The sequence below is a fragment of the Mesoplodon bidens genome, assembly GCF_964165515.1.
Source record: "Mesoplodon bidens genome assembly, chromosome: X".
Classification (NCBI taxonomy): domain Eukaryota; kingdom Metazoa; phylum Chordata; class Mammalia; order Artiodactyla; family Ziphiidae; genus Mesoplodon; species Mesoplodon bidens.
Window position 1 is genome coordinate 883903 of NC_138163.1, and position 136124 is coordinate 1020026.

The 136124-nt window shown below is 56.7% G+C and overlaps 7 protein-coding genes across 14 annotated transcripts in view; 3 read left to right on the forward strand and 4 right to left on the reverse strand.

Annotated features, from left to right (window-relative positions):
- Positions 1 to 16652: 16652 nt before the first annotated feature.
- Positions 16653 to 46698, forward strand: PDZD4 (PDZ domain containing 4; the record flags this gene model as incomplete). Its single annotated transcript, XM_081221366.1, is given in 10 exon segments — positions 16653 to 16712; positions 40943 to 41193; positions 41195 to 41196; positions 42228 to 42302; positions 42305 to 42417; positions 42815 to 42913; positions 43525 to 43587; positions 43988 to 44089; positions 44325 to 44435; positions 44602 to 46698. Coding segments are annotated over 10 exon segments (2433 nt in total). The 3' UTR covers positions 46159 to 46698.
- A 3357-nt stretch (positions 46699 to 50055) lies between these two features.
- Positions 50056 to 53981, reverse strand: SSR4 (signal sequence receptor subunit 4). Of its 4 annotated transcripts, none has more exons than XM_081221654.1 (6): positions 53847 to 53981; positions 51868 to 51986; positions 50974 to 51048; positions 50728 to 50817; positions 50404 to 50469; positions 50056 to 50211 (listed from the first exon to the last, which is right to left on the reverse strand). In XM_081221654.1, exons 1-6 carry the CDS (start codon positions 53911 to 53913, stop codon positions 50107 to 50109), a joined length of 522 nt encoding a protein of 173 aa, XP_081077780.1. In that variant the 5' UTR covers positions 53914 to 53981; the 3' UTR covers positions 50056 to 50106. The 4 variants fall into 4 exon arrangements, with proteins under 4 accessions (XP_081077780.1, XP_081077778.1, XP_081077779.1 ...); XM_081221652.1 differs by having other exon boundaries at positions 50404 to 50502; XM_081221653.1 differs by having other exon boundaries at positions 50404 to 50502; positions 51868 to 51983; positions 53847 to 53980.
- Positions 53982 to 54237: 256 nt separating this feature from the next.
- Positions 54238 to 62539, forward strand: IDH3G (isocitrate dehydrogenase (NAD(+)) 3 non-catalytic subunit gamma). Of its 2 annotated transcripts, XM_081221650.1 has the most exons (12): positions 54238 to 54373; positions 57951 to 57989; positions 58604 to 58701; positions 59026 to 59138; positions 60296 to 60356; positions 60458 to 60590; positions 60720 to 60853; positions 61113 to 61215; positions 61307 to 61453; positions 61791 to 61885; positions 61969 to 62029; positions 62333 to 62539. In XM_081221650.1, the coding sequence occupies exons 1-12, from the start codon at positions 54293 to 54295 to the stop codon at positions 62432 to 62434; spliced, it is 1167 nt and encodes a 388-aa protein (XP_081077776.1). In that variant the 5' UTR covers positions 54238 to 54292; the 3' UTR covers positions 62435 to 62539. The 2 variants fall into 2 exon arrangements, with proteins under 2 accessions (XP_081077776.1, XP_081077777.1); XM_081221651.1 differs by lacking the exons at positions 54238 to 54373; positions 57951 to 57989 and adding an exon at positions 58215 to 58344.
- A 302-nt stretch (positions 62540 to 62841) lies between these two features.
- SRPK3 (SRSF protein kinase 3) lies at positions 62842 to 67249 on the reverse strand (the record flags this gene model as incomplete). The annotated part of the gene is made up of 15 exons (XM_081221723.1): positions 67182 to 67249; positions 66980 to 67110; positions 66731 to 66839; positions 66513 to 66600; positions 66123 to 66210; positions 65450 to 65556; positions 65202 to 65367; positions 65071 to 65096; positions 64481 to 64610; positions 64158 to 64397; positions 63965 to 64065; positions 63480 to 63587; positions 63340 to 63409; positions 63167 to 63259; positions 62842 to 63026 (listed from the first exon to the last, which is right to left on the reverse strand). The coding sequence occupies exons 1-15, from the start codon at positions 67232 to 67234 to the stop codon at positions 62842 to 62844; spliced, it is 1695 nt and encodes a 564-aa protein (XP_081077849.1). The 5' UTR covers positions 67235 to 67249.
- Positions 67250 to 69072: 1823 nt separating this feature from the next.
- PLXNB3 (plexin B3) lies at positions 69073 to 81977 on the reverse strand (the record flags this gene model as incomplete). Its single annotated transcript, XM_081221721.1, has 33 exons — positions 69073 to 69217; positions 69506 to 69580; positions 69703 to 69778; positions 69847 to 69911; positions 70321 to 70468; positions 70684 to 70844; positions 71008 to 71186; positions 71513 to 71651; positions 71738 to 71841; positions 71953 to 72280; positions 72547 to 72613; positions 72876 to 73054; positions 73190 to 73413; positions 73492 to 73592; positions 73756 to 74150; positions 74236 to 74466; positions 74587 to 74779; positions 74893 to 75069; positions 75323 to 75453; positions 76164 to 76269; positions 76549 to 76700; positions 76945 to 77114; positions 77197 to 77290; positions 77574 to 77690; positions 77785 to 77910; positions 78023 to 78137; positions 78217 to 78325; positions 78414 to 78570; positions 78732 to 78861; positions 79390 to 79490; positions 79576 to 79704; positions 80346 to 80525; positions 80943 to 81977. 33 exons carry the CDS (start codon positions 81975 to 81977, stop codon positions 69113 to 69115), a joined length of 5799 nt encoding a protein of 1932 aa, XP_081077847.1. The 3' UTR covers positions 69073 to 69112.
- A 13672-nt stretch (positions 81978 to 95649) lies between these two features.
- On the reverse strand, positions 95650 to 113922 carry ABCD1 (ATP binding cassette subfamily D member 1). The gene is made up of 10 exons (XM_081221722.1): positions 112331 to 113922; positions 109322 to 109502; positions 104301 to 104443; positions 104042 to 104210; positions 103376 to 103470; positions 100312 to 100457; positions 99717 to 99862; positions 97328 to 97412; positions 96885 to 97010; positions 95650 to 96786 (listed from the first exon to the last, which is right to left on the reverse strand). Exons 1-10 carry the CDS (start codon positions 113237 to 113239, stop codon positions 96579 to 96581), a joined length of 2208 nt encoding a protein of 735 aa, XP_081077848.1. The 5' UTR covers positions 113240 to 113922; the 3' UTR covers positions 95650 to 96578.
- A 68-nt stretch (positions 113923 to 113990) lies between these two features.
- The window catches only part of BCAP31 (B cell receptor associated protein 31), a 25635-nt gene continuing 3501 nt past the window's right edge, over positions 113991 to 136124 (forward strand). Inside the window, exons 1-5 of one of the 4 annotated variants that reach the window (XM_081221725.1) lie at positions 113991 to 114092; positions 115036 to 115170; positions 116629 to 116729; positions 121285 to 121432; positions 136008 to 136124. The exon at positions 136008 to 136124 is cut by the window's right edge and continues 19 nt beyond it. In XM_081221725.1, coding sequence (XP_081077851.1) covers positions 115079 to 115170; positions 116629 to 116729; positions 121285 to 121432; positions 136008 to 136124 — 458 coding nt within the window. In that variant the 5' untranslated portion in view covers positions 113991 to 114092; positions 115036 to 115078. Of the gene's footprint in view, positions 114093 to 114349; positions 114549 to 114890; positions 114915 to 115035; positions 115171 to 116628; positions 116730 to 121284; positions 121433 to 136007 lie in introns of those variants that run through there. The other 3 variants (XM_081221724.1, XM_081221727.1, XM_081221726.1) reach the window with 3 other exon arrangements.

A 136124-nucleotide genomic window follows, 5' to 3' on the forward strand; every position in this document is an offset into this window, starting at 1 on the left:
CCTGCATGCCTCGACAAAAGATCCCACATGCTACAGCTAAGACCCGATGCAACCAAAAAAATAAATAAAATCAATATTTAAAAAGTAGATAATTTAAAATGACAACAGGGCTTCCCTGGTGGCGCAGTGGTTGAGGGTCCACCTGCCGATGCAGGGGACACGGGTTCGTGCCCCAGTCCGGGAAGATCCCACATGCCGCGGAGCGGCTGGGCCCGTGAGCCATGGCCGCTGAGCCTGCGCGTCCGGAGCCTGGTTCTCTGCAACGGGAGAGACCACAACAGTGAGAGGCCCGCGTACCGCAAAAAAAAAAAAAAAGACAACAAATTAGTGGGTATAACAAAAAAGAAGCAGACTCACAGATAAAGAGAACAAACTAGTGGTTACCAGTGGGGAGAGAGGGACAATATAGGGCTGGGGGAGCGGGAGGTACAAACTACTGGGTGTAAGATAAGCTACAAGGATGTATTGTACAACACGGGGAATGTAGCCAATATTACGTAATAACTGTAAATAGAGTGTAACCTTTAAACGTTGTATAAAAAATTAAAAGATAATTACATTTAAAAAATTTGAAATAGTTTAATACTGGGAAAAAAATCATCCCACCAAGATCTCAGAGACCTTCACTAGAATAGTCCAGCAGCAATCAGCTATAGAAGAGCACTGGGATATCATTACTAGTTCAAAGTTACAGGACTATTGATATTTAAAGGAACAGTTAGGTATTGGGCCACGACTTCCAAAAGAGATGAAAGGATGGTGTTGAGAAGAAAAGAATCTAATTAATAGACAAACAGAAATCTGGCATTGCAGACAGAGGCTCCAAAAGACAGGTCTAATATCACTTGATTAACTTTCGGACACAAGCTCCCCCAATCCCAGTACGGAGGGATAAACAAAGGTTGACTTTTATTCAGGGAGATGTAGTTGACTTAACGTTATAATACTATTGATTTGGACTGATGCATGAAAAAAATGGCCCAAGGGACTGGTTTGTCCCAAGACTAAAAACAAATACGGCCATGGACGTCAAACACTGGAAGTTCCATCTGTGCCCTTGAATTGGTGCCACCTAAGACTTGGATGATGGCCATGGGTGTCTTTGTATTCCACATATGAGACACAGTATTTGAGAGATAGAACAATTACAGAGGGGCCTAAATTGATGTACATATGATGTTACCTATATATTTGATGAAAACTCAGGAGAAAGGTATTGGGCCTTATAAGAAAAACTCTTAATTAAAAAGTTAAATTATAAAACTCCAGAGTTAAGCTACTCTAGACTTGGATTGGACAAGACTTTGTAAGGAACTTCAAAATAATACTCAAATAGTTAACCATTCGAAAGCTCAGTTAATAAAGAGGTCATAACAGCTAGTAAAATTAATCTATGAAGAAGGAAAATGCGCGTTGCTTCCCAAGAATCTGATTTAACCCTTCCCCATTGGTATGATGTATTTAAAGCTTGTTCTCTTCCGAGGCAAATATGGTACTGAACTGTGAAATTGTAATTTTTGTAATTGTAATTTTGTAATTTTTGTAATTTTTTTAAATTAAATTTTATTTTTTTAACATCTTTATTGGAGTATAATTGCTTTACATTGTTGTGTTTGCTTTGCTGTGTCTATAACAAAGTGAATCAGCTATATATACATATACATATATCCCCATATCCCCTCCCTCTTGCGTCTCCCTCCCACCCTCCCTATCCCACCCCTCTAGGTGGTCACAAAGCACCGAGCTGATCTCCCGGTGCTATGTGGCTGCTTCCCACTAGCTATCTATTTTACATTTGGTAGTGTATATATGTCCATGCCACTCTCTCCCTTCGTCCCAGCTTACCCTTCCCCCTCCCCATGTCCTCAAGTCCATTCTCTACGTCTGTGTCTTTATTCCTGTTCTGCCCCCTAGGTTCTTCAGAACCTTTTTAAAATTTTTTTTTTAGATTCCATATATATGTGTTAGCATACGGTATATGTTTTTCTCTTTCTGACTTACTTCACTCTGTATGACAGACTCTAGGTCCATCCACCTCACTACAAATAACTCAATTTCGTTTCTTTTTATGGCTGAGGAATATTCCATTGTATGTATGTGCCCATCTTCTTTATCCATTCCTCTGTTGATGGCATTTAGGTTGCTTCCATGCCCTGGCTATTGTAAATAGTGCTGCACTGAACATTGTGGTACATGACTCTTTTTTTGAATTATGGTCTTCTCAGGGTATATGCCCAGTAGTGGGATTGCTGGGTCGTATGGTAGCTCTCTTTTTAGTTTTTTAAGGAATCTCCATACAGTTCTCCATGGTGTCTGTCATCCTATTGTAATTCTGATAATCGTTTTGCCTCGTATTTTTACGTCTGGCTATTTAGGCATCTGCAACTTGTCCCTTGCCCAGAAAAAGTTAAGAGGACAATGGAGATAATGAAATATTGTAATGTTACTATTTCATAGGAACACAGGGAGGCAACTGTAAGGACAAATACAAATTAAGAGTAAGAGCCTTAATTCTCCTGGGAGAAGATAAGGTGAGAGGCTCCCCTTCCTAGACATTTTCTTTCAGAATTTCTCCCTCTGTCTTTTTAAATATATGTAAATCTTTTTAATGGCTAAATAAGCGTCCGGTCATTCTCACAACTCAGGAATGTTTCCCCCCCTCCAGGGTCTGGGAGCGTCTTTTTGAATTGTAATTAAGGAAGACGCTGGCCCTGCAGACCTCCCAGCTTCCTGAAAGGAGAGGGGTCTGACTTCAGCCGACCAGACTCCAAATGGCAAAAGCGAGTGCGGGAGGTGGGGGGCGGGGCTGTTGTCGGCCACCCCTGTGGAGATGTTCCTTCTGTCTCCGCATCCCTCGGGCAGGGTGCCTGCGTTTGCACAGATCATTCTGTTTTCAGGCTTTTTACACCGTTTTCTATCTTTTCTGCTTTTGTGGAGAGGTGTTCCAGGTTGGGAGATTTTGTTTTTAGTTATGTTTCTCCAACACACTTCGCAGCCAGGGAGAAAGGGCAACTTTTGCTTCAATGGAGATGCGTTCATTGAATATCCACATGGAGAAAAAAAGTCTTCTCATTGAACTTTTCCTCAGTTGTAACCACCAGGCAGGAAAGTGAAAGGTCATAAATGTACTGAGCCTTTTTCTTCCTGAGAGCAGGAGCTAGCCCGCCTCCACGAAAGTGGCTCCGTGCACCAGGGACGGGCGCGAGGGCCTGGAAGTCTGCACAGACCTTGTGAGTCTCACCCTAGTATTCCGACTTGTTTCTTTACTACTTGCCACCCAAGCCCAAACCCCTTTCTCTTGTCAATTCTTCACAAATGCAACATGCCTGTGTCTAAAAGGTAGAAAAGCTTCCCGTTCTGGTCACTTCTTTGGGTCTTCATTCTCTTGTGAAGGCTCCCAGGTACATGTAAACATTTAATAGAATGTGTATGCTCGCCTCCTGTTAATGTGTCTTGTGTCAGTTTTATTCTCAGGCCCCGCCAGAGACCCAAAGATGGTAAAGAAGCATTTACCTTCCACATCCCTTTGGGTCACCACCCTTCCCAAGAACAGAGGTGCTTTTGCAAAGCCTTCCCCAGCAGCAGCAGGAAAGATGGGGGCTGAGGGGACTTTGAGAGAAGGTGGGACCCCAGGCAGCAAGGAGAGGAAGGGTCAATTGAAGTTTGCCAAAGCGAGAGACTCCACAGCAGCTCCTCCCCCAGGAACTCAGGAGGTGCATTTCCTCCAGGAAGGAATTGTGATCTGGCCCAGAGAATTTCCAACGGCCCCCTTACAATTGAAAAATGGTCAAGCCCCGATATGGATAAGCAAATGCCTCCGCCCTCAGAAGGACTTGCATTTCAATGCACTTGAGTGCTTAGAGGAGTGGAGCGTAGTCAAAGCAAGGGCACCCACCACACCCCCTCCCCAGGAACTCACGAGATGCATTTACTCCTGGAGGACTTCGCTTAAAACTTAAAAGTGCCCAAGACCCAGTCTGTAGAAGCAAATGCCCCGCCGGCAAAGAGACTTGCATCTCAATGCAGTGTCTTTTTAAAGGAAGAGAGTACTTTGGTCAGCTTCCTGGCATTAAAAATAGCAATCTGGAAAACCAACCTGGACCTCGTGATTAGACCCTACAGAGCATCTTCAACCTGGAAGAGTTTTTTTCTTCTCTTTTAAGAAAAAAAAAAAATCTTGACCACTGCCTGACAACATACACAAAAATCAATTTCAGTTGTACTGGAAATTAAAAATAAAAGGCAAAATAACAAAACTTGTAGAAGACGACAGGAGAACATCTTTATGATCTCGGAGTTGGGAAAGGTTTCTTAGTTGGGACACAGAAAGCACTAACCGTAGGAGAAGATATTGATAAATTAGTGTTTTCTGAGCTCTGCCGGCACTGGGTCAATTTGCTATTCTTCAAGTCTTCCCTGTACCCTGCCCCTCCCCCCGCAGCGTGGCTTCTGCTCTCTCCTTTCTCTTGACCCCCATCTCCAAGCTCCTGCTTTAGGATTACTACGTCAGGATGAGCCCCTCACCTACAGAAGTGTATTTTGTTTCTGGTGTTTTCTGAGATTTTCTGCCCCTTGGCTGCTTTTCTCCGCTCTTTACCCTTTAATTGCAAGTATCCCCTGTGTGGCTTCGGTCCGCCTCCTCCCAATGTTCCCCAGGTCCTATAGCTCTTGCTGTAGTTAGGGACATAGGGTTACCATCACAGAGTCATCTCGCTACTTGGACAGAGTGCGCTGGTCTATCTGGGACACGCCAGGGTGGGGCCGCCTCACTGTGGACTCTGCACGACGCGAATTCTAACTGCCTTGGGGCTAAGGAGATCTGTCTCTTAGTTTTGCTGAAAATGGAAGTTTTTTTTGGGGGGGGTTCCATGCAACTTACTGCTTTTGTGATATCACCAGAAGAGTCAAAACGCTGTCTCACTGCCTTGCACTTTAAAAAAAAAATTATTTTATTGAAGTATAGTTGATTTACAATGTTGTGTTAGTTTCTGCTGTACGGCAAATTGATTCAGTTATACGAATATATACATTCTTTTCCATATTCTTTTCCGTTATGGTTTATCACAGGGTACTGACTATAGTTCCCTGTGCTATACAGTAGGACCGTGTCGTTTACCCAACCTATAGATACTAGTTTGCATCTGCTAATCCCAAACCCCCAATCCTTCCCTCCCCCATCCCCGCTCCCCCTTGGCAACCACAGGTCTTTTCTCTATGGCTGTGAGTCTGTTTCTGCTTCCTAGATAAGTTTGTGTCATATTTTAGGTTCCACATATAAGTGATATCATATGGCATTTGTCTTTTTCTTTCTGTCTTATTTCACTAGTATAAGATCTACCTCGTACTTTTTTAAAGGAATGAGCGTTGAATTTGATCAAATGCCTTATTAGCACCGACTGATGTGATTAAGTTGTTTCCTCTAATTTGCTGAGTAATGATTTCTATGAAAAGACTTTCTAATGTTGAACTGATCTCCGGTGGCCTCGGCCTGCAGCGGCTTGAAGCAGGGCTTTGGTTCCCGGCCAGAGATTGAGGTCAGGCAGCGGCAGTGAGAGAGCTGAACCCTAACCACCAGACCACCAGGGACCAGTGGCCAGTGACAAGGCCCTGGCCCGTCAGCTGTGTAGGTGAATTTCCACATAGAGGAGGAAAATAGTGAAGCAAGTAAAGTGTTTATTAGGAGGAAAAAGAGTACAGTACGTGTGGATAGACACACGGGCGGGCTCAGAGAGTCACGCCCGTGTGGTGGTTTGAATCACTTTTATGGGGCATTTCTTCCAGGTTTCCTCTGGCCAGTCGTCTTGCTTTGCCTGGTTCTGAGTCCATATTTGGTATAACTCAGGGTCCTCCCATGTGTACGTATGCATCTCTTAGCCAAGATGGATTCTAGCGAAGAGGCCTATGGATAGTTGGCATTACGTACTATGGGGTGGCACCCCCTCCCTTTTTGACCTCCAAGGAGGCTCTCTGAGAATGTGTAGTCAGGGAGGTCTCCTTGACTTCGGGAATGCGAATATGTGGCCTCTTATCTCTTATCTGGGCAGGGCCAGCCTCCTCCACCATCCTGTTTTTATGGAGTTTCTGTTATTATGGAGTTTCCCTCCACAGGGAAGAAACTGTTCAGCCTGGGGCCCATCTATCTCCTGCTTCAGAGCTACCTTTGTATTTCTGGACTAGATCTTACTTGGTCATACATAATATCTCGTTCTTTTGGTATATTGCTGGAATCTACTCGCTTATCTTTTTAGAATTTTTGCACTTGTCTTCAAAAGTTTTCATTCTATACTCTCTTTACTAGGTTTATATATTTGGTTTATTGTTGGCTTTACGAAACAGCAAAGGTCAAGACTAGGTAAAACACCCCTGAAGAAGATGAATGAGCAGGGGCTTGCCTAGCAAATAACAATTTTATTTATTTAATTAATTATTTGGCCATGTCCCCTGGCATGTGGGACCTTAGCTCCCTGACCAGGGATCGAGCCCATGCCCCCCTGCATTGGAAGCGTGGAGTCTTAACCACTGGACGACCAGGGAAGTCCCCAGCAAATAACAATTTAAATGTCAAAAAGGAAACTTTAAAATTCATATAAGAAAATATAGGTAGGGCTTCCCTGGTGGCGCAGTGGTTGAGAGTCTGCCTGCCGATGCAGGGGACACGGGCTCGTGTCCCGATCTGGGAAGGTCCCACATGATGCGGAACGGCTGGGCCCGTGAGCCATGGCCGCTGGGCCTGTGCATCCGGAGCCTGTGCTCCGCAACGGGAGAGACCACAACAGTGAGAGGCCCGTGTACCGCCAAAAAAAAAAAAGAAAAAGAAAAGAAAATATAGGCAAGTATCTTTTTGACCTTGGGGTACGGAAAGACTTCTTAAACCAGACATAAAAGGCATTAATCCTTAAAAAAATTTTTTCTGGGGGCTTCCCTGGTGGCGCAGTGGTTAAGAATCCACCTGCCTCTAGAGACTGTCATACAGAGCGAAGTAAGTCAGAAAGAGAAAAACAAATATTGTATATTAACGCATATATATGGAACCTAGAAAAATGGTACAGATGAACCGGTTTGCAGGGCAGAAATAGAGACACAGATGTAGACAACAAACGTATGGACACCAAGGGGGAAAGTGGGGGGTGGGGGTGGTGGGATGAATTGGGAGATTGGGATTGGCATATATACAATGATATGTATAAAATGGATAACTAATAAGAACCTCCTGTATAAAAAAATAAATTAAATAAAATTCAAAAAAAGAAAAAAAAAAAAAAGAATCTGCCTACCAATGCAGGGGACACAGGTTTGAGCCCTGGTCCGGGAAGATCCCACATGCCGTGGAGCAACTAAGCCCGCGAGCCACAACTACTGAAGCCCGCACGCCCTAGAGCCCGTGTTCCGCAACAAGAGAAGCCACTGCAATGAGAAGCCCGAGCACCGCAACGAAGAGTAGCCCCCACTCGCCGCAACTAGAGAAAGCCCGCGTGCAGCAACGAAGACCCAATGCAGCCAAAAATAAATAAATAAATAAATTTATTAAAAAAAAAATTTTTTTGGTAGATTTAACTACATTAGAATCGAGAACTTCTGTTTACCAAAGACTCTTTCAAGAAAGTGAAAAGGCAGGCCACAGACTGAGAGAGAATATGTGTAATATTTGTAACTGACAAAGGGTTAGTATCCAGAATATACAAACAATTCCTACAAATCAGTAAGCAAATGGAAAAAGAAAACAATACAAAAAAAGGCAAAAGTCAAAACCAGGTGTAGCATAGAAGAGAAAATGCAAATGGCCAAGAAACCACGGAAGAAAATATTTGCCTCACTAGTGTCGACGAAAATAATCAATAAACAATCTATAATAGGAATAGAAAAGAGTTTTTTTTGAGCCAAACTGAGGACTCTAGCCTGGAAGACAGACTCTCATATAACTCTGAGAAACTGCTCCAGAGAGGCATGGTTTTCAGCACAGTTTTAGAACTTGTCAGAACAAAGAACATCAAACAAGTCAAGGATACATTCCTTCAAGGTTTAAAAAAAATAAAAAAACAGACCAGCACATACACAGCGAGTCCGTATGGCCTTGGCACCTGGGAAGGGAGTCTTATCAAATCAAAGGAGTTCTAGGAGGGGAGGCATTTCATATTTTTATCACTGACGTTCTTTACTTCTGGTCAATGCACCCTTTTCTTTAATAAAGCAGATGGACAACGTATGTTCGATAGGCCACAAACAGGCTGTTTTAGTTAGCCTCAAATTCAAATGAACTCATGCATAAGCCAGAATGACTTCCCCAGACCTCAATATGTGAACATTTCTTCCATCATCAGTAATCAGGGAAATGCAAAATCATAGTGAGGGACCATTTCCACGCACAAGCCTGGCAAAAATACCAAGAGTTGAAGAAGATGTAGATCCCAAAGGATCTTTTATACATTGCTAGTGGGAGGGTGCGCTGGCGGGACCACTTTGGGAAACAACTAGGCCTCATCTGTTGGTTTGAATATGTGCACATATTCAAGAGAAACTTCCATACACTATACTAGGAGACTGCACACAACCCACTGGTAGCAACTGAAATGCCCTTCAACAAGAGAATGGGTAGATAAATTATGCATTATTACCTATTGTTACCTATTACCTATAGCTACAAAAAACATCATGGGGAAAAGTCTTAGTTATATAATGTTGAGGGGAGAAAAGCAAGTCACGGAAGACTACAGATGAGATAGTTTTTGCATAAAGTTCAAAAATAAGCTAAACTGAAAGCATATATGATAAAACAAGGAGAAGCAACCCAAGCGTCCATGGAGAGATAACTAGAGGAATAAATGTGGTCCATTCGTACAATGGGATACCATTCATCCATAGAGAGGAATGAAGTTCTGATACACACACTACAACATGGATGAAACTTGAGGACATTATGCTGAGTAAAGTAAGCCAGTCGTGGGACTTCCCTGGTGGCGCAGTGGTTAAGAATCTGCCTGCCAATGCAGGGGACATGGATTCAGTCCCTGGGCTGGGAAGATCCCACATGCCATGGAACAACTAAGCCCGTGTGCCACAACTACTGAACCTGCGCTCTAGAGCCCGTGAGCCATAACTATTGTAGTCCGCACGCCCTAGAGCCTGCATGCCACAACTACTGAAGCCTGCACGCCTAGAGCCCATGCTCTGCAACAAGAGAAGCCACCGCAATGAGAGGCCCGTGCGCAGCAACGAAGACCCAATGCAAGCAAAAATAATAAATTAAAAAATAATACTAATAAACTAACAAATGTTATACAATCCCACTTATATGAAATATCTAGAATGGACAAATTCATACAGACAGAAAGTAGATAGAAGTTACCAGGGGCTCAGGGACAGGAAGGGAGAGCTATTGCTTAATGGGTACAAAGTTTCTGTTTGAGGTGATTAAAGGGTTTTGGAGATATGGTGATGGTTGAACACTGTGAATGTAATTACTGCCCCTGAATTGTACTTAAAAGCGGTTAAAATGGCAAATTTTGTGTTATACATATTTTTTCCCAATTTTAAAAAGCAAGAGAATGATAAATCCAACTGTGGCCTATTGGTCACTGTGTGGCATGGGGGAGGCGGGGTCAGGATGGTATACATAAGTTACTGGTAACGGTCCTGTGTCAGGGTTGGGTGTTGGCTTAGTAGGTGTTAATAAGCTTATTTTTAAAATAAACAAAATGAAAGTGGGCCTTGAGTGGACAAATTTGGTGGATAGTGAGTAATCCAATTCTGTGCATCTGAATTAAAAAAACAAAACAACAGAACAAAACTAGAAAAGCAAATACCTATGTTCCCATGAGCCAAGACATGTTCTCATATAGAACGTGAGAAGCCCCCTGGGCCCACCATTTGCTTCCTCCATGTCATCAACAGGGTTTTCAGTTTTGCAAAATGGAATAGCAGAAATAGTCCCTTACAACTACTGTCAACTGATCTTTGACAAAGAGCAAAGGCAATTCAATGGAGAATGGATAATCTTTTCAACAAATGGTGCTGGAACAACTGGACGTCCACATGCAAAACAATGAATCTAGACACAGACCTTACACCTTTCACAAAAATTAACTCAAAATGAATCGTAGACCTAAACATGAAATGCCAAACTATAAAATCCTAGAAGATGATAACCTAGAGGAACATCTAGGTGACCTTGCGTTTGGTGATGACTTCTTTGGCTTACAACACCAAAGACACGAGCAGTGGAAAATAGAGTGGCAAACACAGAGAATTAGGAGAGTGCAATCTCTTCATTCTAGGATGACAGACAGCAAAGAGTCCAGACTCTCCAGAGATGAGAAGCTGGACAGTTTCTGGGTTGTGGTCTGGCCTCTGCTTCCCTGGGAGCTCCCTTCTGGGGATGTCAGTGGACAAGGTCATGAGTGACTACTGGGAAACAGGGCTTCCCAGTTGGGCATATGGCAGGGCTGGGGTGAGGACCAGGCAGGGACCGTACATCCACTGGAAAAATAGGGGATTGGCTTCCTGACCTCTTTGCAGCAATCAGGGGTGAGCTGGAGTGCAAACTTTCTGTGGGGTGACATGGTGTCCTCTGCAGGACCAAGCTTCAGGGCATGGAGGGAAAGAAACACAGAGTCACAGGATAGGACCAATCCAGATAAGAACCTGGGCTGGCTCACCTTGGTATTTGGTCTTCAGGTTAAAGAATGCTGCAATGGCCATGGAGATTATGGTGGCGACTGCCCTCACCATGTCTGTCTCTTGAGCCGGCTGTTCTGTTCCAGCCTGGCTGCCTGCCATACCTGTTGCCCTCCTTCCGTGCTGGGGCATCCCTCCACCCTCCTCCTCATTGCTGAATTGCTGAGCTCAGATTAAAGTAGCTGCTCCTTGATCGATCGACTGTCTCTGATCTTCCTCTCCCACACTCTCAGAGGGTTTTGCATGTTAGGACTTTTTGATTGCAGGAAGGAACTGACTCTACCTTAAGCAAGAAAAGGGATTTATTTGGCATGATGCTGGGTAGATCACTGAATTGGTAGAATGTCTATAAGCAGGTCTTGAGATGCACAGGTGTCATTTGTTTTGAGAGTGGTCCAGAGCAAGAAAGGGCCCTGCAGAAGATCTGGGCTGCAGTGCAAGCTGCTAGGCCACTAGGGCTATAAGATGCAGCCAGTCTAAAGGCTCAAGGGGATCTGTCCATGGTAGATAATGATGCTGGGGGGAGTCTGTGGGAAGCCTCTGTAGAAGGATCCCAGTACAGACCCATAAAGGTCTGAAGCAAGGCCATATCTTCTGTGGCAGAGCTACTCACCACTCAAAAATGCAGCTGCTGGGACTTCCCTGGTGGCGCAGTGGTTCAGAATCTGCCTGCCAATGCAGGGGACACGGGTTTGAGCCCTGGTCGGGGAAGATCCCACATGCCGTGGAACAACTAAGCCCGTGAGCCACAACTACTGAGCCCATGTGCTGCAACTACTGAAGCCAGTGCGCCTAGAGCCCATGCTCTGCAACAAGAGACGCCACCGCAATGAGAAGCCCTCGCACCACAATGAAGAGCAGCCCCCGCTCACCGCAACTAGAGAAAGCCCGCGTGCAGCAACGAAGACCCAACGCAGCCAAAAAAAAAAAGAAAGAAAAAAAAAGCAGCTGCTGTCATGCTACTGGGCCGTGGTCCAGACTTAGAGCCTGATGCCAGGATATCAAGTGCCTGTGTAACCAGAGCTGCCCATCACGAGCTGAGTATTGGCAGACCCACTGAGCCCTGCGGCCTGGCAGACACAGCAGCGATCCAATGGAGATGGCACCTTCCAGACCAGGCCCAACTGGGGCCCAAGGCTACATGGGTCAGGTACATGGACAGGTAGTCAAGACCCCACATGTCACACTGTACTCTTCCTCAGCTCACACCTGTGGGCTCATGGGCGGAGGTTCCCTGTGACTAACCCGTGGCGGGGAAGCACTGAGGCCCGGCTCATAGACGGGTCACCGCATTACGTTGGTACTAATAAAACTGGATTGCTGTCTCACTATGGTCCCATTCAGGGTGGCCCTCGGGGACAGAGGTGAGGGAAATCCCCCCAGTGAGCAATACACTTGGCCGTCCACTTGGTAGAGAGAGCTATGGCCTGAGTTAAAGGTGTCCATGGAAAACAACTTAACTGATTGGTCAGGGACCCAGGGCGAGTAAGACTGGGTCAGTAGAAAGGGCTCTGCACCCAGTTCCAAGGGGTGGGGGTGGGGTTTTCCCCAGCACCAAGCAATTCTCGCACACCAGCTGGTGTCCTATACTTCAACTCAATTCCGACACTGTCTCCCTGGAGATAGCATCAGACCCCACAGGTTAAGGGCTCAGTCCCACGAGACTATGAGACTGCCCCCCCCCACTTCAGATGCCATCTGCAAGCTCAGGTTGTCAACTGTGCTTCTGACTGACCAGCTATAGATGGGAGCTTCCCACGACCCACTCTGAGGGTTCAATTAATTTGGTTGAGCAGCTCACAGGACTCAGAGAAACACTTTACTTACTAGATCACTGACTATCATAAAAGGATATAACTGAGGAACAGCCAGATGGAAGAGATGCACAGGGCGAGGCCTGAGGAAAGGGCCCGGAGCTTCCACGTCCTCACCAGGGGCCACTCTCCCAGCACCTCCATGTGTTCACCAACCCAGAAGCTCTCTGAACCCAGTCCTGGTGGGTTTTCATGGAGGCTTCTTCACACAGGCATGATTGATGAAATCACTGGCCATTGGCCATTGATTCAACCTGCAGCCCCTCTCCCCTCCCCAGAGGCGCAGGGGGGGAGAAAGTGAAAATCCCAACCCTCTAATCACCTGGTTGGTTCCCCTGGCAACCATCCCCCATCCTCAGGTGGGGTCCCAAAGTCACCTCATTCACTTAATAAAGACACTTTTATAGCTCTCATCACTTAGGAGATTCCAAGAGTTTTAGGAGCTCTGTGCCAGAAACAGGGACAAAGACCAAGTATATATATTTCTTATCATAACTCACAATATCACAGTCAAAGACTAGAAGATTTGGAGAAGAGCCTGGGAGCTAGCTAGCACACTGAAAGGGGTGCGTGGGAAGAGGGTGTGGGTCCTGTGTCTCTGCCTTGCGGAGGTCAGCTGGCCTTTCTCCACGGTGCCCTGGACCCATGAAGGCAGTGGCTGCAGTGGAAAGGCTGGAGGTTCTGCCAAGGCCCAAGAGTTAGGGTTTCCTCTCACCAAGGAGGCTGATTCTGCCACCACTGAGCGCCCAACCCGCTGGAGCAGTGACCAGTACTCAGCCCTCAATGTGATGCCATTCCTCCAGGGGACCAGCCAGCTGTTTGGAGGCAGGGTGATTACACTGGGCTCCTTCCACACTGGAAGGGGCGGTAATGGGTTGTACTCCAGATGTGGATTGGCCTTCCTGTGCGTAGCGTGTCTGCCAGCAATCTGAGGGCTTACGTAGTATGCCACGTAACAGTGCTTCAGAGTAAGGGACTCTTCTTCCGAGAAAGGAGGTGTGACAATAGGCACATGACCATGGGAGCCAGTGGTCTTGCTCAGCAAAGATGTCAGCTCAGGGAATACACCCTGTGGGGCTGGGGAGCGTTACCTCATAACGTGACGAATGCACTGAGTTAATGGTTAATACATAGTGCTGTGGTGCTGTGTCCCCAGTAGATAGAATCCATGGTGCTGTGAACCAAGGAATGACAGTAGCGTTGGCTGCTCTCCCATTGATTCCCAGTGACCCATCTGGGGAATCTGTGCTCCCCATTTCTGAAATCTTAGGCCCTCCTGAGCCAGAGGTCCTGGTTTCTGGGGTGGCGGGTACTGCTTCCATCAGGGCTCACGGTAAGGGCTCTGCAGAACTTGAAATGAAACCTACCATCTGGTCACTGTGAGCTCCTCGTACCCAGGGACCATCCACTCAAGAAGAGATTGCTGTATTGGCAGGGCAGTGGATCCTGGTACATCACGAGCTAGCAAGACAGCAAGAAGTATGTCCGTGACACACGGATTCGCTAGGGTGTCTCTCGGTGTTTGTAAACAGGCGATTGCACGCTGGTGGCCTGACAAGGGGAAAGCAATGAAACGCTCTGACCTGTGGTGGCTAAAGATCTGGTTCAGTCCTCCATGAAAATCACCTAGACCCGTGGAGATGCCTTCTGAGGGTGGGGAAAATCTAGAATGGGTGATGGAGGAGGGTACGGTCAATGGCAAAATGTCCACAAAGCCCTCCCATGTGGGTCTACACAGACACTCACGTTCCTATCCAGTGTGACTTTGTCGCTCCTCCCACCAAGAGGCAGAGTCCATTTCTGCGGGCTCGGAATCTGGACTTGCTGATGTGTAGTGGGTAGAATTACGTCCTCCAAAAGTTCAAGTTCCAGTCCCTGGTACCTGTGAATGTGACCTTATGTGGAATTAGAGTTTCTGCAGATGTGACCAAGCTAAGAGGAGGTCATGCTGGATTTGGGTGGGCCCTAAGTCCAATGACTGGTGCCTTTTCTTCTTCTTTTTTTTTTTTGCCACGCAGCATGGCTTCCCACGGCAGTGAAAGCACGGAGTCCTAACCACTGGAGCGCCAGGGAACTCCCTGGTGTCCTTGTAAAGAAGAAGGAAAGTTGGACCCAGACACAGGGTAGACACATGGGGAAGAAGGTCATATGAAGATGAAGGCAAAAATTGGAGCGATACAGCTACAAGTCAAGGAACACCAAAGATGGCTAAGAGCCACCAAGCAGCTAAGCACAGGCAAAGAAGGACCCTCCCCTAGAGCCTTCAGGGGGAGCATGGCCCTGCCAGCACCTTAATTTTGGATTTGGAGACTCTAGAACTATGAAGAGAATACGTCTCTGTTGTTTTAAGCCACCGGGCTCGTGGTCTTCTGTGGTGTGGCAGTCTCCTCTTTGGGTCCGGGGCAGGCAATTCTATCCAGCCAGCCCCTAGCAGAGTCAAGTCCTAGCAGCTTCAAGTGCCAACCAACTTGATAATGTACGCTTAGAATGGCTCTCATTCCCCTGAGACCACTTTCTGACATATGCAACCTGTACACCAGCCCTTGTCTTGTCTCAAGGTCTGCTTTTTGGAACACCCACATTCCTTTTCCAGACTCCAGGCAGGCCCACCCTTCCTGATTCCTGTTCTCTAAACCAGGAGTCAGGGAGGAATGAAGGGCTTTGGAGGGGCCTTCGGCCCTGTGTGGTTAATGATTTTATCACTTGCCAAAGCCTGGAAATGAAGCATGCAACAATTTAATCAAGTGATCTGCAGCCAGAGGGCTTGGGCTCTGCAGCTCTTCCTGGCACCCCATGGGAACCCAGCCCTCAATCCGATGCTGCTTCCCAGGCTTTCCCTCTCCAGGCTTGTCCAAGAAGAGAGCAGGACAGGTTGTGGGAGAGAAGAGGTAGAGATGGAGGGAACGTTAAAGCGGTGTGCCTGAGCGCAGGCTGTAGCTGAGAGACACAGGTAGGCAGCGGACCCAGGGGGCCCAGTCATGCGCGCCGGGGCGCCAGGGCATCCCAAGCCCCTTAGTCGGCTCTCCCCCGGACCCACCCCACCTCACGCTTTTTTCTTTTTCCTCTCCTTCTTATTAAAAAATATTTGTTTGTTTTAAAATTTTAACAAAGGTGTCCATTCCAACGACAACGAGAGAACGGCTAAGTTGAAGGAGAGAAGCACTCATTAAGGGGCAACCTGACGGAGGGCTAGAGGCATTCGGGATGCGGCGCGGAGGAACTGGGAAAGGGTCTGAAATCGCGCCCCCCTCCCGAGGCCCTGAGCTCTCTGGGGGATCCCGGGAGGCGCTGCTCCAAACAGGATCCCCTTCTCCCGGGCTGGTACAGGGCGGGCGGCACAAACTGTGCCGGGTGCTCGGAGACGGACGCCGGGGATCGCGGGGAACCGGGGACCCCCTCCAACCCCGTCAAGGCCCCGCCCACAGCTCTCCGCGCCAGCTCCCGCGGCCTCCAGCCGCTCGCTCTCCCACCCAGCCCAGCTCCACTCTCCCGCGCGCTTGCGCCCGGTCCCCGCGCCCCTCCCCCGCCGCCTCCGCGGGCGCGCGCGCTGTGCCCGTCGTCCCGGGCGGGAGCTGGAGATCGCGGGGCCGGCTGCGGGCCCGAGAGCAGGCGCCGGGAGCGCGGCCGGGCGAGGCGGGAGCGCGGGCGCGGGCCTGGGCTGCGGGCGGGGGCCGCAGCCGCGCCGCCGCCCCCCAGTCGGCTGGCCGGGCCGCGGCGCCAAGCGCGAGGGCCGGGCTCCCGGGGCTGGTGGCCATGGGCGGGAGCCGGAGGCGGCAGCGGCAGCGGCAGCGGCAGCGGCGGGCCCCGCGGGCGGGGAGGCGCGCGGCCTACGGCCCCTGACGGTCCCCAGTGGCCTGGCGCGCCCCCGCGCCTCCTGGGGGGCCGTAGCCAAGCAACGCCCGGCGCGCCCGCCCATCCCCCGCTGCCCTTTTTTTCCTGGCCGGGTGCAAGGGAGCATGCCCGCCCCTGGCCTCAGCCAGCTAAGAGTTAACCCGAGGGGCGTGGAGCTGCCCCCCCCTTGGGGGCGTGCTCCCCTCCCCCGCTAGGCAGCCCGCCCCCCGCGCTACGGTATGGCCCCCGGCCCTGGGCCGGGACCCGAGGTCCCGTGCACGGGCCAGTGAAAGGCGTTTTCCCGTTCCCGCCCTCCTTCCCTCGCCGGCCAGCACCATGGGATGTAATATGTGCGTGGTCCAGAAACCGGAGGAGCAGTACAAAGTGATGCTTCAGGTAGGGCGGCTGGGCAGCTGGGGCGAGGGGCGTGGGCGACACCTGGGGAAGAGCTGACCCGGGGGGAGGGCGGCCGGGTGGAGGACCGGGTGGAGGGGCACGAGGGCTCGAAGAGGAAGAGGTAGGGAGCCATCCTCGCCCTCAGTTTCTGGGGCTGCTGGGTGTTGGTGCTCCGTGGGAACCAGGCAGAGATGGGGGGTCCCTGCGCGGGGGTAGGGGTGCGGGGTGCTTCCCTGGCTCGCCCGGAGTACATTGATTGGGACGCGAGCCCTGGGTCCAGATCGGCCCGGGTCGGGAAGTTGGGCACAGCCCAGGTCCTGTGCGCATACACCCCGGGCCCGGGAGCCGGGAAACGCGTTGCTGCCGGCGCCGGCGCGGGATGGGGGTCGCATAGCAACGGCCTCCGTTCCCTGCACTCGCTAGCCCCGGTGGACCTAGGGCGGAGGAGGGAGCGGGGCGGCCGCGGCGCGGTGGGGTGGGGCAGGGCAAATCCAGGTCCGGGTGGGGCAAATCCAGGTCCCCGTGGGCCAGGGGTACTGGAGCGCGCGGGCCGCCCTGGGACCCCGCCGCCGCCTGGCCAGGGTCAGGCATCTACCCCCGCACGTACTCTCCGCTCCGGCCCTGCCCAGACAAACGGTGGGCTCCCAGCCCTTGGGAGCCTCGGGTGAGTGGCTGTCGCCGGGTCTGCCAGAAGGGCAGTCTGCGGGAGTCGGTGCCCGGCCTGCCCTAGGCCCCGCAGGGCCTTGGGGTCTTGGGCGGTGGGGGGCGTGTACCGGGCAGTGCTCGGCGGGGAGGGAGGGGAGACTCCAGGTCGCGCTCTCGGACCCGGAGCTCGGCTTCCTTGCCTGTGCGTGGCGTGACTTCGTGAGTGCGTGCCTGTGCCCCGTCTGTGTGTTCGCGGAGGCTCCTCCGGCCCTGCGTGTGTGTACTTTCTGTGTGCGCTCTGAGAGCTGTCCAGAGAAATGTCCCGGGTGGCGTGGTCTGAGACGCCCCCAGGGCTCTGTGGAGGGAGTTCAAGGTTAGAGGGAGTCGGGACTCAGGGGCAGACCGGGCGCAGACAAGGTATACGTTTCTACTCTGGGTTTATTGGTCCGGACTGGGGAGCAAGTGCAGGTCGGCGAGGTGTTGGCTGGGGGAATGGGGTCTCCTTAGAAGAAAAGGGGGCACCCCTACAGGCGTCAGCCGGGGCGCGGTGGGGATTGGGGAGCCCGTGGGAGTGCTGCATTCGTGCTGAGAGCCTCTGACCGTCCTGGGCTGGAGGGGAGGAGGGCAGGACGGGAATCTTGCCTAGCCTGGCGGCGCTCCTCGTCCGCTCTCTCGGGCCGGTCTCCCGGGACGCGCGGGCCCTCTGCTTTCCCCGCTCTCGGCCCTCCGCCTTCTTTCTGCCATTCTCTCCGCCTCCGCCACCCCCACCCCGCCTCGTGCTTCCTCCCATCTCTCGTTCCAGCTGTTTGGAAATCTTGCCTGGCCATTGCCATTCCCCATCATGGGATCAGGTTCGGGAATGACCCAGCCTGGACCGCGAGCAGTCCCGTGGAATCCCAGTAGTGGGCACCAGGGCTACCGGCGGGAGGTGGACTGCACTGGTTTGTTGATGAGGCCGTGGGATCCCGTCCTCATTGCTTCCTTTCTTGGAATCATTCTATCAAATGGCAAGCGAATCCTAAGAGGCTGGCTCTTGACTTCCTCCCAGAGGGATTGATGTAGTGCTTCGTTAAAGGCCAGTCCCTTGGGGATGTGTGGAAAGTGGAGGGCAACCTGCGCTGCACTGCAGGCCCAAGATGAGCCATGGTTGGGAGGCGACGCTGCTGTGACCCTTCGGGTTCCCCATGGGCAGTGGCAGGGAGGCTGCCACAGGTCTGGCTGGGACGGCCTTCAGGGAGGCTTCATGTCGCAGGAAGGCTTGAGGTGAATCTGGGCTGGAAAGTCCCGGGCCAGGCTTTTCTCCTGGAGAGAGAGCCCCAAGCCCTGGGCAAGTAGTTCCCCAGGAGGAGGGCGGCCTCAGGCCAGCCGCCTCTGCTTTTCCTCATCTGCAGCCCTCACTGACCAGTCCCCGGGGATGCTGCTCCCTTTTAAAGCTCCTGCAGAAGTTTGGACAGAATCCGAGACTGCATGCAGTTTTATTTTATTTTACTTTTTAAATTTATCTTTTTAAGTTAATTTTTGTTGGCGTACAGTTGATTTACAACGTTGTGTTAGTTTCAGGTGTACAGCAAAGTGAATCAGTTATACATATATCCACTCTTTTTTAGATTCTATTCCCATATAGGTCATTACAGAGTATTGAGTAGAGTTCCCTGTGCTATACAGTATGGATGCAGTTTTAAAAAAGGAACTATCCTTTAAAATTAAGGGAAGACAGGGGCTTCCCTGGTGGGGCAGTGGTTGAGAGTCCACCTGCTGATGCAGGGGACGCGGGTTCGTGCCCCGGTCCGGGAAGATCCCACATGCCGCGGAGCGGCTGGGCCCGTGAGCCATGGCCGCTGAGCCTGCGCGTCCGGAGCCTGTGCTCCGCAACGGGAGAGGCCACAACAGTGAGAGGCCCGCGTACCGCAAAAAAAAAAAAAAAAAAAAAATTAAGGGAAGACAAAAACGAATTGAATTTAAAAAAATCTGGAGAGCAGGGAAAACCATTAACTATCCCAGATGACTCTGGGTCTGGGGGCTGGCGTCCCAGGCGCAGCAGGGAGCTTCTCCTGGTCCCAGCCTCTTTTCAGAGGGGAGGGAAACTTTTGTCCCAGAAGACCAGTCAGTTTCCAGGACCCCTTGCCTGCCCCCCGCTTAAACTCTGGTGCTTCTCAGCTTCAGAGAGGCTTCTCCATGGCTTGTCCACACCCACCTGTGGCCTCTGCACCTTACCAAAATAAGGAACCCCACCGGGATACAGTTCAGCCCAGAGAAATGCACAAGTACACCTACACCACTTGCCATGTGGCTTCCTTTTGCTGGGGCGCCCTGGGGCCCCTTCCTAGATCCCCAGAGGTCTCTGACACCCAGGTTAAGAAGTCCCAAGTCTCTTATTCTAGTCTTGAGTTCCAGACCCTTTTCTCCCGATAGTTCACAGCACTTAAAAAAAAAACAAACTTTATTGAGGTATAATTCACATACCCCTGTAAAACATACAATTGAGTGGTTTTTTAGTATATTGAGTTGTGCAATCATTACCACTATCGAATTTCAGAACATTTTCATCACTTTGAAAAGAAACTCCGCACCCATTAGCGGTCACATTTCCCCCAATACCTCCTAGGCTCTGGCAACCACTAATCTACTTGTCTTTATGGACTTGCCTGTTCCAGACATTTCATCTCAATGAAACCATACGATACGTGACCTTTTGTTGTCCGACTTCTTTCCTTTATCGTGTTTTTAAGGTTCATCCATGTTGTAGCATGTTATCAGTACTAAATTTCTTTTTATTACTGAGTAATTTTCCATTGTATGGCTATACCACATAATATTAATCTATTCATCCATTGATGGACATTTGACTTATTTCCACCTTTTGGCTAGTGTGAACAGTGCTGCTGTGAACATGAGTGTACAAATATCTGTTTGAGTCCCTGCTTTCAATTCTTTTTTGTATATACCCAGAAATGGAATTGCTGGATCTTATGGTAATTGTGTCTAGTATTTTGAGGAGCTGTCTGTTTTCCACAAGGGCTGCACAATTTTACGTTTTACGTTCCCACCAGCAGTGTATGAGGGTTCCAGTTTCTCCACACCCTCCCCACACACGTTTTTTATTATAGCCATCCTACTGGGTTTGAGGGGACATCATATGCATTTCCTGATGGGCATCTTTTCCCGTGCTATTGGCTATTTGCATATCTTTTCTGGAGAAATGTCTATCTTTATGCCTGTAACACATTGCTTTTTTTTTTTAACCCCACATTTGTTTATTTATTTATTTTTGGCTGTGTTGGGTCTTCGTTTCTGTGCGAGGGCTTTCTCTAGTTGTGGCAAGCGGGGGCCACTCTTCATCGCGGTGCGCGGGCCTCTCACTGTCGTGGCCTCTCTTGTTGCGGAGCACAGGCTCCAGACTCACAGGCTCAGTAGTTGTGGCTCACGGGCCTAGTTGCTCCGCGGCATGTGGGATCTTCCCAGACCAGGGCTCGAACCCATGTCCCCTGCATTAGCAGGCAGATTCTCAACCACTGCGCCACCAGGGAAGCCCCACACATTGCTTTTACTAGAGCTTTGTAAGTAACTTTTGAATTGTGGGTCTTCCAACTTTGTACTATTCAAGATTGTTTTGTCTATTCTGAGTCACTTGAGTTTCCATATGAATTTTAGGATTAGCTTGTCAACTTCAGAAAAACCAGCTGTGATTTTGTAGGAATTGCATTGAATTTGTATTGAATATTGCATTAAGTATGTATTGAATTTGCATTGAATATTGCATTGAATCTGGGAGAGTATTACCCATGAACATGGGATGCCTTTTTATTTGGATCTTCAATTTCTTTGTCGCGTCGCTTGTGGGATCTTAGTTCCCCAACCAGGGACTGACCAGGGATTGAACTCGGCCCTCTGCAGTGAGAGCGCAGAGTCTTAACCACAGGACCGCCAGGGAATTCCCTGAGTCTTCAATTTCCTTCGCCAATATTTTGCACTTTTGTTAAATTTATTCCTGAGTACTCTATTCTTTATGATGCTACTGTAAGTAGAATTGTTTTCTTAATTTCCTTTTCATTTTTCTCATTGCCACTGTATAGAAATGCAATCGATTTTTTTATATTGGTCTTGTATCTTGCAACCTTACTAAACTCATTTATTAGCTCAAATAGTTGTTTTGAGTGGATTCTTCAGGATTTCCTATATATAAATAGAGGATAGTTTTACTTCCTTTCCCATCTGAATACCTCTCATTTCTTTTCTTTTTTTGAATTTTCTTCTATTTATTTTTTATACAGCAGGTTCTTATTAGTTACCCATTTTGTTCATATTAGTGTACATTTTGTACATATTAGTGTACATTTGTCAATCCCAATCTCCCAATTCATCACACACACACCCCCGCCCCCACCATTTTCCCACCTTGGTGTCCATACGTCTGTGCTCTACATCTGTGTCTCTATTTCTGCCCTGCAAACTAAACTGGCTCATCTGTACCATTTTTCTAGGTTCCACATATATGCATTAATATACGATATTTGCTTTTCTCTCTCTGACTTACTTCACTCTGTATGACAGTCTCTAGATCCAACCACGTCTCTACAAATGACCCAATTTCGTTCCTTTTTATGGCTGAGTAATATTCCATCGTGGATACCTCTCATTTCTTTTTCTTGCCTATTTGCTCTGGCTAGCACCTCCAGTACAATGTTGAATAGAAGTGGTGAGAGTGGGTATCCTTGTCTTGCTGCTGATCTAAGAAGCTTCCAGTCTTTCACCCCTGAGTATGAAGTGAGCTGTGGTTTGTCATAGATGCTCTTCATCTATGACATCTAGGTTGAGGAAGTTCCCTTCTATTCCTAGTTTGAGTGTTTTTATCATGAAGTGTTGTTAGGTTTTGTCAAATGCTTTTTCTGTGGCTCTTGAGATGATCCTGTGGTTTTTGGGCCCTTGATTCTACTGACGTGGTCTATCACAGGCACTTTAAGTGAGGCATGTCAGAACGCCAGCTCCATTTCTGTTATCCCAGTCTTGTCCTCCAAGGATACTTAACCAAGTGTGGGCGCTGGGGGCATGGGGGGGGGCACAGGGAGAGCTTGAAAAATCTGGAAATGACCCTGAGTGAGGGAGGGTCATGCATATTGTGAGGAAGAGGAAGAAGCCAGGTCATAAAGGGCAGAAAGGGAGGTAGCCTGGTCACCTAACACTGAGACCACAGAAGCACGTTCCGAGAGCCTTTCCAAGTTGTCCCTGCTTGCCGGGCCTGTGTCCTTCTCTCTGACACCATGACCCCCATGACGTGGATCTGTCTGAGCCATTGATAGAAAAATGCTAGAAAATGCAAACTCATCTATAGTGACAGAAAGTATTTGCAGGGATGGGTGGAAGGGAGGGAGCACAGACAGGAGCACGAGGACACTTTTGGGGATGATGGAAATGGTCACTATCTTGATTGTGGTGATGGCTTCACAGATGTATATGTACACCTTATATCAAAACTTTTCAAACTGTACGCTCTAAATATGTGCAGTTGATCATATGGCAATGATACCCCAGTAAAGCTTTAAAAACAAGAAACACATGTACACCTACCAAAGGAAGAAAAGCACGTGAGAGCACTTAGCCCACCAGGAGCCCCTGGTGGGGCTGAGTGGGTCTTTCTTTCCTTCTACTTCAGGATCCCTGCCAGGGAAGACAGTGTGGTGTGGGAATACTCGACGGCTCACTGGCTCAGTGCCTCAGTTTCTTCACCTGCTCTATGGGAATAAAGAGTGCCTGCCTCCCGGGGTCATTGCCATTGGGAAATCAGTGGCACTGGGTTCCCTGGGATCTCATTTGGGTGGGGGTGGAGTTGCTGCCATCAGGCCATTTGGTCAGGCGTTAAGGCGTGGAAATTGGATGGAGAAGGCATTCCTCATGAACATGTCACAATTAATGTCCAGTGACAGAAGAATGTCCAATATTATTTTGAGGGTTTTTCTAGTAAGAAAGAAGGGGGAGAAAAACAGAGGCACCCTGAGTTGTGAAGTGTAACGTATAAGATTACTTAGGCGATGGACACATGCCAAGGTGGAGGCACATTTGGTCCTTTTGCACGTGAGCCAAGTCAAAAGAAGAAAGATCTAGAAGCTGCGGCTCAGAGCCGGCTTTGGGTGTGACAGGCGTCTCGCCTCTTTGTAGCGCAATCTGTCTCTTCCTCATGCTTGCTTTGAGCAGTGGAAATGAAAAGCACTCCATAAAGGATATCATTTTGATTACTGCGACACAGGGAGCTTGCCTTTGGGCCAGCCAGGTTAGCCCAGAGGTGGGTGGGTGGGAGGACGTTTTCCATCATCATCCAAGGTGCCTGGGAAGCTGTGAGCACACACCCAAAGACTGATCTTTTTTTTTTTAAAGGGTTTGAGATTTTTTTTTTTTTAAGGAACTCCTTTATTTATTTATTTTTGCTGTGTTGGGTCTTCGTTTCTGTGTGAGGGGTTTCTCTAGTTGTGGCGAGCAGGGGCCACTCTTCATCGCGGTGCGCGGGCCTCTCACTACCGCAGCCTCTCTTGTTGCGGAGCACAGGCTCCAGACGCGCAGGCTCAGTAGTTGTGGCTCACGGGCCTAGTTGCTCCGCGGCATGTGGGATCCTCCCAGACCAGGGCTCAAACCCGTGTTCCCTGCATTGGCAGGCAGATTCTCAACCACTGCGCTGCCAGGGAAGTCCCCAAGACAGATCTTAATGATGACCTCCGGAAGTTCTTTGCTTTTCCATACTGGCCGCATGTGGGGCATCCCTCATTCCCAGCCTCTCTCTGCAGGCAGGACTTCAGAGGTGCCCGAGAGGCCTGCTCTTCCCTGGAAAGGCAGGGGGCCAGGGCAGGTGGATCAGATTTCTGCTTGCCCCATGGGCACCACCCACCCACTCCCCTTTGTGGAGTGAGAGCGGGGAGGAGAGACCCTTTGAAGCACTTGCCTGTGGTCTGAATCCTGTCAAGGTGTGTGCAAGTCCTCCCTGGTTCCTCAAGGGGGTGCTCTGGGCCAGCATGACTCTACCCTGAGGCCCTTGTTAAAATGCAGGATCTGCTTGAGCAGGTCCAGGGTGGGGCCTGGGATTCTGCATTACTCACAACCTCCCAGGGGATGTCCATGCTGCTGGTCCTCAGACTACACTTTGAGTAGCTAGGACCTCGCTCAGGACTTGGGATAAATCAGTGAAGCCCCAAATTATGTCAGTATCACCTAGGAAGTGAGTTTATTACAAATAAGAGGGGGGAGGCCTCATCTCACACCTATCAAATCAATTTCCAGGGATAATTGACCAGGTGGGGCCCCAAGGGACATAATCTGTTCTTCCAGGCTACGTGCAACTAACCGAGCCTCTTCCCATCACACACATCCTTACCAACCTACAGGCAGCTCACATGGGTACCCAGACACACACACCAGCCCCAAACTACTAAAAAGTCCTTTGAGATGAAGGCTTCCTGTGCTTCTTCCTTCTCTCGCTCCTGCCCCTGGGCAGAAAGAGTGGGCACAGAGTTCTGGGGGTGGACGGTATGGCTTGTCCAGGCAGCCTCAACTGGGGGCATGCCATTCACTGGGCCAGTCACATGTTCGCCTGTAGTTCTGTGTCCCTGCTAGAATTCTAACAAATTAAGGCATTTTGCAGCCACCAATGCAATTCATCCAGTTGGGGATCATCCTTGGATGGTAAAACCGTTAGGAGGGAGAAAGACATAGCCTGCCCTGGGCGGTGCTGTCCTCAAAACACCTAAGCTGAATCTAACCAGGAAGGAAGCGGGCAAATCCACACTGGGACTTTCTACAAGGCGAGTGCCCTGAACTCTTCCAAGAGGTCAGTGTCATGAAAGGTTTTTTTTTTTTTTTAATGCATAGATTGTTCTAGATTACAGGAGACTAGAGACCTAATGACCAAGTGTGTGATCCTTGACTGGATCCTGGATCTGAAAAAAAAAAAAGAAAAAAAAAACAGCTATAAGGGCATTAACAGTACAATTGGAGAGATGCAGAGGTGCTGACTGCGTCAGTGTTAAATCCCTGAGCACATTAAGGGTGTCGCGGTTTCCCGGGGGGTGGGGGTGTGTGGAGAGCGTTGGTGCCAGCATTTTGCTTGGGAATGTGTGTGTGTAGAGAGCAGGGAGCAGGTGCGGTGGAATGTGCACTCGGGGGAGAGCCGGGTGAGGGGAATGCAGATGTCCACGGTCAGATGCGCCAACGTTCCTGTGGGTTGACAATTTTTAAGCTCCAGAGATGGGAACACATGAATGAGGACTTCTGCTGGGCCACTGAAAAGATGGGAGCGCACAGAGCCTGCCTGGCTTCTTCTTTCTCGGTCCCGCTGAGCCAGACACGGCTGTGTCCAAGGTTTCCTTGCACACTCGCGACAGCAGAGCTGAGATAGCGGGTGGAACGGGGCGCCAGGGCAGAGACTAACTTCCGGTCTGTGTTCTCGCCTAGCCTAGGTTTCCCAATCCCCAGGGTGGGGTTGGGAGACTCACCCCAATCGTGGGCGCCCCTAGAATTGTGTCGTTAACCCCCTCCCCCTCGCGTTACCCTGGGTGAAAGGGGAGGTCCCTAGACCTCCTGGGGAGCCGTGGGGCCCGCGGACCCCCAGTTACCCGGGCCAGGGCTCTTTTCTCAGCCTACCCTCCCTCTTCTCGCCCGCTCAGAGATTCCCGATCAGAGCATTTGGCAACATGTACGGCGAGGACCTCCCACCCAGAGCCTCCGGCCCAGTCGCGCCAGGCCCCCTAGGGCGGGGTCCGGAGACCCGCCCCGGCCGGGAAGGGGGACGGAGGGGGGACGGAGAGGTTGGGGCGGAGGACTCGCGCCGGTTGGTCGGGCTGCGCCGGCTGCTGGCGCTGGAGACTGGCGCTGGAGACGCGGCCTACGGGCGGCCAGCCTAGCTCGCGCCGCCGCCGCCGCCGCCGCCGCCGCCGCCGCCGCCGCCGCCGCCGCCGCCGCCGCCGCCGCCGCCGCCGCCGCCGCCGCCGCCGCCGCCGCCGCCGCCGCCGCCGCCGCCGCGCGCTCTTTGTCTGCGGCTCCGCGCCCGGGGAGGCGGGACGAGCGAGCCTGGGCCCCGCCCCCCGCCTCCCTGGGCGCCGCCGCTCCGCAGCGGGGGTTGGGGTGGGGCCGTGCCTCCAGCTTCGCCCACCAGGCCCCTGCGGGAGCGCGATTGCCCACGGAGCTTCCTGCGTTGCTCTTGCTTGACCCCTTGTCCCCGAGTCCCCTCTTGCCCCCATGTACCCCTAGTCAGCCCCCATGTCTCACCTGACACCCATATCCCTTCTGCTGCACCCCCCCGCCGTGTCCCTCCTTCCTGCCCCCGTGTTCCCTTCCCCTCTCTTATTGCCTTACCTTCTGCAGGTCTTTTCCTCGCTTTCTTTGGCATTTAAAATTTTTTCCTCTTCTGAACCTACCTTTCCCATCAAGCTTTCAGACGCTCTCAGGCGTCTGACCTGGTAAAACCCAAACGTTAGCACTCTCCCACATCCCCGAGTCACAGCCCCAAGGCGCTTCCACCCCATTCTCTGCAAAAGCTCCCAAAGGCTGAGTCTATCTATACAGGTCGGCTGGCTGTCCCCCTCCCCGATTCCCCCTTTTAGCAAATCCTGAGGACCCTTCTGCATCCTGATCCAATCCATCCTCCCCGGCCTTGGTGCGCTGTCTTGCCCAGGTTCCCTCCTTAGCTTTCCTTGTCTCTGGCTGACTTAAGCTCTGTGTCTCCTCAACTGCTCGATGTCAGGGTGCCTTAGGGTGTCCTTGGGCCTCTTATTCCTCTGCTACACTCAGTCCCCAGGTGATAGCCTCCATCTCATGATTTTAAGTCAAGAACAATCAATCCCTGCTTGAATTCAGTAGCAGTGGTCATATGACACCTGGTTTGGTGGCTTGGTTTGGGATACGTGTAAGTAGAGTGGGGACACTGGGGATGTCTGCAGGTCTCAGGAACTTCAAATCAGAGATCAAGATTTGCATTGATTAAACAAGTTCCCCAGGTCCCGCCCCTCCCCCCCCACCCCTGCGTCTTTTCCAGTGGTCTTCACCTCTGTAAGGGCACCGGTGGTCTCGGGATCCGGGCAGCAGTTTTAAATTTTTGTTGTGGGAAAAGATATATGGCATCAAGTTTGCCATTAGTGACATTGCGTACATCACAGGGTGGTGCAGTTGTCACCACCGGCTAGTTCCTGAGCATGTGCGTCGTCCCAGAAGGGAACTTCACACCATTAAGCCGGCAGTCCCCATTCTCCCTTTCCCCAGCCCCTGGCAACCACTCATCTACTTTCTGTCCCTATGGATTTGCCCGTTCTGGAACCATACAGTACATGGCCTTTTGTGCCTGCCTTCTCTCACTCAGCTGGTCTGTTTTCATCCACGTTGTAGCAGGTAGCAGGACTTCATTCCTTTATATGGTGGAATAATCCACTGGGTGGATGTTACCACATTATGTTTATCCATCTGTTGGTGGACAATGTAGGTTGCTGCTGGACTTCCCTGGTGGCGCAGTGGTTAAGAATCCGCCTGCCAATGCAGGGGACATGGGGTCGAGCCCTGGTCCGGGAAGATCCCACATGCCACGGAGCAACTAAGCCCGTGCGCCACAGCTACTGAGCCTGCGCTCTAGAGCCCACAAGCCACAACTACTGAAGCCCACACGCCTAGAGCCCGTGCTCCACGACAAAGAGAAGCCACCGCAATGAGAAACCCGCACACCACCCGCACACCGCAACAAAGAGTAGCCCCCGCTCGCCGCAAGTAGAGAAAGCCCGTGCGCAGCAACGAAGACCCAACGCAGAGCCAAACAACAACAAAAATGAATAGTGCTGCTGGGAATTCCCTGGCGGTCTAGGGGTTAGGACTCAGCACTTTCATTGCTGGGGCCCTGGTTCAATCCCTGGTCGGAGAAATAAGATCCTGCAAGCTGCACGGGGTGGCCAACAAAAAAAAAGAATAGTGCTGCTATGAACATTTGTGTACAAGTTTTTGTTTGGGTGCCTGTTTTCAATTCTCGTGGTACTGCTGGGTCATCTGGGAACTCTAGACAGTTTTCCACGTCCACTGCTGTTGACATTCCTACAAGCAGTGTGTGAGGGTTGAATTTCTCCACATCCTCATCAACTGTTATTTTCTGTGTTTGTATTTCAGCCATCCTAGTGGGTGCGAGGGGATATCTCATTGCGGTTCTGATTTGCATTTGCCTCGTGATGAAGGACGTTGAGCATCTTCTCCTGTGCTTGTTCCTTGTCCCTCTTCCCTCACGGTTCCTTGGTCATTTTCCGCAGCTCAGCAGCAGCTCATGGCAGCCCCGTCTCCACTACCACCCCCTGAGCTGAGCCATTGCAGTTGTCTGCTGGTCTGTCCCCTGCCTCCGCCCTGTCCCCTACGTGCCTTATTCTCCAGCAAGCGCTAAGTCATTCCATCCTAGGGCTTAGCACTGCCTGCAGTGTTCTTCGAAGTCCCTAGCGTGGCTGGCTCCTTGTCATCTTTCAGGTCTCAGTTCAAATGTCACCAGAGAGGCTGTCCCTGTGCGTTCTATCTAAAGCAGCCCCCGTCCGAACTCAAGGCTCTGTTCGCTCATTTCTGCCCTGGCACTGGTCTCCCCAAACAACGTGGGGATCACTTCTGTCTTGCCCAAGGTTGTTCGTCCTTTTCTGCCGGTGCCCGGTGAGCCTGGGCTCTGAGCCAGCAGTGGGCCTGTCCTCAAATGCCCTGTTCGGGGACACATGCCCTCTCCCCTCCAGTGGTTCCTGGCTGACCAGGGACTGGAAGGGTCACTGGTGCACCGACACCCCATGTACTGACCTCACCTCCTGCGCTCTGCCGTGGACCCTCTGAGCTGCAGCCTTGCCCCCCCCCTTTCCCTCCTACCTTCCAACCAGGACCCTTGTGGGAGGGGCTGTGTGCTGGATCCCACCAGGCTCAAGCCTCTGCCCACAGCTTGAAGCAAGCTGCCTCTCAGCTTCCGAAAGGGCAACCCGGCATGGCGGGGTGGGGGTGAGGGGGCGAGGAAATCCCACTCCCCCTCCCTTCCTGGGCTCATTTTCCCATGTCTCTCTGATCCCGGGAGAAGCCCCGGGGAGACAGCACAGCATGGGCTTGTGCCAGGAATCCCTTGTCCTCGGCCCCCTGGGGATAAGGGACTGGGTGTCCCCCAGGGCCCCCCTCAGCGCCTGAGCAGTGGCAAGTGGCCCAGGCACCCAGACTCCCTGCCCAGGTTCAGCCTCTGACGCTGGGGGCCCTCTGTTCCTTGCTCACCCCCCAACACCCTGGATTGTTCGAAAGGCCTTCGCATACCCACTGCACTGCCTCACAGTCCTCCTTTGGAGCTTGGGTTGAGGCAGTCCCTGAGCCAGCTGTGTGTCAGCTGTGTGTCAGCTGTGAGCCAGCTGTATCTCAGCTCTTCTCCCGCACCCCTCCCACCCTCACCTCACTCCCTGCCACCACAGGCACCTGCCCTCCGCTGGTGTGAGGGGCCTTGCCCCGGGGCCTGGCCTACCTTGAGGGGCTGGGGTGGGCACGGCCTCCCTCTGAAGGCAGACCTGGGGGCCTGCTGGCTGTGCTCCCCACCTCGTAGGCTGGCACCTCGTGGGTCAGTGCTTCCACACCCAGGGGCCTCCTGCCGCCCTTTGCTCAGACACTGGGCTGGGGGAGCTCAGGGCCCACTCCTCGGCCACCCGCAGAACCCTCTCTGCGAAGGCAGTCCTAGAGCCAGTGGGGGGTGGTTGTGACGGGGAGGGGCATGGGGGAAATGGGGGGCGGGAGGGTGTCTGCTCTGTCCTGTCCCAGGCCTGAGACCAGCTGGCAGCCCCATGACAAGGCCCTTCTCCAGCCTTGCAGAACCAGCTTCCTGATGCTCTGTGGGGTGGGCATGGGACCCTCCTGGCCACCTCTCCTAGGGGTGGAGGCTGTGATTCATCTCCCCCACCTTCCAGGCCGGAGGTCCTGGAGTGAAGGCTCTGCCCCCATCTGACCTCCTTCATTCCCTCCGGGTCTCCAGGCTCCTGGGAGCTGCCCCTTCCATCTTGGGGACAGCTGGGCCAGAAAGCACGTCCCGAGCTTCCTCAGATCGGATCTGGATGTGAAGTCTGACGTGACTTCATCGCCACTGCTCCCAAGGTGCCTGAGCCCAGAGGCTGTACCGCCTGCAGGGGCTGCCCAGGAGCAGAAGCACAAAGCAGCCCACTGCCCCCGAGCCTGGGGCCTCAGGGAAACAGAGCGCAGGCTAGGTTGTTGGGTGTTTTTTTTTTTTTTTTTTTTTTTTGTGGTACGCGGGCCTCTCACTGTTGTGGCCTCTCCCGTTGTGGAGCACAGGCTCAGGATGCGCAGGTTCAGCGGCCATGGCTCACGGGTCCAGCTGCTCCGTGGCATGTGGGATCCTCCCGGACTGGGGCACGAACCCGTGTCCCCTGCATCGGCAGGCGGACTCAACCACTGCGCCACCAGGGAAGCCCTGTTGTATTTTTTTAAACATTTGCTTATTTATGGCTGCGTTGGGTCTTCGTTGTTGCGCGCGGCCTTTGTCTAGTTGTGGCGAGTGGGGGCTGCTCTTTGTGGTGGTGCACGGGCTTCTCACTGTGGTGGCTTCTCTTGTTGCTCTAGGCGCGCGGGCTTCAGTATTTGTGGCACACGGGCTCAGTAGTTGTGGCGCACGGGCTTAGTTGCTCCGTGGCATGTGGGACCTTCCCGGACCAGGGCTCGAACCCATGTCCCCGCATTGGCAGGCGGATTCTTAACCACTGCCCCACCAGGGAAGTCCCTCCTTCCAGGCTTTAAAGAAGATATTGTGTGATAATTTATACTTACACACGTACCAATGAATATACATAACGGGCACATCCATTCCAAATAGTTTTCAAAGCCCTGTGAGCCCCCGTGCAACCTCTGAGCTGGCACATTTGTAGCATCATGAAGCCTCCGTGGGCTCACACCTTCCTCCCCGCCTTCACCTGTCAGCTGCCTCCCACGGGCTGAGATCCACGCTCTCAGAACTGGGGTCACCAATGCTATTTTTTTTGAAGTTTGTAAACATTTTTTCAAAAAACAATTTAGCCATGGTATATAAAGTTTGGAAAAAAGCAAATTCTCAGATTTCCATTTCCCTCGAACAATGTTTTTTTTTTTTTTTTTGCGGTATGCGGGCCTCTCACTGTTGTGGCCTATCCCGTTGCGGAGCACAGGCTCCGGACGCGCAGGCTCAGCGGCCACGGCTCACGGGCCCAGCCGCTCCGCGGCATATGGGATCCTCCCAGACCAGGGCACGAACCCGTATCCCCTGCATCGGCAGGCGGACTCTCAACCACTGCGCCACCAGGGAGGCCCCGAACAATGTTTTATATATTCTTTCCCAGTCTTTTTCCATAAACATATACTTTACATGGCAATCGTCATAGTTCACATGCCATTTTATATCTCTTTTGAGAAACAGGCTTGTTATTGGAAAACTCTGGTAGGGCAGCTGTACACTTCGATGAGGCAGACACCTTTAAAACTTTTTAAAAATTTATTTATTTGGCTGCTCTGGGTCTCAGCTGCGGCGTGCAGGATCTTTAGTTGCAGCGTGCGGAATCTAGTTCCCTGACCAGGGATTGAACCCAGGCCCTTCACATTGGGAGCCCAAAGTCTTAACTGCTGCACCACCAGGGAAGTCTCGAGGCAGACACTTGTGCTTAAGACTGTTGTAAAGTTTTGGGCATTAAAAATAATGCTGGTACCTCAGTAAGTTAAATGTAGAATGACCATATGGCCCCAAAGATTTGAAAACAGGGACTCAAAAACTTGTACACAAATGTTCACCGCAGCGTGATTCACAGCTGCCAAAAGGTAGAAGCAAACCAATGTCTGTTGAGGTATCAACGGTCTCTCCGCACAGTGCAGTAGTTTGGAATATGATGGAATATTACTCAGCCATAAGAGGAATGAAGTGCTGATGCCGGCTGTAATATGGATGGACCTAGAAAACATGCTTGAGGAAAGATGCCAGACACATCGGACCACCTGTTGTAGAATTCCATTTATGAAATGTCTAGAGGCAAAGAAAGGAGATTGGTGAGTGCCAGGGCCTGGGGTGAATTTGGAGAGAATGGGCAGGGGGTCTCCTTTTGAGGGGATGAAAATATCCTGGAATTAAATAGATGTGATGGTTGCACAGCTATGTGAATGCACCAAATGCTACTGAATTGTACACTTGAAAATGGTTAAAATGGTCAATTTTACGTTTGGTGTATTTTACCGCCATAAAAAACATCATGAATGCCGCTCTGAACATCCTTGTGATTCATGTAATATCGATTCTGATTATTTTAGGATCTATTACTTAGAGTCAGTTTACTGGATCAAAGGGTATGATGAACATTTTCAAGGTTCTTTATAGTTATTGACAGATTCCTCCAGCAAGTTTACCGTTTTATGCTCTGGGGTAACATTCAGACTGAGAGTGTGTGGTCTGTGATGGGGTCACAGTGCGGGGGGGGTCTGGAGGCGGCTGCTACTCCAGGGACCTCTCCAGCCCGCGCCCCAGCCCAGGCTCGCAGCTGCTTCCAGGGCAAGGATCTCCAGGTAAATGGGAATCAGGCCCTCAGCGAGGGGAGGGGGAGGGCCACCTGGGCCACATTTGGGCAAAGAGGCGCCTCTGAGGCGCAGGTCCCCGCCCCCCCGGCAAGGCAAGCGCACCTTTCTGCAGAGTCCTCAGTGGAAGCAAAGTGACTTCCAGCCCAGCTGGGTCTGGGTTGGAGCTGTGGTCCACAGGGCGGTCCCCTTGGGCAGCATCTTCAAATTGATTTTCCTGACAATGGGCTCAGTGAGCAAGTATTTGCTCTCCCTGAACCAGAAGGGTTCCTGGTGAAGCTGAGCCCAGGTCCATGCGAGGTGTGGTGTGAGTGTATCCGGCCAGGCCTTCGGGTGGCCTCCAGAGCCTGATGGAAGGCGAGTCACCCTCAGACCCCCTGCTCGGCATTCTCCCTGGGTGGTTGCTAGGCCTTGAGTGGCTCTTGGGCTCGGAATGGACACGCCTGGGCACCTGGCCTTAAGTGAGTGTGGGTGACAGGAGGGGGGCAGGAGGTGATGAGCAGGTGTCCAAGCGGCAAGAAGAAGGGTCTGTGAGCGGGCGAGAGTAGGGAGCCCAAGAAATGAATAAGCTTGGCTGGAGTGCTTAGGGGGAAGGTGGCGAGGGGAGGGCGCCAGAGAAGACCCTCTGCAAGGAGAAGAGAGTCCAATGCAGGATCCTAGACCTACCCCCACTGCCACCAAGCCATACCACCACAGCCCACGCCCCTACCCAGACCAACAGCCCAGAGCCCCCCACCTCAGCCGAGGCCCTGTCTTCTCACCCCACTCCTCCGCACCCTTCCCCCCATGGGTACCCACCACCCACACGCCCCCGGCCCCTACTATATATACAGCAAGGAGGGGGCTTCTCGAAGCTGTCCCGGCTGAGCATGCTCCCTGCCCCTCACCAGCCTGAGATGCTGACTGTTGTGGGCCTGTCCGGTGAATCCCTTAACCTCCCCAGTTTCCTCACCTGTGAGGTGGACATACCCGTAGTGCGTGTTTCATAGTGTACTGGCCGTAAAGCACTCAGAGCAGAATGGGGCGCGGTCGCCCGTTAGTGAATGGTTTGTAGCTATTATTAGTAATAATAGTCCTGGCATCCAAGCCAGTATTATAGCCACCCGGGCCGGAAACCTTTGTGCTCCCACGTCCCCAAGTCTCACCCATTCCACATCCTAATGCGTGACAAGAGCTCCCCAGCTGGCCTCCCTCCCCCTGGCTTCTCCTCCACGTGGAGATGTTCTGGAATATTTCCTGAGCTTGGGAAAGTATAAGCATCCTGAACTTGGGAAAGTAGAAGCATCCAAAATGATGTCAGCACGCGCGTGTACTGCCCCCCAGCCTCGATGTGGGCCTTGTTGGCCTCAGTGTTTTTCCCACCCCTGACCCCATTCCTCTCCTTCTCTGTCCGTGGGGATTCAGGTTTGTCATTCTGAGGCACATTTTCTACTATGTGTGCTATTCATAAGCAGGTGTGTTGTCACAAACCACATGTATGACTATACAACAATTTTTGGAGCCATTCTACCAACGCTGACCCTCAGCTCTTTCTAGTGCTCAGCTATTAAGATGACGCTGCTCACTTCTCAGCGTCCCGAAGGGGCATCAATTCAAGCTTATGGGTGGGTTCAGGCTTCCTTTTCCTGGAATGCCTGTTTTCCTACTGAGTTCTGTATTTTCCCAGTGTTTTGTAGGAATTCTTTTTTCTGGATAATCCTGTATCAGCTCTGTGCATTTGTAAGGATCTTCTCTTAGCCTGTCCTATCTTTTCACTGTAGTTATGGCGTCTTTTGTTGTCCAGAAGTTTTACATTTTAACATAGTCAAATTTATCTTTTCCATTCTTGTTTGCCCATGTTTTGTCTTAAGGGAATTTCCTGGCTGTCCAGTGGTTAGGATTCGTCACTTTCACTGCTGCTTTCACTGCCAGGGCCCAGGTTTGATCCGTGGTCAGGGAACGAAGATCCTGCATCCCGTGAGGCATGGCCAAAAAAAAGAAAAAGAAAGAATTGCTTCTGTATCTCAGCATCATAAAGACACTGTTCTCTCGCCTCCAAGGTAGTTTTAAAGCTCAGTCCGTTTAGGACTTTGATCCATTTTGAATTGCTTGGTGTGGGTTTACAGCAGTGGCAGCTGGGTAGGTGGGGAGTGCCCCCCGGCATGTGTAGACGGTGGCCTTAGCTTGAGGGGGACTCTGAAGGGAAGCTGGCCTGGGTTCAGACGTTTTGGGACTGGAGCAGGGCCATTTGAATGGTGGCTTTGCCGGTGCACGCGAGTCTTTCTCTTCTTCATGGCCGTAGGGTGAGTGAGGACAAGGGCCAGAATACTGGATCCTTATCGAGTGCCGGGGCCCGCACTGCCTTGCCCGTTGCCCCGCATTTCCCCATCTTGTTGGTAGCCTTCACCCTTTCTGGGAGGGCTCCTGTCTTACCTGTCCTGGTCCCACACACCTTCATTAGCTCTTGGGGCCCATCGTGACTGCTGCAGGAGTGGCCCAGGAGCTCCAAGCCTCCACACCCAGAGGTCTGCCTCTGCTCGGCGCCACGTGGGTCAAGGGGAAGGCTGCTGGGCTGTCAGGGGCATCACTCTGGTGGCCTCGATCTGCTCTGTGCCCATCCCCCTCTTGACATCCCAGACCACCCTGCACTCCCCTCCCACTGCCTGGGCCCAGTTTCCATAGCAACACTGCTGCTGGGTAACGTTTCCAGGGAGAAATACATCCCTGTGTTTCCCAGTGTCACCTGAGTGTCCCACTGCACATGGTGAAAATGTGAAACGCCCCCCACCCCCTGCCAACCCCGGTCAAAGATCCTGAGCACAGCTCTTGGCCCTTGGCCCTTCTGCTTCTTACAGGGGCCCTTGACTTAAGGGCAGTGGGGAGCCGGTAAATGTTCTGAAACCCAAAGCCCTCATTTGGAGCCTCTGTCGACTTCTGTGGTGTAAATACTCCTACCATGGCCACCAGCCCGATGTCACTGAACTCGGGGATGGGAAGACATGCGCAGTCGCACACCGTCCTATGATGTCTCCTTCCAGACACACTAGACCAGATAAAAGTGTAGTGAAATAATGAGAAAGCCATGAGCTTGGAGGACTCATTGCCTTTGTTTTTATTTTTATTTATTTATTTAAAGTTCACACAATGAGATTCTTTAATAAGTATTCCAAGGGACTGAAGAAACATGGTAGTTTAAGATACAAAAGATAGTCACTCTAGGATTAAAAACAAAAGAAAATATTTATAATGATGATCACCATCTATATTTGGCATTTTATTTCAAAAACTGACTTCTCTCTTTTTTAACATCTTTATTGGAGTATAATTGCTTTACAATGGTGTGTTAGTTTCTGCTTTATAACAGTGAATCAGCTATACATATACATATATCACCATATCTCCTCCCTCTTGCGTCTCCCTCCCACCCTCCCTATCCCACCCCTCTAGGTGGACACAAAGCACAGAGCTGATCTCCCTGGGCTATGCGGCTGCTTCCCACTAGCTATCTGTTTTACATTTGGTAGTGTGTATATGTCTATGCCACTCTCTCCCTTCGTCCCAGCTTACCCTTCCCCCTCCCCATGTCCTCAAGTCCATTCTCTACGTCTGCGTCTATATTCCTGTCCTGCCCCCTAGGTTCTTCAAAACCATTTTTTTTTTTTTTTTTTTTTTTTTTTTTTTGCGGTAGGCGGGCCTCTCACTGTTGTGGCCTCTCCCCTTGCAGAGCACAGGCTCCGGATGCGCAGGCTCAGCAGCCATGGCTCACGGGCCCAGCCGCTCTGCGGCATGTGGGATCTTCCCAGACCGGGGCACGAACCCGTGTCCCCTGCATCGGCAGGCGGACTCTCAACCACTGCGCCACCAGGGAAGCCCCATTTTTTTTTTTAGATTCCATATATATGTGTTAGCATACGGTATTTGTTTTCCTCTTTCTGACTTACTTCACTCTGTATGACAGACTCTAGGTCTATCCACCTCATTACAAATAACTCAATTTCGTTTCTTTTTATGGCTGAGTAACATTCCCTTGTATATATGTGCCACATCTTCTTGATCCATTCATCTGTCGATAGACACTTAGGTTGTTTCCATGTCCTGGCTATTGTAAGTAGAGCTGCAATGAACATTGTGGTACATGACTCTTTTTGAATTATGGTTTTCTCAGGGTATATGCCCAGTAGTGGGATTGCTGCTGGGTCGTATGGTAGTTCTATTTTTAGATTTTTAAGGAACCTCCATACCGTTCTCCATAGTGGCTGTATCAACTTACATTCCCACCAGCAGTGCAAGAGTGTTCCCTTTTCTCCACACCCTCTCCAGCATTTATTGTTTCTAGATTTCTTGATGATGGCCATTCTGACTGGTGTGAGGTGATACCTCATTGTAGTTTTGATTTGCATTTCTCTAATGATTAATGATGTTGAGCATTCTTTCATGTGTTTGTTGGCAATCTGTGTATCTTCTTTGGAGAAATGTCTGTTTAGGTCTTCTACCCATTTTTGGATTGGGTTGTTTGTTTTTTTGATATTGAGCTGCATGAGCTGCTTGTAAATTTTGGAGATTAATCCTTTGTCAGTTGCTTCATTTGCAAATATTTTCTCCCATTCTGAGGGTTGTCTTTTGGTCTTGTTTATGGTTTCCTTTGCTGTGCAAAAGCTTTTGAGTTTCATTAGGTCCCATTTGTTTATTTTTGTTTTTATTTCCGTTTCTCTAGGAGGTGGGTCAAAAGGGATCTTGCTGTGATTTATGTCATAGGGTGTTCTGCCTATGTTTTCCTCTAAGAGTTTGATAGTGTCTGGCCTTACATTTAGGTCTTTAATCCATTTTGAGTTTATCTTTGTGTATGGTGTTAGGGAGTGTTCTAATTTCATTCTTTTACATGTAGCTGTCCAGCTTTCCCAGCACCACTCATTGAAGAGGCTGTCTTTTCTCCATTGTATATTCTTGCCTCCTTTATCAAAGATAAGGTGACCAGGGCTTCCCTGGTGGCGCTGTGGTTGAGAGTCCGCCTGCCGATGCAGGGGACGCGGGTTCGTGCCCCGGTCCGGGAAGATCCCACATGCCGCGGAGTGGCTGGGCCCGTGAGCCATGGCTGCTGAGCCTGTGCGTCCGGAGCCTGTGCCCCGCAATGGGAGAGGCCACAACAGTGAGAGGCCCGCGTACCGCAAGAAAAAAAAAAAAAGATAAGGTGACCATATGTGCATGGGTTTATCTCTGGGCTTTCTATCCTGTTCCATTGATCTATATTTCTGTGTTTGTGCCAGTACCATACTGTCTTTTTAAAATAAATTTATTTATTTGTTTTTATTTTTGGCTGTGTTGGGTCTTTGTTGCTGCGCGCAGGCTTTCTCTAGTTGCGGCGAGTGGGGGCTACTCTTCTTTGCAGTGTGTGGCCTCTCATTGTCGTGGCTTCTCTTGTTGCAGAGCACGGGCTCTAGGCACGCAGGCTTCAGTAGTTGTGGCATGTGGGCTCAATAGTTGTGGCTTATGGGCGCTAGAGCACAGGCTCAGTAGTTGTGGTGCATGGGCTTAGTAGTTCCGTGACATGTGGGATCTTCCCGGGCCAGGGATCGAACCCGTGTCCCTTGCATTGGCAGGTGGATTCTTAACCACTGCACCACCAGGGAAGCCCTACCATACTGTCTTGATGACTGTAGCTTTGTAGTATAGTCTGAAGTCCAGTAGCCTGATTCCTCCAGCTCCATTTTTCTTTCTCAAGATTGCTTTGGCTATTCGGGATCTTTTGTGTTACCATACAAATGGTGAAATTTTTTGTTCTAGTTCTGTGATAAATGCCATTGGTAGTTTGATAGGGGTTGCATTAAATCTTTAGATTGCTTTGGGTAGTAGAGTCATTTTCACAATGTTGATTCTTCCAATCCAAGAACATGGTATATCTCTCCATCCGTTTGTATCACCTTTAATTTCTTTCATCAGTGTCTTATAGTTTTCTGCATACAGGTCTTTTGTCTCCTTAGGTAGGTTTATTCCTGGGTATTTTATTCTTTTTGTTGCAATAGGAAATGGAAGTGTTTCCTTAATTTCTCTTTCAGATTTTTCATCACTAGTGTATAGGAATGCAAGAGGTTTCTGTGCATTAATTTTGTATCCTGCTACTTTACCAAATTCATTGATTAGCTCTAGTAGTTTTCGGGTAGCATCTTTAGGATTCTTGATGTATAGTATCATGTCATCTGCAAACAGTGACAGCTTTACTTCTTCTTTTCTGACTTGGATTTCTTTTATTTCTTTTTCTTCTCTGATTGCTGTGGCTAAAACCTCCAAAACTATGTTGAATAGTAGTGGTGAGAGTGGAGAACTTTGTCTTGTTCTTGATCTTAGAGGAAATGGTTTCAGTAAAACTGACTTCTCTTTTATTCAAAGTTCTGAAAGCAGCCAGATTCATTGGAGGTAGTTTTTCCTGCAGTCACATCTGCCCGACATTATTGAATTTCCTTTTCTTAATGAATCGTGAGGGTTGAGTTAAATGTTAAATATTGGTGTTTATATAAGGAACATGCGTGTTTGCTTTTGCCTTTGTTTTTAATAAAATTCATTTAGTTGTAAGTTTGTTCCATTGAAAGGTGGATACTGGCTGTGTTAATGCTGCCTCAAGCATTTCCTGACAGTTTTAGCTCTGCTAAGGGCTTCAAGGCCAGTCCTCACATTCCCTTGATGCCCAGCCTTTGCCAGTCCACCCTTCACATGCCTCCCCAAATACACATCAGCAGCCAGCCCTTTTCTCCCATGCACTAGGCCCCGCGGGCTCCGTTCCCTCTTCGCTTTATAACTGCAGGCTCTCCGGCTGTCCTGATCCTCTTGGGCTGTGCTGACCACATTCTTCCAACTAATACCTTCTTGGTTGACAAGCTGTTTCCTTGATACCCTTTGATCCAATAATTCCACTTTTGGAAAATTTCTCTAACGTAACAACCATAGATTACACAAAGATATACATAGAAAATAGGTACAGAACATACAAAAATTGTGTCTCTGCAAACTTCTTTATAGTGAAATTGAAAACCACTAGTGATGGACAGTAGGGACCAAGCCAATACATAACGGATGGTCCACGCGCACCCTGGCGTGCTCCAGGCATCGGGGCGCCTGCAGTCACAAATTGAAAAAAGAGCAGGAATGAAATATGCCAACACATTCACAGCTTTTACATCCCTGAGATGGTGGGTGATTTTTGTTTTCTTCCTTACGGTTTTCTGTATTTTTCAAATGTTCTACAACGAAACTGTTTTTTTTTTTAATAATTAGACAAACCTGATTTAAAAAATCTTTTCTGACCATGTGAAGATTACAGAGAGGGGAACATAAAAACTGAAACTACTATCTACAAGGACATAACCAAGGAGCAGCAAGGTGATTATTTGGGTTCCATGAAGCAGAGGAGCCACTGGCTGGCCAGGGGTCCCTAGGACTCCTTGTGCTTTCCTTTGACAGCCCGTCTTCCTGGAATGACATCCAGGGCTGGCCTGTTCCTTGCAGCCCGGAAGACATGATCTTGCAATTGCATTGGGGATCTCTGTGAAGAACCCCTTCTCCGGAGACTCCCGGGGAGGGGATGGCACTGTGAGAATTGAAGACTGGGACAACAGTGGTCTTGTAAGGGCCACTTCCTCAGCACCTCTCTTAGGCTTGGTGTGTGTTGGCCTTTTCTCTGTGGTGAGTCGTTGCTGCCTTGAGGACAGAGACCCTGTCCTCTGAGCCTTCTTGCTCTTCCGGACTCTTCCACCTGAACCCATTTGTTGACTGACTCCTGTCGGCAGAAGGGAGTCAAGGTCTCCCTCCCACCTTGATATGTTGGATGATCCCAGCAGATGCTCGGTCATTGCCAAGGGGGCTCCCCGTGATCTTCTCACACCAGCTCTGGCCTCAGTGCTGCTTGAAGGAGGAGGACGGCCGAAGGGTATCTAGGGCGAGGCTCCCCGGCCCTCGGGGCGTGGCACCATGTGGGGGCAGGGCTGAGAAGTGGGGCTCACCTGGGAATGAGGGCGCCCAGGGGTAAGCAGGGCCTCAGCGGGTCCTCACGGGGACATGTCATGTCTCTGCTGCAGGTGAACGGGAAGGAGCTCTCCAAGCTGTCTCAGGAGCAGACCCTGGAGGCCCTGCGTGCCTCCAAGGAGCCCCTGGTGATCCAGGTGCTGAGACGCAGTCCCCGCCTACGGGGGGATGGCTCCTCCCACGACCTGCAGCTGGTGGACAGTGGCACTCAGACCGACATCACCTTCGAGCATATCATGGCGCTGGGCAAGCTGCGCCCACCCACCCCGCCCATGGTCATCCTGGAGCCGTACGTCCCATCTGAGCTGTGAGTCGCCCTCAGGAGGGCCCCGGGCCCTGCCTCCAGAGAGGGCAAGCCACCTGGGGTGGCTGCCCCGTGCCACCCAGAGGCCACACTGTCGCAGCTCTGGGCGTGGCAGAGAGACCCCGACTGGCTGCCCCCGGGCAGGATGCAGGCTCCTTGGCCTCCAGAGCTGACCGTCTCACCCCTGGGCTCAGGAATCTCTGGGCCTCTAGCCTCTGGCTGGACAGCAGCTGGTGAATGGGCCTGGGGGTCCTGACACGCAGGCTCCCCACTGTATCTACCCCCAGGGCCAAGGGAGGACCGTCCCGGGACTTTGCTGCCGGAAGGTTGAGGTCCTCAGCTCCTCCTCTATCCTTTTTCCTCCTCTGCCGCCCCATCGTCTTCTGCCTCACAAGCATCACCCCTTGAATCTTCTTGCATCCTTGTCTGTCCCATTCCTCTCCCTGCTCTGAACTTCCTCCATCTCTTCGGCTTCTTTCTTTGGCCTGCTCGGAAGAAGGGCCTCTCATCCGGGCCTGGTGGCTCATGACTGTGTGAACGCTGACTCATTTCGCTAGACTCACCCCGGGCGGCAGGGAGGTCGTCCCGGGATCCCCTCCTCCACAGAGAGGTAGGCCTGGGGCTGGCAGTAGCCAAGCTTAGCCTCGGGGCAAGGAGGGCCGCCCCTGGAGAGAGACTGGGCCCTCTTCCACTCCCCAGCAATCCTCCAGGGCCTGGATAACTCCTGGGGGCACTGCATGAGTGGGGCCAGTGCCAGGTGGGAGGGGCATCCGCAGTTTGGAGAAGTCGGTCCCTGCTGGCTGGCATGGTTAGAGGAGTCTGAGCTAGCGGACAGGACAGGACAGGATGGGGTGGGATGGGATGGGACAGGGCGGGGCGGGGAGAGCTAGGCATACCTGGGTCCTCGCTGCAGATGCCCTCGCACTCCTGTTCAAGAAATATTCCTGGTCTTTGCATAGATGCATGTAGCTCAGAAGGAGGGGGTACAGAAGAGGTAGCTGGGCCGCCACCTCCCGAGGTTGCACCCCGAGCAGGGCTCCATGCCGAGTGCACTGGGACCCGCCAGCTGGGAGCCGGGGCTAGGGAGAGAGGGGAGCAGATGGCTGGCCTGACGCCCCGCTTCTCCTGGGCAGCCCCCCCATCAGCCATGAGTATTATGACCCGGCGGAGTTCATGGAGGGCGGCCCGCAGGAGGCAGACCATATGGAAGAGCTGGAGTATGAGGTGAGCTGGTGGCCAGCCTTGGGCGCCAGCCCGTAGCCCAGCTCAGGCCTGGCTCCCGAATCCCCAGGCGGCTGGGCCTCGCGGCCCTTTCCCACGCGTGGCTCAAGGGCTCAAGGGCCAAACTGGGCTGAGTTGGGGAGGGCACGGGTGATGTCCCTCTGTCAGTGTGTGCTGGTGAGTATGTCCCACGCATGTCTGTATGCTGTGCGTCGTGTGTGTCTTGTGTGTGTATTGGGCATTTCCCGGTAGGGGACACCACAGGACACTCGTGCCATTTGGGATGGTAAGAGAGACCTTTGGAAACTCAGCTCAGGTGACACGGTCCCGGGGGTTAGGCTGGGCGGATGCTGCCGTCCCTGCAGCTTCTCCCTCTGCTTGTCCATCCCCCTTGTGGCAGGAGGTGGAGCTGTATAAAACCAGCCACCGGGACAAGCTGGGCCTGATGGTCTGTTACCGCACGGATGACGAGGAGGACCTGGGCATCTACGTTGGAGAGGTATGAAGGCGGGACGGGGGGCTGGAACCTTCTAGAAGGCAGTGGCGCTCCATGCGCCTTCCTGTGTGCTGGGACATGACAGCTGGACTTGGATGCCCATCTGTACAGCGCCTATGAGGGGGCCGGGGCAGCACGGTGGCAGGTGCTGAGGCAGGGTGTGGCACATGAAGACTCCCATGCCATCCTATGCTCACAGCCTTGCCACGCTGCCCACGGCTCTGAGGCTGCCCAAAAGGAGGCAGCTTAGCGTCACAGGGAGGCTGCCAGTTGGTGAGGCCAGGGCAGCCAGCGGCTTCGCCGTGTGTCCAGCCAGGCAGTCGTCCCCAGGAGACCCGTGCCCGTAGTGGAACAGTGGGGCCTTGCGGGGTGAGGCAGGACGTGGTCTGGCCAGGCTGTGTTCTCCCGCCACGTCCTTCAGGAGCCCTGCTGGTAATCACAGGGGTTCTTCTCCGCCATCCGTCTGGCAGGTGCTGGGTACTTTCCCATCCTTTGCCATGCTCAAAAAATCAGCCCTCCGTTCACATTGGGGCCTCTGAGGCGCGGCTGCCCCTTCCTACCAGACGGGCACCTTAGGGAGGGGGCCGAGTCCCCATGATGCGCGTGCCTTGCAGGTGAATCCCAACAGCATCGCAGCCAAAGACGGCCGCATCCGCGAGGGAGACCGCATCATCCAGGTGAGCAGGGCAGGCAGGCCCCGCCCCCAGCTCTCCTTAGCCAATTCTAGCTCTCTCCTGCTCAGAGCCCAGCCCGATGCCGGGCGTCCTGCCATGCCTGAAACCAGGGCTAGGACTCATCTCCCTCCTGCACAACCACGCAGGTGGCTCCCGTGTGCCTGCGGGCTCTGCTGGTGTCTCTGCTTGGGCCCCTTACCAGCACATGTGCTCTTGTGTGGGCCAGGCTGTCTTCGCCCCCGGCACCTTCCACTTGTCTCCATCCTGCCAGAGCTCGAGAGCCTGTCCTGGCCCAGGGTGCTCGCTTCGGAGCTCCCTGCGAGGGGACCCCTGTAGCTCAACTGGAGCCTCCCCCCAGAGCCAGCCCTGGTGTCCTCGTTGATTGTCCCTTGGCCTGCCACAGATAAATGGTGTGGACGTCCAGAACCGGGAAGAAGCAGTGGCCATCCTGAGCCAGGAGGAGAATACCAACATCTCCCTGCTGGTGGCCCGGCCTGAGAGCCAGGTGTGTGTGCCCAGTAGGGCGTCCTGGGTCCCCTGACGTGGGGCTTTCTGTCTTGAAAGCTGCCGACTAGGGCGCAAACATGCCAGCAACCTGGCACTGATGGAGGGTGGGTGTCCGGAGCCCATTTCCCTTTGTGGCCTCTGATGGCTGAGGGGGCTGGGACCTAGACGCAAGTGGGGTCATTGTCTGCGGAGGTCCTTAAGGCAGTGGGGACAGCACGGGCCTGTCTCTGCAGCTGGCGAAGCGGTGGAAGGACAGTGACCGGGATGACTTCCTGGATGATTTTGGCTCTGAGAATGAGAGGGACCTGCAGGCGCAGAAGCTGAAATCCCCCCCTGCCCAGCAGGTGAGGAAGGAAGAAGGGCGGGGAGGGCGGGCAGGAGGGCAAGACGGAGGAGAGGTTTGGGGGGCTGCGGGAGATGGACCAGACCCGAAAGCCTTTCCGATCTCCATCCTTCCCCCCACGGCGCCCCCACTGGTGGGTCCCAGACTGAGAGGGGCTCATCTTCCAGCTCCAGCTTGGAAACGAAGAGGAGAAAGGGGCCCCTGATGCGGGCCCGGGCTTGAGCAACAGCCAGGAGCTGGACAGCGGCGTGGGCCGGACGGATGAGAGCACACGCAACGAGGAGAGCTCCGAGCACGACCTGCTGGGGGACGAGCCCCTGAGCACCGCCAACACGCCCGGGCCCCTGCGCAAGTTTGGCCTGCAAGGGGACGCCCTGCAGAGCCGCGACTTCCACTTTAGCATGGACTCCCTGCTGGCCGAGGGCGCAGGGCTGGGTGGCGGCGACGTGCCGGGCCTCACGGATGAGGAGTACGAGCGCTACCGCGAGCTGCTAGAGATCAAGTGCCACCTGGAGAATGGCAACCCCCTGGGCCTCCTCTTTCCCCGCGCCGCCGGCGGCAACGGCGCCCTGGATGTCAACCGCAACGAGAGCGTGGGCCACGAGGTGGCCGTGCTGGAGGAGGAGCTGCGACACCTGGAGTTCAAGTGCCGCAACATCCTGCGGGCGCAGAAGATGCAACAGCTGCGGGAGCGCTGCATGAAGGCCTGGCTGCTGGAGGAGGAGAGCCTCTACGACCTGGGGGCCGGGGAGCCCAAGAAGCACGAGCTGTCTGACATCTCCGAGCTGCCTGAGAAGTCGGACAAGGACAGCACCAGCGCCTACAACACGGGTGAGAGCTGCCGCAGCACTCCGCTGCTGGCGGAACCCCTGCCCGAGAGCCCCCTGAGGCGGGCGACCGCCGGGGGCAACTCCAACCTGAACCGGACCCCCTCCGGACCCCCTGGCGCCGCCCACCCCAAGGCTGCCCCTCCGCAGGGGAGTCCCGCCAAGTTCCGATCCCTCTCCCGGGATCCCGAGGTGGGCCGGAGACAGCACTCAGGGGAGCGGGTCCGCCGCGGCCCCAAGACGGGGGTGACCCTGGAGCGCGTGGGCCCCGAAGGCAGCCCTTACCTGTCACGGCGCCACCGCGGCCAGGGCCAGGAAGGCGAGCACTACAACAGCTGCATGCAGCTGGCTCCGCCGCGCGGTCTGGAAGAGCTGGGCCACGGTCCCTTGAGTTTGGCCAGTGGCCCTCGGGTGGGTGGCGTGGCGGCGGTGGCCACCGATGCGCCCCGCATGGAGTGGAAGGTCAAGGTGCGCAGCGACGGGACCCGCTATGTGGCCAAGCGACCCGTGCGGGACCGCCTCCTAAAGGCCCGGGCCCTGAAGATCCGGGAGGAGCGCAGCGGCATGACGACCGACGACGACGCGGTGAGCGAGATGAAGATGGGCCGCTACTGGAGCAAAGAGCAGCGGAAGCAGCACCTGCTCCGTGCCCGGGAGCAGCGCAAGCGGCGCGAGTTCATGATGCAGAGCCGGCTGGAGTGCCTGCGGGAGCAGCAGAACGGCGACAGCAAGGCTGAGCTCAACATCATCGCCTTGAGCCACCGCAAAACCATGAAGAAGCGGAACAAGAAGATCCTGGACAACTGGATCACCATCCAGGAGATGCTGGCCCACGGCACGCGCTCAGCCGATGGGAAGCGGGTCTACAACCCTCTGCTCTCTGTCACCACTGTCTGAGCCCAGCTGTGCTCCGGGGCACGGGTCCTCCGCCCTGGCCCAGGTCCACTGAGCCTGCCGGGACCCCGTCTTCTGCTCTCCCGTAGACTCTAGCGTGTGTCTGTGTGTGTGCGTGGGACTTTGTTACGAGACAGAAGCCCCTGAAGGAGGAGGGACGCTTCTCTCCATCGGTGACTTCCTTCTCCCCAAGTACAGCGACCACATCAACAGCTGGCCCTGGGGCAGACCCGTATCGGTCCCCCCTTCAGCCGTAGGCGTGTGTGTGTGTGACACGAGCTCAGACACATGTACGCACACAGACACATGCACTTCCCTCCAGAGTGCTCTCAGCGCGGGCACTTGGGGACAGGGAAGTCCACTAAAAAGAAGAGGCAAAGAAGACTGTCCTAAGCACAAGAGAATGTCCGTTACTTGTAGACAAAGGCAACCCTGATTTTTGTGGTTCTTTTCCTTTTCTGTGCTTGCCAATTGTTGTTTTTTTGGTTTGTTTGTTTTGTGGACCTGCTCTGAGGGCTGGCAGCTCCTTCAGGCAGCCTGACAGAGGTGGAATCCCCGAGTGATAGCTGGGAAGGAGGGGGGGGTGGGGGGAAGCAAGGGAGGGGGAGGGGGGAGGGGAGGTGGGGGAATGAAGGCAAGAATGGGAAGCAGCTTTGCAGGTGGCCTCCGCTCTGAGGTGTGGGGACTGGGAGCTTCCGATGTGGCTTGCCAGGCTCACCTTGGAGGTCACCTCCTTCCCCGGCGACTGCGGGGACTGAAGGGTCAGTGTCCGTCCAAGAAGAAGGAAGCGAGCCCAGGGCTGTGCCAGACGCCTTCTGGAGCTCGGCTTCTCTCCTGAGTGGTGTGAGGGGTCCAGAAGCCAAGTCCCGTGAGTAGCAGCAGACCTTGGTGACACGACCCACGCAGAGCTAGGGAGCGGCCTGGAGCTGAGTGACAGGCGGGCCCTGCCAGGTGGGCTGACTGGGGAGAAGATGCCCTGCGCCCCACTTTGCCAGTGTGGGCCAGGCAGCCCTCAGGGACCTGTGCATTAGTGAGAGCTGGCCTCCGGGCCCTTCCCGGCTCAGAGAGCCTCAGATGGAAGGCTGACAGGCTGCTCACCCCCGCCCCCTGCCGGCATCGTGAGAATAAAGCAAGTTGCCTTCGAGGGTGACTCCTGGCCTCCTGTGTTCATTCTCCAGCACCGGGGGCTGGTGGGGGTGGTGGGCCAGACGGGTCAGGGGAAAGCTGAGCAACAGCAAGGTGTTCCGAAGTCAGCCTCCAGCACTCTGGGAGGAGGGACAGAGCCACGAGAATCATTTCAGAGGTCTGCCACGGTCACAAGGGTGGTGCCCAGGTGCAGGAAGGATGGCAGAGACCTCAGGACTGGCGACTGAGCCTGGAGCTGGCACGTGCATGAGGCCAACACCCCTGCTCTGGTCAGAGTCATAGAGAAGTGGTTCCACCCTCTCCCTGCCATGCAGCTCAGGGAATGCCCTAGCGGGCCAATAGGGTTCTGGAAGGCACAAGCTTCCTTCCCTGTTTGGGGACCCCACAGTGCCTAGCCCTCAGAAGATGCAAAGAAGTGTCTTTTTACCAGATGAGTACCAGGTGGCTGCGGGAACTCTCAGCGGTTCCATTCAGCAGAGCAAACCACTGGGCACCTGCTCAGTGCCAGAAACTCTGCTAAGTCCTGGCTGGGGCCAAGGCCCCAAAGACTGGCAACTCCAGGGGTGCCGTCTGTGTGGTGAGCCCTTGAGTAGGCGCTCAGTCTCCTGAAAAGACACAGGACGCTGCCAGCACATTAAGTGGGTGAGGATACATTTAAAAATTCTCTTGAAAGAGCAATGTAGACCTCTTGTTAATTTTGCTAGTTTGCTGAGATTGGCGTGAGCAAGAAACCTGAGCCTGCGTTCCCAGAAGCTGAGTGCCCTGCTGTCTGAACAGCTGGGAGGGAAGACCCAGCATGTCACACAGAACACCAGTGGCTTCAAGGGAGGAAAGGGCTTGTTGATGAAAAGGGACAAACACGAGACACCACCTTCCTTATCCCTCAGAGGCCTCTGGAGCTGGGGGCTAGGAACATCAACTCGTGACCAGCCCGGTTCCTGGGAAGGGCACACTCCATATCGGCTCCTGTGAAGGATGGGGTTCCAAGGACCCAGCCCATCGCAGAAAACTGGCTGGAGTTGGAGACTAAGGCCACCTGTTCCCTGAGCATCCCTCTCTGGCTGCTGGGGGCTCACTTTGATGGCTCTAGAGGTACCTCACTTTTGCTCTGGGGTGGGGGCCAGGAGAGGCCCGGATCCTGGGGTCCCTTGGCTATGTGAAAGCTGGTGCTGGGGCTTGGCTCTCACTGGCTCTGGGGAGATGTTGACACCAGGAGATGTGGAAGCCCTTGGCAACCGGCGCACTGGACCAGTGACAGCACTGGACCAGTGACTTAGCTGGGTGGAGTGGTGGGGCTGGGATCAAAAAGAGCCGCTGGGTGGCCAACAGCTGCCACTTTCCCCCTTAATAGGAGGAGGAGCAGTGCTCAGCCAGCAGGCGCCACCTGAGCTCCCAGCAGCCCTGTCTGGAATGCAGAAAGCGCCTCAGCCAGCAGCTGTCGCCTGGCTTGGTCTTCAGGGGCCCCATGGTTCCTGTTGTGCCCGTTTTGGGAGCAAGGACGGGGCTGTTCCCCAGAGCCTCCCTATTCCTGCCAGCCACCCCATGCTGACCCGCTTCGCTTGGACTGAGGGTGTGGGGCAGGGAACGGCTGGCATCCCCTAGCCTGGAGGTCCCCAGGCAGGTCCCTCCACACTCCCGTGGAGGACAAAGCCCAGAGGAGACCCCCGCCCACTCACGAAGGCTTTGAGCCTCCTTTTTGGGTGCAGCCTCCCTGGAGACTCGTTCACACAGCTGTCTCTCTTTGGACGCTGATCCCAATGACCCCTCACCGACACCCTGGAGGAAGCCCGGTCACAGCTGAGCAAACCTGTGCAGCTGCGAAAGGGCTCCCCTGGGATTTGCATGCAGCCCCTTTGAACCCTAGGGCCCCCCACCTCTCCAGCCATTAGGTGGTAGCAGGGAAACTGGGCTGGTGGGAGGGCTGCGGGTTGACGTGGAGCATGGAGCCTGCACAGGGACGCCCGCCCGGTGTCTCGAGAACATCAGGTGCTGAGAGAGGGTCCGCTAGGAGGGAAGGTACAGCCGAACTGGAAAGGGCTCACGATGGGCTCCTTGGAGGCCCAGGGGTCCGGGTTCTCTCTTGTGCCTTTCTCCGTGCCCCACCCGACACGAGGTGACAGCATCCTGGGAGGCACGACGCTGAGTGGAGAGCTTGGAAGGACCAGCCGCCTGGACAGCTACCTGTAGTAGCTTCGACCGCATAAGCTCCGCAGGGCCGCTCGCTGCGCCCCCCGGGAAAAGCACAGGAAGTACTTCAGTGTGTGGTTCCTGCCCAGGACTCCAAGCACGAGAGCCCTTCCGAAGGCCGGGAGGGGCTGTGGCTACGTGCACTGCTCAGTGCTGGCTTTCGGGGAAGCTCCCCACGCCACTTGCCCTGGGCAGTTGCCCTCGAAATGGCAGGTGGTCAGAGGGTCCTTCCCTAAGCGGGCCCAGGCAGGCTGGGCGAGGGCAGGAGAACAAGGCCCCTCTTTGCCAGAGATTGGGGGGCGGAGGGGAGAGACAGCCCCGTGCCCCACCTGGAACCAGGCAGGCAGCCCTGGGAGACGGTGGGCACTGGGTATTAGGTCCCGAAGGCTTCACTGGGGGCTGAGAAGGGAGTGCTAACAAAGGCCAAGAATAAAGCAAACGTACACAAGGAGGAAGGGGACCTCCAGACCTGACCCCACTCAGTGCCTGTGCCGTCCAGGCAGGCAGAGGGATGCCAGTCACCCAGCTCTGCCAGTGTGTGTGTATGACACAGCCCTGGTGCTGGGATAGCTGGTAATTGTTTATTGAAAGAAGCAAGCGGGGTGGCGGGTGTCACCCTCAGGCCTGGATGTGGCTCTTGGCACTGAAGGCCAGGTAATAGATCACCAGGCCGATGGCAGCGGCCAGGACCTCGGTGGACACCCAGGGCCCATTCCAGGTGCCCTGCAAGAAAGGAGACCAAAGTCATTCTCGGGGGAGGGCGGGTGAGAAGGCCAGCCACTCCAGCCACCCTCCTTCTGGGGCGTGAAGACACACTGGTCCACCTAGCTCAGCCCCCAGCTCTCACTAAAAGGCGAGGCTTGCCACCTGCTCCCTCCTTCCCCTGGGCCGGGCCAGCCCCTTCCGGCCACTCACCCGATGGTCCACGCTGACTGTGAACAGAGGTGGGATGATGGAAATGTCCTCATTATTTCTCTGAGCCTGTGAGGGAGGTGCTGGGGTGAGGGGGCGATGCTGGGTGGGGTGGGAGAGGCAGGAACACCGGCCAGAGTCGTGGAAGGAGAAACGCGGGTGAAGGAGCGACACGGAAGGCACAGGGCCAGGTGGGGTGGGTGGGCAGGAAGGCACCCACCGGACATCCTGCTCCAAGTCAGAGAGGGGACCTCAGGGTGGAGCCAGCTGGGGCAGTGGGCGATGCCCCCCCTACCGCAGGCCTGGGTGGCCTTCGGGGACACTCACCTTCCTCAGGAGGCTGTAGGACTCCTCGTCAAAGAATCTGACCTCGTACGTGCCTGCGTGGGCGCTCTTGTGGTCTAGGCTCCAGGACACCTGGGTGGGGTGTGTTCGGCAGGGGGTGGGCAGCGCACATGGAGCCATGGCCAGCGCATCGAATTCAAGAACCCCAGCCCTGCTGGCCCGGTCTTCAAGCCTCACCCGTGAACGGGTGGCCTCCCGCGAAAGTGACCCCACCACAGCATCTCTTACCTGGTATCGGCCCACGTCCTGGCCCCGGGTAACAGGAAACTGTTTTCCGCTGACGTCAGCATAAAGAGCCATGTTCTGGGGGAGGGGATAAGAGGAGAGTCACCTTCTCCCCTCTCTGGCTGCCGGTGAGGCCCCGCCCTGCCGCCCACAGTAGCACCCTTGGCCTGTATGTGGGTAAGGAGGCCGCCGGGCACAGCTGGGGACTGCGGTGTGTCTGGCGGGGGTACCGCGCGGGAACCACGGAGGCCAGCCTGCCACGACTCTCCACGTCTGTCTCCCTCCTTGGGGGCCACATCTCCCCTATGCCTGGCCTCCCTAACCCACAGTAAGCCTGTTAACTGAACAGGGGCAGGATGAGTGAAATGTTCTTGTTTCTTCTCTGAGCCTGGAAGGGGGTATCACGGTCGCGGACACCCAGTGAGCTGCCTAAGGAAGATTGTACCTAAAAAGGCCCAACTTCCTTCCTTCTCTGGGCCTTTAGGTTGCAGAGGCTGAGGCCAGGGCTGCTTGGTCTTGAAATGATGAAACACACATGTGGACACACACTTCGGCAAAGAGCAACCAGTAAAGGGACGCAGGAGCCTGGGGGCTGAGCCTGGCTGTCTCTCCCTTCACACATATGCTCTTTCCACACACAGCAAGGTGTCTGTCTATATCACCGCACATAGATGCAGCAGAGCAGGCAGGTGAGGGGAATGTTCTTTAAATATCTGCTAGAATCTGGCCTGGCTGTGCCCTCATCTCTCCTACACCTGGGAATCAAAACCCTGATTCTCCCCGTCCACACAGACCCCCAGGTCTGACCCCATCCACTACCAGTGAGGGCCCAAGGTCTCAGGCTCACTGCTCACCTCTCGCCCCCACACCCTCCTGGCTGAATCCCCACTGCCTCACCTGGACCCTGTTCTTGCAAGTCAGGGAGATCTCCACGATGAAGACAGTCTCAGTAGAAATGACAGCATCCGAGGTGGTATAGTAAGAAGGGGTGATCTGGGGCTCCACACAGGCCTCTGCTGTGGAGAGGCAGAGATGAACGGCTAAGGCCTGGCTTGTGCTTGCTGGCTTAGGGGCAGAAGGGGCCACCCTAACCCCACTTCCCAGAGCTCATCAGCTGAGAACACAAAGGGCCCTCTGGACCCTGCCAGGTGGGGTCTGGGAGACAGATCCAAATGATCAGTCAGAAGTACAGTGTCAAAGAGGGGTGGGATGGCCTTGAAGGAAGGCAGGGGAAGGGAGATAGGAAGGCTTTGTACAGGTGGAACCTCAACGTACAGGCAGAACAGGTGAGTGTGCGGGGGGCGGGGGCATGCTGCATGAATTCACTGCACAACTCGAGTCTGTGCCTGAACCTGAAGACAGGGAAGCCGTGCAATGGTTTAGGGATGCAGTCTGCCCTGGAGCACCCTAGAAGCCCAGGGGGGGCCAGGCTGACCTCAATTCAGAGCCATGCATGGCTCTGGACAGTTTACTGAAGGCGTCCTCTGCACAAAGCATGGTGCTGCTGGCAACCTACAGGGGCTTTTGATATGAAGGGAAGGGTCTCTGCCCCAGACAGTTGACAGAAGGCTACGACTGGCCCCAGCGTTTCCAGAGGAAAAGAAATGGCAGAGGGTCTGGGTCCAAAAGCATAACTTGTCCCCTTGAACAGGGCTGCACTGAGAAAAAGGATGCTGCCGTAGTCATCGCCACACTGCTAGAAGCTAAAGGGAAGGAAAGGTGCCTTTCCTTTCCTAAATCACAAGGCGCCAACTGCTCTCCAAATGTGGTGTCCGGGCAGGGCCGTGACTTAGGCTGAAGCAGTCAGAGGAGGCTGTGGGACTGGAATGGTGGGAGGAAGATGCCTGGGAACATGGGTGGGAGGTGGTTCTCAGGAGCCACATCCCCCAGATCCTTCCACGCTCTGCTAGACTTGACCTTTCTCCTGTGCACACGGGGGAGCACAGAGGGGCTTTATAGTTAGGTCTGTCCTTTCCAGGCATCACTGGCTATAGCGTGGGGGAGTTCCTGAGGAACAGGTGAGCAGGGTGCAGGCGGGGAGGCCAGTTAGGCTGGTGAAACACTGCAGGCATCAAGAGCGCTGGCCTGAAGCAGGGCAGGTAAAGTGAATGCACTGAAAGTGGCCCTAACCCAGTCCAGGCCCCCGGGCCCGGGGTGGGCTCCTGCAAGGACCGCCTCCTAAACAAACTTCTGGACTCCGGTCTGACCTCAACCCTGCCCCTAAGTGTTAACAACCTCTCAAGAATACGAAGCCATCTGACTCCGCTGAAAAACCCTATAAGGATATAGCAAGGCCTCAGGGGAAACAAATCAACCGCCTGATCTAGGCACTCTAGGCCCACTCATCTTTCCCTCTTCAGTTCCTTTCTAACTCGCCCGCACTCCGGCCCCCTCTGCCTGGACCGTCCCTGCTCCCTCTTCACTCAGAGCTCTCTTCCTGGAGAGGCCTGGCCCCACCGCACCGGGTCAGGTGGCTCCTCCCCACCGGCCCAGTTTCTCGCTCCGATCGCCCGGCGCTGCAGAGCTTTGCTCCTGTCCGACCCCACTCCGGGACCGGGAGCTCCTGGAGTGGCAGCAGGGACGTGTGTCATTTTTCCTGCTGGAGCTGGGGCCAGGCGCACGGGAGAGGCTCTGGGACTCTTCCTCGCGGGAGCAGACGAGGAACAGACCAGGCTGTTTCTCCCAGCAGCCCAGCTGCTTGGTAAACGTGTGTGGTGCAGGAGCGCGTGGTGGGCTCGGCTGCCGCGACCAGAGACCACCTGCCTCTCTGAGGAAGAAAGCCCAGACCCCCGCTTCGCCCGCACCCCTCCTCCCCCCACGCACCACCAGTCGTGGGTGAGAGGCTCGCCAGAAACGAGCTCCGGCCAGGCCGCTACCTGAGCAGCAGGAGAGGCCGGACAGCAGGAGTAGCGCCAGGGCGCCGAGAGATGCCAGCGCCGCCATCGCCTCTTCTCTGCCGAGGGAAAAAGAGAGCGACTCCCCTGAATACGAGGAGCAGACGAGGAAGCGCGACGCGTAAGCGGCCGCAGCAGCCAATCAGGGGCCGGCGGGCCGGGCGGGCCTGTGACGTCGCCGGCGGCACTGACGTGTCCCCTCCCCGGACCAGGGGCCCAGCTGGCCGCCCTCCCCCCCAAGATGGCGACGGCAACGGCGGCGGCGGCGGCGGCGGCGCTCTCCGCGCCGGAAGAGGGCGTGAAAACCGGCGCGGCCGTGTGCGTGCGCACTGCAGGACCACGCCCCCTCCCGGGACTTCGCGCCCCGCCGAACTCTCGCGATAGCGGCATCTGCGAGTCGGAACCTGCGGCGTTTCTCACTTTCCATTATGGCGCTGAAGGTGGTGACGGCCGCGGGCGGCGCTGTGAAGGCAGTGCTCAGGCCGGCCCTCCTCTGCCGTCCTTGGGAGGTGAGAAGCAGGAGCGGGCCACGGGAACAGCCGCGGCGCTCGCTGAGGGGTACTTGCACCTCGCCCGGGTTAGGCCGGCGGCCGCCGCTCTCGAAGCGCCCTGGGGCCCGATTGATTGGCTGCGGGTCCCGTGAGGGGAGGGGAGAGTGCTGCGGGCCAGGGTTGATTGGCCACCTTCGCTGTCAGTGAAGGGGTTAGCCAAAGTTGATTCTGGTCTGGCTTCTCAAGGGTCTGCATCTTGTGGCGGGAGAGCTCCCGACGTGCGGGTAGAGTGGACCCCGGGGGGGAATGTCACCTCCCTAGTGTCCTTGTGGGAACCCCCCCCCAAGGCGGTCACGTGGCCGGCCCGCCTTGCTCTTGCCCTCTTGGGAATCGGTTCCTGGCCGCCCTTCCTCTTCAAGTTTCCCTTTTGTGGACCGCTTTGCCACCTCTCCCAGTGGAGGTGGCGAATCGGACTTTGCCGGTGCCCCAGAGCCTCCCCCACCCCACCCCCCACCGCAGGCGCCTGGAATGGGAAGGAGCTAGGATTCTTGAAGCTGGCGGGTTGGGAGGCCGCGAGGGCTTTGCTTCCGTTGTTCTCTGTTTAGGATCTTGGTTATTCAGGTCTGATTCCTCTCTCCTGACACGCTTGAATGAGGATAATTTAGTCCTTGGGTGGGTTGGAAGCCATCTGAAGCGTCATCGAGTCAGGACTGGCCTTGAGGGACGAGAGGTCTGACCTCTCTGGGCTTCAATTTCTCCTCAGTCGCAAAGGATCCACCCAACTCTGACCTTCCAGAACTCTGTGACTTTGCTGACACTACTTGTGGACATGTCTTCGGCCATGCTACCCCCGTCTGATCCCTGGGGAAGACTGCCCTGTAACAGCTTCTGGTTTATGAAATTATGTTTAAAATGCTGACTTCTCCCACTTGCTCACCAGAGGCTTTCCAGAGGTCCCTGGCAGCTAAGCTCTTGTAGGATCTTGGTGGGGACACCTATCTCCTCCCTGACTTCCCCTGTGTGTGTGCTTGTGTCCATATTGGGGCAGGGATGGGGGGCAGTGAAAGGTTGCTAGGTGGGCAATGCCTTGCCCTGAGACTGGTTGTCCTGGGTATGGGAACCTTTAGAGATGAAGCCCAGATCTTTGGTCCCACTAATTGGGACCTCGTGGGAAAACATGCAGCCACCATTGGTACTTGATCCAACAGAAACATGCTGAAGAGAGAAACCTCACTAAAATGTGGATCATGGGAGCCCTTAGGCTGGGACACGTACCATTCTGGACTCCTTTCTGTGGCACTATCAAAGGACGAGGGTAACAGCCCACCTTCCTGCTTGATGAACAAGCTGGACAGCGATGCATATATCCCATCCTGCCTCATACTGGGCTCCTTTGATAGGTAGCTTCACAGAACCTTTGTAACCTCCTGAAGGAAGGTGCCTGAATATGTCTAGAGCGAGGTCAGGGAAGTCACTATCCTGAGAGCTCTCCGGGTCTTTGGCCAAAGCTGGATGGAACATCTAGCATTGGAACCAGGTGAGAGAGGTTCAGCCCTGGTGGTAGTGATGGGGTCCAGGGTCTGGTGGGGTGTGGTTGCGCAGATGCAGAGCCAGGCCTGGTGTGAGCGCTGGCTCGCCGGCACGGCCAGGTTACCTGCCAGGTGCCAGTAGACCTCACAGGGCTGAAACCCAGGAGGAGTTACTGCTCCGGGCTGTAGGGGTCAGCCCAGCATCCCCTCACTGGCCAGCAGCCTTGAACACTGGCCTGAGGGGCTGGTGGGATAAAGGGGGGGGGCGTATGCTTTTGCATAGCCCTGTGTGCCCTTCTAGTGACTCAACAGCTTGCATACCTCTTCTTGCTTAACGTTTCCAGCAGTCAGATAAAGTAGGCTCCTCTATTCTGTGGATTTCAGGTAAGGGTGGGAAGCTCAGCAAGGTTAAGCTATTTGCCACCAAGAGTAGTAGATGGAGGATTTGGACCGAGATCTCCTTAGCCTCAAAGCCCGTCATATCTTCCTTCATTTTCTGATATGCTCATTCATTCAGTAAATGTTTTTTGTGTCCCAGCTCTGGACCAGGCATTCTGCTCGGTCTTGGGGTGACAGTAGGGGATCAGACAGACATGGAGTCCACTCTCAGGGGCTTAGGGGTTGGAGAGGGAGCACAGCAGCGATAACCTAGGGAGATTGTGGTTGAGGGGAAGGGAGTGGGGTGGGTAGGGCTTTGGGAGCCCGGGGGGACCAACAGCTCAGCAGCCTTAGGGCATCAGGGAAGGCTTCCTGGAGGAAAGGCAGTCTCAGTACAAACACCATCCACAAGTTTGTATTGAGAGCCTACAGATAAGATGAATCCAGATACTGACAGTTGCTAGAAGGAAAACAGAAAAGCCCCAAGTATGCGTCAGGCTGCAGACCCGGGGGCCCCATGGATCAGCAGAAACCCCCAGGGCCTCTTGTCCTATTAGTCACCCCCTTCCTAACCCTGTGCTGCCAGAGCTCTGTGCAAGTGGGAGCCTTGTGAATACCAGCCAGGGAGACCCAGATGGGGCGGTCAGCCTCTGCTTGAGCTTTCTAGACTTCTAGCAGGAAGGCATGGCTCTTTGGAAAATGGCCACAGTGACTTTGCCATTGGCTGGAACGATCTGCTGCTGCCCCAGCAGGCAAGTGGCAGGGCATTCCCAAGCGATAAGGAGGACCTTGGCCCTGCCCCTGTCTGTGGATTGAAGGGCACCCAGGTGGGGCACAACAGGGAGGAAAGTGTGTGGGCCTGTAGCCCTGCTGCGGTGGGAGCTGGGACATGGGCTGCTTCTTCCAGGAAAGTGTGGGGACTCCAGATAGGTCACTCTGAGCACCTGTCCCATTTGGCTCGGGTGGCTTTTGCTCTGAAGCTGTCAGGCGTGGCACCGATGTGACCAAGTGTGGCTGTTTCAAGTTGGGGGGTGGGGACATCTGTCATCCATGTAGGCCACAAAGCAGTTTTGCAATCCTTCATGAAAACCTTCTGCAAGATTGGCATCTGCTATTCTGCTGAAAAAGGTTGCATTTTTAGATTTCTGATTCCAGAGGGCCGTTCCCCACCGTGCCAGCAGTGCTTGTCTCTGGGTGGACGGGGGCTGGGGGCTATCTTCTTCCTTCTGAGCTTCGAGTTCTGTCCATATGCTGCTTTTGTAGTAAGAAAACATGATTTTAAAAATGATGTAAATGATGGTCGTTGTGGCCCAGTGGTTTATCACGATTTCCCTATTGTACTACATTTGGCGTGCCAACTTTTCCAAGTTACAGGAAATCACTGAGCAGGAATAATTGGCTGAAGAAGACCAGAAACAACAAAAGGTGGGGAGGGGGATGTAAACATTTTTTAAAAAACTGACCAGGGACCTGAAGGAGGTGTAAAGGGTTGTAACGACCCTCCGCGGTGCTCCGACGGGCCGGTCTGTGTGCTGCTGTGCGCTAGACAGTGGTGCACGGGTGAGGTGCAGGGCCTGTCTGCGCGTGGTGGGGACGCTTGCCTTCCCTGCCAGGAGCTTGGCTGGCCCTTGCCAAATTGGCTTTCTGGGCTAGACAGCAACCACTGGCATCTGGGTTCTCTTTGCCAGGTTCTAGGTGCCCATGAAGCCCCCTGGAGGAGCTTCTCAGTAAGTACCCACCCGAGTGTGTGCATGCACGTGCGTGTGTTGATGTTCACGTGTGCCCGTCTGTGTGTGCAGAGGCATGTGTGTACAGGCACATGCAGTTGCATTCACAGGCAGGCGTGGGTGCAGAGGTGTGTGTGTGCGTGTGCACACGTGTGTGTCGTGCCTCTGGGCTCCCTGCCCTTCTGTGTCTCTCCCCCTGAGGTGCAGTCTCCAGAGCTCGCCCACCCCTTCTCCCCTGAACCGTGCTAGACAGCGCCCCAGGGAAACAGCCCCATTCCCCAGCAAAGCTTGTTCCTCCAACCTTGGCTGATCTGTGTCTTCTTCCTTCCTGTCCCGCCTCTAGCAACAGACAATTGTGAGTGTTCTTCTCATCTGCCTGTTAGGTTGGGGCTTTTAGTTGCTTTGGGATTGACCCGAGTCCAGGCGGGGACGGGGCCTGTTTCTGCTGTTGTCCTCGTGACCCAGGAGTGTCCCCCGCCGTGAGCAGCCCTGTCTGGGGTGGGTGGGGCAGGGTGTAGGGGTGTGGTACCCCAAGCTGGCGCCTCCCAGTGGGCCTTCCTGCTGGGTCAGTGCTGGAGGGACGAAGGGAACTGAAGGCCTTCCCGTCCTTCTAGCCCCCGTCGGCTAAGTATGGTGGGCGGCACACGGTCACCATGATCCCAGGGGACGGCATCGGGCCAGAACTCATGTTGCACGTCAAGTCTGTGTTCAGGTACAGAGCCCCTGGGCCCAGCCGGGGGACCCTGAGAACTTTGTGACAAGAGGGGCAGTGAGCCAGTGGTGGGAGGCCTTTTGTCCCAGTGTCTGCGATCCTACCAGGCTGGCCCGAGCACGGGGAGGGTGGAACCGGGCCCACTAACAGCGTTGTGGAGTGTAAGTGCACGCCTGTCAGCTGGCGCAGGTGGGCTCAGTCTCCCCTCAGCCAGAGCCAGGGCAGGGTGGGCAGCAGCAGGGGAGAGGCCTCTGCACCCAGTGGTCCAGGCAGGCTTCCCGGACGGAGGCCTGGGGCCGCCGCCCTGACCCTGCTCTGCCCCAGGCATGCGTGTGTGCCTGTGGACTTCGAAGAGGTGCATGTGAGCTCCAATGCCGACGAGGAGGACATCCGAAACGCCATCATGGCCATCCGGCGGAACCGCGTGGCCCTGAAGGGTGAGCTCGGGGGCCAGGATGGGGCACCGCACGTGATTCCTTTCACCTCCAAGCTGACACTTGTCCCTGCGGCCCCATTGATGCTGCGATTCTGAGATCTCAGTGGCACTAGGCTCTGCGGGAGCCCGTCCGGGGATGGGCTCCCTTCCACCCGCTTCTTCCCTCCTGAGGCAGCCCTCTCTGCTGGAGTCAGCTTTGACCCTCAGAGTCTTTCTTCACAAACCAGGTGTCACAGAGATGCAGTTCTAACCCTCTGCCTGCTGTGTTGGTTCCAGTTGGCACAGCGGTGGATGTTACCGATGGGAGCTTTACCCTTTCTGAGTTTGCCTTGGTTTGATCCAGGTCCTTAAATGGTTTCCATCACTCATTCTGCAAACTTTAGAGCATTACCTGCTCTGTGTGAGGAGTGAGTGAGCAGAGATGAACCCGGCTAGAGCCCCAGGCCGTGTAGTCACGGGGGTGGGGGGGCAGCCATGTCAACTACAGGGTGCCCAAGGCACTCTGGGTGAAGGAAGTCCAGGCAGGGTGTGAGTTGGAGGGCCGGCGGCCCTGGGGGCCCTGAGAAAGCCCTTCTCTACTTGGCACCCTCTGACTGCCTTCTCTCAGCAGCTGCTGGCCCTCTGGGTGCCCTGGTCCCAGCCAAGGTGAAGCTGTGGTCTTTTCAAGGCAATCCCCGCCTGCCTCTGAGCTGGAGCTCTTGTGCTTCATTGACGCAGGGCCTGACACTAACCCTGGCCAAGGTCCCCTTGCTGGTGCCAGCCTAGCCACCAGCCTGTTAGTAAGCAAGAGTGGTCACTTTCTGTCCAGCTAGACCCTGGCCTTGCCATTCCCCGCCCAGGGTCTAGCAAGACCTTCTGGCCAGATGCCAACCCCTGTTCATTCATTCATTCGTTCAGTATTTATTGAGTGCATGCTACGTGCCAGGAGCCTATCAGTGAACCAAATGCACGGACACACGTGCCCCTCTGCCCCCATGGGGCATACGCTGCAAGTTACGCTAGAGTGTTCCATGAAACACTTCTGCCGCCAGAAGCTGTTGTGTTCTTCTGTTGGAGTCACCCTCGGCACACATCCCCTGGGTCAGAAAGGGGAATATGGTGGTACAGCTGAGCCTGGGGCACCCTCTCCAGCCTGCTGGTCTTGTTTCTGTCCTGCAGGCAATATTGAAACAAACCATAACCTGCCGCCATCCCACAAATCCCGAAACAACATCCTTCGGTGAGAGCCAGGTGCACGGGGTGGGGGCTTGGCGGGGGGGGTGGGTAGTGCCAGCAGAGAGACGTTGCACTTGCTGGCTGCTTCTCCCTCTGTGCCCCTAGCACCAGCCTGGACCTGTACGCCAACGTCATCCACTGTAAGAGCCTGCCGGGAGTGGTGACGCGGCACCGGGACATAGATATCCTCATCGTCCGGGAAAACACAGAGGGCGAGTATAGCAGCCTGGAGCATGAGGTGGGGGCGTGTTGCTGGGCATGAGCTCGGCTAGGGCGATGGTCAGGAAGGCCATGCCCGAGGGGAACCTCGTGCTAGAGGGCAGGCTCAGACAGGATGTGGGTCTCTTTTCCCTCGTCCCCTTCTCAGAGTGTGGCAGGAGTGGTGGAGAGCCTGAAGATCATCACCGAGGCCAAGTCCCTGCGCATTGCTGAGTATGCCTTCAAACTGGCCCAGGAGAGTGGGCGCAAGAAAGTGACGGCTGTACACAAGGCCAACATCATGTATGCCCCCCACCTCGCCCCTCCGCGCTGCTGCCTGGGCCTGCTCTCTGGGACTCGGGGCCCGGGACTATGCCCTGTTGCCCGTTTCCCAGCTGTGGCCTCACCGCAGTGCACACCTAGGGGAGGTGGAATGGGATTCTGCCCATCCTGCAGACGGCACTGGTTATGGTTTAGAACCCAGCCTTCTGTGGCATCTGCGCGCCCCGTCCCTCTAGCTGACGGTTGCAGTGGCCAAACTGGTGTCCTGCGTCCCCCTTAGGAAACTGGGCGATGGGCTCTTCCTCCAGTGCTGCAGGGCGGTGGCAGCCCGTTACCCCCAGATCACCTTCGAGAATATGATCGTGGACAACACCACCATGCAGGTAGTTAGGCTGCCATGCTGCGCGGCCCCTGCCCTGGGCTCCCGGGGCTGCCCATGCTCCAGGTGCTGGCTGTCCCCTCCTTGCCCTACAGCTGGTGTCCCGGCCCCAGCAGTTCGATGTCATGGTGATGCCCAATCTCTACGGCAACATCGTCAACAACGTCTGTGCGGGGTTGGTTGGGGGCCCTGGCCTCGTAGCTGGGGCCAACTACGGCCACGTGTATGCCGTGTTTGAGACGGTGAGTGCCACCAGCAGTGCCAGGGCCACTGGCTTTTGTGAACTATAGCTCACATACTTCTAGGTCACCCACTGGAAGTGTACTATTTATTGGTTTCTAAGATATTCAGAGTTGTGCAACCATCCCCACTCTCTAATTCCAGAATGTTTTCATCACCCCCCAAAGAAATCTTGTACTTGTGGCTGTCACTCTCTGTTCCCCCTTCCCAGCCCCTGGCACCGAAGTCATCTGCTTTCTGTCTCTGGATTTACCTGTTCTGGACACTTGACACAAATGCAGTCTACACTCGACGTTCTTGTGTTTCCCAGCCCCCTCCTTTTCGTCTCGCCTCTTCCAGGCTACAAGGAACACAGGCAAGAGTATCGCCAACAGGAACATCGCCAACCCCACGGCTACGCTGCTGGCAAGTTGCATGATGCTCGATCACCTCAAGTAAGTGGCTTCTCGATGCCGGGCCGTTGGCCCCCGGCCTGCACCCAAGGCCGCGAGGACCGAAGTCTGCCCTTCTTTCTCAGGCTCCACTCCTACGCCACCTCCATCCGCAAGGCCGTCTTGGCATCCATGGACAATGAAAATGTGAGGCTCCCCCGTCCCCCTCCACCTGCCTCCTGTCCAACTCCCACCCCAGCCCGGGTTGAGCTGATAGGACGACTGAGGGGCTGGAAATGGTAACCCGGCACTTTGTGCTGCCCCCAAGGTGGGGGGTTGTACCAGGCAGAGTGGGCCTCTGGGGCGTTAGCTGGTATTATTGCCCTCCTGGTGGCGCTTCCAGCCCCTGCAGGCCACGGGGCACTGTGGGCAGCCCTGGGCTGCCTGCAGGCTAGGGCACAGGTATTGGCCGAGCCCCGCTGTGTGCCCAAGCTTGCCCGTCTCCTGCAGATGCACACCCCAGACATCGGGGGCCAGGGCACCACGTCAGAAGCCATCCAGGACATCATCCGCCATATCCGCGTCATCAACGGCCGGGCCGTGGAGGCCTAGGCCGTCCCCGGGACTGGCTCGGCCCACCCTTTTAGATCCCCTTCGTGCCCCCAGCACCCTAATTGGCTCGGTGGGTGGACCCAGAATAAACCCACTTCTGCCCCAGCCCTTGGCCGCGTGCTTCTGTCACTCTAGGACGCTGGTGTTTCAGTCACACTTTATTAAGAAAACAGGCAGCACGCTTCCCATTCAGAGGGCCCTCTGTGAGGGTTGGGAGCAGAACGAATTCTGAAAGGCAGGCCTGGCCCTGGTATCTGTCTGCCCTGCTGAGGGCGAGGGCGGTGTGAGAAAGCTCGCACTCAGCAGGGTGGGTGGGGCGGAGCTGTCCTGCTTTCCCTGAAGGCACTGAGGGCTGGGGGTCGGGGGCAGCCAGGACCGCCCCAAGCTGCCCAGAGCACCAGCCGGGCCTAGGGATTGAGCCAAGGGTGCTGGAGGCAGTCGGCCGCGCTGGCCCGCTTTTCGGGGAGGTACTCCATCATGGGCAGCAGGAAGGCGCTGAACTGCGTGGCCTGCTCCAGGGGCCACTCGTACTTCTCCATGAGCACCTCGTACAGGCCCCAGTGCTTGAGGTTGTGGATGTGCCGCAGCTCTCCTGGGGGCAGGCCGGTGGGCCTTAGGTCAGGCTCCACCAGGGAGGACTCTGATCTGGGACCCCTTGCTCCCCCTATTTCAGAACCCAAGGTCCCTGCCCCGCCCCCTACATCCAGGTGGCCTGAGCCCGCTCGGCCCCACCTCTCCGGTTGAAGAACTCCCGGGAATAGCGGCCCGAGAGGGCAAAGGCCGGGGGGATGTCTCCCAGCAGCTCCACGATGTGGGCGATGTGGTCTGTGAATAGACAGGGGGCTGGGAGGAAGCCGGGCGGCCAGGAGACCCCGAGGCCGAGCCCAGGGCCTGCCTCCCCCTACCCTCGTCACGACTGTAGTCTTCTCCGGAGTGTGGCTCGAACAGGTAGTCGCCAGTGGCCAGCTCGAAGGCCTGGAAGGGGGAGAGGGTGAGGCTGCGGCCGGTGGGCCAGCTCTGGGCGGGGTAGCCCAAACGGATGTACCATGCACGCCGTGCTCCAGATGTCGGCCGGGGGCCCGTACTCGGCGCCAATCAGCACCTCCACGGCCCGGTACTGCCGCGTCTGGATGTCCTCGGTGAAGTGCTTGTGCTGCAGGCAAGGGGAGCCCTGGGGAGGAGCTGGGGCCATGGCTGGCCTCCCCTCACTGGCCCCCCTCTCGTCTCCCACCTCCTCTGGGCCGTGCACCCAAGGAGCACAGTGGGGCTCACTCTGAGCCTCAGCGTCCCCAGGTGTCCCGAGGGTCTGGCCAGACGACCTAAGGCTGAGGCTGGCCGCTTCCCTGTGGCCCCCCACCCGCTGCCGTGGGCCCAGCTCTGCTGACCAGGCGGGGCCGGTGCTGGTTTCGGCTCAGCCCTGGGACTGCGGCCTGAGGCAGACACGGGGAGGGGTCTGGTCAAGCGGGTTGCTCGGTGAGCCCTGGAGACGGGCCTGTGCCGCCTCCTTCATAGCAGGGTGCCCGCTCATACCACCCAGCAGGCGTTGCCCAGGTCTGCGATCTTGATCTTGATCTTGTCTGCATTTTGGGGCTCTAGGGGGTTCACCAGGAGGTTGGAGGCACCAAATGGTGCTGGGGAAGCAAGAGAAGGGAGAGAGACTGAGCTGGCCCGGCCCTGCCCTGCCCGGCCCCGCCCGCATGCTGCCTGCCGCTGCCTGACTTACTGCTGGGTGACAGGAGGCCCCCGGTCTCTCGTTGGTTGGATGAGCCTGAGAGGACGGAGCACGAGGCGGGGGAGAAGAGGGAGCCCGAGAAGCCTGAGGTCTGGGAGCTGGGGCTGAGGCTGCGGCTGCCCCCGGGGGCAGGGGAGGAGGAGGCCGGGGAGGGGCCGGCCCTGGCCCCCCCAGGGTGGCAGCCGGAAGAGGAGGTGGAGCCGCTGCCCCCCTCTAGTCTTGAGCCAGAGTCTGGGGAGACGGGCGGAGGTGGTGTGTGAGCAGATGCCGCTGCGGCACGTGCCAGGCGGCCCTGCGCCCCCCTGGCCCCTCACCCTCGGCCTGGGCCGCCGCCTCCATGGCCTCCAGCCTCTGCAGGTCCCGAAGCCGCTCCTCCAGCAGCCGCTTCTGCTGTTTCCGTTTGCGCCTCATCTTCTTCCTCTTGTTTTTGGACAGCTTACCGGTCTGCCGTTAGAGCCAGGGTCACTCCGGGGTGCCCGTCACCCATCCCCTGAGCAGCCCGAGCCTCTGCCCGTGGCCTGCGGGCCCGGGGGCTCCAGGGACACCAGACGTGGCACCGCCCCCTCACCCACCTCCTGTCTCCCCTCCTGCCCGCCACTCCCCAGAGCTTGAGGCTGGGGAGGAACCAGCAGGCCTGCCTGTGGGTGCCAGCCTCCCCTAGGGGCAGCTCCGGCCCCTCCCAGCCTCCGACGCAGTGTCCTTCCACTGAGGCGGGGGCGAGCCCAGCAGCCACCCAGGGCAGTTTGGGGCACGTGGCCCACTCTGCGTATCATCCGCATCCAGGCCACCCAGCCTCTTGGAAGTGCCACTGCAGGAGTGCTGGGGAGGGTGGAGAGGCAGGGAAGGGGTGGAAGCAGAGAGGCTGAGGAAGGTGAGGCTGAGGAAGAGGGGTGCCCCCACTTACCAAGACCTCCTGGGGGGCAGTGCTGACTGGGGGGTGGGGCAGGCAGAGCATGGAGTGACAGAAAGGAACCGAGACTCAGGCAGGGGCTGAGGCCCACGGGCCCCGCCCCGCCCCACGCAGGCTCCTGGTACCTGTGGAACGGGATGGGGGCGGGGCCCCTGACTGCTGCCACTCTGTGGCCTCAGCAGCCAGGCGCCTGATGTAGGCATCACCCACACACAGCAGGATGTTTTCAGGCTTGATGTCTGTGTGGATAATCTTGCACTTGGTGTGGAGGTAGTCCAGGCCGTGCAGCACCTGGGGAGAGCCACTCCTGAACTCCTGCAGCCCTCCCCAGGCCGCCTCGCTGTGCTCTTCGTGCCGGACGCGTGATGCTCACCTGCCTCACAATGCTCTTCACGCAGGGCACGGGCAGGCCCTGGTAGTTGGACTTGATGATCCACTTGAGGAGCTGGTGGCCTAGGACCTCCAATACCATGCACACGTCTTGGGACGGGAGTGAAGGGCAGTCAGTGGGCAAGCAGCTGGGGCACAGGCCCTGCCCACCCTCAGCTGGGGCGGGGGAGCAACGAGCCTCAGGCAGTGCAGAGCTGGGTCTGGGAGGTCCCGGTATTGCTACCATCCCAGTGTCTTAGTGTCCCTGTCACTCTTAGGTGTGCCAGTTGGGACAGTACCTTCTGTGGTCACCCTAGGGAGAGGGCACTGGAGGAATAGACAGGTTTCTCAGCCCATCCCCAGTCCTATGCCCAAGTCTGCCAAAGAGCCTACGGACACCCCCCTGAAAGGGAAGGCACTGCCACAGAGGTGGGCCCTCCCACTTGGGGGTAACCCAGCAGCGCCCGTGGATAGCCAGTGCCAACCTGGTTATCCGCTCCCTGCCCCCCACACAGAAACACAAATCCCCATAGTGGTGATGGAGATATTTCACAGTGTCACTGGAAGGGATAAACCCCCATCGTGCAGATCAGCAAACTGAGGCCCTAGGAGCTGGGAAGGCATGAGCCAGCTGGCCCCTGCGCTGCCACACTGCTTGCTCAGCCTACAAAGGATACGGACTCCATTAACCCCTGAGATCCTGAAGTCGTCGATGAGCTGGACAATGCTTTCTCTTTTGGGGTCACTGGGGTCACTGTCTCGGACCTGGAGCAAAAGCCAAGGGGCCACAGACCGGCTGCAACCTGCCCCTCGCCAGCTGCTCCCCGGGCGGCCCCTCCGGGGTGGGGGCCCCCCTCCCGCTCCAGCTGGGCCCCGCTGGAAGAAAGGCTGCCGGCCCGCCCTTGCCCGCTCCTCGGGTCCTCCCACTCCGCGGAGCCAGCTGGATCCTGCCCCTCCGGGAGCCCCGCCCCCCCCCCCCCCGCGGAGCCCCGGCAGGCCTTGCACCCACATTGCCAGGCCCTGGGTGGCTCCTGGGGCGCTGTGAGTGGGTAGGGGAGGCGCCTCACACATTTCAGGAGCTTGATCTCATCCACAGCTGTCTCCGTGTAATGCCCTGCGCTCTTCACCACTTTGAGGGCCACGAAGCGCTTGCGCCTGCAACACCGAGACCTGTGTCGGCTGCCGGCACCGGCCAGACCCACGGGGCCATCACCATGGCCTCAACGGTGCCCGAGGGCAGGACCCCAGCTGGCGTTGGGCCTCGGGGGGTGGAGGGGGCACTCACTGGATGTCCCAGCAGAGCCAGACGGTGGAGAAGTGGCCCCAGCCCAGCTTGCGCACCACGTGGTACCGCCCATTAAACAGGTCCCCGATCTTCACTGGGTAGTAGCCACCTGGGGAAGGGAGCCCGTAGGGCGCGGTGGGGATGTTGCCTTCCCCGTGCCCTGGGACAGCCCGGCCCCCGCCGGCCCCCTGGCCCACGTGGGCCGGCCCTGGCCCCCTCCTCCCAGGCGGCGCCGAGGCCAGGCCTCACCCTTGCAATAGTCCTTGGGATCCTCCTGCTCCTCGTCGTCGGAGCCCAGCAGCCCCTGCAGTATCCGTGGCGCCGGCACGGCGGGGGCCAGTTCGGAGCCTGAGGACTCAGGCCCACAGGAGGCCTGTGAGCTGTGGGTGGGGTGGGCGGGCGGTGAGCGCGCGAGGCGCCAGGGGCCCCGGGCGCCCAGGCCGAGCCCTACCTGCTGCTGCTGCTGCCACTGTCCCCGCCGCCGCCCACCGCGCTGGTGCTCATTCTGGCAGCGCTGCCCGCGGCTCCGGCGCCCCGGGCGGCTGCTCCTGTGGGGCCCAGCCTCGGCCTGCGCATTTATAGCCTCGGCCGGCCGCTGATCTCACCCGCCTTTATAAATAGCCTCCCAGCTGCTCGGCTGTGGGCAAGGTATGCAGCGGGGAGGGGGCGGCGACAGCGGCCTTGGAGGGCCCAGCCCCCAGGACGAGCCCCCCCCGCCCCCCCAGGGCTGGCAGAGGGCACCACTCCACGGACACGGTGTGACACATCCTCCACAGTGAGCTCCCTCGCACCCCAGGGCCAAGGGGGACACCCACGCTGGGATGTGATGACCCAGGCCCCAGGCTAAGCCCCTGCACCTCAGGGCTGGCAAGAGGGGACCGTTGAGTGGGCATGTGGCGGTGACCTGGTCCTCAGACTGAATCTCTGTACTCCAGAGCCCGCTGATGGGGACAGCCACACAAGGGCACTGCAGGCAAGGCAGGCCGGGCTTTCACCCCTTCTCACATGCCCTAGGGTGCCGGCGACACTCTGGGAACATTCTCTGGCTTCCTGCTTGGCCCCTGGGGGAGCCTTCCCAGAGGCGATCCCTGCCATTCCCGTGGGTACCTCATTCCCTGCCCACTCTCAGCTGGGTTCCCGCTTTTCCGATGGCTCCTTGATCCCCAAGACAGGCTGGAGCCCTCCTGTCCCTCAGTGTAGCATCGCTGGGGGCCCTGGCCAGGCAAAGTTCAGGGGCGTGAGCTGCGGGCAGCTCTTCCCACCAGAGGTGCCAGGCCTGAGTGACAGCCTGGTGACTGCCTGCCTGGGACTCTAGTGCTGCACGGTCTCTCCTGGCTCCCTGCGGCCCAGCCCTGCCTTGCTCACTGGCTCCAACACATGCACATGTCCACGTAGGAGACGTGGGGAGCTGTCCTTCCCGGCCCCGCCCTCGGGCCCTCAAGTGGGAAGCAAGTGGGCCCTCAAGTGGGAAGCAAGTAAACCCACAGCTCTAGTGGGCTAGTGGCAGAGATGTCCGGGTCAGGCAGAGAGCCCTTGGAGCTTGTGACCTTGGGACCCCATCCAAGGGACCAGGAAGAAGAATCAGGTCCCCAGAAAGGGGGTGGGCGGGGAAGCCTCCAGGGAGGCAGCACGATGGGCTGGAGACCTCCGTGGCTGGCATGGGTGGGGAAGACGAGGGGAGGCCTTGGGTGGCCAAGGAGCCCCCCGAGCCTGTGGGCACTACTGTGGGGTTCCGGCAGAGACCAGTGGGCACTTTGGCTCTTTAGAAAGAACACTGGCTGCTCCCAGGAGGGAATGGGGGGCGAACAGGGGATCCAGGATGTCAGCTGGGGACTGTCAGTCAGAAGGAAGCAGAGGGGGCCTGGCAGTGATTGGGGACACTTGGTTCTCCGTCCCTGTGCCAAGGAAAGGACTGGGAGGATGGGGTAGGCATAGATGGGGGCGGGAGGGCAGGGGCACCTTTCCCGCAGGGCTCAGGGGAGGGAGGAGAGCAAGGCCTCGGAGTCCTCTTTTTCTCAGGTAGCAGAAGTTGTAGCCGTGGGCCGAGGGGAGGGCTGTGCTGGGGCACTGAAGAGACTCACAGGTGAAGGTGGGGCTGGGCATTGGGCTTCTTCTAAAAAGACATTTTTATTTTATTTCCAGATGTGATGCTCCAGCAAGCACATAAATACAGTGGGGAAGGGGGAGGGAGAAAGGATGGCTATAAGTTAGAAGCCCAGGCGGGGAAGGAGGGAAGCGGAGGGGGCGGGGATGGTGGTGGTAGGCAGCAGGGAGCCCCTCCCGCTCTCTGCCAGCCACTCCTGTGTTGCCGGCTCCATCCAGGGCTCCTCCTGGGTCTTGGGGGAGAATGCGTTGAGATGGCAGATCCTGCTGCTGCCCAACTCACAGGTCAGTCACCTTGTTCTCCACCAGGGCAGCAACCTGCTGCAGGCGGCAGGCCAGTTGCATCTTCTGGCCCACAGGGTCCTCCTCCAGGGCATTGATGATCTACCAGGGCAGAGCAGGCCATCCTGTCTGAGGCCCTGGCCCTCAGCCACCTGCCGCCCTGCCCTGGCTCCATCTCAGTAGCAGCCTGGGGAGCCAGACCTCCCTGAGGAATCTGGACGGATGCCGAGCCCCTTCCCCAACCTGGGCCTTTCCTCTCCTCTGCCCAGATTGGGCCTGGACACTTCCTCCCACCCCCAGGGAGACTCCTGGGGCCTCCCTCTGGGCTCTGGGCTCCGGGCTCCGGGCTCCGGAGGCGTGCCCCTCCCCCCAGAGTGCCCCGGGCCTCACCTGGTCGTAGTACCTGTGGATGTGGGTGTAGAGTTCTTGCAGAGCTTCCAGACAGTGGGGAGCGGAGGTGTAATTCTGGGGGCAGCACGTGGGGGTTGAGGCCCCAGCCCGGGCCTCGAGCCAAGCCTCCCCCTTCCCTGTTGCCCCCACCCTCCACCCCAGGTGTGGAAGGGCGCACCCTCTGGGCCGGGCCTCACCCCCGAGAGCTCGGCCAGAGCCGAGTTCATCTCCTGGTAGCTCGCCGGAGAGCTCTGGCGAATGTCGGAGTAGTATCTGGAGGAGGGGACAGAGTTAGGGGCAGGCAGCACCCATTCCCTCATCCGTGACGCCCTGACACCTACCTCTCCACCATCTGCTTGTAGCGAGGGATCTCCCGGGCGTAGAGCAGTTTGTTCACGGGGGAATCCTGTTCCGGGCAGGGGTGGGCGTGAGCGGGAGCTGGGGAGCTCTGCCCTGTCTTTTTTTTTTTTTTCTTTCTCTTCTTTGCCCTGTCTTTCTTTTTCTTTTTTTTTCTTTTTTGCGGTACGCGGGTCTCTCACTGTTGTGGCCTCTCCCATTGCGGAGCACAGGCTCCGGACGCGCAGGCTTAGCGGCCATGGCTCACGGGCCCAGCCACTCCATGGCACGTGGGATCTTCCCGGACCGGGACACGCACCCATATCCCCCGCATCGGCAGGCGGACTCTCAACCACTGCGCCACCTGGGAAGCTCCCCGTCTTTCTGACTGTGCCACTTGTGCCCCCCCCAGCACCCCCCCAGGGCTCTGCTCCGAGTCCCCGTGGCTCCCCCACCAGCTTTTCTCCCTCTGCCCTCACCCGGCCCACTTTATGCTCCGAGACGGTGCAGGAGTCCATGAAGGTCTGGGCAATGACGGCGAGGACGGCGTCCACGTTGTCCGACACCCGCACGTCAAAGATGAGCTGTGGGTTCTTCAGGGTGTTCACCCAGAACCGCAAGAGTAGGCTGGGGACACGGGCCAGCCGCGACATGAGCAGGCTGCCCAGCTCCCATTCTCAGCCTGGTCCCCGGCCCTGAGCTGCGCGGGGAGCTGGCCTGCGAGTCCGTGTGGGGGCAGCCGGGAACCCAGGGCAAAGGCCGCCAGGCCTGGGCTTCCGTCCCGGCCCTACTGCCCCCGCCCTGGCAGCGTCCTCTCTGCACGGGGGCAGCCGGCGAGGCACCTGTTAGTCTTCCAGATGTGTAAGGTCTCCAGGTCCTCGATGCCGTGCTTCTCAGCCAGCTCGTCCAGGAAGTCAAACAGGTACTTGACAGCGATGGGCACAGGCCGGTTCACGCTGAGGATGGCCTGGAAGGTGTCGTCCACAAACTTCTGCAGCGTGCCCTAGAAGGCAGGGCATGGGCGGTGGGGGGGGGCAGCGTGTGTGGGACTGGAAGCCGCGGCCAGCTGCGGCCTGCCTCGGTGGGTGGGGCCGCTCCGTCACCCCAGCTCGGTTGGGGTGCCCTTGCTGAGCCTCCCCGGGGGCCCAGCTCCCCGGCCCACCTACCTTCATGGACAGCAGGCGGGTGAGGTAGATCTCCGGGATGGCCTTGGCCCGCGCCCGCTCCCGCTCCCGCTCCCTCAGGCTGCTGCGTCGTGCCTTGGCCGCTTCTGGCTCATCGGTGACTTTCACCAGGTGCCAGAGGTGGACCCCACCCTCCTCACCGTCCTCCAGCGTGGGGACGTCTGAGGGCACAGAAGCCGGGCCTCAGTCCTTTGCACCCTCGTGCCGCTGGCCGGGGAGGCCCAGCCTACTTCCCTGGTGAGGTGGGGCAGGGTGGGGGGCGCCGAGGGCGGCAGGGTAAGAGAGATGTGGAGGACAGGGTGGCAGCCCAGGGGCCCGCTCGGCTCAGCACCCCGCAGCCCTGGAGCTCCCCGACCCGGACGCGCTGCCGCCCTCGTCCACCCACCCCGGGCCCTTGGCTCAGCCTGGAGTTGTGGCTTCCCTGCTGGTGAGGTTTGGGGAGACCCGGACACGGCAGACGGCGTGACCAGGACTCCAGCCTGCCCGCCTCGAACTGGGGGGCAGGTTGGCGTGGCTGGGCCTCGGGACTCACTCTCCCCAGAGGGGCAGCTCGGGGCCGGGCTCTGGGAGACGGCGCCTCCGCTGTGCAGCCGGGGGATGAGCCTCACCGTGGCTCCATCCGGGACCTGGCGGGGAGGGGAGCAGAGGCTGGGCTCCCTCCCTGGTGGACCCCGAGGCGGGAGTCTGCCCCCAGCGCCCACCTGCCCGGCACCTTGTAGTGCTGCAGGGTGTTGAGTCTCTTCCAGCAGTTCTGAGTCACTGAGGTCAGGTCCTCGTCCGACAGGGTTAGGTGACCAGCCAGGCCTGAGCGCCACTCTTGGGGGGACCCAGGGAAGCCGGTCAGCCCACAGCCTGTTCCCGTAGGGCAGAGCCGAGTGGCCACAGGTGAGAAGAGCCTCGGGCGGGGCAGGAGGGGTAGGTTCTCACCGAGGTCTAGGGCGTGCACTGAGGGCCTCTGGGAGAAGGGGGTGCCCTTGTAGACTTGGTCCAGCACCTTCTCCTTGACCTGGGTGATTGTGTCCGTGTCGAGCACCCGAGCGGGCACGCGCTGCGCTGCGCTGCCCCCCACAGCCCCAGCAGCCCCTGGGCCAGCCAGCACCATCAGCGTTAGGGGTCGGAATTCCACGTCCTCCCGCAGCAGGCGGCTGTCATTCAGGGTCCGTTTTGCCTTGCCTGTCACGGCGTCCACGGGGCCCTTGTCCACCTGGTACTGGATGGCCCGCAGGAGCACGTAGAGCGGCTCACCCGCTACCTCCTGCAACCACCAGGAAGGGCTGGCGTCAGCCGGGGGGCCGGTGGGCGGTGTGGGCAGGGAGGGGTGGCCCGGGGCACGGAGCGAGGGTGGAGGGCAAGCAACGACAGCAGCCTCCGCTTCACATCCAGCCCGGGCAAGTGTTTGTAGCCTTCCCCTCACCGATCCCCCCGCCCTCGAGCCCGAGGCCCCTTGGCGGAATGGGGGCACAGATCAGTGAGGCCAGAGGCAGCAGCCCCAGAATGGCGTGAGGGGAGAGGGGCCCTTACCCTCAGGAAGGCGTAGAGACAGATGGACACCCAGTTGGTGAGCAGCTTCTCCGCCATAGTCTCCGTCCTGCAGGGAGCGGGCCCCGGGTCAGAGGGGCTGCTGCAGGGCCACCCTGTCTCCAGGCTGAGGCAGGCGGTAGCGGGAAGGCAGAGCTTCTCCACCTGGCCACCCTTTGTGCCCGGCTCGCCGCTCAGGATGCCCATCTGCTTCCCCACCAGCGGCTCCGGACCCAGCCCGCCTCCCGGGGCTTCCCAGCCCCGCCCACGCCAGGCCAAGGCTGGACGGAGCCAGCTCTGCTGCTGCCGGGGCCGCTCAGGCCAAGGCCGACCTGCGCAGCATGAGCTTGGGGTTCTTCTGCACGTAGTGGGCAGCTAGGTCTCCGAGCAGCGTCCTCATGATGCCGGTCAGGTACTCGAGCTTGCCGTGCAGTGCCAGGGACAGCAGCGAAGCCACGAGGCAGCGGTCCCGCTGGGAGAAGCTGGGCTGCTCCTCCAGGGTGCGGATGAGCTAGGCGGGAGGACGGGGTAGTGGCACTCACCCCGGGAAGCCCTGCGCCCCACGCATCCTCCCACGCCTGAGCCCACGCCTGCCGCCTGGCCCGCCTCCTCGCCCAGGCCCGCTGCCTGCCCGCGCGGCCCTCACCGTAAGGAGGAAGGGCTTGCTGTTGAGCAGCTTGGAGAGCTGCATGAGGCCCTGGCGCACTGGCGCGCGGCGGCCCTCTTCCCCGGGCCCCTCGAGGGCAGGCTGCAGTGGGCAGCTGCCATGCCCGGGGAAGAAGACGCGCTCGGTGTACGTGCGGTAGTCCAGGAAGGGGATCCCGCTGGCCTCCAGGTCGCTGCTGAGGTCAGTCATCTCCGTCATCAGGTCTGTAGGCCAGGAGCCACCGAGGTGTGAGCTCAGGCCCGGGTCTGCCCTCTACCCTCTCCCCACCGCCCTCTCCCGACCTGTGAACTCCTTTCGGCACTGGTCGCCCACGCCGATCTCCAGGTTCTCCAGCTGCACCAGAACCTTCTGGTAGTCCCGCAGGGCCTGCTTGCTCTTGTGCCTGCGGTCCAGGGGCCAGGTGTCAGCCACGGGACCAGGCCTGCCTGGGCCGAGGCCACCGAGCCAAGATGGCCGCTTGCACAGAGGCCTGCCGTGGGACACGCTTTCCAAAGGTGAAGAGGGGAGTTGGTGTGGGTGTGCGCGCGGCAGGGCGGCCCCCTCACCTGTACATGAGGGTCAGGAGGAGCACGGCGGCGATCAGCACGGCCACGCCCAGACCCAGGCCTGCCTGGGCCTCCTCGGGGAAGGCAGAGAGCGCGGGCTCAGCCTCGTACTGGACGGGGCCCAGTGGCAGCCGCACGTTGCCCATCTGCACCTGCGGTGGGGACGCAGGGCTCTTGAGCGCCAGCCTGCAGCGCTCCGCCCGCCCAGCCCGGCACCTGGGGCCCGGCCTCACCACGAACTGCGGCAGGGGTCTGGAGCCGTTGGTGGGCTGTGGGGCCCGCGGGGGCGGCTCGCAGTACAGGTGGGTGAGCGTGAGCGTCTTCACCAGGCACTCGCTGTCGCCGATGTGCACGCGCACCTCCTCCTTGCTGATGCCCAGGTTGAGACCCTCGCCCTGGAAGCCAGAGCCGGGGCCTGAGTCGAGTCACCCAGCCGGTGCCCGCAGCCCCTGCACAGCGGCGGCTGGCAGACGGCCTCACCTCCACGTCCAGGATGTGGCCTGGCTTGAGGCGGTAGGGGCGGGCGCGGCTAAGGGGGGCCAGGCGGGGGTTGGGCTGGTACAGGAAGTCCTGGCCCCCACTGGCGCGGGCAAAGTCCACGTGCACGTTGTCCAGGGCGAAGAAGACGCGCCGGGGGCTGGCCCCATCCGGCACTGCAGGGCTCCGGCACAGGAGGAGGCTGGACGAGTTGACGGAGCAGATGGTGGAGCACTGCGAGATGGTGGGCCAGGACGAGGCAGGGTGAGCTGGGGCTCCCCGCTCGCTCCCAGGGACGTGGGGGCCGCCCCACCCCCTCGCGGGGCACGGCGTCCCCTGCTGGCGCGTCCTCACCTGCAGCAAGCCCCCCTCAAGCTGGGTGCAAGCCTGGGGGGCTGCGGCGGGGGCCCGACAGCTCCTCCTGGGGTTCAGGTCCCGGGGCTGCACCGCCACAGCCGTCTCCTCCGCGGCCTCCAGCCACACGGACAGCAGGGGCCGCTCTACCACGTCCAGGCCCGTGCCCCTGACTCGGATCAGCCGCCCGCCCCTGCGCCAGGATAGCACTCAGCAGGACCGGGGCAGCAGGCAGCGCAGTTCAGTCCAGGCTCCCCGCCCTCCCGGCAGGGTGCACAGGTTGCCCCAGGCGGATCAGGTCCTCACCCCCGGAAGCTGACGCTGGGCTCTGCCGCCACGAGCTGGGGGTCGGTGGTGTAGTGGAAGGGGCTGGCGAGCAGCGTGCGCTGGGCACGGCCGAAGACCACTCGAACCACAGCTTCTCCTGGGTTGGCCTGGGGCATGGTGTGGCACACGATGGCCTCAGGACACACTGGCTCCCTTCTGCAGGGTGGGGAGGTGTCTGGCATCTTGGGCTCTAGCCTCAGCCCGGCCTCCCCACCAGAGGCCTGCTTTGCCTCCCTCACCAAGGGCAGAGACCCCTGGGGTGGGCACGGAAGCCGTGAACCTGGGACTTCCACGGGGGCCTTAGGGAGCCCTGAGCTCATCGCCCCCATTGTACGCAAGGGGACACTGGGGCCCGTAGGGAGTACCCCCAGCTGACAGCGACCAGCTGGGGCCAGGAGGAGAGACTCACATACGACAGGGTTGGCTGCCCACAAAGGCACTGATGTTGCCTCCCGTTTGCAGGTGCTGCCCGTGGATGGTGAGCTGGGTGCCCCCTGCCTGGGGGCCCCACTGGGGACTCAGGCTCAGCAGGACGGGGTCCTGGAGGACAGGGCAAGCTGGGGCACGTGGAGGCCCACTTCTCAGCTCTGCCTCCTGGGCCACGGCTAACCCTTCTCTCCCTCCGGAAGCCCTGTGCCCAGCTTCTGCAGCCCCGCAGCTCTCCTGCCAGCCGCCCTGCCCCACCAGGGGGTGCTCTTCTCTCCTCACTGCGTCTCCCCGTCCTCTGCCGCGGCTTGCACCTCCCAGGCCCCCCTCCCCCCAGCTCTAAGCCCTAAGATCCAGTCACCTCCTTGGGGTGCTGCACCTGCCCCTGTACCCACTGCTCCACCCCGGGCTCTCTGGCCCCAGCAAGTCTCGAGGGCGCAGGCTGGCGCCTGGAGGCATCCCTACTCTCCCCCATCCCCTTGCCCCCAGGCAGCCAGGTGGGCAGCAAGTCCTGACAGCTCTGCGTCCTGGAGTGGTCCTCCTGGCCATCCGGCGGCCTCTGCACTCACTGCTTCCGCTGCTTGCCTCCCTCCTGGACAGCGGCCGGTGGGCAGCGTCCTCACCATCCCGCCGCTGCCCCCAGCCTACCGTCCACTCAGTGGCCAGAACAAATCACTCGGATCACGTGGCTTCCCTCCTGGACATGAGGCGACACTTCCCACTAACCTTAGGTCAAGCTGGAAATCCTCACGTAGGTGTCACTGCCTTCCTGCCCCTTCTTTCTACTACTCCCTCTGTGGGGACCACCCAGGGTAGGCACTGACCTGGTAGGTGAAGTGCTGGGTTGAGATGCCCGGTGGCCGACTCTTAACGGCCACTTGGATTGGGCCCACAGTGCCGTTGGGGGCAGGAGATGTCACACACACAATCCTGGAGAGCGAAGGCCCGATAGCTGCTCAGGACCCCCGTGGGCCAGACCCTCGCCCGTCGGGAGCCACAGGCCGCCTGCCAGCCGCTGCCCAGAGCCCACCCCCTCCACTCCTCTCGCTGCCAGCCCCTCCCTCCCTTCCCCCGGCCTCATCTTCCTTTGGCGTATCTGACCCGGGCCCACGTTTCTTGGCTGCGAGCCTCCCTTCTCTCTAGGCGGCCCGTCTCTGAGGGCCTCCTTGGGAGGGCGTCCCTCCGCCCCTGGCTGCCAGGATGCCTCACCGGGCAGAGATGCGGTAGAGAGAGGGGTCAGGGCTGCAGGGCCGGCCAGCCACGCTCACAGCGTCCTGCACGTCAGCAAAGTCCCGGCCCAGGTTGGAGCCCAAGATGGTGAGAGCCAAGCCGCCCTCAGGGGGGCCGGTCAGGGGCTCAATCTGCAACAGGGAAGGGTGGTGATGGGATGCCCCCAACCCGCTCCTCTTTTGCGGTGGGGGGGTGCCTGGCCAGCCAACCCGACCGAGGTGGGACACAGCTGCTAGGGCTTGGGGGCCTGGGGCAGGGCTGCTCTGACTCTGGTAAAGCTAAGACAGTGGGGGGCAGGGTGGGGCCAGGCAGACCGAGATGGGGGATGGGGGAGGAGGTGAGAGGCTGGGCCATGGGAGAGGGCTGGGGGCTCACCGTGTGGATGCTGGGTGTGGGACACAGCGGCTCCACAGCCCCAGGCGGGCACAGCGGCCCATAGCGACAGGTGGGCTGGTCGTGGCTGCACCACAGGCAGCCCAGGCTCCCGTTGGCTGCCTGGCAGTGGCTGCAGTCGGGGTGGCCCACGGCACAGTCGTACAGGGTCACTAGGAAAGGTCAGGTGGTGCGCTGAGGTGCCTCCCCTGGCTGCACACCCTGCCCTGCCTGCTGTGCCGCCCCCAGGCTCACCATGAAGAGTGCGGGCATTGTCCAGCCTCTGGCCCTCGCCCCGGGTGACGTAGATGGGCACTGGGAGCTCCCGCTGGGCCATGGAGGGCTGGAACTGTGGGTGGAGGGCGGGGTCAGGCCCGACCCAGCTCGGAACACCCCCTGAGCCCCGCCCGCCTCCTGCAGGATGCTCCTTCCAGAATGGGTGCCATTGTTCAGGGCCCCCGCATCTCCCAGCAGGGGCTGTGGGCACCACGTTCCTGTGCACGCCCAGGCCTGCCCACAGCAGGCCTCATGAGTGACGACAGGCTGAACGGGGCGAGCCCCTGAGGGCCCAGGACAAGCAAGGGCTGCAGAAGGCGTCCAGTGGCAGGTGAGGCTATGGGGCAGCTGCCCACCTGCTGGGCCTGGCAGTGGATGAGGCCGGCGTCCCCGGCCACTTCCTCCAGGGAGGCCGGCAGCCTCTGCAGTTCTCCAGGCAGCTCCAGCCAGCAGTGGTAGGAGGCAGGCAGGCCCTGGGGGTGGGCTCTGTCAGCATCCTGGACACTGTCAGCTGCGACCACTGCCCCTTCCCCGCTGTCCCTGTCCACCACCCACCGGAATGCTCACCCGGAAATGCTGAAGGTTCCGCACGCGCAGGGCCAGACGGGTCTCCCAGCCCACAGGCACCAGGAGGGGGCCTGCCAGGCCCTCGACGCGGGGACAAGCCCCTGGGCCCCGCACCTGGATGTCCGCCTGGGGGAAGGAGACCCCTTAGTGCTTCAGGAGTCGAGGAGCCTAGGCGGGCCCGGGGTAGGGTGGGTCCACGACGGAGGTGAAGAGAAGCCGGCAGGCTGGGCCCACGCACCTGCTGGGCACTGTAGATGGTCCTCTCGCCCTCTGGGCAGCGTTCCCCATACACACAGCGGCTGCTCTGGGGGCACCAGTGGCACCGCCAGAGACTGCCCACGCAAGCACCGCACCTGGGGGGATGGGGGGCTGCTCAGGTGGGGCGCCATCGGGAGTCACCACCCCTACCCAGCAGCCGGGCCCGGCACTCACGGAGCAGCCGCCTCCAAGGCCTGCACGGCACTGCAGTCGTAGAAGGAGAAGTTGGTGGTAGCCACGACCACGTCCTCGAACATCAGGGCCAGGGGCAAGGTGATGTGCTCTGGGAGGGCATGGTGGTGGCAGGGGCGGTCATGTGGCTCCTGCCCCTCCGGCTCCTGCCCTCGCCCCTTGCCCCGGGGCCCCCTCACCTGTGCCTGGAGGGTTATGTGGCAGCTGGTCTTGGGGAGGGGTGACACAGGCTACGTGGGTCCCTTCCACGTGAGCCAAGCTGTCATAGTCCCCAAAGGCACAATGGAAGTACTCGTCCACGGTGAGGGTGGGCAGCCGGGGCACAGACAAGGTGACCTGGGACGCATGCGAGGAAAGCACAGCAGGCGGGGGCTTCTTGGGGGGCTCAGCCCGCCGAGGGAGAGGGATCCAGGGCAGGGAGGGTTGGGAGCAGAGGCAGCGGGAGAGAAGGAAGACGGGGCAGCCCCCGCCCCAGCAGGCAGCGGCAGGCGTCTGACCTGGCCCTGCTCCTGGCGGGGATGGTGGGCCGGCAGCAGGCTCTGGATGTGCAGGCAGCGGCCGTCCTCGTAGCTCCATAGCCACTGGTTGGGTTGGGCTGCCCGCCCGCATTGGCCCTTGCGGGTACACCTGTGGGGCAGGGCCCTGTTGGGTCCCTGTGTGGGACTCGGGCTCCCTGGGTGACTGGCGGCAAGGGGCTTGGGAGGACGGCCCAGCTGGAGCGCAGCTAGCAGTGGGGGTGAGAGGGACTCTGCTCAGAGAGGAAAGGGCCGAGCACACATGGCTTCACGGCCGATGCGCGGGCTTTGGCCTTGCCTGTGAGCGAGGGGGGCGCTGCTGCTGTGGACATGAGCATGTGAACCTGACTTAGGGTTGCCGTGAGGGAATCCTGAGGCTGCCGTGTGGAGCGTGGGCTGGAGAGGAGCTGGAGTGGGCCAGGGGACACCTGAGAGAGGTGACAGAGGCCTGGCCCAGAGGGGGCTGAGGGGAGGAGAAGTGGACAGGTTGGGCAGTGGGGGGAAGGGTATGCCCACCAGATTCTCGGTTGGCACGCAGGGCAGGATGGGGGAACTCAGCGACGGCCCTGCGTCCCACCTCGGGGACGTGACCCGGCCTCCTGGCCCACCTAGAAGTGCTCCGGGAGCGGCCCCCACTCACCTGCCCTGCAGGACGCACCAGCCGCACAGGGGGTCCCGGGCCTGGAGGCAGCTGCTACAGTCGGGGAACTGGGGGCAGGCTGCCACGGGTAAGCGGTCCACCTGGACAGGCGGCGGGGTACGGAGGTGGTGGCTGCAGGGCCTTGGGCCTCGTGTGCTCACCTGCCGCCCCCGGGACAGCCCTCACCTGCTGGGAAGTCAGCACGTAGAGGTGGCTGCCGCTGCTGTCCACCAGCAGGTCGGGGCTGATGGCTGAGCCCGGGGGCCCCACTTGTTGTGAGTGGTACACCTGGCCTCGGGTGCCATTGAGGAAGACCTGGGGGGATGACAAGGGCAGGGCTGGACCAGCCCGCCGAGCCAAGGCCCGCTCTCAAGATGGCCACAGGCTAACCGTTCAGAGCAGGTGCTGTCCCGGCTGGGGTTCCCGGGGAGCATCCCGGCCCACGGAGCTGTCTCCCCTTCCTGCCGGCCCAGGGTGGCCGGGCCATGCCATGGAGGGTGGGGCAGGCCCACGGGCATCCAGCCTGCCCATCTTGCCTCCCCGCTCCAGCCTCATCCAGCTAGGGGGGCCGAGCCACCCTGGGTGGGGCCCTTGGGTGCCAGGGGAGGAAGGGCAGCTGTGGGGAGACAAGCAGGTCATGAAAAGGCAAGAGTCTCCTGTCACCGGCTGGAGAAGCGGCGGCCGCCCGGGAGGCGTCCTAAGTGGGGGCCGCCTGGGAGGCGTCCTAAGCCACACATCTGAGAACCAGCCATCAGTGTGTGGCCTGGCTTTCCGACCTGCCAGCAGGACACAGGCCGAGAGGTGTGGAAGGAAACCGTGGCTCACGGGGCTTCTGTGAGCCGCCACAGGGCAGGAGCGCATGCAGTCAGGCCACTGAGGCCGGGCCCGGCCTGGCAGCATTGAGGCTGGGACCGGGGGTCTGGCCGAGGCCCGCCCCGCCTTCATCAGGCCCTTACCTTATGCAGCTGGCCCTGGACGTCCCCCAGGAACGCTATTGTGTGTCCGTCTGCCTGGAGGGCTGCGACTGCGCTGATGGAGTTTCTGAGCTGCAGCAGAGGCCCCGCCTCCAGGGGCTGGAGGCCCGCAATGGGGCTCGGGGTGTGCTCATCGCCACAGGGGTAAGACTCGGGGGAGTCCTGCAGGGGCGGAGAGGGGAGAATCAGTTCCCGGAAGAGGCACGACGTACCTTCCCGGGGCCCAGATCTGCAGTCAGCACAGGACGGCAAGGCAGCAGGTGAGAAGAGCCCAAGGTTGCCCCGCAGAGAGGGAGAGACTGGCCGAGGAGACTCAGACCGAGCGGCCCCTCCTTGACATCCGCTAAAGCAGAGGTCACAGGTGATTGTCACATGAGAGCGTCCAGCTGCCCTCCACCAGGACTACGTGTGGCAGCCCTGGCCCTGGTCAGAGAGATGCTGCAGGTCCACAGAGGGACAGGGCCGGAGTGGCAGGCCGGGTAACACGAGGCCGCGGGAGAGGCGGGAGCCGCTGCCAGGTGGCGGTGCAGAAAGCCTCAGGTGAGAGGGCAGGGGTGAGGCCCGGGCCCAGCCACTCACGGGCGGCAGGGTGACGCAGCGCGATGTGACGCCGTACTCCACGGTGGCTTCCTCCGTGCCTCCGGGGCCCCGGCCGCCCGTGGTGTAGCAAAGGCGCCGGGCCCGCTCCATGGTCGCGTCCAGGTCGGCCAGGGGAAAGGCGCACAGGGCCGCCTGAGCCCCCCTCGGGCCGGCAGCAAACGCCCCCAGTAAGGCGCCCGGGGCGAGGGAGGCGGCCTGGATGAGGCCGTGGCCCCGGCAGGTGAGGGGCACCTCCACGTAGGAGTAGAGGTTAGCGTCCCCCAGGCAGACCCGAGCCACGTAGGAGCGGTACTCGGCCTGTGCCCGGGCCCCGCGGCGGCGGAAGACGAAGTAGGCTGAGCGAGCGTCAGCGAGGGCCGCCACGTAGCTGTTGTTGTAGTCGGAGAGGTCGCCCACCACCAAGCGACCCAGGCCCTCGCTGGAGAAGGGCTGTGGCCCAGCCAGCTGGCGCACGGTCAGGGGTGGCACCCCGCCCGACAGCTTGCCCGCCAGGCCCCTGGCCACCAGCAGGAGGTCCCGGCCCGGCGCGGGCACCACCAGGCCCACCGTCGCCACGCCCGCGGCGTTGGCGGCCACGAACTGCCCGTCGCCGGGGTCCTCGGCCCGGTACAGTAGCTGCGCCACATCCTCGAGCCGCCGCTTCTCACACACTCCCTGCCGCACCTGCCCGCAGGCCACCAGCTCCCGGGCCCGGCCGCTCACCAGCAGCAGCTGGTTGGTGTTGTCGGTGAGCCGGGCCTGCGGGCACTCGGCCGGCTCCCGGAAGGGCACGCAGTCGGGGCTGTCGAGGACCGGGCCTGTGACGGCCACCGACTCGAGCCGCAGCGCGGGGCTGAGCTGGAAAAGGCGGTTCACCGCGCCCACGTAGAGCGCACCCCGGCCTGGCGCCAGCGCCAAGCGGTTGAGGGTGGTATTGGGCGCCGGGAAGCGGTGTGCCCGCGTCGGGGTGAGTAGTGGGCACAGCAGCGGCAGCACGAGCAGCAGGCAGGTGCCCAGCGGAGGCCGGGGCGCCATCGCGGGGCCCTGTGGGAGGCGGGGCAGGAAGGCACGAGTCAGGGTGGCCGTGGGAATGGAGGACGAGGGGGCAGGAGAAAAAGGAGAATCCAGGAGAGACAGAGACAGAAGGGGAGGGAGAGAAGGACGGAGAGGCAGAGAGACAGCAGCAGGAAGCGGGGGCAGGGAGAAGCAGAGGGAGAGGAGAGGGAAAGAGTCAGAGGGAGACAGGGACAGGGGGGACGGAGAGTCCCCAGGAGATGGGGGCGGGGTGCACGCATGCGCGAGGAATTTCCTTCATCTTCTACTTTATATGCATCTAGATTGTTGAAGGGGGCAGATCCTGAAAAGCCACCAGAACACCAATAGAAGGACTGAGTGACAGAGAGAGGAGAGACCACAGAAAGGAGAGCAGGGCAGGGGAGAGGTGGGGAGGTGGAGGCGGAGGGCGGGGAGCGCCTTTCCCCAGTGGCGGAGGGTGAGGGGAAAGGGGACAGGAGCCCAGAGACCAGGGCCTGAGGGCCAGCGAGGGTGGGAGAGAAAACCTGCCCTGGGAAGCCAGCGGAAGAGAGAGAGCCAGACACCCCGCTGCCTGCCCCAGAGAAAGCAAGGGGCCGGTGGCCAGGGCCGAGGCAGAGGAGAACAGAGGGCTGGGAGGGCCCCAGACTGAGCTGGGGGTGCTCAGAGCGGGGATGGGGGAGTTAGGGGACACCAAGAGACAACCCAGGGTGCAGGGGGTTGGGGGAGGCCTGTCCCTTGCCCCATCAGCCCCGGAAGCCAGGGTCCACCGGGACTGGCACGGGGAGGGTTAATGTGTGTCGGGGGGGAGTGAGAAGAGGACAGCCAGAGAGGGTGGGAGGGGAGAGGAGAGCTTGAAAGAAAGTTCTAGCCAGAAGCTGGGCATGGGCTCCCTTCCCCACCCATTTGGGGCCCAGACTGGAGGTAGCTCGCCCCCAAGGCTGAGCCCTGAGGGGAAGGGCGGGGCCCTAGACTCCAGAGGAGGCTCCGATCCGGGGTTCTGCTTCGCCTTCCAGCTCACCTCCCGTTAGCAGCCGCTGCCCAGCAGCCTCCTGCGGTGCCCAGGTGACACGCACCACGAGTCCCTGGGCCGTGATGGCCCCTCACGCCTCCCTCCTCCTGACCCCGGCACAGAGCCACAAAGATGGGGTAGAAGCCAGGTCCCGAGTTGAGCCAAGGTCCCGCACAGCTGGCCGTGTGGGCGCGTGCCAGCCAGGAGTGGGGCCCACTGTCATTCAGCAGCCTGCCAGCTCCGGCCCCCATGGGCGTGCCAGCTGCGGGGAGAGCTCCGAGGATGCCCCTGGGCCCTTATCTTGGGAATACAGACAGGAAGGTCAGGCCTGGCTTGGGGACAGGGCCATTTCCTCTGGACCCTGGTATCGGCGGCAGTGTCTGCGGCGGGTGAGGGGTAGACGGCCCACAGCTGGAGGCACAGCGCGTGGGAGCCCGGGCTCCAGGCTCCTCTGCGCTCCTCACCTGCCTGCCCTGCCCCAGAGGGGGGTCTCTGGGGACGTAGGACTCAGGCACTTACCGCAGCGAAGGGCAGCAGCAGAGGCGTCTCCCGGGGCAGTGGTGACGGGCACAGGATGGCTGTGGGGGGCACTGTCCTGACTAGGAGGGAGACAGTCAAGGCTTGGCTCCATTCACACTCAACCCCGGGGGAGGAGGGAGGCTGGGGGGGTGCCGAGGCCTGGCAGCCGGGCTCCACCACAGCTGGCAGCTTTGTCAATAGTGGCCGGGCCAAGGCAGCCCTGCCTCCACGCCAACAATGTCCCCTCTGTCCAGAGGCCCAGGCCAGGGACCCGCTATCTGGTGTTCCTATCCCCATCCAGGCTGTTCTGATCAGGGGGCTCCCTGCCACTCCCCACCCCCAGAGCGACACCCCCTGGGATCTGGGAACAAAGGGACAGGGTTTCCTTCAGCCAGAAAAATGAGACCCACACAGCCAGTCCCCCACTCCCGCCCCGTGCCAGCCAGCGTGCTCCTCCCCATGTCCCCCCGGGGTCCCTGTGAAGGGCGCAGAGTGGGCCACGGAGCCCCCCTGCGAGGGCCAGGGCCCTGTGCCCCTGCATAGCCGGCCTCACCCTCGGTAGCCTTGGCGCCTGGCTGGAGGCGAGTCCTGACCCTCAATGCCTGCCTTTGTCCAGGCCAGGGGCAGGGAAGAGACTGGCCAAGGCAACCCGCCTGGGAGACCTTCTCCCCCCACGCCCCCCCACCCCCAGGGACTGGCAAAGTCGTGCCAGGTACAGTCTGGTGCCAGCGGAGGATGCTTCTGGAGGGGGCTGAGGCATAGAGGATGCACAGGAGGGGGCGGGAACCCAGCCCTTAGCTTCAGACTTGGCAACTGGTCACAGGCTGTCCCCTTCCTGCTCGCTCGGGGAAATACCATCCCAGGATGGGTCTGGATCTCCCCCTTCACGTGTGGGGTGGCAGCTGGCAGCCGGCTCCTCTGCCCCACTCAGAGGGCACCGTCCGCACACCAAGGCGGCAGGGCTCAGGCCGTGACCCGAGGTGCGGGAACAGGTGTACTTGAGTCAGGCTCCCCGTTTCCTCCACGGGGTGCGGTAGCAGCAGGCAGGCTCCAGGGTGAGGTGGCAGCTGCAGGGCTCGCTGCCACCTGGCTGGGCCAGTTGGGTGGCTGTAGGAGCGGGGAGCCAGGCGGGCCACTTCCCTACCCCGTGCCCTGCCCCATGGCCGGAGGCACCAGCTCTCGCATTTGGGGTCAGCAGCCGCAGCCCTACCTCCCAGCACCAGGGCCACCCCTTGGCCGGGGTTGGGGAGATCCGGGCCCCCAGGCATCAGGAGGTGTCGTCTCAGGACTGGGGCTGGCGCCTAAGCCCTTTTGCCTGATTCGGGCTAGTCGGCCTGCGGACCCCTGGCTTCTCCCGGCCCCCAGGCGGCACCCCCCACCCCGACCCGGCGGCCCCTGCACCTCGCGCCCTAGCCAGCCCCGGCTCCTGCCTACCTGAGTGGGCCGCCGGCCGGGCCGAGGAGCAGCTGGCGGTGCCAAGAGTACGTCCCGGAGGAGCCCCAGCCTCCCTCCCCACAATGCAATCGCTCCCAGCCCGACTTGTCCTGGGTGGCCCGGGCAGCCCAGCCCCTCCGCGCCCACCCCTTTGCCCGACGGCGCAGGGCAGGGCACTGGTGCCCTCTGCCGGCCTCGGTGGGCATGGCAGAGGGCCGGCCGCGCACCTGCCCGGAGGAGGTGAGGGAGCGTGGTGCCCTCCCATGGGGGGCTGGGGGTAAGCGGGCATTCCATAGCCTTCCATGAAGTGCCCTGACTGAGCGCCAGACTAGGCCCTGGCACTGGCACCGTTCAGAGACAAAGCCCACTGCCACCTGCCCCAAGAGTCTCCTGGGTCTCAGGGGCAGAACTACTTGCCAACAGATGAGACCCCACTGCCAGGACAGCCCATTTGTGGAGGGCACTGTGGGTCACCAAGGAGGGGGAGTCAAGTGTAGGGGCGCTCAGGGCACCATGGAGAGCATGACAGAGGAAGTGAGGTTTAAGCTGACCTTGAACCACAAGGTGCTACTCCTACTGTCATCTTCCAATGTACCAGGGCTGGTCTAAGTGTTCTGTGTACGTGAACTCATTCAGTCCTTCCAATGACCCCAGAGGGGGTGCAGTTATTTCCCCTGGTTCACGGGTGGGGAAACTGAGGCTCGCGAGGTTAGGAAACCTGCACAAAGTCACAGGGCTAGTAAGTGGTAAGACTAAGAGTCAACCGCGGGTCCCTGCCCTAAACCATCAGGCCACGAGGCCCTGAACCATGAACGGCAGCAGACATTGGGCAGGAAGGGAGATGGGGACTGCCCGAGGCCAAGCCTGCAGGTGACACGCCCACAGGGCATTTTCTCCTACCTGGAGCACAAGTTGGTCGAGGTGGGCTTCAAGGGTGCAGAGGTGAGCAAGTCTGGAGGAACTTGGACTTAGCTCGCCATGGGCTGGCAAACAGGTTTGCATTTGAACAAGTGCAAGCTGGTGGCCCGGGGTGGAGAGCACGGGGGAAACCTGGGTCGGGGTGGCTGTAGGCATGGAGAGGGGGAGCAGGACCCAGGAGACACGGCGGTGGACAGGGTGTAGGCGGCGAACACAGAAGGATCCAGGAGATCCCTGGGCTCTTTCTGCTGGGGCATCACTCCCTATGGAGCAGGGGTGCCAGTGAAGGGGAGGACTGAGGGGCCCACAAGGCAGGAGGAGATGGCCAATGGAGCTGGTGGGGTCTTAGCGTGAGAAGCTTGGCTCAGGGTGAAGAGCACTGGGGGTGGGTGGGAGTCACAAGAGGGAACTGGGAGACCAGGGGCGTCAGGGGAGGTGAGCGACGCAGAACCTAAAGGCCCAGCAGATCCGGAGGGCTACAGCCCCTCCCCCAAGGGGGAAGGCCAAATGCCCAAGAAGGGGCCATGGAGGGATCTAGAAGCTCCGGGAGAGGCAGGCTGTCGGGAGAGTGATGGGGGAGGGTCTCTGAACACTAAGACAGGAAGGACTGTCCCCCTCATGGCCAGCTGGGCCCCTCCCCTCCACCGTGTCCCTCCTCGGCCTCCACCCCAGCACACATGTGTCCTTGGTGGCTTCGGGAAAGACAGACGCCTTCAGTCCCAGGGCTGGGAACATTTGTCCTACCTTTCCACAGAAGAAAATAAATGTCTCCAGGCAACACAATTTTTGATAAGTATGTATGTGTATGGCCTTCAAGGGCCGTGTCCACCGGTCCCAGGCAGAAGACAGGCAGCCCCTAGTCTGAAGTCAGTGGAAACCGTGAAGGACCTTTGCAAGCTTTGTGAGTTTTAACATCTTACACAAAGGGAATCGTGTTGCTGTTTTCCTTCTGCCAATGGCTCCTTCCCCTCGCAGTTGGCCTTTGGAGATGTATCTGTGCCGATCCATGTGGATGGCCCATTCGTCCAGCTGCATGGGATCCATCCATCAGTATCCCTGCAAGGGGTGGGGAGGCAGCCTTGCTGAGGGCGGGGTTCTCTAGATGCTGGAACGGGACTCGCTGGGTCATAGGGCACGTGCGCTCCGAGATTGCCAGGGGTGGAGAAATCGCTTTCCAAGCTGATGGCCCACATGACATTCCCACTGCCACTCTATAGACATTGATTTCTGTTTCTCCTCATCTTCGCCAGCACTTGGACTTAGTACTTTTACTTTGTGTTTCGTACTTTCGGTCAATACAATGGGTGTGAAATGGTGATGCCTCGCTGGACTTTTTTTTGTTTTTTGGCTGCGTTGTGTCTTCGTTGTTGTGTGCGGGCTTTTCTCTGGTTGCAGTAAGCGGGGGCTGCTCTTCATTGCGGTGCGCGGGCTTCTCATTGCGGTGGCTTCTCTTGTTGCGGAGCACGGGCCCTAGGCGCGCGGGCTTCAGTAGTTGTAGCACGCGGGCTCAGTAGTTGTGGCTCGCGGGCTCTAGAGCGCAGGCTCAGTAGTTGTGGCGCACGGGCTTCGTTGCTCCGCGGCCTGTGGGACCTTCCCAGACCAGGGCTCGAACCCGTGTCCCCTGCATTGGCAGGCGGATTCTTAACCACTGTTAAGAAGTCCCCCCGTCTTATTTTTTATTTTAATGTTTTAATTGAAGTATAGTTGATTTACAATGTTGTGTTAATTTCTGCGGTACAGAAAAGTGACTCAGTTATACACATATATACATTCTTTTTTATATTCTTTTCCATTATGGCTTATGGCAGGATATTGAATGTAGTTCCCTGTCTACCCCTGGTTTACTTACTACAGCCTTAAAAGCAAAGCCTTGATACCGGGAGGCGGTCACTCCCTTTGTTCCCTTTCTCTTTCTCCTTTTCCCCCTTCTCCTCCTTATCATCATCTTTCAAAATTCTGTCACCTACTCTAGGCCCTTTAGTTTTCCTTAGAAGTTTCAAAAACAGCTTGTCAAGTTCCAGGAAACACTGTTGGGACTTTTTTTGAAGAGGTAAATGGAGATTTTGTTGAATTTTGAATCCCTTTGAAGACTAGTCATCTCTAAAATATCATTTCCCCATCTCTGAGCATAGCATCTCTCTCTATTTATTAAGATCCTTTCAATACATTTTCCCCTAAGGACTTGAACATCACATGTTTGCTAGAGTTATTACTAGGGACTTGCTTTTTAAAAAATTTTATTTATTGGGCTTCCCTGGTGGCGCAGTGGTTGAGAGTCTGCCTGCCGATGCAGGGGACACGGGTTCGTGCCCTGGTCTGGGAGGATCCCACATGCTGTGGAGCGGCTGGGCCCGTGAGCCATGGCTGCTGAGCCTGCGTGTCCAGAGCCTGTGCTCCGCAACGGGAGAGGCCACGACAGTGAGAGGCCCGCGTACCGCAAAAAAAAAAAAAAAAAAAAAAATTATTTATTTATTTATTATTTGTTTGGCTGCGTCGGGTCTTAGTTGCCACGTGAGGGATCTTCGTTGTGGCATGGGGGATCTTTTAGTAGCGGCATGCGGCATTTAGTTCCCTGACCAGGGATCGAACCCAGGCCCCCTGCATTGGGAGTGCGGAGTCTTAGCCACTGGACCACCAGGGAAGTCCCAGGACTTGCTTTTTTATGTCATTATAAAGGCTATCTTCTTTTTAATTCACTTTCTGATTGTGTTGCTGGTACATAGAAACACAATTGACTTTTTAAAAAATTGAAGTACAGTTGATTTATAATATTGTGTTAGTGTCTGGTGTACAACAAAGGAAACAGAATTGACTTTGGCGTATGGATTTTGTATCAAGCAACCTCATAAATGCTTGTATTAGGGCTAATAATTCTTTGTGGATTCTTTTTGTGGATTCTTTTGATGTTTTTCCAAGGAAGGTGACTTTTTAAAAAATTAATTTATTTATTTGGTAGCGCTGGGTGTCAGTTGTGGCAGGCGGGCTCCTTAGTTGCGGCTTGTCAGCTCCTTAGTTGCGGCACGTGAACTCTTAGTTACGGCATGTGTGTGGGATCTGGTTCCCTGACCAGGGATCAAACCCAGGCCCCCTGCACTGGGAGTTCATAGTCTTATCCACTGCACCACCAGGGAAGTCCCCTGTGGATTCTTTTTGGTTTTCTACTTACACAGTCATGCCATTTGGGAGGAATGACTGTTTTGTTTCTTCTTTTCCAGTCCTTTTAAGTACAGTTTCTTTTTCTCACTTTACTTCCCTGGACAGTACAAGGTTGAATGGAAGCAAAGAGAATATTCTTAAGGTTTCATCATTAATTAAGATGTTTGCAGAGGGTGTTTATAGACACCTTTATGAGATTAAGGCAGTTCCCTTCCAGTCCTAGTTTGCTATCTGTTGAATTTTATCAAATGCATTCAGAAAAAGCACTGAGTTGATGACAGAATGTTCCTCCTCTCATCAGTTAATGTGTTAAATTGTGTCAATTGATTATCTAATGTTAAACCACCCTTGCATTTTCTGGGCTAAACTCAACTTTGTCATGGTGTATTGGCTGGATTGGTTTTGTTGCTGTTGTTTTTGGAGCATGTCCTCTTTTTCTGTTCCCTGGAACAATTTATCTAACACAAGGGTTATCAGTTCCTTAAAGGCTTGATGGAATACATCTGTAAAACTATCTAGGCCTTCCTTGTTTTTGCAGCCACCAGCCCCTCTATCCATACATTTTAAATTACATTGCCGATTTCTTTAATAATTATGGGACTGTTCAGGTTTTCTGTTTCTTCTTGAGTCAATTTTTTTTATTGTGGTAAAAAAACATAACATAAAGTTTACCATCTTAACCATTTTTAAGTGTACAGTTAAGCAGTGCTAGGTACACTCACATTGTTGTGAAACAGATCTCCAGAACTTTTTCATCTTGCAAAACTGAAATGCTATATCCCTTAAACAACTCTGCTTTTCCCCAGCCCCTGACACCCACCCTTCTACTTTCTGTGTCTATAAATTTGACTATTCTAGGGACCTCACATAGGTGGAATCATGCAATATTTGTCTTTTGTGACTGGCTTATTTCACATAACATAATGTCATCAAGGGTCACCCATGTTGTAGCATCTGGCAGGATTTCCTTCCTTTTAAGGAGGAATAATATTCCATTTTGTGTATAGACCACTTTTTGTTCATCCTTTCATCAGTCAATGGACACTGAGGTTGCTTCTACCTCTGGACTATTGTGAATAGTGCTGCCATGAACATGGATATGTAAATAGCTCTGCTTTCAATTCTTTTAGATATATACTCAGAAGTGGGATTGCTGGATCACATGGTAGTTCTATATTTAATTTTCTGAGGAACTTCCTTATCATCTTCTATGGCAGTTGCACCATTTTACAATCCCACCAACAGTGCACAAGACTTCTAATTTCTCCACATTCTTGACACTATTTGATGTTTTCTGGGGGTTTTTTTTTGTTTTTTTTTAAAAAATAGTAACCATTCTAATGGGTGTCAGGTAATTTATTGTGGTTTTGATTTACATTTCTTGATGATTAGTGATGCTGAGCATGCTTTCATATGCTTGTTGGCCACCTGTATATAATCTTTGGGGTAATGTCTATTCAAGGCCTTTGCACATTTTTTAAAATCTTTTTTAAAAAATTAATTTATTTTATTTTTGGCTGCGTTGGGTCTTCGTTGCCACGCACAGGCTTTCTCTAGTTGTGGCAAGCGGGGGCTACTCTTCGTTGCAGTACGTGGGCTTCTCATTGTGGTGGCTTCTCTTGTTGCGGAGCACAGGCTCCAGGCTTGCGGGCTTCAGTAGTTGTGGCAGGCGGGTTCAGTAGTTGTGACTCTCAGGCTCTAGAGTGCAGGCTCAGTAGTTGTGGCGCATGGGCTTCGTTGCTCCACAGCACGTGGGATCTTCCCAGACCAGGGCTCGAACCTGTGTCCTCTGCATTGGCAGGCGGATTCTTAACCACTGTGCCACCAGAGAAGTCCCTTCGCACATTTTTTAATCAGGTAATTTGATTTGTTGTTGTTGAGTTGTAGTAGTTCTTTGTATATTCTGGATATTAACCCTTTATCAGATATGTGACTTATATTTTCTCCCGTTCTGTAGGAGGCCTTTTTACTCTGTTTATTGTATCCTTTGTTGCTACATGTGTCCCTACTGTCAACCAGAAGACAATATTCCCAATGACTTTGAAGGCCCCATATACCCTGTTCCTCCCTTGACATAAGCAACCATTAGCCTTTCCTTACTTTTCTTACTTGTCCCATATATGCATCATCTCTAAACAATATATATAGTTTGGTTTTATATTTTTAGAATTTATATAAATGGAATCATACTGGATGTATTTTTCTGTAACCTGTTGCTTTAGTTCTATATTACTTTTGTGACATGCACCTGAGTGTGATACACCTAGCTGGAGTTTATTCATTTTTATTGCTGAATGGTTTTCCATCATATGACTGCAACATGGTTTGTTTATTCACCTGTTAATGGACACCTGGGTTTTTTCTGGCTTTTGCTTATTATAAACAATGCTGCCTGTGAACGACCTGTACATGTAATCTGGGGTATTTGTGAAGGACCTTCTCTAGGGTGTGCCCAAGAGTGACCTTCTTAGGCCATAAGTATGTACATCTTTAATTCTACTAGATAACACCAAATTGTTTTCCAGAGCGGTTGTACCAGTTTGTATACCACCACAGTGTACGAGTTCCTGCTACTCCACATCACTGCTGACACTTGGTATTGTCTGACTTTTTAACTTCTGTCAGTCAGTGGATGGGAATAAAAAGATATATCACTGTGGCTTTAATCTGCATTTCCAAAGACCCTCTGTTCTAACTTGCCAGAGAATAAAGTCTGGTCTTCTGCATGAGGTGGGGTAAAGATGTGAGCATCTAGCAGCTTCATATATATAAAGCTGCTATATATATATATTTTTTCAATTATATATATATATATATATATATATATATATATATATATACATATAATTGAAATATATGTGATCTAGCAGCCTCTTGCACAGGTGTCCAAGCTCCCACGCTTAAGCCAGAGTCTCTCATTATGTTGGAAAGGGCTGTGGTATCCATGGTTCTACCCCTCTTTTCCTCTCCTTTCATTCTTGCCAGAGCCTTGTGTCTATTTTACTAATTTCAAAGAACCAACTTTTGGTTTTATTGATCTTTGTTTTTTCTATTTCACTAATTTCTGCTGTCTTTGTGATTTCCTTCCTTCTACTTTCTTTGGGTTTATTCTACTGTGGTTTTTCTAACTTCCTGGGTTGGGGCTTAGCTTACTTTTTTAAGGCTATACATTTACTCTTAAGTACTGCTTGAGCTACACTCCACACGTTTTCAAATGTCACGTTTTCATTGTTGTTCAGTTCTAACATTTTTTTAGATTTTCATTGTATTTCTTCTTGGACAAATCAGTTATTGGGAAGTGTATTTTTACTTTTTTTTTTTTTTTGTGGTACGCAGGCCTCTCACTGCCGTGGCCTCTCCCGTTGCGGAGCACAGGCTCCGGACGCGCAGGCCCAGAGGCCATGGCACACGGGCCCAGCCGCTCCACGGCACGTGGGATCCTCCCGGACTGGGGCACGAACCTGCGCCCCCTGCATCGGCAGGCGGACTCCCAACCACTGCCCCACCAGGGAAGCCCGGGAAGTGTATTTTTAAATTTAAATTTGTAAATTAAAATTTTCAAACATATGGGAGGACTTAATTTCAGTTTTATTATCCATTTATGATTTTATTCTATTGCAGTTTGAGAACATGATCTGTATGATACGCATTATTCTAGTATTTGCTGAGATTTGTTTTGTGGCTGAGAACATGGTGGGTTTTATTAAGTGTTCAAGGTGAACTTGAAGTGTGTAGTCTCTAGTTTGGGGATGTCTGTTAATCAAGCGTGTTCAATTTGTGCCATATTCTTCCTACTTTTGTCTGCTTGAGCTACCAATTGGAGTGAGAGGTAGTGTGATTTACGGTGGTGAATTTACTAATTTATTAATTTTTCCTTTTACTGCTACTTTTTTGTTTGCTGTACATTTGAGGCTCTGTCATTAGGCAGCTACACACACATTCACAATGGTTAATGCTTCTGAATGGATTATTTCTTTAATCATTGGGCAGCAACCTCTTTTATTCCTAATAATGATTTGTGCCCTGAGGTGTACTTTGTCTGATGTTAATTTCTCTCCACTAACTTCCTTTTGAATGGTATTAGCTGGGTATGTCTGTTTCCATTTGTATCAATTAGGGTTTGGTGGCAGACCACAGAACCATTCTAGCTTTGTAAGTTGAAAAAAAAAGGATTTATTATCAGGTAGTGACGACTTGCACAATCTTGGGAAGAGATGGAGGAACAGCTCCTAACCCTCCAAATTGCCACTTGTCCTGGATCAGGAACAAATCCTAACCTCAAAACTCAGCTAAGGGACTTCCCTGGTGGTGCAGTGGTTAAGAATCGCCTGCCAATGCAGGGGACACGGGTTCGAGCCCTGGTCCGGGAAGATCCCACATGCTGTGGAGCAACGAAGCCCCTGCGCCACAACTACTGAGCCTGAGTGCTACAACAACTGAGCCCCCATACCTAGAGCTGGTGCTCCACAACAAGAGAAGCCACCGCAATGAGAAGCCTGCACATTGTAACGAAGAGTAGCCCCCGCTCACCGCAACTAGAGAAAGCCTGTGCGCAGCAATGAAGACCCAACACAGCCAAAAAAAAAAATAAAAAAAAAAAAACTCAGAGAAAACACAGTCTATCTCCCATCCCCACAGATGAGAGACCAAGCACCTCGCGTCCATGCGTCTCTTCAACCACCAGCTGCCTCTCTGCTGGCCAATGCACCCTCGGACCACCTCCAGTCTGGAGCTCTCAGCCAGCCACACCCTCCTAGCGCTTACTCATCATTTCCGCTGGGGCCAAGGGCCTGGGCCCAGCAAGCACTAATCAGGCAGCACCTTCTCCCCGACCTGTCCCTTCTTCCGCAATGGATGCCATCGCCCAACCAGCCACCCAAGCCAGAACTCAGGGGTCACCTTGACTCTCACTCCACCCGTCCCCTCCCCCAGAGTCTGAGGTACCCCCCGCATGGCTTTCTTCTATTCTCTCTAGTGCATCTGGGATTTCAGGCCTCAGCACGTCTGGCCTGGGTTGCGTCAAGCGGTGTGCTCCTTCGTCTCTATCTATCTCTTTACCTGTGATCCATCCATCCATCTACTATCATCACCAGTCTATCATCTCTCTTTATTATCTATCAGTCATCGATCACTTCTACCTCTTTATGATCAATGTATCCATCATCTATTATTTATTTTTTGAGGCGAAATTCACATAACACAAAATTAACCCTTTTAAAGTGCACAATTTGTTGGTATTTAGCATACTGACAGTATTGTGCAACCATCACCTCTATAGTTCCAGAACATTCTCATTACCCCGAAAGGAAACCTTGACCCCATTCAGCAGTCACTACCCAGCCCCTGGCACCCATTGGTCTGCTTTCTTTGTCAAGCTGAATAATACTCCATTGTACGGACAGACCACATTTTGCTTGTCCATTCATCTGTTGATGGACACTCGAGTTGTTTCCACTTTTGGTTACCATCAATAGTACTGTTAAGAATGTTCATGTATGAGGGTTTTTAAAAAATTTTATTTATCTATTTATTATTTTGGGCTGCATTGGGTCTTCGTTGCTGTGCACGGGCTTTCTCTAGTTATGGCAAGTGGGGGCTGCTCTTCATCGTGGTGCGCAGGCTTCTCATTGCGGTGGCTTCTCTCATTGTGGAGCATGGGCTCTAGGCGCGTGGGCTCAGTAGTTGTGGCTCATGGGCTCTAGAGCGCAGGCTCAGTAGTTGTGGCGCATGGGCTTAGCTGCTTAGCTGCTCCGCAGCTTGTGGGATCTTCCCGGACCAGGGCTCAAACCCGTGTCCCCTGCATCGGCAGGCAGATTCTTCCCTGCGCCACCAGGGAAGCCCCACGTATAAGGTTTTGATTGAACATCTATTTTCCATTCTCTTGGGTCTATATCTCCGAGTGGAAGTGCTGGGTCACATGGGAACTCTGCCTAGCTTTCCAGGACCTGCCACACTGTTCCCCATGATGGCTGCCCCACCTCTGTCCCACCAGCAGTGGGTGAGGGCCAAGCGCAGTGCTCTTGCCTCCCTCCAAGAAACCCTCCACGCAGCCTCCGTTAAGCATGAATCCCGTGTTGTTTCCATCCTGCTGAAAACCCTTCAGTGGCTTCTCACTGCTTCTGAAGGCCAGGCTCTGGAAGTGAGGTCCCTCCCTCCCCCCTGCACTTGGCATTGATATCCTGCATCTTACTCCTGATTCACCCCTGGGCCTCTGCACAAGCGTTCCCCCTTCCTAGAAGGCCTAGAAGCACTGTGTCCCCACTGCTCCTTGCCTGGCTGCCTCAGGACTCTTCCTCCGTGTCCCCTGCCAGCCCGTTTGGCAGCTCACTGGTTTTCTCTCAGCATCTCTCTTGGAGCTCGTCACGGGTGGACTGGACCTCGGTCCTCTCCTCTCCACCCTGGCACAAGGTGGGGCTGGGTCCAGAGTCCTCGTCCGGCTCAGCCGTCCTTTTTGTGAGATGTTGCTGATGCCGCCTGCCCACGGCTGTGTCTGCCGGAGAACGCGCAGGGCAGCATCTTCGGCTGGGGGTAGGGCTCAAGGCTCCTCCTCCCCACGCAGGCCACTGCTGCCCCTCCCGCCTCTCCCCCAAGCCTCTCCCCCAAGCCCCAACCGACAAAGAGGCTGGGAGGCAGGACTGCACTTTCCACAGGAGGTTTTTACTGAGGAACTGAGGGAGGTTCCCTGACCCGAGGGCTGAGGGCCTGAAAGGCACACGGCGGCGCGGCGGCGGGGTCTCCCCCTTGGGTGGGGGCAGTCTTTGCAGAGACAGCTTCCCCACTGACCCCTCTTTGGCACTGAACTGGGACAGCGGTGCCCTCATGCCCGGCAGCCCCAGCATCCCCGCCCCCACCCACGCCCTGGCGGTTGGCAGTGTAGGCTGGTGGGGTAGCGGGCTGGCTGGGGGCCCAGGCCACCTCCCCCGCTGGCAGGGTGCTCATGTTGGCGATGGAGGAATCCAATAAATTAGCCTGAAGGGGAGAGGGCTGGGGACGGAGGGGGATGGGGTCTACATTCTTGTCATTGCTCGGTAGGAAATGTGCAATTCTTCTTCCCGAGGGCCCTTTGGGATGACTGGTGGGGAGAAGGGGCACAGATGAGGGGCCCTGCCTCATCGCGGGGCCCACTTGGCCGTTTTTATGGCAGTAAGGGTGTTCTGGGGGACGGGAGCCTCGGCGGGCCACTGGGATGATGGCAATAGAGAGATGGACCATCCGTGATGTCTCCAAGGGACCGCAGAGGAGGGAATGGGGGGACTCCAGACTCAGGAGGCGCTGCCCCGCAAACACCAAGGCTCCTGGGCACAGGCTGGTGCTGTGAGCGGGGCCGCGCCTCTGGCCCCTCTCCCCTTCCACTCGCCCAGGTCCCAGTCTGGTGGGGCTGGGAAGTGGGCACGGGTTTCGCTGGCTGTCCTCTGGGAGGCCTGGGAGGACGGCAAAGCATGCAGGGTGGGCCCGCAGCGGGGCGGTGGAGGGGAAGGCTTGGTGGGCAGGCGCTCCGTTTCCTTCACGTGATCCGAGGGCTTGGTGTGGGGCGTGGGCCAAGGGCTAAGAGCCAGGGCTGTCTGTCAGGTGGCAGCGGTCTGGAGGACTCCGGGGCCTTGGCCCAGGATCTGGCAGAGCTCCTGTAGGCGCCGCTGCATCTTGGGGATGCCCGCCAGCTGCTGCTCAAGCCGCTGCTTTTCCTCAGTCAGGCTCAGGCGGGCGGCCGAGTCCAGCTTCTCAAACTTCCAGCCACCCTCCCCATCGAACTGTAGTAAGTGTGTGTGGTACTTCCTGTCCCAGGAGAGGGAGCGGAGGTCGTTTGGCAGCACCGCCCCCTCCCCAGCTGCAAAGCCACAGGCGCGTCGCTCGCCGGAACGGAGGGCACCTACCACAGGGAGGGCCGGTGGGTGATGGAAAGCAGGGCGATGCCTGCATCCTTGGCCGCCTGGAAGATCTTGCCTTCCACGTCGATGCTCACGGCACTGGTACACTCATCCAGGAGGGCGTACTTGGGCCTTGGGGGTGGGGGCTGAGTGCGTGAGCCTGTGGACCCTCCAAGGCCAACAGCCCGGGCTGGCCCCAGCCCCCAGTGGGGGCGGGAAGCCTGATCTGCATGCTGACCCCCTGTCCTTGCGGTCCCATCCCTGCTGGGCCCTGGCGGGCAGGGCAAGGCCTCCTGATGGCGCTGCCCTCCCCGCTTAAGGGGCTCCCAGGGAGCACAGATGCCGAGCAGGCTCCTGGGAGCACCCAGGCAGCACCCTTGTCTCTGCCCCTGGCCCGGAGGACTTCCAGTGCCCGAGGGAGCCCAACCACTCAGGACAGCGTGGCTCACCTGTGGTAGAACATGCGAGCCATGCCAACTCTCTGCTTCTCGCCCCCGGACAGAACGTCCTTCCAGTCACACACGGCCTCCCAACCTGGCAGGAGACAAAGGTTGCTGTTCAGTTCAACAAGGGCCGGGCAGCACGGGCAGAGGGCCCGGGCCCAGGCACAGTGGCTGTGGTGGGAGGGGCCGGGCCACCAACAATAGCGGAACACAGCAGCGCACGTGACTTGGGGAAAGGCTGTCCACTGGGGACTTGTGCTCTGGGTACCTGTCTGTCTGTGGGGACACCGGAATAGCTCAAAAGAGCTGGGACCAGAATTACATCCCCTCCAAGAAAGGATACATGGGAGTCCTCACCCGCAGGACATGAGAATGCCACTGCATTTGGAGACAGGGTCTTTACAGAGGTGATCGAGTTAAAGTGAGGTCACTGGGGTGGGTCCTCATCCAATGGGACTCGTGTCCTTATAAAAAGGGGACATTTGGAGATGCAGATACGCACAGAGGAGAGACAACATGAAGACACAAGGAGCAGACGGCAACTGCAAGCCCAGGAGAGAGGCCTGGAACAGACCCTCCCTCACGGTCCCCAGAAGGAAATGCCCCTGCCCACACCCCTGGATCTTGGCCTCCTGGCCTGCACAACTGGGAGACGATACGTCTCTGTCGTTTGCCCCACCCAATCTGTGGTGCCAGCGAACTCACACAGGACCTGATGGGGTGCTAATGAAGTGCCAGTGGGCATCAAACAGTCACGGCAGAGCCCCAAGGATGGCTGCGATGGGCTCTCCAGAAGGCTTCTCACCCACAAGCGCCAGGCCTGTGCGTCTCATCAGAAACGCCTCCTCGCCTGCTCCCTCCACTGCCTTTCCAGAAAACTAGAGATTTTGGCAGGGCACGTGGCCACACACAAAAAAGACAAAATCCCCCAGCTTGCCTTGATGAGAGGTTTAACCACAGGACTGAATTCTGGCCAGTGGGGTATAAGTGTAAGTGTTAACACACGTGGCAGCTTCTGGAACTTTCTTTAAAGGACAGGCGACATTCACTCTATGATTTGCACCTCCCCCCCCCCACCCCGCCACTTTCTCCATCCTATGGCCTGGGATATGATGTGATGCTGGAGCAGACACCTTGGACCGTGAGGTGACCTTGGGAAAGGAAGCCACATATAACAGAGTGACCTGGGGGCCTTCGTGGAGTGGGGCTGCCCCCACCAACTGCAGCCTGCCTTCCTCGGGACTTCTATGTCACGGTTAAGATGAACGTGCAAATTATTTCAGCCACAGTTGGTGGATGGTTCTATTACTCACAGCTGAACTCGATGCTAATGGGTGTAATGGCCGGCCTCAGGGGCCCCAGGCACTCAGGGGTGTGTGGAGTCCAGGAGGAGGGGTACACTCCCAGGGCGAGCGAAAGAGGCCCGACCAGGCCAGGGCGAAGCTGGGGATAAAGCTTTGCAGGGACCATGGCAACCAGGGCAGGCCCGGGAGGAACAGCCCCACTGAATCCGCCGCCTGTGGCCCCCCTTCTGCACAGGTGACAACACCTGGGAAGGACTCTCATGAGTCACCTGCCACGTCCTGCGGAGCCCCCATGGGTCCTCACAGGCACTCTTTCATTTACTGCTGGCACTGAGGTTGAGACTGGTACCTGGCCCCTTCTACAGGTGGAAAACATCTCAAGAGGTCAGGTTTCGCTCAAGGTCAAGCTGCCCCTTCGTAGCCTAGGTAGGACTCGGACCTCTGCCACTCAGCTTGCAGTATAAAAATCCAAACTCTGGCAGCTGGACCGCACTCCTCTTCTGCCCCTCTGGGCACGACAGGCAATTAAAGACCAACCTGAGAAGTCCCCAAGCGATGCGTTCTCTGGCCATCGGCCTGTCTCTCCCTCCTGCGGTCTCTTCCCAGGGGACACACCTCCCAGGCTCGAGCCAGACACGTGGGTGGGCAGGCGTCCCCTCCACCTCTGCTCCCACTGTGCACGCTGCAGGCTGCCCTGCCCACACCCATGCTCTGCCCTCTCGCTGAAATGCATAACTGACCTGTCGCTTCCCGCCTGGCCCAAGAGGCCCTGCCTGCCACGGAGCGCAGAGCCTGGAGAGCGTGCCCCGCTGGGTGGCCCCCGCCAGGCTTGGCTCCCTTCCCGAGTGGAGTGCACTCAGGCCATCTGCGGCCGCCCGCTTCCTGCCGGTCCTCCCCAGGGGGCGGGGCTCTCCAGGCCACATAGCGCTTCGGACTTGCGAACTTTGGTTGGGGTAGTCTTCATCCCTCGGGGGCCAGGAGGGAGGCACGGGCAGGCGCAGCAGCAGGTTCCCGGCTGAGCCTTGGGACAAAGGACGATCGATTGATGGCTTCCCCTGTGGCACTGATGAGTGGGATGCCCCTTCCCCTACCTCCTTCCCGCTGCAGGATGTGGTTCAGGTGCACGATGTCCAGAATGGCTTCCAGATGCGGCTCTGAAAAGCCCTTCCTTCGCATGTCCTCCACCGAGTCCGGGTAGATCACTTGGTCGCGCAAGGAGCCCACAGACATGTAGGGCCTGCGGGAGAGCCATGTGTCCGCCGAGGGAAGGGCGGCCCGGCTGCCCTGCCGATGCCCTGTGCCTGAGCGGGCTCCGCACGGGCCCTGCCTGCCCGAGGGGGGCCGACCAGAAGGCCGCAGACGCCGCCGCACAGCGTGCCGCGCCCACCCACTCACACACGCACGCACACTTGGGTTGCACACACGCATCATGGCACACGTGCAGGTACTCGGGCACACACACTCATGCATGCACACGCACCCCCAGCTGTGAAGCTGCTGGGTGAGCGGCTGGGTCGGGGCGGAGTGGCAGCACCCTGCCGCCCTCTGCCCAGGCCTCGGGCCCTGCCATCTCCGGGACGTCAGGTTCCGCAGGTCAGAAGGGGTGGGGGCGGACCTGGGGACGCTGGCTCCCTCCCCCCCCCCCCCCCCCCCCGCCGCCGGTGGCCCCATCACCGCACCACTCACCTCTGGGGGACGTAGAACATGCGCTGGGGTGGGGGCTTGTAGAGCACGCCACCATAGGTGGGCCAGAGGCCGCCCAGGATACGGAACAGAGAGCTCTTGCCGCAGCCGTTGGGGCCGGTGATGAGCAGGTGCATGCCCTCTTCCACCTGTAGAGGCAGCGGCCGTGGAGCCCGGCCCGGGCCTCCCTCTCCTTACCCACGGGCTGCCTGACAGCCTCGGAGAGGCCCCACACCCAGCACATGCCGTCCTCCATCTCTTGGTGAGGAATGGCAGGGCCCTGACGGTGAGCTCTGGTATCCAGAGCCCTAACCGGCTGCCTGTTTCAGGCACTGCCTTGTCCCCTATGGCCCCGACATGCACCAGAGAGCAGGGGGCCAGTAGGAGGAGGGCCTGTTCTGCTACAGTCCAACAAACGGGTACGCGCCCCAGACGGTCAACGTCAGCCTGCAGCCCAGCCATCCCACTTCACCTGGAAGCCAAGCGTCAAGCACCTGAGGCCCCCCATGAGCCAACTACATCATGTCCCCTGGTGTTCTGGAAACACCTGCTATAGGAAAAAGGCCCGAGCAGGCGGGGATCGTGCCGTCCTCGGGGTGGGGGAGAGCATGAGGCACGGAGTCAAGGCACGTGGGGTACAGCTTCCGCTGCCCACCACCATGTGTGACATCACAGCAACACTAAGGGCCTTCCAGCCAGTGCAGTCCTCGCGAGATCCCAGAGTGTGTCGGATACGCGCGTCCATCTGGTTTATCCCGGTCAGTGCCATGGGTTGAACTGTGTCCCCTCAAAGAGTCCTGGGTTGGAGTCCTAACTCCCAGGACCTCAGAATGTGACCTTACTTGGAAATAGAGTCTTTGCGGATATAATGAAATTTAGATGAGGAGTGGGGTGGGCCCCTAATCCAGTGTGACCTGGTGTCCTTATAAATAGGAGACATTTGGACACAGAGACACGTGCACAGGGAGAGTGCCATGTGAAGATGAAGGCAGGGACTTCCCTGGTGGCGCAGTGGTTAAGAATCCGCCTGCCAATGAAGGGAACAGGGGTTCGAGCCCTGGTCGGGAAGATGCCACATGCCGCGGAGCAACTAAGCCCGTGCGCCACAACTACTGAACCCGCAAGCCACAACTACTGAGCCTAAGTGCCGTAACTACTGCGCCCGCACGCCTAGAGTTGGTGCTCCACAACAAGAGAAGCCACCGCAATGAGAAGCCCGCGCATGGCAATGAAGAGTAGCCCCTGCTCGCCACAACTAGAGAAAGCCCGCGCGCAGCAACAAAGACCCAACGCAGCCAAAAAAAAAAGATGAAGGCAAAACACCAGAAGCTGGGAGAGGCCTAGACACCCTGATCTGAAATTCTGTTGGTTGAGCCCCTCGTTTGCTGTTCCTCCTTTGTTAGACTATAAACTCCCTCGGGCAGGGCCCAGGCCCCGCCTCTGTGCAGGTGTGGGAGGGCTGGTTGGTCAGGCCCCGGCTCCTCTGTGTGCCTGGCTCCGGGGGAGCTGCGTGGCCCCAGCCAGCTCCACGGCTGCCTCCCTCGTCTCCTTCCGTGCATCTCTCCGACCGCCCTTCTGACCCTATCACCTGGCTGATCAGGGCCAGGAACTGCTCCCCACCCCCAACATCTCCCAGCCCTGGAGCCCAGCTCCACCAGCGGCTCTGCCAGGACAGAGCCCTTGCTCAGCCCCTGGTCACCCGTTCCTCGGCTGACCTCGCTCCTTAACAAGCCACGCCCCTGCTCACCATGGCCTCTGAGCTTTGCCCAGCGGGGCTTCCACTGGGCCTGCCTGGAAGCCATTCACCCTGCATAAACTGGCCGTCAGTGGCAGCCCTACACCCCAAGGGTGACTACTGCCAGGGGCGATGGGGATCGCACCACTGGCCTGCATCCAGCCTCCAACTGGCTCTCAGGCCCCCTCTCAGCAGATCAAGGAAAGGAGTTCTAGGCGCTGGCCCTTCCTGCCTATTCCCTGCCTGGCCGTGGCTTCCGCTGCCCTGGCTCCTCAGCGGGGCACACGTGGCCCCTGCAGGACCTGGGCCCGAAGCCCCTTGGCTCCTCGTCCCTGCCCTCTTCTTCACCACGCAGCCCGCCTGCCCGCCCAGAGGCTCCTGGGTGAAGCTTCATGTGACCTCTACTCCCCCAGGGATGCAGACCTCTAGCCTACCTTTCCTGTGGCCCTCGCTGGACCCGGGACAGCCATCTAACCATGGATCTTTTCTTTTTTTTTTAAAGTTTAATTTGGCCACACTGGGCGGCATGTGGGATCTTAGTTCCCTGACCAGGGATCAAACCCGCGCCCTTGGCAGTGGAAGCGTGGAGTCTTAACCGCTGGACCACCAGGGAAGTCCCAAATCTGGGATCTCTGTAACCCTTTGGGGTTCCCCTGATTTACCTATGGTTTACAGGGTCCAGCCTGGAGCTCAGGGAACATTAGTTGAATGAATGGATGACTCCTGCACCCAGGACTCCCTTTCACTCTATCATTCCCTGACCCTGTCCAGAGCCCTGGCTGGGAACACAGGTCACTGGTGAATGTCTGCCCCCAGGGCATCCTCTCCACAGACAGCTTGCATAATGGCTGAGAGCCCTCCCAGTGGGCCAGGCTGCACCCGGCACACACCCGCCCTGGGGGCCTCTCACAGCAGATCTGTGGGACCTCAAGCCCGGGTCGGTGGAAGAGAATCTCTTTCATCACAGCTGGAGTTGGACCAGAGTCCCCAAGTCCTGGGCTACTCAGGGATAGGGGCAGGCGTGGGGTGCTGGCAACGATAGGACCAGGAACCTTTGGGTGACTCCAGCCCAGTGCAGGTAATCACTGGTCTCTCTTAATCAGCTCTGACTCCACTGCCCCAGAACTAACAGTCACTCAGAGACACGTTGGTCTTTCACCTTGAGCTTAGCCTGCCTGCCACGTAGACCTGGGGTCCATGGCTACTGGCAGTGCGGGCAGGCTGGATGCTGAGGGCTGAGGTGGGTGCAGAAGGCCAGGCCCCGGGCCCCAGAGCTGGGCTCGGCCCCGCCCGTGCTTCCAGGTTGGGGCTCCCCTCCGCCCTTCGACCTACCCTGATGTTGAGGCTGGCCACCACTACCTCCCCCGTGGGCGTGACGATGGGGATGTTCTCACACACGATCCCCTGCTCCACATCCACCACTTGGCCTGGAGAGAGAACGCGAGGAGGGGAGAGAAGGAGCAGAGCTCTCCCTCCACCTTCCGGTGGGCACCATCTACCCCCAACCCACGACAGCATGCCAGTGTGTGGCCCAGGGGCCCTTGGGAATACAGTGCAGCTGCCCACCAGCTGACTACAGCCCCCTTGCTGTGCTCTGGGCGGCGGAGGGGCAAAGCCGGTTCCCTGGCCTCTGGAGCCCGAGCGTGGCGTCCGCTCCTGTAGCCCCTCAACGCCACACCACCTGCAAGGCGGCTCCGACGCCTGGGGCCTCTTCCACAGCGCCCCAGCCCCTACTGGAGCTGCGAACTTCTCTCGCTGCCCGCGTGGGTGAGTGATCCCCTCCGCTCAGGGACCACGCCCCCCTCTCTCGCAAAGGGAAACCCTGGCCAGGGCACCTGGAAGGGACTGGGCACGTGAGCACAGTGGCCAGCGGCGACCACTCTGAGAGGGAGGGCTGCGGGGGCCGCAACGTGCCCAGGAAGCCCTCTGTGGGGCGCTGGGCAGCCTGCCGTGGGAGGGCCGGGACCAGGGCGGCCTCTCTGGGGAGGGCACCCTTACCTCGGATCTGCAGGGACCCCTCCACACGGACACCGGACCTCACCACGGCCCCGGACCCTGCCTGAGCGTCCTCTGGCTCCCCGGGCCTCTTGAAACGGCAGTGCCGGACGTCTTCAAATACCTGGAACATCTCGTGGACCCGGGCTGTGTAGCCAGCCAACTCTGTCACCTGCAGGGAGGGCGACCGTGGCTCAGCCCCTGCCAGTGGGGGTGGGGAGGGAGGGGAGATGGTAGGGGTGGGGGCTGGGCGGGGGGTTACCTCCTTGTAGGACACCATGACCCGCTCGATGGCGTCCGCGGCAGCTGTGAGGAGGTTGCGGGCGATGGTGAAGGCTTCCGTGCGCTCGCTCACCAGCTCCTCCTCCCTCGCCTCCAGGGCCACCTTCTTCGCCACCTCCGAGTCTGCAGAGCACAGTGGGGCGCGGAGTGGCAAGGACAGTGGAAAATCATAACTGACCCACTGGGGGAGAGAGCAAGTCTGTCCAGCCAATGGTGCTTGGACAACCGGGTATCCACATGCAAAAGAAGGACCCCTACCGCACACCACACACAAAAACTAACTCAGAGTGGAGCACCGGCCTGCACGGAAGAGCTAAGACTACACAACTCTTAGAAGAAAGCAGGGGTAAACCTTCGTGCCCTGGGATTAGGTATGGCTCCTTAAATACGACACCAAAAAGCACAAGTGACAAAAGCAAAACAGGTAAGGGAGCTTTGACAAAAGTAAAAAGTTCTGGGCACCAAAGTAAGTCATCCAGAAGGTGAAAACACAACCTACAGACTGGAAGAAAATATCTGCAGATCATATATCTGCTAAGGGCCCAGGTCCCAGAATACATAAAGAACTTTTTCAATTCAACAATAAAGAGACAAACGACTCAATTAAACAATGGGCAAAGGATCTGAATAAACATTTCCTCTGTAAGATATACAAATGGCCAAGAAGCATACGAAAAGATGTTTATTGGTCACCAGGGAAATACAAAATCAAAACTTCGATGAGACACCACTTCACACTCACTAGGATGGCTATAAGTGAAAAGACAGTAAAAGTGTTGGTGAGGAAGCGGAGCAGTTGGCCCCATGGGACACTGCTGGTGGGGATGAACAATGGTGCAGCTACTGTGCAAGACAAGTTTGGCAGTTCTTCCAAATGTTAAACAGAGGGTTACCAAATGACCCAGCAATTCCACTCCTAGGTGTGCATATATCCAAGAGGAGTGAAGACAGAGGTCCACACAAAAAATGATACATGAATGTGCGTAGCAGTTATTCGTAAGAGCCGAAAGATGGAAACAACCCAAACGTCTACCGATGGATGAGTGGATAAACACAATGTGGTAGCTATATACATACAATGGAACATTATTCAGCCATAAGAAGGAATAAAGTACTGATTAATCCTACAGCGTGGATGAATCGTAAAAACACAATGCTAAGTAAAAGAAGCCAGATACAGAAGGCCACATATTGTGTGATTCCATTTATATGAAATGTCCGGAAGACGCAAACCCATAGCGACAGGAAGATGAGTGGTCGCTGAGGGCTGCCAGGTGGGGTGGGGAGTGACCACTAATGGGTCCGGGCTTTCTTGTTGGGGTGGTGACAATGTTCTAGACTTAGATAGTGGTGATGGTTGCACAACTTTGTGACTATATCAAAACCCACTGAATTGTACCTGTTAAAAAGGCCGAATTGTATGGTATGTTAATTACGTCTCAATAACGCAGATATTGCGTCCTGCACGACAACGGCAGCCCCTGCCGAGCCTCTCAAACAGGAATACCCCCTTCAGACCTCCAGTGTACCCCGTGCCGCCCTCATCTCTCCCCTTGCTGCCGTATTCTGCGGCTATCCTCGATGCTTCTATCTCTCCCTGAGAGCCTGCTCCTGTCTTTACTTGGTTTTTTCTTTTCTGTCTCAGTTGAGACCCCATGGTCGCTCACTTCAACCCTCTCTTGTCAATGGCCTTGACTCCCTTGACCGTTGGACCCCCTAGAGGGGCAAGGTTTTTACACAAGGAATGTTCTGGAAATGGTGATGGGGAGCAAGGGGGAGGCCAAGTCTGAGGGCTAACTCTATCCAGGGGCATAAATGGATCTGAGGTTGGAGCCTCAAGGATGTGATGGTGGGGGTGGGCTGGGAAGGGCCAGGGAGTCAGGTCAGGGCAGGTGCAGTGTGGGGTGGATAGGGCCAGACAGCTGGCTGGAGCACCAGGAGTCCAGGGAACTGGGCGGGGGAGGGGAGTGGTGATTCTGACAGTCTAAGGTCCCTAGGCAGGGGGGACACAAACCCTCCTCGCCGGACATCCTGAGAGCTGGAAAGGGACTGCGCACAAAGGGAAAGGGTCTGCGCGGGGGCCCTGGCAACAGTGGGCCCCTGCCTGGAGACAGCATAACCCTCTGCAGCTTTCCTCGGAGCCTTGGGGGCTAAGATGAGTGCCCTAGAGCCAGACACCTGACAGCTCTTCCTGGCCAGGCCGCCATGCCGGCAGGCCAGAAAGGCAAAGGTAGCTACATCTTCCCCTGTGGATAATCGCTGGCCTCCTCACCTGCTTCCCAGCGCTCTCTGTCTCCAGTTACTGGGGACACAGCAGGGACAAAACAGACAAACCTCTGGCCTCCTTGAGTTTAAAGTGGCAGAGCCTCTATAAGGCAGCCGCAGACGGGGAGCAGACGGGCTGTTCAGCAGCGAGGCAGGGGAGGGGGAGAGAAAGGTGGAGCGGTGGTCTCACCTAGAGGGTGCCTGTGAGCAAAGCTCCCACAGAGGGAGGGAGGGGCCGCGGGATGGCAGAATGAAGAACATTCCTGGCAGAGCGAGGAGGAGCAAAGGGCCTGAGGCGGAAGCAGGCCTGGTGTTCCGGGGGAGGCCAGTGAGACGAGCGGAGTGAGCCAGGGGGATGGGAGCGGTCCACACGTTCACAGGTGACTGGCTATAAGGGCCATGAGCGTGGGGACAGGAGCTCAGGACTCTGAATCGCCCACAAAGCCCGACACAGCAGAGGCGCCAAAAAGTCCTAGGCCTTCAGAGGAGGGAGAGGCCTCGGGGACTAGACAGGGTGAGCTGTGCCCAGTGCCCAGTGCCAGCTTCAGAGGGAAGCGGCCACAGGCACTTCCTCACAGAAACCACGGCTTGGTTTCCTCCCAGGTCCGTTCCCATGCTCCTGGCCTAAATCAAGGCCACCCTTAGTGTAGGTCCATTGGTGGAAGCAACTACCCCCTCCAATTAAACCTTTCCTCTTGGGGGTCACCCAGAGAGGGACAGACAGCTGAGGGTACGGAAGCCCCAAGGGAGAGACACCAATAGGGAGAGAATCAGAGAGACTTCTGGTTCTGAAACACGCACGTCAGGCTCTCTCTTTACATATATCTGAAAACCCTCTTACTACCAAACTGCATAAAATATAACACCTTTTAAATCAGAGCTGTGCTTGCAGAAAAGCAAGGGAAATTCCCAGGAGTGAGAAGAGAACCCAGTAGCCAGGTGCTCCTGTGACATCCCCAGAGACGGAGAAGATAGGGCTCTAGGTGCAAGGACCAAAAGGTCTCCTCTAAGAATTTGTAATTATGTGTCTGGGCTGCAAATTAATATCACCTGCAAGTGCGGGGACCCCTCCTCCCCCAAGCAGAGAAGTTAACATGAAAGTGGCCTCCAACTGGTTCATTACCGGGCAGCCGCTTGGCTAAAACTAAAGCAAATGTGCGCAGGGGAATCCTACCCTCTAGTTAGGCTAGACCCAACGACCACGAGCAAAGAAGACCGGCAGATGGAAGATAAAGCTGGCTTAGACCCCCAAGAATTCAGACAACCGAATAGCTGCACAGAGACCATGGAATGAACATGATTAATATGGTCGCCGGCAGAACTTTACAGAAAAAGGCATTGAAATAAAAAACAATTCAAATTAGGGACTTCCCTAGTGGTCAGTAGTTAAGGCTCTGTGCTTCCAATGCAGGGGGCACGGGTTCGATCCCTGGTCGGGGAGCTAAGATCCCTCAAGCAGCGTGGTGTGGCCAAAAAAAAAGAAAATTCAAATTAGATGCAGCAGAAGAGAAAACTAGCAAATGTATGAGCAGGAAAATCTGAGGAAAACTCCCAAAATAGACAGTGCTAGATGGGGAAAAGTGAAGAGAGACGGACAGTCACAAAGGAGTGAGAAGCCCAACACGCAATGAGAATTCCAGAAGGAAAGAGTAAAAAGAATGAGAGAGGCAATATTTGAAAAGATAACAGCTGAGAACTTTCCAGAACGATGGAACAATCTGAGTATTCAATGGCCATACAACAAGTCTCAAGCAGAATAGACAGAAACGCACAGGCAAACGCTTCCTAAAGAAACTGCAGAAAAAGAGAAAAGTCTAACCAGGGAGACCACGCAGGCTGCTGAGAGCAGTTAAGCTGGTAACAGATTTTCCAACGGAGGCAACAGGATGTTGTCTGTGGGCTGAGAGAAACCGACCGTCCGTCTCAACTCCCTCACCCAACTGAACTTCAGTTCGGGGGTAGGGGGAGGATAAAATAAGGACATTTTCAGACAAGAAAATCATCTCGAAGCTCCATGATGAAAGCCTCACAGTAAGGACTTCTGAAGGACGGCTGTCTGAAGGAGGGTCACTGGGCCGCGGGGAAGGGCTGGGAAGCCAAGAAAGCAGAAACTCACAGGTGAATCTGAACACGCACCAACCGGATAAAGCAACGGCAAACCTGTTACTGGGGACATCAGCACGTCAGGCGGGCTGGTCCTCCAGTCCACGTGCTCTAAGGGCCCAGAGGAGGAGGAGCTATTGATTAACCCACACTGTTCTCACATTAACCTTGGAAGGGCAACCATGAAAAGGCTGCAAGCAGAATGAATTCCTTGCAAACCAGTAGAGGAACAAAATGTGAATCCTTCCCAGTCCCCCCAAGGCCTTGGGGAAGGGGGCTCTGCCCTCCACAACCTGCCAGAGCTATTGTAGGCGCGGGTGGGAAAGCCAAAGCCCAGGCCAGGAAGGGGCTCCCTCGACGTACTTCCCCACCCTCCCACTTCCAAGATGAGCCGAGGGCGGGGCCAGATGCGCAAGGGTGCACGCGCCTGCTGAAGGCTGTTCCTGAGTTGCAGTCCCTGGGCTTGGCCAAGTGGGACCAAGAAGCGTGAGATGCTGTAAAGGGGAGCTCTGGGAGAGTGTGACCTGCCGGGTGCCCCCCGACCCCGGAAGTAGAAAAGTCAGGTGGGCCGGCTGAGCACTGGGGCTCCCCCAAGCCTAGCCCAGTGGTGCAGGAGGACAGGCCCCCGCTCACCTGACTCCGAGTACCCGGTGGCGGTGATGATGGGGACAGCCACCATGAGCAGTCCCGAGGCGCTCCACACGTACTTCATGAGGAACTGCTCCAGCATGACATACCACAGGCGTTCCAGCAGAATGAGGTTGATCTGCGAAGCCAGGTCCTGGTAGGAGTGCTGCAGCAGGGCCAGCTCCACCTGCAGATATGGGGCACCGGAGACCCAGAGGCCTGGCGGTCAGTCCCACAGGGGCGACAGCGAGAGTCCCCAAGTGTCGCTCACACAGGCCATGCTGTTTGATGACCACGACAAGGTTGAGAGCCAGGGGTTAGGACTGGGCCACGTTTACAGGGGACAGGTCTCAAACTTGGGGGAGGTATGGGATCGACATCGCAGCATTGGGGTATGGCGGCAGTGAAGGGGCTCACCCCCCCACCTCCTGAGGCCCACGCTCATCCCCTTTCCGCTACCTCTTCAGTTGGAGTGCTCACCACACCCCTCTCTTTGCCCTGGACAGCTTCTCAACATAGGCCGAGGGCAGCCACCTTGCCCGTTTCTTTGGGCAACTGCTGGGGGGCTACCCTGAACTAAGCGAAGGACAGCACAGGAAAGCAAAAGGCGGTTGTTGGTTTTGAAGAACTTGGTTCAATAATCTCTACCTGCTTAGGCCCCGCCTCCCTCTACTTTCCCATAGTTCCTCTGGGTGAGAAACTTTCACTGCATTCTCCCACCAGAACCTGCAGGGCACACTCCCAAGCCAGCTCGTGCAGGAATCGCCCTCAGTGGACAGCCCCACACCCAAGCCAGCTGAGGACTCTGGCCCACCCACTCAGCAGTGAGTGGGCCTCCCCTGCCCTCCCCTTCCTGCACTGGCCACTACCTGCCATCTCAGGAGAGGGACCTGTGCAGGGCCTGGGGAAGAGAGAGGAGGAGAGGGAGTGCGAGAGAAAGAGGCTCCCTGTGACAGCAGCAGTTAGACGGGCGGGGGGCTGGAGTGGTCAGGAAGCAGTCACAGCAAGGTGGCCATTGGGGCATAGATTTCTTGGTCGGGGGGCACATGCCCTAGCCCCGCCTTCCCACCCCTGACTGACAATAGCTGCCCAGCCTGGAACCGTTTCCTTTGTCAAGTGGTTTCACAGCTGACTCTCCATTTGATTCTCACCATGTCCCACTGTGTGTGTATTCTCATGTCCAACGCAGCCCAGATAGGCAAAGTGACCTGCCCCAGCTCACACAGCCTGGAGGTAGCAAGAGGTATGGAATTTGGATCACATTGGCTGAGCCATTAGGAGGACCAAATTCTTGTAAACGATGCTTCATGCTTCCACTTATGAAGAAAGGTCTACCTAGGCACAAGCCAGTAAGAGGTTGTGTGTGTTGGTATGCGCGTGTCTAAATAAGCCTCCTCGAGATCCCAGTAACAGCAGAATACCCTGCTGTCTGCCCTCCAGCCAGTCACCTCTGCCCTAGCCTGTTGATCTGAGCCTGGGCATGGGGACATCTGCCAATGGGACTGGGGTGAGCCACCTGCCTATACAGTAAGGGCAATCAACCCACCCATGAAGGCCCATCACTCCACACTGCTTTCAGGCCTTTGGCTGAGGCCTAAACAGACAGGCTGTGGACGCTCACAAGGTCCCTCCAGCCCTGGCCGGTGAATCCTCGCGGTGAGCATGCGATTTGCTGAAACCAGCCCAGAAGAAGTCCTTCGAGGAGCCAGTGATCTCTCTTCTACCCCCCACCACCCAGGTCTGCGGCACCGCTCAGTGGCTTTGCCTCAAGCCCATCTCCTGTTCCTGAAATGAGCACCCGGGCAATCCAGGCTCGTGCTGGGAGCTGGCAGGAGTGCTGGCTGGGGCTGACAATGTAGCTAGGGGAACGTGCCAAGTGCCTCACCCAAGGCCACGGCTGCCTGCCAAGGCCCTGCGGCCCGGAGGACAGGAGAGGAGGAGAGGGGGTTGCAGCTGCAGACCAGGCGCTTTTTCTCCAAATCTGGAGCCCAGCCCACGCCCGGGATGCCCCCTATCTGCTCAGGAATAAACCCTTTTTAAAAATCAGAGACAAGCCTGCCTCTCTGCCTGATGTGATGCGCAGCCAGTGAGACAAGGTCTGGGGCACAAGGCCACCTGACCCGGGGAGGACACATGGGCCTTCACGAGATGGATGCCATTGTGCCCCTCCCCCGAGAAACACTGGGGAACTGAAACCAGAGTTGCAGAGAGCCTAGCCAGAGGCAGCCGCAACCCCAGGCACGAGGAAGGGGAGGGGCCGAGGCGAGATAAAGGGAGCATTGGCCTGGAGTAACCTTTCCTAGGCCCGGGCTACTGGCCGTAGCTGGCCCGGCCCCACCCCCCCCCCCAACCCGGCCTGCCGGGAAGCTGCACAACTGGGACCCGGGCGGAAGGGCGGCCACGCTGGGGGCAGGGTGGCCGCTGGGCGGGCAGGAAGTGCGTCCTGCCGCAGTGGCAGCCTGGGCCCAGCATCCTGGGCCAGGGCCTCGGGGAGGCGGCCAAGCCCACAGCCAGGCGGGCCTTCGGGCTCCGGATGGGGGAAGCCTTGACCTGGAGCGCTGAGCTCCACTACCGCTGCGGCCGGCACGCTGCGCACTGCTTGTTAACCTCCGCTTGGGCTGAGTCATGCCCATAATGCCCGCCTGCCCAGCCAGCCAGCTGGGCCAGAGGCCAGCCTTCAAAGGGTCTGGGGGCCCAGGAGGGGCCAGGCAGCAGGCCGCGTGCCCAGATGGCAGGAGCCTCCTCTCTGTTGGCTAGAGGCATGGGGCAACCAGGGAACTCTGGTCTCAAATCGCTGGGGTCCACAGCCTTAAGGCCAAGACAAGTGAGGCGGAGAGGAAGCAGAAGTGGCCCAGGGCAGTCCCCACCCAGCCTTCCTGCTTCTCCATTACTGTGCCATCTGAACTGCCCAAGGCCCTGGTTGGCCCACACCTCTGGCATCAGCCGTAGGCAGCCCTGGCTCTCCTGCCCCTGAGCCCCCAGCTACACGCTTTCCGGCGCCCGAACCTGCCCCACCTCGTGGCCCCCATAGAAGGCAATCTCCTCCGAGTTGGCCACCACCCGGGAGTGCATGTAGCGCAACTCCCCCTTCCGTCGCGCCTCCTCTGCCACCAGCTCCCCGAACTTGGGCGAGAAGGCTCGCAGCACGTTGGCCGTGAGGAACACCACAAGGCCAGCGATGGCCGAGGGCCAGGCTGTGCCGGCCCCGCGGGAGCGGGCCACTCGAACCAGGGTGTAGGTGGTCACAGCCACGTCCAGGAGCGGCTTGGTCAGGTTGGAGTAGAGGTGGGCTACGGAGGCGGCGAAGGCCACCACATCCTCCGTTAGGGACTGGTCCGGGTTGCGGAGCCGCCCGTCCATGTTGCTGACCCGGTAGTAGGTCTGCTGGGAGAAGTAGAGGCTGTAGGCGTGGGCCACCAGCCGGCTGCGGAACGCCAGGGCCAGTCGGCCCTCTAGGTAGCGGATGGCACTGTTGACGAAGGTGGCGGGGAGCGCGATGAGGAGCCACTGCAGGAGCTGCCAGCCGAAGGCCCGGGGGTCCTTTCGTACGATGCAGCGGGCCAGCCGGCCGTCCAGGCGGGCCACGTACACCGACAGGAAAGTCCGGCTCACCAGGGCGGCTGAGTGCAGCGCCAGCAGCCCCGTCTCCCGGCACAGGATCCTGGGGAAGAGCAGCCGCAGGAGCCACAGGAGTCGCTGGAAGAACACCCGGTTGACACCAGCCTTGGCCGCTGCGCCCACCGTGGCCCCGGAGGCCTCCTGCGCGGACTCCCCAGCCGGCGTCTGAGGGCCCCTGGCCGGAGCCAGGCACTGCCGCACCAGGGGGTAGATTTTGTGGGCTCCATAGGCCGTGAGGGCTAGGACCACAGCTGTGCGCTTCAGCGTGGTCACCCGCGAGGGCCGGGGGGTCGAGAGCACGGTCATGTCACGTGGGCTGGACTCACGGGGCTAGGACTGGTGCCTGAGGCAGCAGAGGAGGCAGGTGGCTGGAAGGGTGGTGGCTCTGACCCCAGGCTCGTTGTCTAGGCAACTGGAAACCTCGCAGTGGTCCCTGAGACTGTCGCTTTAGGCCACCCGGGTGGTGCTGGGCCCCCTGGTGCGGTGGGCTCAGGGGCCTCCAGGGTCGCGGCCTCTTCAGGCAGCCGAGGTGGAGGAACTTGTCAGTCCCCTGGCCCCTGGGGTCAGAGCCTCCAGAGGTCTCGGGCAGAGAGGGCGTCTTTTCCTCTCCACCTCCTCCTCCCCCGGGGCACCGGGCGCGTCCGTCCGCTCGGCAGCCTGGCTGAAGCGACTGTGACTCCGCCACCCGCCCAGAATCCCCACCTACCCACCCACTCTTCCCCAGGGGGGACTCGGGGGAAGGGGAGGAGGCGGAGGAGGGGTGGGAGGCGGAGGAGGAGTGGGAGGCGGAGCCAGGGCGCGGGGCGCCCCACCCCGTTCTCGCCCCACGGTTGGGCCCCGCCCCCTCCCCGGACCACAGAGACGTCGGAGGACCGCGCGGGCTAGAGAAGCTGCACCGCGCCTTCCCGCCAAGGCCTCGCCCCGACTCCCCGTGCGCCCGAGGCGCAGCTTCTTCCCCAGTCCTGGGCGTCGGAGCCTCGGCTCGGGGGCGGGGCGGAAAACCGCCTTGGGAGGGGCCTCCGGGGCCTCGCGGCGGTTGGGGGCGGGGGCGGGACCAGGCGGGCGTTTCCGGTTCCGGCTGCGGGGAAGGGGCGGGGCCGAGGTTGAGGTGGGAGAGTTTGGCGGCGACGCGGCGTGCCGGCTGACTGTGGGGAACTCGGTGAGCGAGCCCGCCCGCGCTCCTGGCCGGGCTCCGGGGTCGCCGAGGTGCTCCGGCTCCTCGACGAGGGGGGAGCGGCGGGCAGCGCGGCGAGGCCCGGGGCGCGGGGCCAGTGCCGTGCCGGGAGTGCGAGGGCAGGGCCGGGTAGAGGGAAGTCTGGGCGGCGGCGGGTGGAGCCGTCTGCGGGGGCGGGGGGCGACGGCCAAGTCCATCCGGAGGAGCCGCCGGGGTGGGGCTTGGGAGGGCGTGCCGGGTCGGGGCCACGTCGGGGTGCCTCTGGAGCGGGGTGGACGCCGTGGCCGACCCGGGCGGCCGGGAGGGGCTCCTCCGGCTTTATGAGGAGACAGTCTTCTAGAAGTTTCTCTGGATGGGGCCGTGAGGTGCGGGGTCGAGACCCGCGTTTGCCCTTGGCCCCAACTCCCGTTCTCTAGAAGTCGCTCTCCGGGGCTTTCTGAGGTAACCCGAGCACTTCCGCCCCTTCGGAGGCGGACGCGGTGGTCGGGAGACCTTGGAGCCCCGCTCCTACCCCGGCCGGGGCCGCTGGTTCTCTGAGGGCCGCGGGCTCCAGGGCCGCTTGGCTTCCCCGGGGGACGGGGGCGCCGCAGCTTCGGGAGAGAGCGCGAGGGCGTTACGGAGACGGGGGCTGGCGTGTGGGGGGCGGGAGCGTCTGGCGCAGCGCGCCCCTCGGCGTGGCGGGCCCGGGCCCGCGGGGCTGCGAGGACGGTCTTCGGGCTCCACGAGTTTCCGGTTCCAGACGCTGCCCCGGCGTGAGGAGCCTCCCGGACTCCACCGGGAAGGAATTGTCCGAAAAGGTGGCTCTGGGTGTGTTAGCGCCCAGACTGCCGGGGCTCGAGCCCGTGTCAGCCGGGCCTTGGAAGGCTCTGAGGTCGGGTGCGGGGGCCGCCCAGCTGTCACGACTGCTGTTTTTTCTGTGCTCCGTCAGGAACAGGCTCACATCTCCCCGTTGGCAAGCTGCTAGCAGCACGATGAGTCTGCAGTGGACTGCCGTCGCCACCTTCCTCTACGCAGAGGTCTTCGTTGTGCTGCTTCTCTGCATTCCCTTCATTTCTCCCAAAAGGTATGGTCCGTGGAGCGGGCAGGCGAGCCAGGGAGAGTTGCTCCGCAGCTTATGCCTGCAGAGTTGGTGGGCCCTGGTATTGAGGCCAGATGGAAACAGGTAGAACCTGTCTGGGGTAGGGGTGGCAAGGGTTGTGTTGATTATCGCCAACCTTCCCCACAGTTCTGCTCTGTCACATCTTGCTGAGTTCCTTTCCTGTGCGCCCTGCCTTCTGGTCCTCAGAATGTCCTAGAGGGGAGAAGACCTAGTTATGGTTCTGGGAATGATGCCCTCCTGCCACCCCCCGGGGGCCCTGCCGTTCAGGGGATGGCGTTGTGGGATCTGCAAAACTTGCATCACAGGGTCACGTTGCCGTTGATTCGGTGACTTCTGTCCTCTTAACTAGTCTCACTGGCGTTGCGTAGTGCCCTCATGAGCATTACTCAGCCTATGAAGGCTGGAGCCATGTTTCTTTTCAGTGAACAGAGGACCTGTAAAAAGTTAACTTGAAATAAATTTTAATTACATTTATTATGTGAGCACGTTTGCACTTAAATTGGGACATTACAGATAAGGCTGTCTTTTTACGGATATTTTTTTAAAGCTCTTTTTTTTAATGAAAAAGTGTAGGCCCTGTTGTGATGTGATGGAAAGTGTACAACATTGCTTAAGGAATATTCTTGACAAAAGCGAGATCTGAGTCACCTCGTACAGTTCACAGGAAATGCAGAACACAGGCCCCCTTGGAGCTGCAATCTGGGAAGCTCTGTAGGACAAACAACCTGGTTTCTGCAGACAGTAAACTGGGAAAGAAAAGAGGGCAAGGGAAGAGGGAGCTTATAGAATAAGAGAGACTTAAGATACTTATCAATTAAATGCAGAATCAGAATCTTGTCAGGATTCAAACGAACCAACTAAAAATAATTGTCTCAGTTGGACTTTGGAGTTCTGGCTCTGGAGTTCTGATGATGAGAGATTCTTGTTGATATTTTTGAGGTCTGGTGATGGCATCGTGATTAGTATTTTGGAAGGCTCTTCTCTGATAGAGCTGTATCCTGAAGTATTTATGGAGGGAAACGAAGAGAGGTCTGGGGTCTGCTTCATGGTAATGTAGGGTGCTGGGAGTCTAGGTGAACCACGATTGGTCACGGGGGAAAACAGTTTAAAGAAATGTGTACGTGGCAAGCACTTTGATGCTACAGAGGGGAAAGTCAGGTTCCCATTTCCCTACCCGGAGCCTACCAGTGTTTAAGATTGGTTTTCTAGAAATTTCTATACACGGACACGTATTTTTTTTTTCTTTTTAACACTCTTGAGTGGATGTCATAAATTGGAGAATTGCAAGCAGCTGAGGCTGAATCTGTATGGGATATTCAGCCGTTGGAGACGAGTGCAAAACTGTTTTTCTGTTCTCAGGGCCCTGGATCCCAGGCGTGCGTTCTTTCTCTTCAGGCCTTAGCCTTTTTGTTTTCTTCACAGATGGCAGAAGATTTTCAAGTCCCGCCTCGTGGAGTTGGTCGTGAGCTATGGCAACACCTTCTTTGTGGTTCTCATTGTCATCCTTGTGCTGCTGGTCATTGGTGAGTGAGCTTAGGCTGAGGGCAGCTACCTGACCTAGACCCTTTGACGTACCCTCTGCTGCAAAGCCCTGTGCCATGTTCCATGAGCAGTGTACAGCTTTGGCTTCTCAGAGACAGACCACTGAAGTGCGCCTGTCTTTCTCTTGGGGGAAGAGGCTCCTTTCATCCACAAAGACGGTGATGCTGACTGCTGGCAGGGCCCTCACTTTGACCAGCAGCCTCTGTGTACCCGGTGATGACGACCTCATGTCTCAGGCAGCTCCTCACGTCCTTCCAGAGCTGAAACCAAGAGAAGCTAACCGGCTCATGCCGACCTTGGTCTAAGTAGCGCTGCTCCTTGGGCACTTAGCAGTGTCAGTCTCTCCCTCAGTGCCTGAAACAGGCCTCAAATAGGGGACTGAGCTACCAAGTAGATAGGGAGCCAAGCTGGGAAAGAAGCTGCCATGTCCTGAAGTATACGGGGGGCAAGAGGTCTGATAGCATATCTAGGGGGCAAATCCCAGACCTCTCTGGATCCGGGTCAGACTTCAGGTTCCTCGAAGTCCTTCCAGTTCTGAAGTTCTATAAACCCTGCATTGAGGTACACACCAGCAGGGGCTTGAAAGATAAACAGGGGTGGGGCCTGAGGCCACGTGGTGGCGTGATTGTTTGGAGACCAGAGGAATCAGTATAGCTCTCATCTGTCTGTTAAATGTGCCTTTTGCTGCGGTAAGTGATCAATACATCCCCCTGCTTGGTCTCCAAAGTATTGGCTCACCTCTGCCGTAGACAGTGGTCCTGTCTCCAAGGTGCGATGCCTGCTTAGACTCAGAGCACTTCTGTCTCCCTGAGTCCCCAGCAGAAATGTGGCAGGGGGTGGGAGGCCAAGGGGGCCATAGTTCAGGGGAATGTGCAGGGCTCCACCCACCAGCAGCAGCATTAGGCGTGTCTCCTTCCTGATGTCTCGGGGCCTGATGGGATAGGTTCAGGCAGGACTGCCTCTGAACAGGTGAGGTGCAGCCTATCCATTCCCAGCCGTGGAGGGTGGGTGCCAGCTGCACACAGACCTCACTGTTCTTGAAATACGTGGTAAAGCCCCAGGAGGCAGCTCTTTCCAATCAGGGTTCTCTCCCTGAGCGGCCTATGAGTACAGAACAGGTAGGGATTATGCGTGTCTTCCCCTGAGCAGGAGAAGCCAGTCTGCAGGGTTTTGGAATTGGGTGTGTGTGCTTTTGCTTTTGGGTGTGGGCTGGGGGCAAGAATTGGGGTGGGGAGGGACCGTGCTGAGGGTGTTCACTTGGGGCCTTGCCCCTCTGCAAACCAGACTCCACGAACTCTCCTAGTATGGCAGAGTGGGCCGGGGGGGCCCTTTGCAGAAGGCAGTAGTTGGCAAAGGTGCCATTCTTCTTTTTTGGGCATCAGGGAACTGCTTGGATGTTCTAGAGAGACATCCTGTTATGATGATAGGCTGCTTTCTATCCTAAGGGTAAGAAGCATAATCTAGAGAGGCCTACCTAAATAAGTTGTTAGCTAGTAGCAAATACTGATGACATAACATAACCAGCTAGAAGCTGCAGGCCTGGCTGGCCCCTAGCCATCACTGGGAGGGGCCTAGGGCACATCTCACTGGGAGAGTGGGCTTAATGAGGGTCCAGGGTCAACTGCCCTGGGCTGGAGACCTGAGATAGAGGGCAGCACTCTGCTGCGTGACTTGGGCTAGTTTGGCCCAACGCCCCCATCCCCGGTCTGCTCTCTGCCATCAGCCAGAGGTGGTGGAGGTGCTGGGGTTTCTGGATGCAGAACACAGTGTAGGAAAACATGGTTTTTGTTAGTTTAAGTCACAAAAATAACACATCTTTAAAAATTCACAAATTCAACCTAGAAAGTTAAAGTTCCCCATAATCCCATGTCTCACAGGTAAGTATTGTTAAAAGTTTATGGTATGCTTCCACAGGCATTTTCTATGCTGCTGTCTTTATTAAACTAGTACATACCGTTTTGGCTTGGATTCAGATCACAGTACACATTGTTTTGGATTGTGCTTTTTCCACTTACTGTATCTTAGGCTTTTTTTCTTACAGCAGTCTCATTCTTCTTAAAGATTGGGTAGTATTTTATCATATCGTTATACTGTAATTCCTTCTTTATAGGCATCCTCATATCATTGCACATATATGTAAATCTTTCTGTAGGGTAAATTCATAGAGGTGGAATGGATAAACCCAAGGGCATGAACATTTAAAATTTTATGTCTTGGGCCTCCCTGGTGGCGCAGTGGTTGAGAGTCCGCCTGCGGATGCAGGGGATACGGGTTCGTGCCCCGGTCTGGGAGGATCCCATATGCAGCGGAGCGGCTGGGCCCGTGAGCCATGGCCGCTGGGCCTGCGCGTCCGGAGCCTGTGCTCCGCAACGGGAGAGGCCACAACAGTGAGAGGCCCGCATACCGCAAAAAAAAAAAAAAAAAAAAAAAAAAAAAAAATTTTATGTCTTAGTTTGGGCTGCTGTAGACCATAGACCAAGTGGCTTAAACAAAAGACATTTATGAGGCAGCAAGTCCAAGATTAAGGTGCTGGCAGATTCAGTGTCTGGTGAGGGCTCTCTTCCTGGTTCATAGGTGGCTGTCTTCTTGCCATGTCCTCACATGGAAGAAGGGACAAGGGAGCTCTCGGGGGTCTATTTTATAAGGGCACTAATCCCATTAACGAGGGCCTCGCGCTCACTTCCCAAGGGCCCGTCTTCCTAATATCATCTGGTTGGGGGTTAGGATGCCAACTTAGGAATTTTGGGGGCCAGGAACACGCAGTCCATAAAAAACATTGTTGTCCTAGTTTATATCCCTGCTAACAGTGTTGAAAGAGGGCTTGCTTCATGGTACAGATGTAACACAAAAACACCAGTAAAGGGAGACAGATTTTTATAATGTAAGATCAGCTTAAAAAACAAGCAGTCTCAAACCAGAAATTAAGAACCAGACAATAGCCATACAGTGATACTTTGACCCTCTCCCATGGGGGTCCATTAAGAGCCCTCTTTAGGTAGATCTTTACGTACTGACTTAAAAAGATGTCTCACATGTTCACTTTGGCAGCACATATCCTAAAATTGGAAAGAGAGAGATGTGATTAGCATGCCCCCTGCACAAGGATGGCACACAGATTCATGAAGCATTCCATGTTTTTTAGCACATTGTAGGGTGTACAGAAGTACAAAGAAAATGTTGTACACATGAAGCTTATATAATGTTACAAATCAGTGTACCTCAAGAAAAAAGATTTCAGGGTTGAGGGAGAAAAGTGGTAGGTATGGGATGGTTCCAGTTTTTTTTTTTTTTCTTATTTTTTTAACATCTTTATTGGAGTATAATTGCTTTACATTGTTATGTTAGTTTCTGCTTATAACAAAGTGAATCAGCTATACGTACACATATCCCCATATCCCCTCCCTCTTGCGTCTCCCTCCCACCCTCCCTATCACTCCCCCGCTATCCCGCCCCCTAGGTGGTCACAAAGCACCGAGCTGGTCTCCCTGTGCTATGCCGCTGCTTCCCACTAGCTGTCTGTTTTACTTTGGGTAGTGTGTATATGTCCATGCCACTCTCTCACTTCGTCCCAGCTTACCCTTCCCCCTCCCTGTGTGATGGTACCATTTCTATTCCACAAACGCATAGATATGAATATACGGATGACCCAGAGCGCTGTGTGGCCAGCAGCAGCTCTCCAGAGCAGAGGCTGTACCATTCAGCAGGTGTTTGTGTGCCCCCTGTGCGCCTAGCACTATGCTAGGCCCTAGGGGTGTAATAGAAAAGATTTCTGCTCTCGTGGCGTTTTGTAGTCTAATTTGGGGGAGGTGGACAATAAACCTGTAATTGGGGTAATTTCAGATGTGTGTATTGCAAAGAGAATGACATCAGGTAATGGGACTGAAAATGACTGCTTTTTAGCTAAGCTGGCCACATGTAGCAGGTCCTGCTGGAGGTGATTATGTTATGGGATTCTTACTCCTACATTTCTGCTGTGTTTGAACCTTTGATGAGTGTGAATTTCTTTTGTAATCAGAATAAAACAGTTTAAATAATAAAATGGGTTATAAAGCTTAAAAATGAAAACCCTTGAATCTTTAGCAGGCATGCTTTAGGTCTTGACTCCTAGGCAGCTCATGCCTCCCTAGCGGGCATTTCCATAAACAGGAGTACCCCGGCTTATCAGTTGGATGGCCCATGGCCAGCCCAGTTTGAGATAAACAGAACCAAACATTGGGGGCACCATGGGAAAGGGGAGCTGCCTCTGTTGCTGGCGATGTCTCAGATTCGGTGAGCATCTTGACACGGAGAGCAAGCTCGTGGCCTGGGTAGAATGGGTCCAGGGGGTGACGTGAGAAAAGCTGGAGGAGAGAGTAGGTCCAAGGGCAGCACTTCTGACAAGGCATCTCTCAAGGTGTGTATAGAAGGGGGATAGCAGGGGAGACAGATTTGAGGGAAGCAAGGCTGCCCCAGCTCATGCCGCCTGTCTTACCTGGACAGGCCAGCCTAGTCTGAGCGGGAGCTAAATGCCCGTATTTCTTCTCTGCTCCGCCACAGATGCTGTTCGCGAGATTCGAAAGTATGATGACGTGACGGAGAAGGTGAACCTCCAGAACAACCCCGGGGCTGTGGAACACTTCCACATGAAGCTTTTCCGTGCCCAGAGGAACCTCTACATTGCTGGCTTTTCCTTGCTGCTGTCCTTGTGAGTGGGGAGGGGTGAGGGACTGTGAAGGGACCTGTGGGCTAGCCCATAACTTTGCCTCCTCAGTCTGTGGCCTTGAACTGGAGGCCCTTTCTGTGTTAGGGGAACCACACAGTTTCCCCAGAAGCCTCTGATTTTTCTCCTGACCTCCGGAAGCAGCATGGAGGGTGGGAGAGGGCTGACTAGAAGGTCAGAAGACCACGTTCTGGCTCTGCCGTAACCTGCAACACGTTCTTTTAGGACAAATGTCTTATCACCAGGTCGATTTCTGTACACAGTGAAGTAAATGACAGGCGTTACCCTCCTCTGGGAGAGGCTCTTTGGAGCCCAGCTTAAAAGGGACCAGTTGAGGGCTTCCCTGGTGGCGCAGTGGTTGAGAGTCCGCCTGCCGATGCAGGGGACGTGGGTTCGTGACCCGGTCCGGGAAGATCCCACATGCCGCGGAGCGGCTGGGCCCGTGAGCCATGGCTGCTGAGCCTGTGCGTCCGGAGCCTGTGCTCTGCTACGGGAGAGGCCACAATGGTAAGAGGCCTGTGTACCGCAAAAAAAAAAAAAAGGGGACCAGTTGAACAGGGGCTTTTTGTGTATGGGGTCCTGTCCTGAGAAGAGTGGGCAGAAATGGCACGAAGGGGCTGAGACCGACCCTGTCCCTAGGGCCTTCCCAGATGTAGACCTGTCTGTCAAAGGAGCTTGAGACCTATTGGAGCCTGGGGGCCAAGGGCTTCCGGAGTTATTGGGAAGAGCCTACAGTGAGGTTACTGAGAAGTAGGGTGAGTGTATGGATTCTTGGGCATTGGAGTGACTGTCTGGGTTTCAGTTTTTCAGGAAAAAAAGTCAGTTGCTCAGCTGAGCCTGGCCTCTCTGGGTCAAACTTGGAAAGTGGCGGGTGGTGGAGCTGGAAAGGGCTTTTTAGGGGGATACATTTGATCACAGGAGTGATCTGCAAGGCTGCTGTCTTCCAACTTCTGAGAGTCAGGAACTGAGAAGGCTGGGAGGAGTTGGACACATACCTTAGGGTTTTAGGGTTTCAGGAAACTCCAAAAAAGAAGTATGATCTTGTGGACTGAGACTCTCCTGACTGCTCTGCTTTTGTGATCTCTTCCAGAAGGAGATCTCCAGGGCAGGTATTATCTGACCAGGCCAGGGGACAGTGGGTAGCCAGGTGTACCAGACGTGTGTGTGCTCAGCTCTGTCCTCTCTGCGACACTGTGAAGCGAGGTGTTCCAGCTTAATTCCTGCAGTTGACTTTAAAAAATTGACATATAGCACAAATCGGCATCTGGTTCTGTGAGTGTTTGACAAATGCAGAGTGGAATAACACCACCACCGTCAGGGTACAGAGCAGTTGGCAGTCTCCTAACCCAAACAGGTGAATTCAAAGAAGAACAGTCCTCATAACTCCGCTGTTCCCGAGGGGACGCGTGGAGGCTGAGAGAGGAGAGTGAGATTTGGGCCCACAGGTCCCGTGCTCCCTCGCAATCCCGCTCTGTGCTCTGTCGTGTCAGCTGCCTCCCTCACTTCGCTCTGACCTCTCCATTTGACAGGCGTGTAAGGAAGGCTTCATCAAATTCCCTTTAAAACATGTCGGACATAGTAACTTCTTGGGCCTGGTTGTTCCAGCAGCCATACATCTGTTGCCCGTCCATCTTAGCTTGCTGTGCCTGCCATACCCTCCCGTGTCCCTGGCCGGTAGCTGATCAAAAAAAGGACGTGAGGTTGGTCTTGTGTGACTTCTTAGAAAAGGAAACAGTGACCCCAAGGATCAGTGTGGATTCATCGGTTGCCCACAAATGAGCTGTTTAATTGTTTCTAGAATTTTCTGAGATGATATACTCCTCCCTAGTCTAGGGGTCAGATCCTGTATGGCGGCTGTGGCCCTTGAGGAACTTCTCTATTTGCATTACATTAACCATCCAAGAAAAAAAGATTACCTGTGAATTCTCTGGCTGTCCAGTGGTTAGGACTCTGCGCTTTCACTGCCGAGGGCCTGGATTCAATCCCTGGTCAGGGAACTAAGATTCCCACAAGCTGCGCAGCATGGCCAAAAAAAAAAAAAAAAAAAAAAAAGAAAGAAAAAAAACCAAAAGCTTATCTTGAAGACTGGATGGCCTGGTGGCCTCGCCTGTGTGCGTGTGAGGTGTTTGGGTTCTGGTTCTGCTTGAAGTCAGTAAGGACTTCAATAATCCTTCATAATTCAGTGGGCCTTTATAAATGGAAAAGGGCAGCCCAAGAGAGATGGAGCAGCCTGAGTTGTACAGGTTGTAAGTGGCCAGCCCGAGCTCACGCCTAGTTCCGACCCTCTGTTCAGATGCCAGCTAGTTTGCATTAGAGTGAGCAATTAGTGCCAGATTGTTGGTGTATAGCCTGCCTCTGACCGTAGACTGGATAGTGGGCTGCTTTTTTCCCCTGGATTTTGGTAGGAAGGTGCCTGGATCAAGTACACGATCTGTACATCAGCCTTATTAGTCTAAGTTTTAGGAGTCCAACGACTTTAATCTCTTAGTTCCATTTGTACATCTGAAGATTATTAAGTAATGTTAGTATAAAACCTTTGGAGGGAGTTGAGGCTTTAAATAAACAAATAAGAAAATACATCCTCTAAAATGCTATCATAACCACTGTTGACACATAACGTTTGTTAAATATTTTTCTAGACTTTTCTATGCCTAATAGCAGCTACCACTTGTTAAGTGTTCAGTGTGCCAAGCACACATTAATTTTTATAGTAGCTCTGCAAGGAAACAACTGAGGTTCAGAGACCCCAGTTCCCAGAACTAGTCATCAGCAGAGCTGAGAATTCAGACTTAAGGTGATGGGACCTCAGCAGCCACATGCTTCTTCAAAACAGGGTCATGTTGTAACTACCACGTGGGAACATGGGTCTTCCACTGAGTTTGTCATTAACATTGTTCTAGGACAACCCATCTGTTGCCAGCATTCTTAGGTGTCTACCAATTCCCCACTGGTGAACATCAGACCGATCTCCCCATTTTTCTGATATCATAAACAGGGAAAACCCCTCTCAATTGTCACTTTGTGTGCCTCTCAGCTGGACTGCCTGGTACTCTTCAAAGTGTCTCTGCCCCCTTACTGTCTGTCTCTTTCTCATCTGTATTTGTGCAAGTCTCACTTGCAGGTACTGGCTCAGTCCCTGAACCCCCGTAGGCTGTTTGGGAAAGAGCACGTGGATCAGGGTGGATGGGTCAGGAGTGGCCAGAGACAGGGTGGAGGGTTTTGAATGCCAGTTTCAGAGTTTGTACCTGACCTCTGTGTGGCAGAGCGCTGAGTTTTTCCAGTGGTGCTGCGCCGTGGTCAGAGTTACGTGTTCATACTTGGCGCCTGGGATGGAGTAGAGCAGGAGAGCCTGCAAGCAGGGGGACCAAGTCAGAGGTCGCTGAACTGAGAGATGCTGGTGGCCTGAACCAGGTTTCAGAGGTGCTGGTGGAAGAAAGGGGAGGAACTAGTGGGGATGCCAAGCCTCTGAGGTTGAGGTGGTGGTGGTTCTCCTGTGGGCACCCACAGAGTGGCAGCTGTGGCAGAACCCAGAGGAAGGCTGCACACCCACCCGCGTGGAAGGAAGGGAGCCGGTGAGGCCTGCTGGAAGGAACGAGGAAGCCGGGGGAGAGGAGGGGGATGACTTCACCGAGGGGTCGAGGAATGGGCAACTCGGAGGTGCTGGCCACTGCCTGGAAGTGATGGAGGGGAATGAAAGCAGATGCAGGGAGAGGCAAGACTGGGGAAGAGACAGCAGGTTAGTGGGTGAGGGGACCACAGAGAGAGAGAGCAATGCTCAGAAGAGAGGCTGGGGGTGGCATTGGTTCCTCATGGGGTTGGGGTCAAGAGCACGTTGGGGGAGAATTCCCTAGCTGTCCAGTGGTTAGGACTCTGCGCTTTCGCTGCTGAGGGCCCGGGTTCAATCACTGATTGGGGAACTAAGATCCCACAGGCTGTGTGGGGCGGCCAAAAAAACACCTGGGGGGAGCCTTGAGCAGCCCTCGTAATTGAAAACAGGGGCCCCAGGCTTAAAGGACGCATCACGTCCTTAAACAAGTCTGCATTTCCCTGCAACAGTCTGCTGGCGGGGGGGCAGGGGGGCAGGGTCTGGGCTTTTGTCTTGCATCTGCTTCGTGGTTGCTCTGACGTGGGGCAGCTTGCTACCTTCCCAGGTCCTCACGCTCCTTTCTCTATGGGCTGGGCCCCAAAGTCTGAGAATAGCTGTCTCTACTCAGAAGCCTGGGGATGCTCTGCCTCTTTTTTTTTTGTCCCATGTGATCCCTTGCTCCTGTGTGTATTTTTTAATTGCGGTAAAATGCATTAACATCAAACTGGCCATGTGAACCATTTTTAAGTGTAAGGCTCAGTAGTGTTGGGCCCGTGTGCACTGTTGTACAGGCAGCCTCCAGAACTCTTCATCTTCAAAACTGAAACTCTGTCCCCACTCCACAGCCAGAGATCTCACCTCCTGAGCCTCTCTTCCTCGTTACCCGGGGAAGTGCTGCCACAGTGGGGCTGCATCATCCCAAGTAGGCTTCCTGCTGCTGGCTTTGGTCTCCCAGCCTGTCCACCCTGCCCCAGCCAAGTGACCTTTCTGGCATGTAAAACCGACTCCACCACCCCCTGCTTCCAGTGCCTTCAGAGCACCTTTGGCATCAAGGCTTGAAACCTACATCCCGCAGCCCTCTGTAGTCTCTTCTTCGGCCTCCCCATGTCGTGAACCAGCCTCGTGGGTCCCCTTCCCTGAGTATTTCTGTGGCCTCTGCCTGGAACCCCCCAACTCTTGCCTGCCGGTCTAGCCAAGACCTCCTCTTCATGCTTATTTGGGCCTTCCCTCCTGATTCTGCCATGCAAGGCCCGTGCTGTGCTGTGGGCTGGCCTACAGAGCTGTCCTCCAAGGGCCCCAGCAGCGTGTGAGGGGCAGCATGGGGACCTGGGCTCACCTCCTTTAGTCTGGTTGGCTCTGTGCCACTTTCACCTTAGGGACTGAATGGACTGTCCTGGGCAGACAGGGACAGCTTCAGGCCCATGTCCAGGTTGAACTCATCGAACTGCTGTGTCGAGTGTTTTAGGTTGGATGCCCAGCTCTTCAGGTCTCCTGAGCTCTGACAGCAGGAATGCCGGGGGGTGGGGGTGGTGCTTGTGAAGACACACATGTCTGGGCGCCCCGAGGATGTGGATGTGGATGCCGTTGGTCCCAGCACTGTGTAGCGGGCCTCTGGTCTGTGATGGGTGTGGTGCAGGGCACCATTTAGTGTGGACCTGGGCAGCACGGGCTCTGTCTCGCATGCTCTTGCTCATCCGTTGCCTTAGTGCCTACTTCCCTGCTCTGGGACCACCTCTGGTCGGCATCCCTCTGGAGCTACAGGTGTGGCTGCACAGCAGCTCTTTCTGGGCTGAGTTTTGCATGTTCTGAGAGCAGTGCTCTGTTTTCTCCGCCTTTGCTAAAATGTTACTGGTCAGGACCCAAGTAGTGGTCGTCATCCAGACCCAGGAAGGTCCACCCTTGTGCGTGAGGCCCCTCGATCTGTAGTGACCTAAACTTGGTCCACAGTTACCTCTTGTTTTCTGCCTACCTCTCTGGGGCTGGGTTGTGTCACTACAGTCAGTCCAGATGGAACTGCCCGTGCTTTGCTACAAAGTTCCTCTGCTTAACGGCCAGTGACTTGGGGGCTGGGTTGTCTCTTGGAAGGTGATCGTGCCCTTTAAACTGCTGGTGGGGCAGAATCCATCCAGACCCTCTGGGGTGAGCAGGACGTTCTGCTCTGCTTTCTTTGCTTTTGGGTCAGCCCTGCTTGCTGCCAGTGTTCAGCTCTGCAGATAGTTGGTGCCCAGGCGGCTGCTGGGGCTTGTGTCAATGGCGAGACAAGCCAGAGCCACCGTGTCCACGGAGGCCATGTGGGCCCAGCAGGCGGGGATGAACGTCCAGCCTGGGCTCTGCCGCCTGCAGTGGCCACGGGGCGCTTTCTTCCCTTGCCAAGGGGGTATAACAGCCCATGGTGGTCCTGAGAGACAGATGGGCGTAGTGAGAGTGGACTTTGGAATTGGCTGGGTTTGGATTCTGGGTCTGTTACTGTCTAGCTGTGTGATCTCGGGTAAGTCACTTCACTCTCCGGAGCCTTTTTCCTTACCTGTTGCGCAGGGGTTGAGGATGCCTCTTTCGAACAGTTGGTGTGAGGGTGGAGGTGACTTGGGTTATGTTCTCAGCATCATGCCTGGCACGTGGGGAGTGCTTAATAAACGGTAGTTGTTACCGGTATCACCCCAAGTAGTGAGAGAGTTTTGTGGGATTTTTCCCACTCGTGTGGTAGGCTGTGCTGGGCCTAGGTAGGGAGTTGAAGAGAAAGCTGGTGTTGGCCTTCAGGGGTCTTAACATTCCAGGCTGGGCACAGGGTGGGGAGAGTGGGCGCGGGAGAGCAGAGTGGGACAGAAGGACAGAGAGAACAGGTACTGCAGCCAGAGCAGAGGGTGTGGGGAGGGCTGCCCCAGGGAGAGGCCAAATAAGGGTTGGAGGCGGCCAAGCCGAGGAATCCTCAGGGCCCTGGGCATCCGGTTCTCAGCACTGGAGGCAGCATAGAAGAGCCAACCCCCTGTGGTGTCACTCAGCTTCAACAGTGAGTGTCTCCCTGGCCAGTCTCGTTTGATTGCCCCCTTCCCCATTATTCTCTGGATTATTTTGAAACCAATCCCAAATATTATGTTTACAGGCAAAATAATATTTTGGATTATCGCTTTGAAAAGAGAGGGACTTTATTAAAAAATCATAAGCACGCTAGCATCTTGCTCATTACAAGAACCTTACAGTAACTCCTTAGTAACCAACTCAGTAGTGATTGCTCACGTTTCCCAGAGTACTTCGCAGGTTTTGTTTTTTACTGTTTGTTTAAATCCGTGTCTAGGTAAGGGAACCTAAGGGGTTTTTAAAATCTGGTGCTTGGGGCCTACCCAAAGATAAAGTGATTTAAGTGGAGGACTGACCTTAGAAGGCCAGGTAAAGGGATTTTTGACCTTTATTTCCTCTTAATCCAAGGGTCCACCCATCAGCTGCCATCATTTTCTTTCTTTCTTTTTTTCTAAAATTAATTAATTAATTTATTTTTGGCTGCGTTGGGTCTTCGTTGCTGCACGCGGGCTTTCTCTAGTTGCATCGAGCCGGGGCTACTCTTCGTTGCGGTGTGCGGGCTTCTCATTGCGGCGGCTTCTCTTGTTGCGGAGCACGGGCTCTAGGCGCGCGGGCTTCAGTAATTGTGGCTCGCGGGCTCTAGAGCGCAGGCTCAGTAGTTGTGGCGCACGGGCTTTGTTGCTCCGTGGCCTGTGGGATCTTCCCGGACCAGGGCTCAAACCTGTGTCCCCTGCATTGGCAGGCGGATTCTTAACCACTGCGCCACCAGGGAAGCCCTGCCATCATTTTCTAAGACTACAAATACAGTAGTGCTTCACAGCTCAGCACTGGGTAAGAGCCTTCTTGATAAGTCCGTTGATTTCTAGTCCCCCCTCCCCCAGCCAAACTCACCCCAGCTACTAGTGTGCTGGTGTCTTGTGGGTGCTGGGCCCAGGAGGGGGCTCTGATAAAGGGGGGACCATGTTAATGCGGGGGGAGTTGCTACGAAGAGGCCATGGAAGACCATCTGACACGCATCGGCTTCTTTTAAAGTATGGATTGTTTGCTCAGCTACTGGATTTTGGCCTAAGAATTCTCTTCATACTCTAAAGGCAAATGGTGAATGACCTCTTTGGGAGCAGGGTGCCAAACTACAGGGGTTCAGTCTTCCTGATTCCAAGGTCATCGGAAGCCTGATGTTCCAGGAGGGCCCCTTCCTCTGAAGGCAGAGGGTAGGGGAAGCGGAGAGCAGGGCTGGAGATGGGAAGGGTGATTGGCTCCTCCAGCCCAGCGCCGTGTGACCAATTGCCTGCAGGCTGGAGACACTCTTCGCTGTGAACAAATGGGGCTGGTGTGACTGAGGAGCTGGATTTTTCATTTAACGTAATTTTAATTTATTTGAACTGAAAGGGCCTCTGGTGGCCTCTGTTATTTGGACGGCATAGCCAATGCCACCTCTCATTCTTTGCTTTGTTGGTTCCCCAGCCCGGGCCAGGCCTATTTCCTGGGCTTTTTCCACAGCACATCGCCATCGCCTGCTAGAGACACTGCCTTGTTGCCTTTGGACTGGAGTACCGCGTGGGGCACATCTGGGGGTCGACAGCTCCCTCCTTCCCATTCCCTCGAAGTAGCCAGGGGGCCACCAGCATATTTTAGCGCTGGAACATCTGCCTAGGTTGTCTGGCCTCTTTTGGTTGCTCTCTGTCCCCCAGTTTATACAGAATCCCTCTGCTCCCTGGTCTCAAGAAGGCAACGTGACAGGCTCGCTCCTGTTCGCTGGTTCTCTTCAGCTCCAGAGGGCCCCCCGCCCCCGCTCCCTCTAGCTGGCCTTTCTGTCCCCAGGGTAGACAGGCACCACCTGGGCTTAAGCTGGAGTTGCTGCAGGGCCTTGGCCTTTCCTCGACCCTGGCCCCCTCCCATTTTGTCTGACCTCAAGGGTTAAGAGGAAGACCGAGCACGTGTGCTGAGATGTACTCCTGAGATGGACGGGGGCAGCCCTTGGAAGATTTTCCCTGGACCTTTCTGAGTAAACTCTCCTTCTTCCCATTCTGCTGCCTCCTTATTTTCATGACTCCAGACTCTGTAGGGTGAGAGTTTCCTGTGGCAGCTTCCACCCTGTTATTACCAGTCTGCTTTGTCCGACGTTTTTGCTGGGGCAGCACCTGGCTTTTGGCTCCTCGCCACGGTGGCCACCTCCCCACGCCGCCGCGCCGCCGCCTCCTCAGTGTTTTTTGCTGGCGAGCTGGGCCGAGTTCACCCGGAGTCCACCTGCCACCCTGTGGAGCGGCGCCAGAGGCAGAGCTGTAGTCGGCCTGGAGAGTCAACAGGTGGCGCTGTGACACCAGCTTCCTGCTTCCCCAGGGCAGCAGGGTGAGGGGAGTTGCCTGTCCACCTATCTCGCCGGGGCCCTGAGGGCTGAGTGACCCGAGGGCATGCCACCTGGGAGATGCCTGGTAAATGCTAGTGGGCAGGATTGGCAAGGGGGGGCCACAAGTATAGAATATTCCTTTTGGGACTTGGGAGGACCCTCCTCCTTGCTCTCGTCCCACTTCCTGTTAAGTCCAAGTCTGCCCACCCCGTTCGCCCACAGGAGGGAGACAGGATCAGTGTAAAGAACATGTGAAACCACGTCTCCATAGCTTGATATGGTTGGCTCTGTTTCTCCTGCCGATCCTTGTTTACTCAACCTTTTATAAAAGCATGAAAGCCCCACTCAGCATCCAGAAACATCTTACCGAGAAAACCCAGTTGAATTGAGGTATTTGGGGATGACATTTGTCTGCCAGGGACACATCTGGATTCTCTTATGGTTCGTGCACTGACTTCTCTCTCATTCGCTGGGTGCATTTAACCTAGACCCTGGACCCTCTATCAGCCCTGAACCTTTGGGAAATCCCTTCGGCTTGTGGCTTCTCACCTGTTGTCCAGAAATGGCTTGGGATAGTTACCTGCATAACAGTACTTGGGCAGTCAAGCCGAGCTCGGTGGAGGATGGCCAGCAGGAGTGGGGACAGCAGTTCGTCAGCCTTCTCTCTAGGCTGACGTCTCTGGGCTGTTGAGATTTGGAGATGCTGAAGCTCAGCACCTTCCACCGTCTGCCCTGCTCTGTCCTGGGTCTTGGTGGAGGCTCAGAACACTGAGGGGACAGACACAAAAAGGGCACATTGATGTGCCTGGGAGAGGGTGGAGGCTCTCGGGGAGCGTTGGAGCTGGATCTTGGGTGAATCGGGGGCAGGCACAAGAGCATGGGGCCTAATGTGTGAGGGGCACCAAGAAGTTCTAGAAGGCCAGCTCCTGGGCAGGCCCTGTCGGCCGTGCTAGGGAATGCTGCTCTTGGCTTAGCCAGGGGCCCTGCAGGGGCGCCCTTTGGACTTGGGCCGGGGCACTGGGCTTTGCCCCCAGCTTTGGTGATGAGTGTTTTCCCAAGTGCCTATTCAGCTACCGCTGCAGTCACAAGCCTGGCTGGCTCATCAACACGGGTCTGACATGGCGCCTTCCTGCTGCTGTTTCTCGTCACCCTGTTGCTCAACTGACTGGCAAGCCCTGCCCATGTCTGCCTGTGTCCCCCTCTGTGTGGCTGGGCCTAGGGAAGGCTGAGTTCGGGGAGAGCCAGGGCCCCAGACTCACGTTCTGTCCTGGCCTGAGGTGTGGCACCACACACATGGGGGATGGGGGGGAGTCACCTGCAGGGTCCCTTCCCAGTGGACCAGGCTGGGGCGGGTAGAGATTGAAGGTGCATTCCCTGGTCTGAAGGCGTTTGTGGCTGGGCAGCCAGTTGAGGAGCAAGTGACAGTGTGATGCGGGGAGATGATTGGGAGGAGAAGAGAGCAAGAACTGTGCAACCAGATGAGGGGGCACAGGGGCTGCTGCGGGAACATGTGGAAGGGGGACCTGGGAGGTTCAGGAGAGGCTTTGAGGGGAGAGTGGTAATGGAGCTAGGTCTTTTTTTTTTTTAAATTATTTATTTTGGTTGCATTGAGTCTGTTGTTGCCGCACATGGGCTTTTCTCTAGTTGCAGCGAGCGGGGGGCTACTCTTTGTTGCAGTGCACAGGCTTCTTATTGCGGTGGCTTCTCTTGTTGCAGGGCACGGGCCCTAGGCGCGCGGGCTTCAGTAGTTGTGTCTTGCGGGCTTCAGTAGTTGTGTCTCGCGGGCTTCAGTAGTTGTGTCTCGTGGGCTTCAGTAGTTGTGGTGCACGGGCTTAGTTGCTCCGCGGCACGTGGGATCTTCCTGGACCAGGGATCGAACCCACGTCCCCTGCACTGGCAGGCAGATTTTTTTTAATGTCCCCTTTTTTTTTTTTTTTTCCTTTTTATTTTTAAATTTTATTTATTTTTAATTTATTTTTGGCTGCATTGGGTCTTCATTGTTGCAGGCGGGCTTTCTCTAGTTGCGGTGAGCGGGCACTCCTTTTTGTTATGGTGCGCGGGCTTCTCATTGCGGTGGCTTCTCTTGTTGTGGAGCACAGGCTCTAGGCGCGTGGGCTTCAGTAGTTGTAGCACGCGGGCTCAGTAGTTGTGGCTCATGGGCTCTAGAGCACAGGCTCAGTAGTTGTGGCGCACAGGCTCAGTTGCTCCACGGTATGCGGGCTCTTCCCGGACCAGGGCTCGAACCCGTGTCCCCTGCATTGGCAGGTGGATCCTTAACCATTGCGCCACCAGGGAAGTCCCCTGGAGCTGGGTCTTGAGTCATCAGCGAGAGTTCTCAAAGAGAAGGGGAGACACCCCTGCAGACTGGTGGGCTGACGTGCAGTGACAGGAGACGAGGCAAGTGAGGACTGGCGTGTTCAAGAGCAGCCAGTGAGTGGTTTGGCGTTAGTAGAGCAGAGGGCCACGCGGGTGGTGAGGGGACAAGAGCCAGCTCGCAGAGGGCTGTGTGCCAGCCAGAACAGTGGGCGGGCGTCAGAGGGATGGAAGCAGACTGACATGATCAGATTGTCTTGGAGAAAGATCACTGGCTTTCCTTGGGGGCATGGATTGCAAAGCTGTATGGTGGAGGATAGGGAGGAGGCCGCTTAGGAGCTATTAAAGTCACCCAGGAAAGAAGCAGTGAGGCCACAGGGATGACTGGGGCCCAAGGTGGCGTGCAGGCCCAAGAGCTTGGGTAGCTCAGTGACGGCGTCCACCACAGCGCGGTGCAGGAGAGTTGGTCTGTCATGGATGGGCTGAGTCGGGCATGTCTCAGGGACACGCAGGAGCCACCGGTGAGTAGGCAGCTGGGTGTCAGGATCTGGCTGAGATAAATCCCTGCCGGGGGTGGGATTGGTGGGTGGTGAGGGTTGCTTGAGGCAAGGGTAAGGGAGAGTTCCAAGGGGGTGACCCGTCAGCTGTGCCAAGTGCTACAGAGCGGGTGCACCAAGGACTCCAGGGTGCTCCTTGGATTGGGTGGTTAGGGCACCGGTGATCATGCTGGTGGCGTGGCCAGGGCAGGATATATAGGTTGGTGTCGGTTGAGGAATGGAGAAAGAGGGGAGGGGCTTGGGCTGGTGGGAGGCAGAGGCTTGAGGGGCGAGGTTCCTGGAGGGAGGAATTACCCAGAATCGTCTGGGGCTGGGTTGGAGGAACAGGTCTAACAGGAAGGGAGAGGACGGGGTGGGGGGTGAATAGCGTGGATGGATGGTGTGAAAGACACGTGGTTGGGGAGGGGCATCTACCCTGGAGGCTCTTGCCCTGCACTGAGGGGGAGACCCTGAGGGCGGGTGGGGGGCTGAGCAGGTTGAGGTGGCGGGAGGCCCCCTGGACAGCTCTTGAGCTGGGTACCGCGTGTTTGCCCGGGCTCTTTTTGGCAACCCTGGTTCTCCATAAGTGGGGATGGGCTGCGACGGCACTGAGGAGAGCTTGGCCCCTGCTGTACTGCTGTGGTCTTCACTGCCACCACTATCCTGGGCTTGGCTTCCCTGGGTAACTGGGGCGACAGCTGTGGTCGCTCACAGTGCTGCTGGAGTCCCGCCGCGTGTCAGCGGCCTGCCCAGCCTCGTCGAGGAGGGCAGGCGAAGGGGGAGCGTCACCTTTGGGCTTGCCTGCTCCATCCATCTTTGCTGGCTGGGTCTGCCAGGTGGCACATGTGCCCTCCCCCCCAACCCAGTCTCCGGCTGGGAGGAGCAGCCTCCTCCACGTCACCAGGATCTGCTCAGAGCTGCCTGAGTGCCCTGTGCTTGCGAGCTTGGGGCTTAGTCAGACTTGCCTTTCTTTCCGGGCTCCCCCAGTGACTGCCACTCTGCCTGTGTGACTCAGGCATGTTGCTTCTCTCTGGCTCCTGGGGCACTCGGGAGCTCCCTCCACCTCCATGGCTTCAGCCCGGTGGGGGGCAGGATGGTGGGCAGTTGCGGCTGAGACAGGGAAACCTGAGCCCTGGGCCACGAGGTCTCGGTCGCTAATTTTAGAGAGCACATGTCACTGGAAACTCTCCCTTCCTGCCAGGAACCAGTAGCCTGGCTCTCCCCGTCCTGACAGGGGCCCCTGGAGCAGCCGCTCCCTAAACCAGGAAGCGTGATGGGTGCCTCACAGCCCCTGCAAGCCGCTCCCCCTCAGGGCTCATTCCCAGCAGGGGCTCTGCCAGGGCCTGGCCAGGGAGAGCTGGGCGTCTTGTTTGCTCTCCCATCCCTCCCTAGTCCCCTCGTCCCCTTGGGCCTGATGAGCAGCAGGTGTCCACAAGGGGCCTGATAAGCAGCAGGTGTCCACAAGAGCCCTGCAAAGGCCAGAGAAGATGGCTTAGAGCAGGCGGCTTCGGCTTTGTCTGCTCTGAGCGAGCACTTTGTTGTGGAAACACCCTGGACATGCCAAGTCCTCCCCTCCCCTCGTCCCTGGGGCCTGCCCATTCTGCACCCTCCTCGGGGCAGCGGCTGGCCACGCCCGTCCCAGGCATGTGGGAAGTGCCCCCGCCGCCCCCGACTCTGAGTCTTCCCGTCCTCTCTCCTGCCAGCTAACATCTCAGGGCAGGGTGGCTGTCGGGAAACAGAGTAGCGTGTGCTCAGCTGCCACGTGCTTGCCTCTCGTGGCTGGTCTGAACCTGAGATGTGTGCCTGGGCCCTGATTTTTCATTTTCTGTCCCCCTCGCCCGGGGAAACCTCAGGGTGGTGATGTTTTCTAACAGGTGTGGTCTGGCAGCTGCCTGTAGACTGCATTTGGGAAGGGGGTGAGGAAAGAAGAGTTGTTTCCATCTCTCTCATTTGGCCCGGCTAGTGGTTCCCTGGAAATCGAGAACATGTACTGGTTGGCAGCTCAGGCCTTGGGGTCAGACAGGCAGGAGTGCGGATTCCAGCCACATTTCGTTTCTGGCTCTTGACCAATTGCTTCAGCATGCTGAGCCTCCATATCCCCTCTGTGAAACGGGCAGTAGTAGCAACTGTCTCACAAGGTGGGCTGGAGGATTCGGCCGGCCCTTTGGAAGCCCCCGCAGCACTGGCTGCTCTTGTGTGGTGTGTTTGTTTGTTTGTTTGTTTGTTTTGTTTTGCTGCATGGCATGTGGGATCTTAGTTCCCCAACCAGGGATCAAATCCACGCCCCCTGCATTGGAAGCACAGAGTCTTAACCACTGGACCACCAGGGAAGTCCTGGGCTGCTCTTGTTTATCAAGGCGAGCCCAGCCTTGCAGCAAGGAAAGTGGCAGCGTGGCTGCTTTGGCACATCTAGGCCCTGCCCTGTAAAGTGCCGGGTTCTAGGCCTTTAGGCTGTATCTAGGCGTGGCCCCTTGTGTCCTGTCAGGCTCCTGCTTCCTGTGCCTTCTGGGCTGGAGGAGAGCCCCAGGGCTGTGAGCAGCCTTTTGGGGGCACTAGTAATCATTCTGGTGGCAGAGGACAGCTCCTGCCTCCGTCTTTCCCCTCACGTTGCCGGTGTGTTTTGCTTTGCCTCCCTGGCAATCCAGAAGGACAGGTCTAGGCTGCAGGCAGGTGTGGGGTGGGAGCAAACAAAAGAAGTTCATGCTAGCCATCTTTCCCTCCTTCTTTTGCTCACTTCTCCCTTCTTTTTGTAAACAATTACAGCCTGCTTAGACGCCTGGTGACTCTTATCTCCCAGCAGGCCACGCTGCTGGCCTCCAATGAAGCCTTTAAAAAGCAGGCAGAGAGTGCTAGTGAAGCGGCCAAGAAGTACATGGAAGA

Bases quoted from the DNA above. Each gene is read 5' to 3' on its own strand.
- SSR4 (XM_081221652.1), bottom strand. From the start codon at position 53,913: ATGGCGGCGCTGGCATCTCTCGGCGCCCTGGCGCTACTCCTGCTGTCC. The intron at 50,818-50,973 runs GTAAGAGATGCT...CACCCCACCCAG, and splicing joins AGGACGTGGGCCGATACCAG to GTGTCCTGGAGCCTAGACCA. The intron at 50,503-50,727 runs GTGAGTGTCCCC...CACCCCACCCAG, and splicing joins CCTACAGCCTCCTGAGGAAG to CATCGCCCCCTCACCCCAGC.
- IDH3G (XM_081221650.1), top strand. From the start codon at position 54,293: ATGGCGCTGAAGGTGGTGACGGCCGCGGGCGGCGCTGTGAAGGCAGTG. The intron at 61,454-61,790 runs GTGAGTGCCACC...CGCCTCTTCCAG, and splicing joins TGTATGCCGTGTTTGAGACG to GCTACAAGGAACACAGGCAA. The intron at 62,030-62,332 runs GTGAGGCTCCCC...CGTCTCCTGCAG, and splicing joins CATCCATGGACAATGAAAAT to ATGCACACCCCAGACATCGG.
- ABCD1 (XM_081221722.1), bottom strand. From the start codon at position 113,239: ATGACCGTGCTCTCGACCCCCCGGCCCTCGCGGGTGACCACGCTGAAG. The intron at 104,211-104,300 runs GTAACCCCCCGC...CCCTCCCTGCAG, and splicing joins TCATGGTGTCCTACAAGGAG to GTGACAGAGTTGGCTGGCTA. The intron at 99,863-100,311 runs GTGAGTGGTGCG...GCTCTCCCGCAG, and splicing joins ATGTTCTACGTCCCCCAGAG to GCCCTACATGTCTGTGGGCT.